Source organism: Cyanistes caeruleus, chromosome 1 (assembly GCF_971803275.1).
Source record: "Cyanistes caeruleus chromosome 1, bCyaCae1.hap1.1, whole genome shotgun sequence".
NCBI lineage: Eukaryota > Metazoa > Chordata > Aves > Passeriformes > Paridae > Cyanistes > Cyanistes caeruleus.
In genome coordinates this window covers 70,827,541-70,971,719 of record NC_141701.1, presented here as the reverse complement: position 1 = coordinate 70,971,719, position 144,179 = coordinate 70,827,541, and the positions used below count along the sequence as shown (strand labels likewise).

Genomic DNA, 144,179 nt, shown 5'->3' with positions numbered 1-144,179 from the left:
CAGATCACACAGCTTTTTCTTTTTTTGGCAGAAGTTTATAATTAAGTTTGTGGTGGTTTTTCCTTTCAGTAGCCCAAGAGAAATGGAGTGCCTCCTCCCAGAACAGCTGGAACATGTGGTTTTGCTAGTGCTATCTCTTTGGATCCAGCCACCCATGTCCTCTCAGAAACTGGGCAGATACTTCCAAAACAAGAGGGTGCAGGGACAAACAACACCGCTGACACACTCCTGCTAGCACATTGGTATGGCATCATCTCCAAGGAAGCATTACACTGTTGCACTGAATTAGGAACAGTGAAGTGATGACACAGACTCTCCAGCCTTAGTTGCAAGAAGGAGAGAGCACTTTTTATTCTTCCAGATCTTTTATAGACAGTTCTGAGAAGGTTCGAAAAGGTAAACCTCTCATTGGTTATCAAACCAACACATCACCATCAACATCACATCATCAACACATCACCCCTTGACTGTTTCTTACAAGTAAACAACAAGGCAACAAACAACACCAGAAAAGGTTATTTTCCTTCTCTAAGGACTGTTTGGATCCCTCCTTATGATTTCTCAGGCCACACTTTCTCAGGCCAGTGTGAGAAACTTATGTGATTTAGTTTCACAAAGACATTGTGCTCCCTGCCTGATTTCTCACATACAGCATCCATATTACACCAAAGGTTGTACCAAGTGTCAGTGTGATAGATTGGCATTTAAGGAAACAAAGAGAAACACCTAAAGAAGTTAAAACTGCTGGAGGCTGATGGGAGTTTTTCTCCTGGCCAACAAGTGGCCATTTCTGAGAACTGACAGTAGTTTTAACCATTGAAAAGTGAGATCAACCTGTGAACACCACCTTAAGACCTAAGCTCGGGAACTTCTTTGTCTCTTTGTTTTCCGGCTCTGAAAGGTAACCAAGCTCTAGCTGGCTCCTGTTCCCGGCCCAGGCCATGCGGCCCGGGCAGGGGCTGGGCTGGGCCTGCCGCAGCTCCCAGCCGGGAGATGGGGCCTGCAGGGCTTGCCCCGGGCTCTGGCCGGGCCAGGCCAGTCTCTGGCTCAGCTGTAGTTTCTGCCGCTTCTGAGTTTCACTAGAGACTGCCGAGTAAGGGAAGGGAAAGCCATTGACCTGTGGCGAGCTGAGACAGTGACTACACTTTCCAGACCAACCATGAAAAAAAATCTTCCATTGCAGACAGGTCCAGCTGCTGCTCCAGCAGAGATCACAGAACCATATACAATACCTGGGCAAGATTTTAACTCTTTCGCTACCCAGCTGAGACTTGCAGATTAATCCTTCTTTTCCAGAGAGAGAGAGAGAAAGAGTGATCAACATGTAAAGAAACAACATAAACTATCAAAGACAGTGAAGAAAGGAATTAAGCTTCAGATGGGGTAGAGAAATAAGGAGATGCTTTAATAAGCTGAAATATTCTTTTGTTAAATCTATAGAGGTGGAACAATGGTGTTCTGAAAAACTTTAATTCATGAAAGACTATTTTGGGGGGAATAGAGTATTTCAATGTGTGGATTTAAGCAAATGGTGAAGTAGTTGTGATCTTATGTGATGCTGGAACAGAAACAGAGAAGTGAGAGTTGTTGAAAATTTGTGGCCTTAAGAGGCAAAGACAAAACTTTTGTTTACAGAGATGTTCACAGAGACAGATGAAGAGAACTTTTGCCTTTGAATAACTCATCCTTAAAATGACACCCCTTGACCCATGACCCATAACACATCTCAGAGTGATGTAAAATGGGAGGAGAGAACTAATGACAGAGTTTTCCGGGCAGCTGGCATCAGAGAAATAGAAAGCCATAGGAAAATGGTTTTCTTGTGAAAAAATCCATAGATTAGCAGAAGACAACTGCTTTTTTTTCTCTACAAAGACTGATGAAGAGACTATAGCAAAGTTGGGACTGTTTTAACCACCAAGGTTTTTTGTCTCTATGTTGTCATGTGAACGAGAGAATGGTTGGGTAGTGGGGAAAAAGGAGTTCTGGAAGTTTTGTTCTAGTTTCTTATAATTATAGTTTTGTTAATAAGCTTTCTTTGTTCCTTTTAAGTTTTAAGCCTGTTTTGCTCTTGTTCTAATCCATATCTCACAGCAAGAAATAAGTAAATTTTCTAGTGATTTTTTAGCTAATGCTTTAAAACCACGACAGTCAGGTACAACACTTTCTTTTTCTCTTTCATCTCTGTGAGCAAAGAACCTGCTTCCAGTGCCTACTTGTACACAACAATGCAACATGTATTGGCTTTGATTTTTAAGCAGATATGGTAAATCAAGCAAGGGATGTATAAAACATCTTGTTTTAAGAAGTTTGAGAGCAAGCTTTGCTGATGCAATTCTTTCAGATGCAAACCTTGGTTAAGGCTTTGCCGTTTGTCCTGCAACAGAAATTTAATTGCTAGCTTACACATATTTTTGTGTGGTCACGTGAACATATAGATGGTGATAGATATGTTGCATCAGTGCAAAAAGTGGTGCAATTTTACCCTGAGATCTGCTTTCCTCACTAAATGGATGTGTGTATGAAAGGCTGCCCTGACAGCTGCAACTGTTATTGGTGAAACTGAGGAACATAGAACAGACTGGGACAGTCTCATACTAAATTTATTAATATATTTCAATCACAAACAGAATATAAAAACTGTGTTAGGTACTCAGGAATTTCTGCCTGCTGGAACAATTCAAATTTTTACAAGTCATTTGTACACTATCTTCCCCCCCCCCCCAAAAAATAGTATTGTGCTGAAGCTCAATTAAGTAGTTGAAACAGGAGGTGCTACACTTTTTTCAACTGAAAAGTGACCTAGCAGCAGGAGAGGAACCCAAAGGACCAGCCTTTGCTTCTGTTAGTCTTTGCTCTAATTGCAAGTGTAGAACATCTCAGCTACATGTTTTGTTTTACATAACTAAGAGTGTATCAGTAAACAAATTGACTGTTTGTCACTGTGACTGTTAATAACTGCTTTGAGTGCATCTCATCAAGTTCACACATGCATCTAAATCAGTCTAATCCAATCTTGTTTTTACACTCCCCAAGATGTCAGCTGGGATAATGAAATTGCTGGTACAAAAGCCTTGGCCATTTTCTACAAGTTAGAATGGGGAGTATTTGTGGAGACTGGTGAGTTGACCACAATGTAACCACTCTCCCCTGGAGAGAAATCCCTTGAGCTCCAGCTTGCTACACACCCCTGGGGGAGAAACTGCAGAAGTTCAGGACCTCTGACTAATGAACCCATGAATAATGAATAATGAATTTGATTTCACAGAAGCCATTTATTGTTCACATTACACACTTATTCATACATACTAAAACTACTGTTCATGTGAACATGCATATTTTCATTGGTGCCCCTGTCCTGTCCACATGCTCTGTACACACCCCTTGGGACACAGGATTGGTTACAGTCCAGGTATTCAACTTCCCTCTCTTATCTGGCTCTTGTAGTCTTGTTTTCTTGTTTTTCAGGCTCTTCTTTCTTATTTTTAGAACAGCTTATGTCTCAGCAACCTTGATAAATTTCAGAGGATCCAACAAGAAACTCTACAGTTTGGCTGGTGCACACTATGGCCCAAGCTGTTCAGATGCATTTCTCCAAGAAACATTAGCTAATAGCCTTTGCAGTTGTGACAAGCAGAAAGGAGTCACACCCCCCGCCAACATGTCTTGCACCCATGCAAATTTTGTGCACCCCATGCAGATTCTATGTATCCCATTGGTCCTTCCCCTTTGCTCCGCCCCTGAACCTTCAGTTGACTATATAAACCCCTACTCGCTCTGACTCCCAGGCTCTTTGTCCCTGGACCCCTCCAAGGAAGAAGCTGAATAAAGCCTCCTGAGGAACTCCATATGAAGGCTCCATGTCTTCAGTTGAAGAGCTGCAATCTTTTAACAGCCCTTTTTAGGGCTCAGAGGTGAGACCACTCTTGGCAGGTTGTACTGGTTTAGATTTGCCAATTTGAGCTTCCCGGCCAATGCACCAAATAATGTGGTGGGTTGTAGCGCTGGCTAAAATCACCAGGGTGTTGGAGTCTGGAATACAGAGTGTGTGCCCTTGTTTCTGATACTTAATTATAAGATCTAGAAAAACATTCAATTTCATATAATATGAAATTCATGAGCATGTTTTCATGGTGATACATGAAAACAAATGTTAAAGTTCGATGAAAAAAGCTAAAAATGTAAGTGTGTAGATTAGAAAGTGTTTTAAATCACTGGGTGAAAAAGTTAGTTTAGAGAACAGGAGAAAAGATGGAAGATTTAGAGTGTTGTCTCTTGTTCCTTCTTCTTTCTTCTTCATGTTCTTCTCCTAGAGGTTTTTGGGTAATAGTAAGTAATTGGATAAAGAATGCTGCAGTGCATTACAGAGGTGATGGGTCATTGGGTCATTAAGAAAAATAATATACGTGTCTATTGTTAATTGGGTAAAAATAGGTATAAAGATAAAAGAACTGCATAGTTCGGGGCCATTTTGTGCATCAGACACGAAGTGTGCCACAAGGCCATCAGAAGAAAGAAATGTGCCAAATTGCAAAGATTAACCTTGTAACCAGCCTAGAGAGATCTGTCAAGTTTTGTGATCACCTGTTAATAAACACGAGAAAAAAGATTCTAACGAGCTCGGGAGTTTTCTTCGAATAATAAGGACTGAGATAAGTGGGACTCCCCATGAGGGAGGATCCTAGAAGAGTTCAGCCCAAAGGAGGCTGAGAGACTAGGGAAAAGTTATATCCACAGAAAATTCAGCCCAAAGGAGGCAAGGAGAGAGAAATTACACAGGGCACTTACTATTTTCTTGCTGTGAGATATGGATTAGGAGAAGGGCAAAGCAGGCTTAAAACTTAAAAGGAATAAAGAACTTTATTAACAGGACTACAAGAATAAGAAGCATCAGAACAAAGACCACAAGACCTTTCTGCCCTCCACCCAACTTCTTCCTTTCCCAAGTGACAACATAGAGACAAAAACTGGGATGTTAAAATTGTACCAACTATACAATAGTCTTTCATCAGTTCTTGTAGGGAAAGGACTTTTCTCTTGTCATGCCATGGAGACTTCTCCACAAGAAACAGTTTTCTTGTGGCTTTTTATTTTCACAAATAGAAGCCACCCAGGCAAAAATTCTGCATTGTGACATTCCTCCCATTTTCACAGCCCTCCTAGAGGTGTGTTCATAGGCCATGAACTCAAGGGGTATTATTTTAGGGATGAGTTGTTTAAAAGCAACAATGTTCTCTTCATCTGTCCCTGTGATCATCTTTGCAAACAGAGGTTTTCTTCTTTCCCTGGAGGCAAAGGGTCTTTATCAGCTCTCATCTCTCTCTCTGTTTAAGCGTCTCATGGGATCACAGCTACTCCATCTACTTGGCTTCATCAATGGATGCCTCTGCTCAGATCTACAGTTTGAATACTTCATTCCCCCATACTCTGATGAATTAAATGAGATATTTCAGTATATCATTGTCCATCTCCATGGCCCTATCAAAAGAATATTTCAGCCCCATTAGAGCATCTCCTCATTCTTCTTCCATCTGAGGCTTGACTCCTTCTTTTACTGACTGTTGCCTCAGCTGAGGCATGGCGACCCGGTTCGAGGAAGACATGACGGCAAACGTACAGGCCTGTCAGGCTAATCACACACGTACACCAATGTGGTGGATGGCGAAAAGCGTTTATTTCCTGTTTGCGCGGCTTTATATAACCGCAGTATGCTTGCGTCACTACCACATTGCTATTGGTTAGCAAACTTGGAGAGGAAGGGGCCCTGCCTTCCCGTACATCGCGAGATCTTCTGTTCGGTTTCCCTCTATCTAACCATATCAACTGACCTTGATGTTTTATATTGTCTCTCTACGTGTTGATCGCTCTGACTTTTTCTCTTTAGAGAGGGGATTAAAGTCTGCAGGTCTCATCTGTGTAGTGAAAGGGTGAGGTCTTTCCCAGGCCCGTGGATGCTCATGTGATCTCTGCCAGGGGCAGCGGCTGGAGCTGTTTATGCCGGATGATTTTTTGGTGGCTGCACTGAGATCTCAGAAGCCAGGCCAGCCCGGTGGTGCCACTGGAAAAGGCTCAGCGGGCTCCTTGGGAAGGGCTTGGCCACCCTGGGAAGGGGCCCCAGCTACCCTGCCAGAACGGGACCTGGAGGGCTTCCTGGGAGAGCCCAGAGCTGCAGCAGAGCCTGGCCCGTCCCCACCAGGCCACATGGGCCGAGCAGGGGCCAGCCCCCAATTACCTGTTCAAGGCCAGAAACTAAGAGAGAGCCAGTTCCTGGGCTTGTGGTTTTTAAAATGTGGAATTCACAGAGGCAGATCTGTTTTCTAAATGGTGCAAAATGTTGTCAGTTCTCAGAACTAGCCAGCTATCGGCCTGTCCTAGGCACAGAGGAAGCTCCCAGCAGCTTCTCTTAAAGAAATCATTTCTGTGGGTGTTTCTTACTTCTTTCCCCAATTGTCAATCATTGTCAAACTACCACAGCAGGGCAGGGAGTGCCTGTGCAAGCAAGAGTGTCCTTCCAAGGATGCTTCTCTGGGAAGGTCGCAGCACCCAGACCACTGCCCAGGACACAAAAAGTGGCATCCAAACAGGGATGTCTGACAGCAGTTCCCTGGAGAGGCATTTCCTGCAGCATCAGCTGTGGGAATTAAGTCACTCTTGGATTTTGCCACTTCCCTGATGAGAACCCCTTATATTTTAGCAAGGGCTATCCAAGGGGCAACCATGACCTTCTGAGCACCATGTGGGGAGCAAGGAAGACTCCCTGAAGACTGGTCGACAGGTGACCACCCACACAGCATGTCTTTGTTGCCCAGCGGGCTTCCCATGCCCAAGGAAAAAGTTGTATTGAATAGGGGCTTTTCTTTCTTGTTTTGCCTTTTACTGCTGGGTGTGGGTGAAGAGGATTGGCAACAAGCTAAGTCATTCAAAGCTCAGCCTTCCTCAAAGGGACGTTTATTTCCAAGTTGTGGGTGCCCTTATAGCAGGAGAAGGGAGATTTTAAGTTTTCTAAGGGAGATCTTGAGCATTTTGTTCATTGGGTTTCGAAGTTTTTCCCAAATGCAACTTAGAATTCTGTTTGTTTGAATTCTTTTTGGGATACCATGGAGAAAAAGCTGTACTTGGTTTTAGCAGATGGGGATTTTTCAGTTTCTAAGTTTTTTCCAGTGTTTCACCTTATTGTTAAAGCAGTAGGTCATTTGGGAAGTATTTCAGGGAATGTTACAGGAAAAGTTGTGGGTCTCCAGTTGAAATCCCCTTCCCTTCCTTCCTCTCCTCATGTCCCTAAACCCTCCTCCCCACCCGAGGTGCAGTCAGAAGGCGGTCGTCAGCAAATGGTGCAACTCTGCCACTGACTCCCTGATGCCTCCTGATCCCTTCTCTACCCTTGCCAAGACAGCACTGGCCATGATGCTCTGGACCTTTCCCTCAGCCTCCTTTCTGTGCCCTCATACCCAGTTTCACCTTGGTTTTCCCCCACAAAATGGTGCTGGCAACATGGCCATCCCCATCATTTTGTCTCTTCCACCTCCAAGTTTTCCTGCCCTTGCACCTCGAAATGGCTGCACCCCTGCCCCTCCACCTTTTCCCATGCTCTCTGCTGTGCTCAGCTCCTCTCTTCCCCCTGCGTCATCAGGGGGTTTAACCATGATGGAACCCTCCCCTTCCATCAAGGACCCCACCCCTTCCTCTGTCTCCACCCTTTCCGGTGTGGGCTTCCACCCAGTGGTCCAATCCCCTTCTGGTTCCCACATCACCAGGACTGGAAGCAGAAGAGGAAATGACGGTGACCAGAAGGAGGCCATCTTGATCTCCCCCAACACCCACCACTCAGCAGCTCCAGTCTGCCCGAAAACACCCTGCATTGTCATTCAGCACCCTCCATCCTCCTCAGAGGATGAGAGCAGTGATTACTCTGACTCGAGTTCTGGGTCAGAGGATTGTGGGGCCAGGACCCAGAGGGAAGCTACCCAAGAACGGGATTGGTAACTAGCAAATAATATCTCTGCCTTCCCAATTGTTTTTAAGTGGGGAAGAAGGGCAGGGACTCACAACACCTGGGAGCCTCTTTGCTACAGGAAACTTAGAGTTGTGTAAGGCAGAGAAAGAGCATGGGCAGGCTCACATTTCTTTAAAAACCTCATAGAGACTACCTTCTCCATACATACGTTGGTGCCACATGATATTAAGAGCATCATGAACTGCCTCCTTTCCCCAGTGGAGTACATGCTGAGGGAAAAGAACTTGAAAAAGCACCTAAAAACTTTGGCGGATGGTTACACCAAAGATGCAAACTGGTCCAACCTTACTATAGAACAGTTAGCCGGAGAAGGTAACCTTTTGAGACCTAATGACCGGGCTAAAGACTTACCAGAACCGGCCTTGAACAGTACTGCTACTGCCATCAACACAGCATTAGCTCTCACCCTAGATGACTCAATCCCCACACAGTTTTACAAATATCAAACAAGGGTTTGATGAGAGCTTTATTAAATTTGTCGGCAGACTTAAAATAGCACTGGAAAAACAGATTGAGAGCCCAGAAGGGCAAAAGAAGGTACTTAATAAAATGGCTATAGCCAAAGCAAATGCCCAGTTCAAGACTATTTTGAGAGCTCTCCCCCTCGACCCTGAGCCCACCTTTGAACAAATGGTTGAAGCCTGCACTTGCCATACATCTAAAAATACTGTGGTGCAGGCAGTGACAAAGAGGATTTTTGATGGAATGACTGGGACATTTGCAGCAGTAGTGAGGGACAGTAACAAGTGCTTTAATTGTGGAGAGTCCAGACATTTTTTCAAGGACTGTCCCTGGAAAGACACCGCTGTAGACCTCCAAAGACATTCTCAGTGGCCCAAACAATGCCTGACTTACCAGCAGCACCCAAGAAATTCCCCACGGAACAGCCTCATGCTACAGCATTAAATCAGAAGCTGTTCCACCCTGCTCAGCCAATCATCACAGCACAGAGAAAGGACCTGACACCTGCTTTGAGAGCTCCACACTTTTCAGCATGTCTGGAGCAGATGCCACATACTGAGTAGTTCAGGTGAGAACCCAGCACCAGCTGGTAATTGTCAATTGTCAATTGACTTCACAGATGAGAGTTTCTATAGAATACTTACTGGGAAATACAGGCCAGGGGATGGTCCTTGGGACATTTTAATCACTGGACACCCAATCCACTCTCCAGAACAGATTTACGTACTGCCTGAGGTTCAAACCATTTTTCCGGCAGATGGAATTTTTGTCTCACTGACTTGTCCTACCCTACTACCTACACCAACAGACTCCTGTGGCACAGGCCTTTTTGCTGCCTCCAGACCCCCAAAACAGGTTCCCCTCAATCCAATGGCCATGTGGGTGCAGACTGTGGGCACCAACAAACCCATCACTGAGTGTGGCCTGTTCTGTAAGGGGGAAAAGATCTGCTACTCAGGCATTACCATCATCGCCCACTCTGAGTGGTCAGAAAATTGGGAACTTCAGCCCATGGCTGGAATGATCTCAGGGATTGGAGGCATGGCAGTCTCATGCTGGAGCCGAAATAATGCCACAGTGGAAGGTCCCAAGGGCAAAATGGCTACCATTCAACCTTATGTGGTGAGGGTGATAAGTAAAAGGCCTTAGAATCTTAGAAAATTCGGGGACTTAGAAAGAAAGTTAGGTTTGGAAAGCCCTGGCAAAAGCAGGCCCTGGAAACGTTAGGCCTTGTGCTTGCTAAAGACCAGGTCAAGCTACACCTGTGTAATCAGTATATGATAAATGATACAATTGTTAGATGTGATTAGATATAATTATTGTTTAGAGAACATGGGGAACCATGTTAGGGGGCTAAGGGGGGAATCACAAGAAATTCATGCTTGGGTAAAAACAATGCATACAATAGAACAATGTAAGTTTAATAATTAATATGTAAGTTATATAATGATAGAGTATAAAATATGTTCAACTCGAAACCCAAGTGGGGTCAGATTTGGGTATGTGTACCCCTGACACCCAGAGCTCTTTAAATAAAGCACCTTCATATAACCATTCATGGTTATGTGTGTTCCTGAACATTTTGGCGACCCAGGTGGGACCTTGTGAGTGCTGCTGAGCGAACTCGCGACCTGATCATGCTCCAGCCGGCACCGAGGGATTCTTGGGGAGCCCATCAGCCGCGACCGTCTCCGCTGCTCACAATGTCCCCGGGAGAGAAAGGTAAGGTGCTTTACTTTGGTTTTGGTGCCTGCCAGTTAGACGCAGCGAAAGCTGCGCGTGGTTGGGCTAAAGGAATTCCTCTTGGTAAAGCCTAGGCGCCGTCCGTAAGACGACTGCGAAAGCATGGCAGGTTCGGCATTTGTGGCATATTATAATTATAATATGGAGAAGGGTTTTGGGCTGCTATGCTCCCATACCAGGTACTTCTCCTTTGGGGTGCTTATTAGCACATTGGAAACAAGGTAACTTTGGGGAAGAATTACATAAGACTAAGATAATTTCGGCCAGATCTCCCACAGAAAAGACCCCAGCAACCCCGTCTCGTCTGTCGGTAGCTATAACCTCTTCTCTCTTTCTTTACTTTGCTTTCCTTATTTCTCTCTCTCTCTCTCCTCTATCGCATAACCCTTGTTGTTGGCACTAAAATAAAGGTACATTATTGTTGTTGTGATTTAAACTGAAATCCCTTTGTGTCCTTTTGCACTCTGAGATCAAACGAACCTCTCATGAGCCCCACTTGCATTAGCGAATCATGACATCTAAATTGGCATCATGGACAGGATTTCTGCCAGACAGAAGGGGCTGCAGGTTTGTTGTGCAGCCTGTATTAGGGGAAGGACGTTTTGCTCCAGCCGCACCTAGCCCGACACTCCTAAAAGAGTGAGCGGTGTCTAGAAAGCAAGGGGGGCAATTCGGATTTCCCGCAAACTGCACACGCCGAGGGAAAAAGCACCCCACACTCACTTGAGGGCTCTGTCTGCAGAATTTCACAAAAGATCTCTTAGTGCAAAAGGGCTGGATTGTTTTTGTTGTTGTGTGTATGAATTTTGACTGTTTGGTGTAGCAAAGAGACAAACAGAATTTTACACTGAAGGAGTGCCTTCCAAGCAGATTTGGTCTTTTTACCCATACAGGGAAGCAAAAGTTGTGTGTGTGTATAGTTTAAGTTTATACCTCCCTGTAGTGGCTTTTCTTTTTGTAAAAATGACTGAAAACAGCAGTGCAAAAGTTAAAACTGCATTTTATGCATGTTATGCTCTGTTAGCAAAACACAATGCCAGACCTTCTCCAGGAGGGAAAAGTTGGTGCTCAGTAATTGGTTTAATTTGGAAAATGTGATTGCTAGAGTATGTTCTTTACAACATGAAACAAAATTTAAACTGGGCAAAAATGAAACAAGAGAGGGAAACCCCTCTCATTAATCAAATTTACCCTCAAAAAGAGCTAACTTGGATAAAACTGTGGGGAACACTGCTGTCCTAGTTTGAAACCTCTAATAAAAAATATAATTTTAATTAGATAATATAATTTTATAATATAATTATATAATATATTATATATTATATTAGAATAGAATAGAATAGAATATTACTACTATATTATAATAGAATATAATTATATCAATTATAAGGATCTTGGTCTGCATATAACTACTAAAATAGAAATAAAAATAGAAAAAAAAAAGAAAAAGAAGAAAAAGAGAAAAAAAGAGAAAAGAAAAAGGGAGTATGGGTGTCTCCTTCACGAGTCAGAGACAGAATACGTATTTCGAGTGTCTCACTGGAGGTGATCAAACTCGGTTGAGAGAACAGGAATCCAATGGGCACTGGGGACATGAGGTCTTCTTAATAGCAAGAGACAGACATAGCTCATGGTCCCTAACTCAGCACACAGATTATTGGGCTGAGGGGCTTAACCCCTTGGAAAGGGGGGACTTGACTGCTATAGTTTGTACCCCCAACCAACTACTGAAAAATATTTAGAAAGCTGTCTGCTTACAAATGATACACAAAAGAAAATTAATTGTTAGTTATGAATCACCAATGCTGTTACCTGTGAAAACTGAAATTATGGACCTGTAAAAATCCCAGAAGGAAAAAATCAGAGAAAGCAAGAAAGCAAAGGGTGATAGATACATTGGTTCTCTTAATGAAAACCCAAAAAAAAAAAAAAAAAAAGAAGAGAGAAAACAAATCTCTGTTGCCAGTATTAGTGGTCACTAGAAATAAAGAAAGGGGTCTCCAAAACATAATGAGTGGCTTATCACTTAAAAGTTGAGTAAAGTAGTCGTTAATTGGCACTGTCCCATGTTCATTGTATCGAATGCCCCATTGTATGACCCAGCGCACCTCCACAGGCTCTGGGCTGTGAGCCAAAGCAGTCTCCTTCTCAGCTTCTGGGAGTGGAGCCCAAACAGCTTTAGAATCACGGAAACTGGTAATCTGCCTCTCATGGGTGAGCAGAGAGGTGGAAGTTAGTTTTATTTAAAATGCTCACTAGAAATAACAAAACTGGAGACATACTGATTTTAGCAATGGTGGGTTCTAAACATGCACCTATTACTTCTGTAGTTAACACTAGAGCCCAAATTTTGTATTGACCAATACAGCCTAGTACAGGATTTGAGAGCAATAATAGAATAACTGAAGATATTTACCCAGTGGTAGCTAATCCTTACACACTGTTAACATCCGTAAAAGAGAAATAGAAATGGTTTACTGTAATTGATTTAAAAGATGCCTTTTTCTGCATACCCCTTGACAAAGAAAGTAAGAAACTGTTTGCCTCTGAATGGGAAAATCCAGAAAATGGAAGGAAAACTCAGCTCACCTGAACATGACTCCCACAAAGATACAAGAACAGTCCAACCCTATTTGGAAGCCAGCTGGCGAAGGAGCTGGAGATTTGGACCAAGAATGGGCAAGTACCAGAAAACAATACTTGCTGTTACAGTATGTTGATGATACACTGACAACTACAGAAGAGAAAACAACCTGCATAAAGGTAACAATTGAAATTTTAAATTAGCTGGGAATGGGAGGATATAAGGTGTTTAAAGAAAAGGTACAAATTGCCCGACAAACTGTGATTTACCTAGGATGTGAAATCTCACAAGGGCAATGTAAGCTGGGCACTAATCATATTCAAGCTATTTGTGCCATTCCAGAACCCCAGAACCTACATGAGCTACAAGTTTTCCTTGAGATGACAGAGTGGTGCTGTGGATCATGGACTATGGACTAATTGCAAAACCCCTGTATGAAGCCCACAAGACGCAACCATTTACCTGGGGCAAACCACAGAAGGAGACCTTTGTAATAAATTAATCTATGAGTAAAAATTCGTAAAGGTATAATTAAAATATATATGTGATTGCGATATCATAAAAATATAACATATAATGGGAATAAGTCCTTCTCCGGATCTGGTCGTGATTCTCCTCCGAGAGGCAACAGATTGCAGCCAAGCACCCAGATAACAATCACAAGCAGACACATCAGCCCCGAAAGAATGGGCAGGACACGGGCCATCGAACAAACAAAAGAACAGGCCCGGACGAGATATCACCGAGCCTGAGCATCTCCGCCCTGACCACCTGTGCTGGAAAAATGGAGAAACTAGACAAAAGAAGAGGAGCCAGCCGAGATAGCCATCGGCTCCAGGATGGGTTCCACCACTCCACCCTAATGGCCCGGACCAAAATGATATCAAAAAGACATCCTGGACCTCTTTACATATGAGGAGCCTCTGCCCAACGTCTATTGACCCTATTCTCCGGTGCCAGGAAATCTATTCTTCGAACAATCAAGAACCTCTTAACAAAGGGTGCCTGCTTAGAATTTGGCCTCGGGACACAAACTTCCTATAAAAACCCAGGCCAAGGGACTCTCAGGTGTGGATTTGGGAGCATCTATACCTTGCGTATAGACCCTGTCCACCCAGCGCTGCGCTGCTTATTTTATTGTGGTTTTTTCTCGTTGTTCGAATTTATTATTGTTTGATAATAAATTTTCTCTTTTATATAACCCGAAATTGCCTTTGCATTTTGTTATAAATTCCATTTCTCCAACACAGGTGGGCAGGGCGGAGGTGCTCGGGCTCGGCGATATCTCGTCCGGGCCCGTTCCTTTGTTTGTTCGATGGCCCGTGTCCTGCCCATTCTTTCGGGGCTGATGTGCCTGCTTGCGATTTTTATCTGGGTGCTTGGCTGCAATCTGTTGCCTCTCGGAGGAGAAATCCTGCCTCGACCTGGAGGAGGATTTCTCATTCCATATTTTCATCATTTACAATTACATATACTTTATTTAAACTTTTTCTTTCGAATTTTTATTCATCCAATTCTTTATTACAGTCCCCCACCTAATAATTTGACCACATTAAGAATTCGTATTATTTTATTCAATCTTACAGAGGGATGAGTGTGAGATTAACCACATTCACTTTTCTCCCAGTCTGATATTTTGCTTTTAGGATTTAACTCGTCTTCATCTCTGGAGAAACAGAATACTTGGTCAAATTGTAAACATACCCGGTCAACTTCACTTTTTAACAAATCTAAAATTATTGGTTCATTATTGAAGGAAGCTTTTGTTTCATGTTTCAAATTTCTATCTTCTTAATACATTTTTCCACTTATAGTACACGTTTTCAAGTTCGCTTTATTGTAACATAAGATTGATTTTGTAATATGTTACAAAGGTGGATTGTCTTTTTCTTCTGATCTAGATGGTTTTATTACATTGACTATAAATTGAAATCGGAGGAATCCCTCCCACTTCTCTCTTGTACCTGAAGTGGGTAGTTTTGATCTTTTGTCTTTCAGGAGTTTGAAACTGCCCGTCTTTAAAACTTGCCCCTGAGCGGTAACACTAGACCTCCCCCTTTAATTTACAGATCTTATACTGAGTGCCGTTGGAAAAACACATCCCCTTTTGCAGTTCTGGAGGACAGTCAATCTTTCGTCCGGTTTCTGTGGCAGTCCGACGCTGCTCACACTTCCCCAGGGGACTCTCCCCCTGGAGGTACCTCGGGACTCATTCCCTCGGCCAAGCACACGGCTAGGTTCAGGACTATCAGGATTCCCCACCATTGCATCCCTCTGCCTTGCCCTTCGCCCGTATAGGATCATACGGCGGGGATTGCCATCTTCTCGGCAGCAGGGACTTTCTTCAGGGGCCCTTGTAGTCCTTAAGGCGTACCTTCTTTTGAAAGTAGCCCACCGAGACGATTTAGTTGGGTCTGTCCTACACAGTACTTTAAACTTTAATTGTTTTTCGGCACTCGATTTCTAAAGCCTTGGCTTTGGAATCTAACTGGCCTCTTAACCCCTTTTGGAACAATAGGAATCACTCAGGAGAGTTTAGTTCTAAGGACCCCGCCCGGGTGGCAAGTGTTAAGAAACGGCTAGTCTCCTCCTGTTCTTTCTCTAGACACTTTGTGCACAATCCTTTAGGTTTGTACCCTCTTAAACAGTGGGCTACCCAAATCTGTTTACAATAAGCACACTCGAAGTGGATAAATGGAAAACAATCACAATCAGGATTAATACAACTTATCTGGTCGTCACTTGTCATTTGTGATGACGCCGGAGTTTGATTTTCAGTTCTCCCGGAGGTGTGGTGACTTTCCACTCGGAGGAGTTGTAATCCATTACTTTTTTTCACTCGAGGTGAGTGTGTCCAGCTCCTTTCTGCAGTCCGGACAGCAGTATCTGTGGTCAGGAGGACGAGAAACGGTCCTTCCCAGTGAGGGTTGAGGGGGAGCTCTTTCTAAGCTTTGATCAGGATTTTATCCCCAGGCTGCATTTGGTGTATGGCAAATCCCAGTGTTGTGCTTTGGGGAATCAGTCCTCTTTTCCGCAGATCGGTTAACAAAGCCGCTCGTTTTGCTTCTTTGTCTGCCAGGTTGTTACCTCAGGTGTGGAACTGCCATCCCGTTTGGTGTCCTTTTACATGGACAACCGATATTTCTTTTGGTTCTCTGACAGCCTGTAGAATTTGTCGAATGATTTCCCTATGGATTAACTCTTTTCTTTTCGTATTTATCAGACTTCTTTTTCTCAAATTTTCTTAAAAGTATGTACTACTTTAAAAGCATACTGCGAATTTGTATAGATGATCCCCCTCTTTCCTTTCAACTCTTGGAGGGCTCTCAGGAGAGCATAAAGCTCGCAAGCTTGTGCAGACCAGCTTGCTTTCAGGGGGCCTGATTTCACAATGCTTCCTGATATGCCATTCACTATAGCATATCCTGACTTTCTTTTTCTCTCAACAACTTTCGAGGATCCATCTATAAACTACTTTTCTCCTCTTTCTAACTCCTGATTTTCTAAATCTGGTCTAACTTTAGTTTGCAATTCCACAGTTTCAGTGCAATTGTGTAATAGTTTCTCTGTTGGTTCCCCAAACAGGAACTGCACAGGATTCTGCGCAGTAGTGGTTCTTAATTCTAAACCAGGCGAGCTGATTAAGATGGCTTCATATTTCTGAAGCCTCAAATCAGTCAACCACTTTTCCGCTTTTTGTTGTAAGATATTTCTTACATCATGTAGACTATCAAGGGAGCTCCGAAAGTTACCCTTTTTTTTTTTTTTTTTTTTTCCTCTTACTAATAAAGCCACTGCCACAATTGCTTGCAAACAAGTAGGCCAACCCCGACTAACCGGGTCTAAAAATTTTGAGAGAAACCTTATGGGCTTCTTTTTTCTGCCCCCTCTTGGGTCAGAACTCCTTGTGCTGCTTGTCTATTCACATCTATGAATAATTGAAACTCTTATTGGTATCCGGTAAAGTTAGTACGGGGGCAGTTATGAGTGCATCCTTTAATTTCTGAAAATTAAATTCATTTTGCTCAGTCTATTTCAACTTATCAGTGTTTAACCTTTCATACAGAAATTTTACTTTTTCACTAAATCCTTCAATTCATTGTCTGCAATATCCCAGGAGCCCCAAAAATTGTCTTATCTGTCTTTTTTGGTTTTGGGGCAGGGAGTGCAAGAATCCCTGCTACTCTCTCAGGGTCTAATTTCTTTTTCCCTTGAGATATCCAATGACCAAGGTATTTTACTTCGGGCTCTGTGAATTGCAATTTGGATTTAGATACTTTTAACCCCTTCTGTCTCAAGAAATTCAGTAAAGAAATCGTGCTTTTCTTCACTTTTTCTTCTGTCGTTCCGGCAATTAACAAGTCATCTACATATTGTAACAATTTTGTCCCCTCTTCTGGAATGAATTGGGTGAGTAGTTGTTCCAGAGCCTGTTTGAACAGATTTGGGGATTCTACAAACCCCTGCGGGAGGACCGTCCACCTCAGCTGTTGCTTTCGGTTTGTGTCCGGGTCCTCCCACTGAAAGGCGAAGAAATTTCTACTCTTTTCATCTAGAGGGCAAGTCCAAAAGCATCTTTTAAATCGATTACACTATACCATACATATTTAGGTGAGAGCCTGTTCAGTAAAGTGTAAGGACTGGCCACCACCAGGAATCTGGTTCGGGTTCTAACATTTACAGCTCTGAGGTCCTGAACCAATCGTAAACTGCTATCTGTTTTTCTTACAGCCAGGATGGGGGTGTTATGCTGAGACATACAGGGTTTCAGGGTACCTCCTTTAAGGAGGTCGTCAATTACTTGTTTTAATCCCCTTCTCCCTTCCATCGGGATGGGGTATTGTTTGATCCTTATAGGGTCTTCAGGGTCCTCGATTTCTATTTTAATAGGCTTGATATCTAATTTCTCTATTTCTCCTTTTGAGTGCCACACTCTAGGGTTAATTTCTTCTTCGTCTTTGGGAGTCAGTTTGAATATTTTTACTACTAATTCAGAGTTTTTAACAACGATATTAATTCTTAATGCAACAATCATGTCTCTTCTTAATAAATTATAATCTGCTTCTTCTACAAGCAATAAATTTCTTAAACAAATTTTATTTTCCGATTCTTTTTCTACATTTCTATTACAGATACTTTGAAAGGATCCCCCTTGATTCTAATTACAAAAACTTTTTCCTTGCTTGTCACACACCCCTCTGGCAATTTCTGCAGAGTACCTCTCTCTGTTCCAGTGTCTACTAAAAAGCTTACTTCTTGCCATTGGGGACTCACTTTTAATTTTATCAAGGGCTCCTTGGATGTTCTTGTCCCCAAATTAAAGAGCCTGACAGCCCTAATCTTCTTGAAAAATCTTTTAATTTTTTTTTTTTTTTCTTTGCTTGCAATCCTGCTGAATGTGTCTTACTTTCTTACAGTAGTAACATTCGGGGAGCTCTCTCCGTGGGGTAGGGGCTGCCTTGTGAGTGCTTTTCTGTTTTCTAGTGTAATAAAGAATTGGGTAAATAAAAATTCGGAATAAGAAGTTTAAATAAAGTATGTGTAATTATAACTAAATGAAAGTATGGAATAAGGAATTCTCCTCCAGGTCGAGGTAGAATTCCTTTTCCAAAAATCACGAATTGCAAAAGAACCCCCCCAGATAACAAGCTTCAGCAGACTCATCAACTCGGAGGAAAGGACAGGACACAGGCCATCATAGAAACAAAAGAACCAGCCTGAAAGTCTACCTCCAGAGAAAGGCAACGCCCGGTCGATTTCGGCCGGAGACCATCAAGCAAGACAAAAGGGACGAGCCCCAGGAAGATGGTCGTTGCCAGAATCGAACACCACACCCACCAAACCCATACTACAGAAACTCAATCAAGAAAGACAAAGAAGAGACTACTCCTCCGAGATATCCATCGGCGCTAGCCCGGATCTCTCGATTCTGCTGTGATGAAATATGTTAAAATACATACAGACTCACTTTGCATTTGAGGAGACTCTGCCCGGATACTTACTGACTCAATGTTCTAGGCCAGGAAATCCATTCACCCGACAATCAGGGACATTTGGTGAATGGAAACTGGTTGGAATTCTAGCCTGGGGACATAAAATCCCTATAAAAACCCAGGCCAGAGAACCCTCAGACGTGGATTTGGGAACACCTATACCTTGCGTATAGACCCTGTCCACCCAGCGCTGCGCTGTCCATTTATTGTGGTTTTTCCTCGCTGTTCGTTGCTTTATTAATTTATAATAAATTTATCTTTGTTAATCTTTAATCTGCCGTTGCATTTATAACAGATTGGTGCCGTGACTCGGATCGGAAGAAACTGTGGGAGAATCTCGCTGTCCAGGGGGGTACCCCCGCTGATTTCAGCGGCCTGGGGAGCAGAGACCCTCCGCAGTTCGCTCCGATTGCCAAACCAAATTTAGGCTGAGGAAAAAAACCATAATAAAGAGGAAACGGATCCAGAGAGCTCGGGAAGGCGGGAGCCTTCGGGAAAGCCGCGGCTTGGTAGCTCATAAAAAGTCATACGTGCACGAAGACGCCCTCGCAGGAAATTGCTGTAAGTACTGTGAGGTTGAGCGGGTGATCGGGCGAGTTTGTGAGAGACGTGACCTGGTCACGAAGCGAGTGTGGACTTCAAGGCCGCGTTTCCATCCTCCCGCGAGGGAATTGGCCGGCCGCGAAGGAAGCGATTCTGTGTGAAAGGGTCTCTCTTTCCTTACTCGTAAAGCCTGAGGCTAAAGGGAGTCTCAGGGGACCGATCAAAGGGGTCTGAGAGAGGAAGGGACGTCCAGTCGAGCTCTGGAACTGGTAAACTCTCTCAGCCAAAAGATTTAGAAAGTCGGAACACCGAGAAAACCCCGGTACAGCTAACCGAGAGGTAAGTATTGGTGCGATCTAGGACTTTCGGACGCAGAAAAAGAAAGACGAACACAACGCAGAGCAGGTAAGAATCGTAAGAAAATGGGACAGAGAAAAAGTAGAACGCAGAAACTAGATAACGAGAAACGCCCATCAGAGGAATCAAAACAAATGCTAGACATCCCACCAGAGAGTCCTTTAGGATGGATGTTGAGAAATTGGGAAATTTGTCCCGAGAAACGAGGAAAATCCAAGGCAAAAATGATTTATTACTGTGCCGAGATCTGGGGAGGACAGGAATTGAGAAACTGCCTCACTTGGCCAGTATTGGGGACATTTGATAAATGGACGTGCAGGGAATTACTCGCACACGTAGAGAAAAAGGTCTCGTCAGACGCTGAGGAGAAAGAATATGCCAAACTCTGGTTAAATACCAAAGTACGGCTGTTTCCAGTGAAACAGAAAAACGAACATAAGACAGAGACCTGGGAACCCCTGGATCACTTACCCCCTCCGTACCGCGGGCCAGTAGAGCCTCCGGTGATGGACCAAGTAGTACCATCAGCACCCGAGGGTTCCATGGGGCAACTAGCAGAAGCACGCTCCCCTCAACCACCGGGAGTAGTGCCAGAAACCCTCACTACCCCCCCACCTGCAGAAAACCCAGTCACCGCACCCTCTTTGGAGTCGGTGTTGGCGCAAGGATGGGGCTTACCCCCTCCACAAATCCCGGTCCGGCCACCACAGCTGGGACCACCGAAAGTATCAGAAGGGAACCCTCTGAGTCACGTAGCTGTGGCAGACATTCCGCCAGCAATGAGGGGAAAACCTCCCGCAAACTCCAGTTCCCCTCCTGCAAGCAGGACTCGGTGGAAATCAAAAATAGGGAATGGAGAATGGGGAGAGACAGAAAATGGGCATCGAATGTTCCCTCTCAGGGAAGTGCCAACCGCCCCCGGAGTAATTGGATTTGTAAACGTGCCCCTTAACTCAGGGGATGTACGAGCATTCAAAAAAGAAATGGGGCGACTGCTAGATGACCCATTTGGAGTGGCCGAAAAATTAGACGATTTTCTAGGAAGTAGTATTTACACCTACGAAGATCTCATGGCCATCCTGAGATCCCTGTTTAGCCAGGAGGAGAGAGAAATGATTAAACAGGCGGGCATCAGGGATTGGGAAAGGCGGCACCCGCAGGGAACACCCGGTGACCAAAAGTGGCCGAGTGTGAGCCCGAGTTGGAGCGCCCAGACCGAAGAAGGGAGAAGAAGCATGATGGATTTGAGGAATATCATCGTGCAAGGAATAAGAGAGGCGGTCCCCAGAGGACAGAATATTAGCAAAGTATTTGGGGAATGTCAGGGAAAAGAGGAGTCCCCTACCGAATGGGTAGAAAGGTTGCGGAGAAGTCTGCAGATTTACTCCGGGACTGATCCCAGTTCTCCGGTGGGGGAGGTCCTGCTTAAAACGCAGTTTGTGGCTAAATCATGGGAGGACATTAGGAAGAAACTTGAGAAAATTGATGGATGGCAGGAGAAGAGTCTCCAAGAGCTTCTAAGGGAAGCTCAGAAGGTTTATATGAGGAGAGAAGATGAAAAACAGAAACTTCAAGCCAAAATATTAGTGGCTGCAGTAAAAGAAGTTCAAAAACACGAACAGAAACAGGGTAAACAGATACCTAAAAAACAAAAAGGATCTCAAAAGGAGGAAACTCCTCCTCGAAAGGATCTTCCTGAGTGTTTCTACTGTAAGAAAGTAGGACACATGAAAAAGGATTGCAGGAAACGAATAAAAGATGAACAAATATTTAAAGAAGATTAGGGAAGTCTTGGGCTCTTTCAAATGGGGACAGTAACAGCAAAAGAGCCCTTGATAAAATTGAAGGTAGGTCCCCACCGCCAGGAAATGAGTTTCCTGGTTGATACCGGGGCTGAGAGAAGCACCCTGCAGGAGTTGCCTATAGGGTGTGAAACGAGTAAAGAAAAAGTAATTGTAATTGGCGCAAAAGGAGATCCATTTAAAGTCTCGGTAATCAAGGAGGTGGAAATCGAGTCAGAAAATAAGATATGTTTAGGAAATTTGTTGCTTGTAGAAGAAGCAGACTACAATCTATTGAGAAGAGATATGATCATAGCTTTAGGAATAAATATCATTGTGAAAAATTCAGAATTAGTAGTGAAGGTGTTGCATTTAACTTCAAAAGATGAAAAGGAAATTGACCCCCGAGTATGGCACTCAGAGGGGGAAGTGGGAAAATTAGATATTGCTCCCATCAAAATTGAAATTGAAAATCCAGAGAATCCGATAAGGATCCGACAATACCCCATCCCAGCCAAAGGGAGGAAGGGTTTGAAATTAATAATTGACGAGCTGCTTAAAGGAGGCACGCTCGAGCCCTGCATGTCCCCACATAACACCCCCATCCTGGCAGTAAAGAAAGCCGATGGGAACTTCCGATTGGTTCAGGACTTGAGAGCTGTAAATGCTAGAACCCGAACCAGGTTTCCGGTGGTAGCAAATCCTTACACTTTACTAAACAGACTCTCACCAGAGGATGTATGGTATAGTGTAATTGATTTAAAGGATGCTTTCTGGACATGTCCTCTGGATGAAGGGAGTAGGAATTTTTTCGCTTTCCAGTGGGAGGACCCAAATACCAATCGAAATCAGCAATTGCGGTGGACGGTCCTTCCACAAGGATTCGTCGAATCTCCGAACTTGTTCGGACAAGCCTTAGAGCAGCTACTCACTCAATTCACTCCAGAGGAGGGGACAAAACTATTACAATATGTAGACGATTTGCTAATCGCCGGAATCACGGAAGAGCAGGTGAAGAAATGTACCATTTCCCTGCTGAATTTTCTGGGACAAAAGGGGTTGAAAGTATCTAAATCCAAGTTGCAATTCACAGAGCCCGAAGTAAAATATCTTGGACATTGGATATCACAAGGGAAAACGAAATTAGATCCCGAGAGGGTGGTGGGAATTCTTGAACTTCCTGCCCCACAAACCAAGAGACAAATTAGGCAATTTTTAGGGCTCATGGGATATTGCAGACAGTGGATTGAGGGATACAGTGAAAAGGTGAAATTTCTGTATGAAAGGCTAAATACAGATCGATTAAAATGGACAGGGCAAGACGAAATTAAATTTCAAGAACTAAAGAATGCCCTTGTCACTGCTCCAGTTCTAACATTACCAGACATCAGTAAAGAGTTTCAACTATTTGTCGACATAAGTGGACAAACAGCACAGGGAGTTTTAACCCAGGAATGGGCAGAAAAGAAGAAACCCATAGGGTTTTTGTCCAAAATCCTAGATCCAGTCAGTCGGGGCTGGCCTATGTGTCTGCAAGCAATTGTGGCAGTAGCACTGTTGGTTGGGGAAGCCAAAAAAGTAACGTTTGGAGCTCCCCTGATAGTTTATACTCCACATGATTTAAGAAATATCTTACAACAAAAAGCAGAGAAATGGTTGACCGATTCAAGGCTTCTGAAATATGAAGCCATGTTAATCAGTTCGCCAGGATTGGAATTAAGGACAACCTCTGCACAAAACCCTGCGCAATTTTTGTACGGGGAACCAACAGGAAAGCTACTACATAATTGTATTGAAGCAGTGGAATTACAGACTAAAGTAAGACCCGATCTGGAGGATCAGGAATTGGAAGGAGGAGAAAAATGGTTTATCGATGGTTCCTCAAGAATGATGGAGGGAAAACGTAAATCGGGTTATGCCATCATAAACGGTATAACAGGACAGACTGTAGAATCGGGTCCCCTAAAAGCAAATTGGTCAGCACAGGCATGTGAACTCTTTGCTCTCCTAAAAGCCCTCAAAGGCTTGAAGGGAAAAAGGGGAACCATCTATACCGATTCAAGATATGCATTTGGGATAGTGCATACCTTCGGGAAAATTTGGGAAGAAAGGGGTCTGATCAACACTAAAGGAAAAGGATTGGTACATGAGGAAATAATTAGACAAATTTTAGAAGCGGTCAGGGAGCCACTGGAGATATCTGTGGTTCATGTAAAAGGACACCAGACCGGACGACAATTCCATACAAGGGGAAACAATTTAGCGGATAAAGAGGCGAAAAGAGCGGCATTGTTGACCGTAAGTATTTCTGAGCTAGTCCCAAAGGAACCCCCAGAGGTTTCAGTGCTTCCTTCAGAAAAGGAGCAGGAAGACTTCAAAAAGGTAGGGGGACATTTCAAAGAGGGTAAATGGTGGTTACCCGACGGGAGGGAGTTGGTCCCGAAGGAGATAGCGAAAGGAATACTCAAAAGACTACATGCACAAACCCATTGGGGAACCAGGGCATTGGCTGAACAATTTTTAAAATTCTTCGGGTGTAAGGGAATCTTCGAGCTTGCAAAACAAGAGGTACAGGGATGTGTGATATGCCAAAAGGTAAACAGAGCGAATTTTCGGCAAACCAATTGGGGAGGTCGGCCAATCTCATACCGACCATTTGAAAGAATCCAAGTGGATTTCACAGAATTACCGAAAATTGGCAGAAATAAGTATTTGTTAGTCATAGTAGATAAATTGACACATTGGGTAGAGGCTTTTCCCAGAGCTAAGGTCACGGCTCAAACAGTGTCTAAAATTCTACTGGAGGAAATAATTCCTAGATATGGTATTGTAGACCATATTGATTCGGACCAGGGTACACATTTCACCTCAAAAATTATCAAACAGTTGTCCGATGTGTTAGGGATCAGATGGCAATATCATACTCCTTGGCACCCTCAGAGCTCGGGGCAAGTAGAAAGGATGAATCAGACATTAAAGTCACAAATATCCAAATTGACAATTGAAACAAAAATGTCCTGGGTCAAATGTCTCCCCTTGGCATTATTGAATATAAGAACCATGCCGAACTCAGAAACAGGGCTGTCCCCCTTTGAAATGTTGTATGGAATGCCGTACAAGCATGGTATGCCGGTTGAACATCCTCAAACAGAGGATGTACAACTCCAACCTTATCTCATTTCTATAAATAAAAACTTACAGGAGTTAAGGAGAAGAGGATTGATTCCTCAAAGCAGCACATTGGGATTTCCGATCCACCAAATTCAACCAGGAGACAAGGTACTGATCAAAGTGTGGAAAGAGCAACCCCTCAGTCCTCACTGGGAAGGACCATTCCTCGTCCTCCTGACTACAGACACCGCGGTTCGTACGGCTGAAAAGGGCTAGACACACTCTTCCTGAGTGAAGAAAGTTTCGGTTCGCGACTCCCCCGAGTGGAAAATTGTAACCCCTCCGGGAGGATTGAAAATCAGGCTTCAGCGGAACAACAAATGAGCAACGAAGACAGGATAAGTTGCACCAATTTTGAATGTTATTGTTTTCCTTTTGTACATTTTAAGTGTGCATATTGTAAACAAACGTGGGTGACTCATTGTTTGGGAGGGCAAAAACCAAGAGGGTTGTGTGCCGCGTGTTACAAAGAGGAATTAGAACAGACCAACCTTTTTCTAGCACTTGCTACCCGGGTGGGTATCTTGGAACTCGACTCTCCTGAGTGGTTCCGATTTTTTCAAAAAGGATTACGAGGCCATTTGGACTGTAAAGCGGAACCTCTAATAATAGAGTGCCGCCGAAACGTAAAGGTACCGTGCAGGAGCGGCACGATCAAGGCATCTCGGTGGGCAACCTTTAAAAGGAGGTTTGCCATCAGAACGTCAAGGGCCCCTGAAGACAGTCCTTGCTGCCAAGAAGATGGTTATCCCCACCGTATGTTCTTGTACGGGCGGAGGGAATGGCAGAGGGATGCGATTGTGGGGAATCCTGACGATCCTGAACCTAGCCATGTGCTGGACCGAGAGAATGGGCCCCGAGCCGCCTCCAGGGACGACCTCCCTGGGGAAGTGTGAGCAGTGCCAGACTGCCACGCGAACTGAGCCATGGATCACCTGCCCTCCGGAATTGCACGCAGGAGAATGTTGGGCAAACGGTACCCAAATGGACCTGTGTAAGCTGGAAGGAAAAATTTGGTGCTCCATCCCGGGGATAGGTACTGGAAAAAGGCAACCCCATATCACAGGGGAAAAAGAGGTCCAAGCGACCCATCTACGAAATAAGAGAGATATAGGAGGGGTTTCCCCAATCTCGGTCTGCGGGCAGTGTAATAAAACTGTCTGGATTGGAGGAAAAAAACAGTCGACGTTCATTGCGTATCACAGAGTCAACCCCTTGTGTTACAATAAAGCAAACTTAAAATATTGTGCCATGGGGGGGAAATTGTACTGGGAAGGGAGGAACCTGAAACACGAAACAAAAGTGTCATTCAGTAATGAACCGATAGTTTTGGATTTACTGAAAAATGACGATGATAGAGTGTGTCTGCAGTTTGATCAAGTGATCTGTTTCGCAAAAGACGAGGATGGTTCAGACTCTGAAAATAAAATAAAACAATTAACTCTTGAACTAAAAAGGCAGGAAATGGAAAATAAGAAAAAAAGACTCGAACAAGAGAGGTTAAACTCTCTCAGTGAGCAATACGAACAATTAGAAAAACAATACGATAATTGGAAGCTACCTAGCCCTAATCAGAATCTATTCATAGATCTGATGCAGGAAATAGCTACCGAATTAGGATTGACTAATTGTTGGATATGTGGTGGCCTGAAATCAGCCGAAAGATGGCCATGGAAGGGAGAAGGATTAACCCCAGAACAATTACTTAAGTGGACAGGATTAAAATTATCCAAAACAACCCGGCGACCAGAGGGGTGGGTGATTGATAAAAGAATCATTGGAACTTTTTGTGTCAGTCGGGAAGGAAGGGAATTCACCGAGCTAGTTGGTTACACCCCGTGTGTAAAAACTCTCTTGGTAAATTCAGATAAAAAGACAAAAATTTGGCAGCCGGAATCACCCGAGGGCTATTGGAGCCAATCTCGGGAAAATAATTGCGAATGGATAGATCTAATTGGTTTATGTTGGAACAAACAGGACGGGGCGAATCCCTTCCATGCCTTTCTCGGACTGAGGGAATATTGGGAGGACCCGGCAAAACTTAACAGAGATTGGAAGGCACCGGATGGGATTTACTGGATATGCGGAAAGAAAGCATACAGTGAATTGCCCAGAAATTGGAAAGGGTCATGCACACTCGGAATAATTCGGCCTTTCTTCTTTACATTACCTAAAGATGAAAGCAGGTCTTTAGGTGCTCCCCTCTTTGAAACTCTAGCCCGACAAAAGAGGGAATTGAAATGGGAACTACCAATAGCCGGAGGTAACCACCAGTGGAAGGGGGAGGAATGGCCCGCCGAAAGAATCATACAATATTATGGACCGGCAACATGGGCAAATGATGGCAGTTGGGGATACAGGACCCCAATCTACCTCCTCAATCGGCTCATTAGGTTACAGGCTGTGGTAGAAGTTGTTTCAAACCACACTTCAGAAGCCCTGGAACTCCTAGCAAAACAACATTCTCAGATGAGAGCCTTTGTCTACCAAAACAGACTCGCTCTCGACTATTTGCTAGCTGAGGAGGGAGGAGTGTGTGGCAGATATAACGAGTCAGAGTGTTGCATGGAGATAGATGATTTTGGAGAAACTATAAAGGGTCTAGCTGCTGAAATAAAGAAAGTAGCCCATGTACCCGTCCAGAAGTGGAATTCGATTTTACAAGCCTCTTGGTGGGATCAAATTTTTAGACAAGGGGCATGGTGGAAAAAGCTAGTATTCTTTATAGGATGTTCTATTGCCGGAGTCATCTTTCTACCCTGCCTGATTCCTTGTCTGATCAGACTAATACATTCTGTCGTTCAAGGAATGCAGATTGCCTCTCTCCCAATAGACCCAGAAAAGGCACAAGGAAACACTACCCTTCTTTCAAAAATCATGAAGTTAGAAGAAGAAAAAGAGAATAGAAATGCGGTTAAGGCATTGAGGGAATTTGAAAACAAACATATGTTGTCCCCAGAAAATATAGAAGAGTTAGACCAAGAGGAAAACGACATTATTTAACCTGATATTCCTCTGAAAAAGTATGAAAACACGAATTTTTAATGTGTTCAAATTATTAGGTGGGGGACTGTAATAAAGAATTGGGTAAATAAAAATTCGGAATAAGAAGTTTAAATAAAGTATGTGTAATTATAACTAAATGAAAGTATGGAATAAGGAATTCTCCTCCAGGTCGAGGTAGAATTCCTTTTCCAAAAATCACGAATTGCAAAAGAACCCCCCCAGATAACAGGCTTCAGCAGACTCATCAACTCGGAAGAAAGGACAGGACACAGGCCATCATAGAAACAAAAGAACCAGCCTGAAATCTACCTCCAGAGAAAGGCAACGCCCGGTCGATTTCGGCCGGAGACCATCAAGCAAGACAAAAGGGACGAGCCCCAGGAAGATGGTCGTTGCCAGAATCGAACACCACACCCACCAAACCCATACTACAGAAACTCAATCAAGAAAGACAAAGAAGAGACTACTCCTCCGAGATATCCATCGGCGCTAGCCCGGATCTCTCGATTCTGCTGTGATGAAATATGTTAAAATACATACAGACTCACTTTGCATCTGAGGAGACTCTGCCCGGATACTTACTGACTCAATGTTCTAGGCCAGGAAATCCATTCACCAGACAATCAGGGACATTTGGTGAATGGAAACTGGTTAGAATTCTAGCCTGGGGACATAAAATCCCTATAAAAACCCAGGCCAGAGAACCCTCAGACGTGGATTTGGGAACACCTATACCTTGCGTATAGACCCTGTCCACCCAGCGCTGCGCTGTCCATTTATTGTGGTTTTTCCTCGCTGTTCGTTGCTTTATTAATTTATAATAAATTTATCTTTGTTAATCTTTAATCTGCCGTTGCATTTATAACACTAGGTAGTGTTTTAAACTTACCTTGTGTTTGTTCTTGCTTTTGGACTTCTTTGACCGCAGGTACCAAAACCTTAGCTTACAGTCTGTTTTTCATCCTCCCTTCTCATATATACCTTTTGAGTTTCCCTCAGAAGCTCCTGCAGGCTTTTATCTTGCCACCCGTCAATCTTTTCTAATTTCCTCCTAATGTCTTCCCAGGATTTGGCAACAAATTGTGTTTTTAGTAAGACTTCCCCCACGGGAGAGTTCGGGTTAGTTCCAGAGTAGATCTGAAAACTTCGCCGCAACCTCTCTACCCATTCCGTGGGCGATTCCTCCCTCCCTTGGCATTCCCCGAACACTTTACTAATGTTTTGACCTCGAGGAACTGCCTCTCTTATTCCCTGAACAATCATGTTTCTTAAATCCACCATGCTCTGCCTGCCCTCCTCCCTGGGCATTCCAGCTCGGGCTCACGCTAGGCCATTTCTGGTCACCTGGTGTCCCCTGTGGATTGTGTCGGTCTCAGTCTCTGAAACCAGCTTGCTTAATCATTTCTCTTTCCTCTTGATTGAACAGGTGATCTCAGGATGGCCATAAGATCATCGTATGTGTGAATACTACTTCCTAAAAAGTTATCCAGCTTTTCAGCCACACCAAAGGATCATCTAACAATCGCCCCACCTCCTTTTTAAACGCTCGCACATCCCCGGAGTTAAGGGGAACATTCACAAATCTAATCACTCCCGGGGCTGTCGGTACTTCCCTGAGAGGGAACGACCGGTGCTCATTCTCACTACTCTCCCCCCCCTCCTCGCCCATCATTTTTGCTTTCAAACGAGTTCTACTTGCAGGAGGGGAACTGAGGTTTGTGGGGGTTTTCTCTTTTGTTGATTGTGGGAACTCCCCTGCCACCCGGTTACCGGTAGGGACCCCTTCAGTTAAGTGTGAGGGTCCCGGCTGTGGCGGCCGGACCGGCAAGGACGGATAGAGCTGTCCCCAGCCTTGTGCCGGAGAAACCTCTGAAGAGACTCCTGTGGCTACGGTGTTTGCAGGCGGGGAAAGGGGAAGGGCTGCCAGCATCGCTGCCAGCACCGAGTCTCCCGCTTAAGACACATGCATCTCAGTGGGTTGGTCTCGGGGGCCCGAAGGTGCTGAAGGCACCACTTGATCTGGGGACGACGGCCCAGCCAGTCCATGGTACGGGGGAGGTAAGTGGTCAAGGGGTTCCTAGGATTCAGTTTTCGACTCACGTTTTTGTTTTTGTTTCATTGGGAACAGCCCTACCCTGGCGTTTAACCAGAGCTTAGCATATTCCCTCTCCTCGGGGTCCGAGGGGTCCTTGTTCTCCACATAGGAGAACAACTTATTACAGGTTTATTTTTTCAGATGTGCCTAACACTGGCTAAGTAAGGTGACTTCTCAACTCCTGTCTTCCCCAAACTTCTATACAATAATGTATTAATTTTTCTTTCGATTTCCCTTTCCTCAGGGGACAATCTTCCCAGTGTTTTAACATTTACTTCAAGGGACTTTCTAGCGGGATGTCTGGTGATCTCTCTCCTCCGGATTGGAGGGATTTTTCCCTGTGCTCTTTCTTTGTAGCTTACTTTTTCTCTGCTCTATACTTCACAAATATACTCGTTACACGTCCACTTTTCAAATGTGCCCACCACAGGCTAAGTGAGGTGGTTTCTCAGTTCTTGCCCTCCCCAGACTTCGGCACAATACCAGATCATTTTTGCCTTAGATTTCTTTTTTCTCTCAGGGCAATTTTCCCAATATTTTAACATCCATCCCAAGAGACTTTCTGGTGGGATGTCTAGTGATCCCTTCTCTCTCTCGGAGGGACCCTTTTCATTACTCTTTTTCTGCATCTTACTTTTTCTTTGTCCCATATTGAAAAATATGTTCTTTCCGCCTTTACCAGATGAATCAAAGTCTTTGCTAATACTCACCACTCAGTTAGCTGTACTGGAGTCTCTTGTATTCAGCACTTTGATTCTCTCTTGGACCTTTGCCTAGGTCCGTTGACTGAAAGGGTTTACTAATTCTCAAGCTTGACAGGACGTCCTCTTCCCCTTTCAGCCTCCTGTGATCGGTTCCCCAGGACCTCCTTCGTCCCAGGTTTTTACAATCGTGTAAAGAGAGAACTTTTTCACCCCGAATCGCTTCCTTCTCGGCCGGCCAATTCCCTTGCGGGAGGATGGAACCGCGACCTTGAAGTCCGCACTCGCTTCGTGATCAGATCACGTCTCACACAATCGCCCAATCACCAGCTCAACCTATTTTCCTGCGAGGGTGTCTTCGTGCACAGATGACTTTTTACGAGCTACCAAGCCGCGGCTTTCTCGAAGGCTCCTCGCCTTCCCGAGCTCTCTGGATCCTTTCTCCCTTTTTATTGTGGTTTTTCCTTAGCCTAAATTTGGTTCGGATATAGGAATGTGCTGCGGAGGTTCTCGGCTCACCAGGCCGCTAAAATCAGCGGGGGTACCCGTCCTGGGTAGCGAGATTCTCCTGCAATTTCTCCTATCCGAGTCACGGCACCAATCTGTTATAAATGCAAAGGCAATTTCGGGTTATATAAAAGAGAAAATTTATTATCAAACAATAATAAATTCGAACAAAGAGAAAAAACCACAATAAAATAAGCAGCGCAGTGCTGGGTGGACAGGGTCTATACGCAAGGTATAGATGCTCCCAAATCCACACCTGAGAGTCTTTTGGCCTGGGTTTTTATAGGAAGTTTGTGTCCCGAGGCCAAATTCTAAGCAGGCACCCTTTGCTAAGAGGTTCTTAATTGTTCGAAGAATAGATTTCCTGGCACCGGAGAATAGGGTCAATAGACGTTGGGCAGAGGCTCCTCATATGTAAAGAGGTCCAGGATGTCTTTTTGATATCATTTTGGTCTGGGCCATTAGGGTGGAGTGGTGGCACCCATCCTGGAGCCGATGGCTATCTCGGCTGGCTCCTCTTCTTTTGTCTAGTTTCTCCATTTTTCCAGCACAGGTGGTCAGGGCGGAGATGCTCGGGCTCGGCGATATCTCGTCCGGGCCCGTTCTTTTGTTTGTTCGATGGCCCGTGTCCTGCCCATTCTTTCGGGGCTGATGTGTCTGCTTGCGATTGTTATCTGGGTGCTTGGCTGCAATCTGTTGCTTCGGAAGAGAAATCCTGCCTCGACCTGGAGGAGGATTTCTCATTCCATATTTTCATCATTTACAATTACATATACTTTATTTAAACTTTTTCTTTCGAATTTTTATTCATCCAATTCTTTATTACACATTTATAACACCTTCCCCAAACTAAAAGAGGCATTGACAACTTCTCCGGCGTTAAGACTGCCTGATTCATCCAAGGATTTTCACCTGTTTGTGCATGAAAGACTGCACCTAGCACAGGGAGTGCTGACCCAATGTTTGGGAAGCTGAAAAAGGCCGGTAGGCTACTTCTCCAAACAGCTTGCCCACATGAGTGCCGGATGACCTTTGTGCCTGCGGGCAGTTGCAGCCACTGTGATGCTGATACAAGAAGCTAAAAAAGAAAACTCATGATGAGTAGACACATTAATGTCTACATGCCACATATAGTAACCACTGTTTTAGAACAAAAGTGGGGGGGGGCATTGGCTATCTCCAAGCAAGATGATGAAATTCCAGATAATCCTGACTCGGCAGGATGAATTCACACTAAAGACAATTAACCTCTTGAATCCAGCTTTGTTCCTAGGTACCACAACTGAAGAAGGCCCATTAGAGCATGACTGTGTAGAAGTAATAGAGTACGCCTATTCGGCAAGGGAAGACCTGAAAGACATCCCACTAGAGCAACCAGAATTGAAGCTATTCACAGATGAAAGAAGCTTGGTGGAGAACAGGACCAGATATGCTGGATATGCGGTAACAACAGTCAGTACAATAGTGGAGGCAAAAGCATTATCACCAAATACATCTGCCCAGAGGGCAGAACTGGTTGCCTTAACCAGAACATTAGAACTGAGTAGAGGGAAATTGAAAAGCAGACTGGACAGCCCGACAGATTGCTCGAGAAGTGCAAACAACAATGGCATTGATACCTTTAAAGACTAATGTTTCTCAATTTAATTTGTCTCCAAAACCAAAATATTCAATAAAAGATGAGAAACTGGGACATTTGCTAAATGCACAAAAGGATTCAGAAGAATGGTATGTAACTGCACAAAGACAAATAGTGTTAACCCCCTTGATAATGAGAGAAGTTCTACAAATGAAACATAACAAATGTCATTGGGGTGCAGAAGCATTGGTAAAATTGCTAAAGCAAAAATTAATCTTGGTACGGATGCTAACAATGGAAAAATCAACTCAGTGGCAAGACACAGGCATAGGTAGGAAAGATTAGGATAGGAATAGAATCAAGATGACACTTAGCAAGAACCCTCTAGTAGAGTGAAATTTGGGTGGGCCCTAGAGCAAATAGCAAACTGTCAGAATAGAGAAACAGGTCAGGTAGATAGACTAGCAAGAGTCATCCGGGAAAGATTTAAAGAATTAAATGTCCAATTACAACTTATTACTTTTGAAAGAACATGGAGGGTGTGAGGTTTTTTTTAAGGGGACAGATTGATCATTGCATCCCAATGCAATGGGATTGCAATCCACATCCCAAATGTAACTGCAGATGTAGAACATGACATCAATCAGTTGCAACAAATAGAACATGAAGCACAAAGCACAGGAAGAGCAAAAGGATTTGACTACAAGTTGGTTAGGTAAAATCTTCAAAGGGTTAGGGTGGAATGTGAATTCATGGATTAAATCTATCATTGAGAATGTGATAATTTTACTAATTGTATTTTTAGCAATTTGGTTAGTTTACAGCATCTTAAAAAGAGAAATACAGAAGAAAACATCCTGGAACCAGAAGATAATAAAGGCACTGACGCAAGATCTACACCCTCCCATCCTCTGGTTCTCCATTTCGTGACAGCATCCAGGACAACGTTTACATCAATCGAGGATTTGAAGAACACCAAGTATAAACTTAGAAACAAAGGACTATATCAAGTGAAAACATTTGCACTTATGGTGAAGTGAAAATGCTTTCAAAGGGGGGAAATGATAGTAAAAGGCCTTAAAATCTTAGAAAATTCGGGGACTTAGAAAGAAAGTTAGGTTTGGAAAGCCCTGGCAAAAGCAGGCCCTGGAAACGTTAGGCCTTGTGCTTGCTAAAGACCAGGTCAAGCTATACCTGTGTAATCAGTATATGATAAATGATACAATTGTTAGATGTGATTAGATATAATTATTGTTTAGAGAACATGGGGAACCATGTTAGGGGGCTAAGGGGGGAATCATGAGAAATTCATGCTTGGGTAAAAACAATGCATACAATAGAACAATGTAAGTTTAATAATTAATATGTAAGTTATATAATGATAGAGTATAAAATATGTTCAACTCGAAACCCAAGTGGGGTCAGATTTGGGTATGTGTACCCCTGACACCCAGAGCTCTTTAAATAAAGCACCTTCATATTACCATTCATGGTTATGTGTGTTCCTGAACGTTAACAAGGGTACCCATCACGCTCTGGGGCAGGGACCTGTTATCTCAATGGGGGGCTTTGCTATCAATCCCTAGTTGGGATTTTTAGTCCGGGCCACTGCTGATCATGCAACAGCTACCATCCCTCAACTGAACCTGGAAACAAGTTCATCCAGTGTGTGTTGACCAGCGGCCCCTTTCCACCCAAAAGTTGGGCAGCCTGGAAGCCCTCGTGGAGGAGCAACTTTCCAAGGGCCACATTGTAGAGACCAACAGCCCTTGGAATTCCCTTGTCTTTGCTTTGAAAAAACCTGGAAAGGACAGGAGGAGGCTCCTCCAAAACCTCAGAAAGATCAATAAGGCCATTTAGGATATGGGTCCCCTGCAGCCTGGTTTGCCCTCACCCTCCCTGTTGTCCCAAGACTAGAAGCTAGCAGTAATTGACATTAAAGACTGCTTCTTTAACATTGCCCTCCATCCCCAAGACATGCCACGTTTCACATTTTTGGGTCCCTCCTGTGGTATTGCATTATGTTATATGGTTTCTCCCTGTTGTCCCCTCTCTGAGTTTGTGTGTTGGTTCCTTCCCCCTCACTCCTCCCCTCCAGTTTCTCCCCATTGGCTGTAACCTACATTTCCCCACCCCCCTTTCCCTCAGTTCAAAAGTTCCAGGTGAGCAGTGCTCGGCATCTTTCTGCCCTGGAACCATTTAGATTAAAACTGGGACACTGTCCCAGGAAGAGAGAGCCTCCTTTGTCTTTTATCTCTGTCCTTGCCAATTAGACTACAGGTAGCTGGAAGAATTCTCGTGGCTGGGAGCGAGGGAAATTTGGCACCCTCCCACAGCAGACAGGCCCCTCTAAAAGATTACAATTGGCTTGTCCCCCCACAAGGGATGAAGAACTCACCAACAATTTGCAAATGGTATGTTGCCTACATTCTGTAGACTACATTCAGAGACTGTCCCCAGAGGCAGTAATTTTACACTATATGAATGATATCCTGGTCTGTGCCCTGAATGACTCTTACCTGACTTTGACTCTGGACAAAACAATTAAGGCCGTTGAGGAAGTTGGGTTTGAAATCCATGGAGACAATATCGAGCACACTTGCCTCTGGACCTACTTGGGGCTCCGGATCCATAAGCGGACCATCGTGCGCTAGCAGCTGACCATCAGGGAAGACCGGAAGACCCTGTGTGACCTTCACCAGCTCTGTGAGTCCATCATTAGGGTACGTCCCCTGCTGAGAATCATGAGAGAGGTCCTTGCACCACTCTTCAACTTGCTCCGTGGCAGCGAGAACCTAGATTTGCCACATGCCCTCACACTGGAGGCCTGAGAATCCATCATCAAGGTCCAGGAAGCCCTGTCTTTTTGGCAATCCCACCGTTACAAGACCAGCCTGCCTTTCCAACTGGCCATTTTAGGTAAGGCCCCTTGATTTCATAGCCTCATTTTCCAATGGGACACTCACTTGAGAGACCCCCTTCTCATCCTTGAGTGGGTGTTCCCTCACCACCAACCAAACAAGGTAATTACCACCACACCAGAACTTATAGCCAAACTGGTCAGAAAGGCCTGAGCTTGCCTCCACTCTCTCTCAGGGTGGCATTTATTTACCATTAGTTACAACTGGAGATTTCGAGCATTTGCTCCAATTCAACAAGAGTCTTCAGTTTGCCCTGGATACCTACCCAGGTCAAATTTCTATCCATTTTCCCAAACATAAACTGTTCAATTTGGCATTTAATCTGATCCTCAAATTCATTCAAAGACGTTGCTCAAAGCTCTGAGCGTTTTTACTGATGGCTCAGGACCTTCTCACAAGTCAGTAATGACTTGAAGGGATCCTAGGATGCAGAAATGGGAGTCTGATGTCCAGGTGGTGGAAGGGTCACCACAACTTGCTGAACCAGCAGTCATTAGGGTGTTTGAAAAATTTTTAGAACCTATCAGTGTGGTCACAGATTTGGTGTACATCACTGGTGTAGGTATGAGGGCTGAACACTGTTTATAGAAAGAAGTCTTGAATCCAAATTTGTTCAAGATGCTTTCTAAATTAATTTACCTTATCTCCCACAGGAAGCATCCTTTCCGTATAATGCATGTGAGGTCACACACCAACCTCCCTGGTGCCATTGCAGAGGGAAACAGGAAGGTGGACACTGTTGCCATGATGGCTGGGACAGTGAACATGCTGGACATCTGTGCCTGGGCTCACGCTGTTTTCCACCAGAACGTCCCAGCCCTCATGTGCATGTTTAAGCTATTGAGAGATCAAGCAAGAGCAATTCTGGCCACCTGACAGAATTGTCAGTCATTTCAGTTGCCATCCCTAGGCTCTGGGGTCAACCCCAGAGGTCTCAACTGCTGTCAGGTATAGCAAACAGATGTAACCCACTTCCTGTCCTTCAGAAGACTCCAATATGTACAGTCCTGAAAAGGTGTCCAATATGTCAGTGGACACCTTTTCAGGAGCAGTGTTTGCCTCAGTCCATGTGGGAGAAGATGCAACACATACCATCAAGCATCTTCTGGCACTCACCACCCTGGGAGTCCCTGAAGAAATAAAGACTGATAATGGGCCTGCTTACACCTCTGGCAAGTTGAAGACCTTTTTCAATCGGGCGGGGGGAGTGGGGGTGAAGCATACCACAGGCATTCCTCACAATTCAACAAGTCAATCAGTTGTGGAAGGACCCATGCTACCACCAAGTGGGTCCTTAGTCAGCATCAGGAAGAGACAGAGACTATGTCTCCCATTGAGAGACACTGTAAAGCTCTCTATTTGATTAATTTCCTAAATTGCTCGTTTTCAGAGCCGACCCCCCTGTACTCTGGCACTTCTCAAATTCGGCCCGAGCTAAGCTTGATGAGAAGTCACCAGTGCTGATTAAGGATCCCAAAACTCAACACATAGCAGGGCCTTTCCCATTGATTACCTGGGGAGATATGCCTGTCTGTTGACTCCATCTGGCCCAAAATGGCTCCAGGCAAATACATTAAGCCCTACCTAGGACCAAAAAACTGCCCCTGACAAAAGTAACAATATCCCTTCCGAGTCTACTCTACAACATCGAGACCAGACCTCAACTGCCTGGAGATGGAAGCATTGAAAACCACAGCTTTGGCAAAGACTACACTGCTCCATTACTGGGGCCGAGGCAAAACAAGATCCCAGACATGCCAACAACACCAAAAGCTAGGAATACTCTAGCAATTCTTCAGCAAACCCCAGTTATCCCCTAATTCCCATTTCCCCTTATACTTATCTCCCCCATACTTACCTTCCCTCTTCAGTCCCTTTCCCTCTTCCCTAAAACTTCCCAACGCCCCCACCTCCAAGTTTTAGTGTTTTTATTAAAGAAATGGGAGAGCAAGAGTAGAGGGCAGCAATCAAAGGAGAAACAAGATATTCCCTCCTCTTCCCCTCAAAAAGTCTAACAACATGTGTTTATAGAACCCACAGAAGCTCCATTTCTGCCCAGGACGAAATCTCACTAAACACAATGTCACCACAATGATAGCCTGGATATTCCAGATGGTCCTGACAGCTCAGCATGCCCTCAGCTGGCTGTTCGGCCAGCCCAGCCATAATGTGTAGGTCTCCCTGGCCAAGACCCTCTGGCAAGATAACATCTGCCTGTCCATGGGCTCTGTCAATATGTGCTGCAATTCTGTCCGGTGGGGATCCCTCTCAGGCCTGACAAACATCCCTTCACAGGGAGGTGGCACAACCAGATGGAGAGCACTCAGGAGGGTTGGAATTGGTGGATGGAGAAACTACCCAAAGGACCAGAAGAACCTCAAGGATTTGATTTATTGAGGTCATCCAAGGCCAGCCATTGCTTTAACTCTTATTTTCTCAATCCCTCTGTTAGTTTTACTAAGGATGTTACCCCAACCAAAAAGATATACAATTTAAGCCAAATGGTGCAATTATATGTTAGAAATGTCATTTGACTCCTCCACTTCCTTCTCTTCTAGAGTGCTCCCACTGGGTGTGTTCCTCCTCTGTGGAGACTGGGCCTAGGGAGAAGTTCCCTCACGTCTCATGGAAGGCCTCTGTACTTCTGGCTTACTTAGCACACTCACCACAAATATCACCCTATTACAAGATTGGAGACAAAAAGATAAGATTGGCATGCCAAAAATGGGAACTTGATGGATTCAATGAAAATTGTGACTCCAAATTCACTGATTGGCCAAAAAGTAAAAGGGTCATGGTGTCCATCTTCCTCCCATGGGTGGCAGCTGCAAAAGGCCTAGGTGAGCTTTTTCACTCGGGGTGTTGGCTTACTAAGCAGGCTAACAGGACATCTAAAGCGCTCAGTGACCTCCTCTGAGATGAAGAGACCACCAGACAAAACCACGTGGCAATCAATTTCCTTCTGCTACTCTATGGACGTGGCTGCCAGAACTTTGAGTGGCTCTGCTGCTTCAACTTGTCAGATCACAGTCAATCAATATTGAGAGACCTCCACCTATTCACCACCCTTCACAGAAGTAAATGTGAACGCCGTTTATTTCTATTATTAACACACCTTTTATAGGGTTCTACAGGGTCTGCGGGCTAAGCAAATTACTATTGGCTAATACACACAGATTTACATTCTTTCTCTTATACACAAGGATATTGTTTTGCTTTACTCTCTCTTCTGCAGGAAGGTTTCAAGGACTTTAGCCTTTAATATCATGACTTATTTCAAAGACTGGTTTGTGCAGACAGGCCTTTACTAATATATAAAATATATCAACAATTCCCCCTTTCTCTTTTTGCACAAACCAGGCTTTGGATGTGACTCATTCTATACTCTTATGAAGACAAGATAACATACAACTTAGACTGTCATCCCGATTAACATTATAAGTAAAGTCTGTCCCCCTTCCAGCACAAGAGACCTCAACCATCCAGTGATGCCCCAGCTAGCGAACCAACTCCTAATGGGGTCACTATCTTCTTTCAGGGCATGTAACCCATCCTGTAGCTGTTGTTTATGGATGGAAGCTGAATGATTGGTAAGATCCAAGCAGCACATGCTTTCACAACTCTTCAGAACCATGTCCTTGTGCTAAGAGCAAAAAGTCAATTGTAGCTCGATTTTGTAATACTGCATGATGTACACTACTCACATCAGCTGAAAGTTCACTTAACATTGTTGATGTTAAGTTCAGTTCTTTCTTAGTCTAACAAGCGAGCCATTTTGGAGTTGCTAGGCCTTAGTTCTTTCAGGCTTTGCTTTGACTGATGTTTTTCATTTTATCAGCTACATTCAGCAATTGGTGTAAGCTTGGGTAGAAACAAAGTAAGCTTCCCAAGATAACAGGGTCTTCTATGTAGATTAGCAGGAATCCCATTCCATGCTCTATCTCCACAGATTAGGAATATGGAACTAGGTAATCACTTTGGTAGTTGTCCTGTGAGATTGCACCATGAACAAAAGCTTTACTTCCAGTGTGAGTAACGAGATCAGCTATAGGGTTGACTGCAGCCCAGTGCTGCATTACTTTGTTGGAATGACTTTTTGTTGGGGGCTTAAACATTATCCATCCACCTGAGGTACTGGTGGAACCTAACAAATCTAATTCTTCTGGGGGCCCTATAGTAACATTAAGAACTTCAATAATTTTTGCTTGCCAACAGGCTTCAAGTTGTCTTAATGTGAAGCCAACAGTGTGATTACACTCTTGCAACATTGCCAATTGATTCAGTCAAGTCTCATTACTAATTAAACCTTTAAATGCTGGAGGATCCCATTCAGGGACTCCTATGAGACAGGTGCGAAAAGGATCTCCAGGGGTGGCTAGGCTCAAACACATTGACCTTTGGCCAGTCAATGTGCCAGAGTGACCCATATGTTCTGTCGATTTTGGATGTTAGTTAGCAGACAGTTGGTCAGGACTATACACAGCACAATTACTATAAGCAGTTTGTTCCATGTAAAGGACACCATATTTGCAAACTCACAGCTAAAACTTTAACGTTAAATGAATTTTCAAAGATGCTTACACTAGCTCTCAAAGGGGGAATACTTATCCTTTATACTAACATAACAATTACTACACAGACTAAACTCTTTACCGTAAACTATTATGTAACTACTTTTAACACACGTGCTCTGGTATATAAGCGTGAAAGCAATTTGCTGAAAGGGTAAACACACAACTACAATTTGCTTTATATACAATTAGATGGAGTCTCTACACTTTTCTTAGATCTTCTACAGAATTTCCCTCACAAACAGACTATGATTTAACATGATTCAGTCTTGGAACGTTCACTGCTCCCGTGATGTCAGCTGGCAGCTGATCAGTGACTGAGGGCTTTGATGTTCAGGTTGTTCTTCACATTCTTCTAAATCTTAAAACAGAAGATAACTGAAAAAATTGGTAGAGACACAAGATCATAATAACAACATAAAATTTCTGTTGGTAAACTCTGTGTAGTGTTCAGACACAACTGTGTCCTGACATGTCCACTTCTGATCCACGTCTGAAGTACCAAGGCTGTGTGATGACTTCTCTGTTCACTGGATCTCGTGTGTTCAGAGTCACACAGTCTGGTCAGATGAACAGGTGACCTTTTTGAACCTGCCAACAAAATACAGACACTTCTCCCCTTGAAGTTAATGAATTACACTAATCAAATGCTTTTAGGGCATCAATTTCCCCCGTTATGGTTTGTTGTTTTTTTTTAAAAAATAAAAATGACATGTACTTCTGTTATAAATATCAGCATCAACACAAAACCATATACACAATGAATAAGAACCTATAACAGTTAAAAATCAATCAAATTATAAACATTATTAATAACATATGTAATATAAAACTACTATTATTAATTACTAAAACACTGCACCAGCATCCCATAGTTAGCAAACAAACAGGAACAAAAAAAAATATCAGTGAAGGATTGGATAACCACCTCCGGAAATGATTCTCCAAGCCCACTTCAAAATTGGTCCAGCTGTCATATTAATAGGGTCAAATTGATGAGTCAAAAAGTGACTCAAATACTGATTTGGTACAGAAAACATCTGGATCTGTTGGCAAACATTCCATCCAGGTAAAGTCAAGGCTTGGCCAGGGCCTAGTCTTTAAACTGGAAAGATGCCTTTTAACATATTTCTAAAACAAAGTTCTCAATATTAGCAGCTATGAGATGCTTACAGCACAGCAAACTGTTGAAATGCATTTGTACAAATCAAATGATCAGAAGCCTTAGGTACCAGACCAATTAAACCATGCAGCAGTTGGTTTAATCTGAAGCCTCTCCCATGGCAGCTGACCCTCAGCAATGGTACATTTTCTTAAAATTCTGGAAACACTGAAAAATAAGAAACCTATGAAAAACAAAACTGCAGAGATTGCAACAAACAATAGAACTCCCAATGAAGTTGAGGGTGTCACAGACTGCATTCACTTCTATCCACAAGCAGGTATTCATCAGCGTTCTGTCACAGATGTTTCAGTTGTGGCTGTCTTCCTCTCTCTAGGAAAATAACCATTCTTTGCAGTTTAGACAAGTGTCTCCAATAAAACATAAAACAATTTAAATTAAACAATATTTAAACCCAACAATAATTATTTATGACAAAAGGAAATAACAAAACTTAACCTTAAAAGAATATCTAAGTTAGAAAACTTAACTTAAAAACATTCAAGCCTAAACATAATAAAACTTGACTGTTCTTAATTCTATTAACACTTAATTTATACTAAATAAAAACATGACTTAATCTTATTCTGTTACTACAAAAAGCAGCTAAAAGTTTGATATATACCTTTTAAACACAATATAACAATGACATGGATTCACTATAAAGATTATAAAAATGTAACAAATACATCACAATTCTATGTCATCTAGCTTTGAGAATAACCCACAATAACCGCAAATGTTACTAAAAATACTTATTCATAATAGGAATTTGCCTAGTATATGCCTAAATTGGTTAGGATTTTAAAGTGCAGTTTTTCTAGAGAAAAATCGCAACAACACAGGATTTGGCAAGTTGCCATTTAGCTTTTGTAGCACTTTTCAGAAACATAAAGTCCAATTCCTAAACTAAAATCCAAAATCCAAATTGGTATATATCCAGTTATATGTGTTTTATATAACAAAAGGACTCACATTGAAATAACCTTATTCAAATTATGGAAAAAACAAGCAAATAGCTAATATATGCTATAACTTAACTTTGTCTTGTACAGTAAAGTTCTCTTAACTGATTATTTCTTAAACCACAAATCTCTTCTGTAGATAACATTAATTGGAAGGTTTTCCTAGTAGCTGTAAATCACACCATATTTTTTAACCTTAGGTTTTAAAACTAATTATTGAAAGGTAACTTCTGTTAATATTCACCTTAAACTTTTTTTTTTTTTAAACTTTCAAAGAATCATAATAATTTCTCTAGTAAAACTCTAAAAACTGCAACTGCATAAACTCATAATTACTTAAAATACAAAATTAACTCTAAAAGGGTATATAAAAACATTTTAAAAAACCAATGAATCATGACTTTTTAACAAACTGGGTACTATCCTGGTGTTTTTTCTTAGAGAGGGAGCAGGGGGGTGGACTGCTCGCCCTGCTGCTGCTGCAGCTCTGCTGTTATCTTTCTTCACATTCTCCACATACTCTCGCAGAGAGGAAAAACAGAGAGAAGGGAAAAAAAAAACCTCACAAAGTTAACTTTAACAAATGCAGTTGTTTCTCTCAATTTCCCTCTCATTGTTTGCAGATAGAGGAAAAAGGGCACGATTTTACAAAAGCAGGCGATGTTGCACGAAAAGTCTCTCATGGCCTGGTGCTAACAACAGTGACCATTGCAACTTACCAACTTTTAATTACAGTGATGAAGTTTGAACTAGATACTATATAGTTCGCGATTTTTTGGCTGTTTTGTCTCTCTTTGAAGCTGTCTGAGCCACCTGTTTCTGCTCAACTGCTTCTGTCATTGTTCAGCATAGCCTTAGAACTTTTCTTGCACTGCTTCTACCCTGAGGGTGCCCCCGCTCTCTGTGCACACCTCAGTGCTCCCCCATGTCCCGCTGGTTCGGGTGGAAACCAATCTAAATTTGGCTTCTTTTCTTCCAGGGTAGTAAAGCTGGAACTTAAGTAAGATTGTAGTGTTAAAAGTGGCTCCAAAAGTGAAGCAAGTAGTTCCGGATGTATCACATCCTGCCATAACTGAACAGATTCTGTTCATTGTTTCAGCGTTCGCTGAGGAACTTCTTCCTCGTTATTTTCTTCTCTCTGACTCTCCCTCCCTCTCTCCAAGGGCAGCATAGATAGGAATGCTTGCCCAGCAGTGGGAGGTAAAGGCATCTGCCGCTGTGATGCATGTAGAATTACGGGGCTCACAGCCTCAGCATATCTCGCTTTTCTGTTTTTTAAGGTATTAATTACAATCTACAAAGTTCGACTGAGAGACACAGTGTCCTTGCTCTTTTCCATAATTGCTGTTTCCCATATCAGAGCTGTTATTTCCGTCCGTTCCTTCACTCCAAAGAGCAGTGAGGGCACTGCCAAATGCCCATAACAATTAGCCCATATAATGAGCATATCCAGGTCTTTTTCCCGGGCTGCTTTGCCTCACTTAACGAGAATGCTAAGAAGCAGTTTCTTCGCCACCACAAATTCCACATCCATGCTAGCGGCAAACAATGGGGGGGAAGGTCGCAACCCCTCTACAACGCCCCCGCCCCTCGGACTCCCCCAGTGACTCGCCCCCCTTTATTTGCGGGCCACCTATCTGGTACTGATCCAAGGCAGCATCTATCTGCACTCAGATCCACTCCACCAACCTCAGTCCAAGGCTTCGTCCCACTGTGCGTGGACCCACCGAAGCCCCCCTGCCTGCAGGGCAGATATTGAGAGACAGCCACCTATTCGCCACCCTTCACAGAGGTAAATGTGAACGCCATTTATTTCTATTATTAACACACCTTTTATAGGGTTCTACAGGGTCTGCGGGCTAAGCAAATTACTATTGGCTAATACACACAGGTTTACATTCTTTCTCTTATACACAATGATATTGTTTTGCTTTACTCTCTCTTCTGCAGGAAGGTTTCAAGGACTTTAGTCTTTAATATCACAACTTATTTCAAAGACTGGTTTGTGCAGACAGGCCTTCACTAATATATAAAATATATCAACAAATCAATCTCAATGAGTGTCCAATTGCTAAAAGAGGACATCCAGGAGATTCAGACTGAGAAAGACCCTGAGTGGTTTACAAACCTTTTTGGACAATTCCAACTGGGAGCCTGGATTGCCCCTTTTCTCAATAATCTTTTATGGGTCTTTTTGGTTATTTTTATTGTGTTAATTATGTTTTTTACATGGTTTAAAAAAGGCTGTTGGGGAAGCTTATTTAATAAATAAAGAAGGAGGAGCTGTGGAGACCACTGAGTTGGCCAACAATGTAACCCCTCTCCTCTGGAGAGAAGGCCCTTATGCACCAGTTTGCCACACTCTCCCCAGGGCTAGAAACCCTAGGTAATAGCCTTCACTTGTGACAAGCAGAAAGGAGTCACCCCCCAGCATGCCTTGCAGCCCATGCAAATTTTGTGCAGCCCATGCAGATTCTATGTATCCCATTGGTCCTTCCCCTTTGCTCCGCCCCTGAACCTTCAGTTGCCTAGTCCTAATCCTCCTATATAAACCCCTACTCGCTCTGACTCCCAGGCTCTTTGTCCCTGGACCCCTCCAAGGAAGAAGCTGAATAAAGCCTCCTGAGGAACTCCATATGAAGGCTCCATCTCTTCTCTGCTGTGTCACTCAAAGAGCTACAATCACTCAACAGCCCTTTCTAGGGCTCAGAGCTGAGACCACTCTTGTCAGGGCAGGGATTGACCATGTGCCTGAGTGTGTCCTTCCACGGATGCTTCTCTGGGAAGGTCATGGCACCCAGACCACTACCCAGGCTGCAACAATTACTAACAGAAAAAAAGTTTAAAAAAAAGAAATATTCAAGCAAGACACCACAAATCATGTTTTATTAGTAAGGGATTTGGGGGAAAAATGTATCAATCTGACTAGAAGTATCTCTATTAAATATAGCTACAGATATTATACCAAATAGCAACTATGCATGTTTTCTCCCTCTTGAATGGGCAGAACAGAGTTCATTTTCACATTACATATTTTTGAGAAAAATGTTTCAGTATTAGATATTTTCCAACAGAAAAATCTGTCAGAGCTACTGAAAAGGAAAGGGGTCACAAGTGAAGTGTGACAAATATGTAGGATATTGTTTAAACAAAAGGCAATTCTAGCATTTGACCAAGTTGATCATACACTTTCACCAATGTACTTGGGTCTTAAAATGTAGGAATCATGGAGTCATTTAGGTTGGAAAAGACCTCAGAGTTCATTGAGTCCAACTGTTAACCCAGCACTAACCAAGTCTACCACTAAACCATCTCCCTCAGTGCCACCACTACATGTCTTTTAAATACCTTGAAGGATGGTAACTCCACCACTTCCCCAGGCAGCCTGTTCCAGGGCTTGACAATCCTTTCAGTGAAGAAATTTTTCATAATAGCCAATCTGAACCTCCTCTGGCACAACATGAGGCCATTTCATCTCATTCTATCACGTGTTACCTGAGAGATGAGATGAACTCCCACCTGACTACAACTTCTTTTCAGGCAGTTGTAGAGAGTAGTAATATTCTCCCTGGGCCTCCTTTTCTCCAGGCTAAACAGTCCCAGCTCTTGCAGCTGTTCCTCCTAAGACCTGCACTCTAAGAACTGCCTCAAATAAAATCTGTACTTTAGTTAGGGAAAGCTCTAGAAGTATAATGAGAGTATAAAATATAATCAGACAAAGAACAAAACGTTCTGGCTTGGGTTTGGGTTTTTTTTTTTATGAATCCAATTAGCTAAAATTTCTAAACATGCTGACATTCACAGCCCACAGACCTTAGCTCTTCTTTTTCTGTAACAAGAGAGAGAACAGGGATAAGCTGTCAGACCATCCCACTTCAGATCCTATCCCACTGTAGGCAAACTATAAATTAACATTATGTGGACAAACTAACTGAACTTTTAGGCAAGATAAATATTTATTATCATAGTAGCAGAGCAAAATCAAGGCATCTGTTCAAATTTTCTGAAAACTATGATAAAAGACTACTGACTAGAGAGCTACAGCTCTTGAACATAGAGATGTAATAAACACTGACCTTTCTTTCACTGTTTAGTGTTAAAAAATTATTTGCCTTTTCTAAAAAGGCACAGAAAAAAAAATAAAGAAGTGATAGATTATAGACTAAAGTGCTGCATAATATGTTTTTTTACTGGTAGGTTATCCCATTAGTGATTTTTAAACAAATATCCCTGAAGATATAAGATATTTTGGTGGGCTGACCCTGGCTGAATGCCAGGTGTACACCAAAGCCACTCTGTCACTCCTCTCCACAACTGGACAGGGGGAAGAAAAGGCCTAAGCTTCATGGGTTGAGATAAGGACCAGGAGAGATCACTCATAATATATCACCACAGAAAAAACAGACTCAAATTTGGGATATTAACTGAATTTATTACTGAATTATAGTAGTCCTATTAAACGAGAACTAAATCAGATCAGGATAATGAAAAGTAAAAGACATCTTAAAAACACCCTCCCTCCACCTCCAAACTCTACCTCCTCCCACAGGGCAGTTCAGGGAGACAGGGAATGGGGGCTATGTTCAGTTTATCACCTGTGGTTTCTCCTGCTACTCAAGCAGAGGAGGCCTTCCCCTGCTCCAATATGGGCTTCCTCCCATGGGTGACAGTTCTCTATGAACTTCTCCAATCTGAGTCCGTCCTGTGGGCAACAGTTTCTCATAACTTCTCCGACAAGGATTGCTCTTCCACAGGGTACAGCCATTCAGCCACAGCCTGCTCCAGTATGGGTCCCCCACAGGGTCACAATGAAACCTGCCCTAGCATGGGCTCCTCTCTCCAAAAACCCTTGTCACAACCCTGCTCCAGCACAGGCTTTCCATGGGTTCACAGCCTCATCTCAGGCAGCACCTGCTCCAGCACGAGGATCCTCCACAGGCTGCAGGTGGATCTCTGCATCCCTATGGTCTTTCATGGGCTGCAGGGGCACAGCTCCAGCATGGAAATCTCAGCTCCAGCACTGGAAGCACTTCCTCCCACTCCTCAACTTGTCTGCATAGATATTGCTCTGCCCACATCTTTTTTTTGTTCTTTAAATATGTTATTACAAAGACATCACTGTCCTTCCTGATGGGCTCAGCCTTGGTCAGGGGGAGGATGGCCCTGGGACAATCTGGCATTGGCCAGACATGGCAGAAGCTTCTAGCAGCTTCTTACAGAAGCCACCCCTGTAGACCCCACCACCAAAATCTGGCCACACAAACCCAAAAAAGATATTAATTCACCATAAACTATATAAGTGCTTAAACACCTTGGGTAGATAGTGGTTTTCGAATCATATATTTTTTTCTATTGAAAGAGATTTTGATAGGTACATTTAGAAAGGAAGATTTTAAAAAATGCTGCAGAAATGTCAGGATTTGGAAATATCCTGATATTTAAGACTAAGATTCTAAAATTATCTTCAGAATATGTTTTAAGTGATCCTATTGAGCTTTTATCCATTTTAGCATTGAGGAGTAAATCACACTCTTCACCATCCTCTCTCTCTAGCGAGCATCATGACTGTTCATCAAAACAAATCTTACTGCAAAAAAGTAAAAAGAAAGCTTACTTTCTTAGCATCTGGCAAAATTATGTTACTAATTTGTTTTGAAGAACACAACCCAACATAATAGTACAAAAACAGAGTAGATGACACTTGGCAAAAGTTTGAATTCCATTTGTTTTCATATTATATTAGCAGCAGAGATTTGGGGTTTTGTGGAAAGCTTTTTTAGTGTACATTTGTTTGTTTTTTTAATTCTTTTAATTATTGGAATTTGGTTGTTGACTTGGGGGCTTCATTGGATTTTTTTCTTTTAGTTTTTCCTTGAGTTGTTTCAGGTTTTTTTTTTGGTGTCAGTAATTCTAAAAGATTCTTTATTATTACAATCATGCAAAAAACACCGTTAACTTGAAAATATGTACGCTTGGGATCCCATCATGTTCTTGAAACCACTCCGGAGTCCTTTGTGAGTAAAAGATAGGGTATGAGAACTGACACAAGGCTCCAGAATATTAGAATATAAAATCATCTAGAATGTTAGCACAGATGAAGGAAGACACTTCATTTTTTTAAAACAGCATAGTTAAAAAAAAATTTTAAATCTCAAGGGTTTTTTATAAGGTAAGGTAGAAAACATTACACAATTGTTAACAATGCTAGATTGGCCTAAGTATCTTAAGTAGACTTCCAAAACCAGCTTAGAGTAAGAAGACACATACTGCATCTTGAGATTGCTATAAATTTTAAGAGGTAGATGACAATATTAATCTAGTAGCAGTACAACTTTTATGTAAATATCATTAAATATTGTCTATACAGTGTCCCTATATTTGTAAGAGTGCAAAGAGAAGGGAAAACACTGCCTCTCAGCTAAAAGCATCTGTATTCATCTAATTCCTTGGTCTAAATCACTAGCTCTTCTGGAGATGCAGGTGGGGGAAATGAAAGGATTAGTAAGGCAGGGAAAAAAAATAAAATTAACCCTATTTGTATATGTAGACAGAACACACCATCAAGGCTGCAGTCTGGATGCAGACTGCAGAGGGTGGCTGAGCTCACAGCACAGTCCTCAGTTCATCTTGGCTACATTGAGTGGAAACAGCAGAAGCCCTCAGAGGCAGAAAAAGAAGTATCACAAGTTGTGCACAATGCTTCCCACAATACAAATTCAGACTCATTGCCTAATGTATTTTTAAAGGTGTTTCATTGCTGGAAAAGCACTTCTGTTCCTATTCACCCTATTCATCAGATTTCCGGGTTACCATTAAGAGGAAAAAGCAGTAAGTAATAGTAGCAGTGATAGAAAGGCTTTGTCATAGTGATGATCTGAGTGTGTTACTAGCCTGTCAGTATTGGTAAAATGTTGGTTGTTACTAAAAGCCATCCCTCTCAAAGTGTTAAAAGCACAGCTCAGTACAAAAATGGGATGACAATTTTTCTGTCCTTTGGATAGTCTTCAAATTTCTCAAGATACCATCTGAAAAACAAAGAAAGAAATCTGATGAGTATAGACTCTTCAAAACATTCTTGAGAAAATTAAATAATTGTACAATGTGTTTAATTTAATCCATACACGTTTTTGTCTACAAACAAAAAAAAATACTTTTAGAACCTACTCTGGATAGAAAAATAGCATTTAGTGCACTCACCCTAATGACATCTAATCACCAAATATAACAAAACTAAGTTACAGCTGCCAGCAATGGGAAATCAAACCAACAGATGTGGTGACATATGTCAGGGAAGGAATAACCCATTCTTTCAAAATGTATATTGTTACATATCCTGAGTATTTACACATTTTAGAATTAGAGGGAGAAAAATTAAATCAAAAACATGTCATTGCATAATGACTTCACATGGAAGCAAGGGATACTTCACACACTGGACTGAGAGTCAAATTCTGCATAGAAACATCTTTGGCTGAAGTTAGAATTTGGGTAATCAAACTGAACATGACAAACACTGAACTTGCCTTATTGCTAACACCCCTTAAAGACCATCACTAGTTTCAAATTCAGACAATTAAAAAAAAATGCAGAGCACTATCAGATATTATTTGTTTTCACTTTCCTTAACTAGCATATTTACTCCCGTTTTTGAATATTTGTTCTTCTGCTTCTCTGAAATAAAAGAACCAAGTTCACCTGGGCTCCTCGAAGGTGCAGATATTCATAATATCAACAGCTAATTGCAAGATCAAAGCTGGAATAAACAGAACAAAACATGCAATGCACGATAACCTGCATCTAGGGAATACAGTTATTACCCTATTTACCTATTTCAGTCATTTATTCTAAGTTTTTCAAATAAACAAACTACACTAACATGCTCCTTCACTTACATGGATTTGCTATTTTTAATTGCTTGGAGTTTTTTTCCTGTACCCCTCTTCCATTTTCATGCATTTTCCCTTTAGTCTAAAAAGCTTCTGTTAACATTTAGTTTTTCTTTATATTCTGAAAGAATGCCACCAAGGCTTAAGATTGATGGAAACCAACCATGGAATTTGAGCCTGAAGAATGTAATATACAAGGAGAAGCAGGAGAATCTGTCCTTGCTTCATCTGGCAAGGAGGAGACACTTAGAACTCATTTGGATGAGCCCTGGTCAACTGGGCAGAGCCTTGTGGTTTGCCCTGGCTGGAGCAGCCACACCAGTTGACTGGACAACCTTCAAATGCTCCTCCCAACTTAAGATACTCTCCAACTCTGCTCACTAATAGGAGATGATAAAACAGGAAGAGATGGTTATAGGCAACAGGTTAGGATACTTGTTCAGTAGGAGGATAATACAGACCCGGAACATCCTATAAACAAGGGGCAGGAAAACCTCTCTATATGGAGGTTTTCATGATGCCACTAAACATAAACATGGCTGCCCTCACAGATGGTCAGTATTTTTTTTTTTAAAACATTTTCTCCTTAAATTCATGTTTATTTCTTCTTATGCCCCTAAGTTTCAACACGAGAACCAAAACAGGAAACTGAAAATAACCAAAATAAAATCAACATGTTCAAATTCTTTTAAGCAGGCTATTCCTTAATGAAGTCCTTTCAGGAAACAAGTCTCCTCAAACTGTCCTTCTTGTTAGCAGGAAAGCCACATTATAAATACAGTACATGAGCAGTCAGAATGTTTGGAGCAGAGATTTCATTAAATATAATCTCCAGAACTGCTTTCATAATGTCCATACAACTGATTACAGTCAATATGATACAGACATGACTATAAAGTGTGCCTGTTAAAGACAGCTTGGGTGATTTTCAAAATTATAATAATACAGAAACAAGTTTGAGAAGGGAAAGTGTAGTATTTGATTAATTAAGACAATATTGCTAAACTTGTCTATAATCTTTACAGATCCAGGATGAACTACCTTCATTTAAACAAAATTTTGAGCACCTTGTTGCACTGTGTTTATGCTCTGTATTATTCTGCTGAAATTCTGCAGTACTTAATCTTCTCAGAGTATTCTCTATCATATTCTGCTCTAGAGCAGCAGTCTCTTTCACAAGACTTGCTCTGCAGCATCCCTATAGGATGAGGCATAATTTGTGAAACAGAAATGCTGTGTGGAATAGAGACAACAGAAATTACAAGGCAGGAACGCTTACTTGTGGTGTTGTCTTGCTCTTGAACCCAGGATGAAGAGAGTACACAACGCAAATGCAAGGCTTTCAATGGTGTAGCAGGCAAGGGCAAACCCAAACCATTCCAGGATCTCTCCAAAAAAGTTGGCTCCACTGACATACTCAAACATTCCTCCTGAAAGCAGGACAAAGTTACTTCAAAATACCTTAATCAAGACATCCAATGTTATCTTTTCTGCACACCAAATAGAAGCTCTATCACCAATGTCTTTAATCTTTAAAGTCAGTGGAGACAGCGTTTTTCAGTTCAAGCTGTACTATGAAGGTTCACTTCAGACGTCATTCTAAGACAGACCTTTTATAGCTCCATTTTTCCTCTTTAAATAAAGAAAGAAAAGTAGATTTATTATCATCAGAAGCAAGTACATGCCTTTGTGAATAATAACTTAATGACATGTTCTTTGATCATACACTAAACCTTTTTTAAAATATGTAGAAATAGAAGACATACATCCCTTTAGTCCCAGAAAATACTCATAGGGTTAGTTAGCCTACAATTTTTATTTCTTTAAGTACTTTAGGAATTAAGTTAATTATGAACAATACTATTATTATGAAGTAAAGTTCCAAATTTATTCTCTGGCTTACAAAGCTGTTGCACTTTTGTTTGCATTCCTCATCAGATCTGCTGTTTCAACCCTTACACTCAGTGAAAATTTGGCAGTCTGTGTTAAATCTATTGTATAGACAATTGTGCATAAACAATTGGTACTCAGCTGCTGGGAATTTTGTAAATTAAGAATTTCACCCTAATTCCAAAGCCGGTGTACAAATTTGTAACATCTCAGTATGTGCTTTACCAGTGAGAAACTATATTTGGCAATGGTAAAAAAAAAGTATCTGGCAGAAAAACCCCCCAAGTATTTGGGAAATGTAATAAAAGACATGTTTTGACCTTGCCCTAATTATACTACTTTTGTGACAAAAGAAAAGTGAAATTCTAGCACTGGATAAGCAACATCAGAAAGACCAGCTCCTCCTGATCTTACAGCAAATAACACATTTCCTTCAGAACCTTTCTGCACACTGAACATAGTACAGTATATTTATATTCATTTTTCACATAAGCACTTCAATTTACATCTATTAAAATTATAATTATTTTCACCTTCTTGGTGAAAAATATCAGCCTATCATACATATCTTAGTTCTTACAGTTTTAGTAAAATAAATTAACAACGAAGAAAAAGGAACAACTCAGAGAAAAAAATAGAGTGAGAACACAGAATTCAGAGGTAATATTCTTTCTGCTCTCAGTGAGTCTAATATACCCAGAAGAGTGTCTGCTTCCAAAAGTGTCAATAAACCTTAACACCTCAATACAGCCTCCACAAGGAGGCTTTCATATTCTCCATTTTCCCACGAAGGCCAAAATTAATAAAGCCAAATGAATTTGGATTTCTTTCCTCTTTTCCCTCTCTCTCTCTTTTCAAAATTGTTGCTATTCTGCGATTATTTAATCGACATGAGATGGATCACATGCTGAGTACTTTCTTCATTCCCCTCCTGCCCCCACAATGAGTTGATAAATTAGGTCTTTCTTCTCCACCCACCTGCTGATTCTCTGAAAAGTTGGGCAATGCTGTTACATTTTTACTCTTTTTTAAAAATATAGCCAATGTTGGTAAAGAAACCCAAAGATTTCCACAAGCCAAATGATACCATGAAATAGATTCCTTACAATACTTGGCTTAAGAGGAAAAAATAAAATGCTTCCCAAACTATAAAATCACTTCCTGTGGTAGAAAGCAAAATGTCATTTTCAGTTGCCTCTACTATCATAAATTACTATTTCCTCTAAAATACACCAAACTTTAGAAGGTCATTTTCACAGAGAATCATTTTAGGTTGGAAGGCATCTCTTGAGATAATCTTGTCCAAACACCACTGTTGAAGCAGGATCAGCCAGAACAGGTTGCCCAGGACTATGCCTCATCTGGTCTTGAGCCTCCCTACAATCTCTGTGGGCAACCTGTTCCACATCTGTGTGCTTGACCACCCTCACAGAGAAGAAAAAAAAATAAACAGAAAAATTTAGATATAATTTTATGTGATTGAATTCTGTGTCCAGTGCCTCTGGTCCTGTCACTACGCACCACTAAGGAGAGCCTGGTTCTCTCTTCTTTGTTCTCTCCCATCATGTATATATAAACATTGGTAAGATCTCCCTGAGCCTTCTCTTCTCCAGTCTGAACAGTCCAAGTGCTCTCCACCTCTTATATGAGAGATACTTCTTTTTGTTGCATTAATTTCTATACCATTTTACCTACCTCTTGGTATCTTGTAGCCAGTTTCCCCTGGTTTTCTCAGATTTCTGAGAATATGATCAGAATGAATATTGATGGCCATGCCAATCAACCACCCTAAAAAACCTGAAGAGAAATATTGAAAGTACTATATTTAGTGTACCATGTTTGTTCAGAAAACAAACTAGAGTCAGATATCACATTAAGCATATTGTCTCAAAGCAGTAGTAATGTAAGCAGCATATAAACAGTTCTGGTGACATACTGTACAGTCCCAGCCCCACACGGTGCTCTTCAGTCAGTAGAGCTCACGGTACAAACAGCTCCCTAGGGAAACTAGGGAAATAGCACTGTAAAAATGAAGTTTATTCTTATGTTGCTAGACTTATATAAATGTATGTATGTGCATATATGCAGATGTAACATGTATGTTTTCCTAACTTCCACACAGAAAAACAAATATGCTAAAATTTTACACATTGAAAGAAATAGTCATTTTCAAACTTCCCAGAGGGACATATCTTAGCCCCACTATCCTTTTACTATTTTACTGATGGCATATCATAATTTCCCCAACAGATTTCTGTGCAATAAAAGGAATACTACTGTGAAGGAATTAACATACCATTTACTCGTGCCATTCAGCAAAATGATTTAGCCATTTATTACAGCCTTTCACAGAAATTGAGACTGTCACATTCTGCATCCTTATGTTGTTGTGATGATGGGATAAATCAAAAGGAATTTAGGTTTGAAATTCATTATTTTTATTCCTCAGCAACATGGTACCTATGTTACCTGCCCTTGAAGGCAGCATTCCCTGCTGATAAGGAATAGATAAGGTCTGTTTTGAGGTTAACCAGTGCCTCATCTCAGATTCTATGAGTAGTTTTTCCAACAAGACACAATCATCTGGAGCATCCAGATCTATTGATATTAGGAGAAAAACTGGTAACCCACATCCCTTGCGTACAAGATTAGATCCAGATATGGACAATGCATACGTGCTTTTCAGATCTGATGTATGAAGAGAGCAGAGGTGACATGTGCACTTAATAAAAACTTTATCGTGCCAGATAAAAAGCTTCGTGCAATAGTTGAGGTGCTGATGGTTCTGTAACCTGCACCTTGTGAGTTACAGGTGCTGTTCTGCTTGGCAGAGCTGCTACTAAAAAAGTGTTTTGATGCACCAAAGAGTTAGCCATCAACATGTGAAGGAAGTAGTTGAATAGGGGCTTACTTAAAGGAGTAAGAAAAGACATGGCATATTGCAAAGGGTTTGAAGAAGCTAAAGCAAGCAAAGGAAGAAAGGAGTTTCCAACTAAAAGTGCAGATAGATTAGGAAAAGACACAAGGGTGAGGCACAGAAGCGCTAGTGTCCTGTCTGTAAGCAGTCACCACTTGAGAGTATCACCAGCTCTCTTGGTAAATTCACAAGCTCTTTATTGGCATACAGGTGTAAGGTTCATGCTGAAAGATTATGATGTTGTTCTTGGTTTTGCAGCTCATGGTTCTGCATTTGAAGCAGAACATTAAAGTGGTTGATACGTATACCAGGAACCTCCACTTTCTTAGTTTTCACAAAAACTTTTTAAAGCACTATATTGATTAACAATAGTCACCGGAGCAACACTTCACTTATGTTTAATGCTACTAGAAATACATATAAGCATGTATTTCAAACTGGTATTATTTGGGAAAAAAGCAAACAAAACCACAAACTAATTCATACACAGAAGTATTCATAACTGAAGGCAGATGAACCTAACTATTGTCATTTATACATTTGCATCTTTCAGAAATCCTTGAAAATTAAAAAAAAAACCCAAAAACACCCCCAAAAGAACCCAAGGAAACTTAAGCAACAAGTCTTATTAACTTGATTTTTTTTTAAGATATTTGAGTAAGGAAGAACTGATTTATGGCTCCTTAATCATGATTTATTCACAGCACTGTATTAAGATATCTTTCGACTAAGATACTGAAAACAAAGCCTGCCTGGCTTCAGTCTTCAACAGTTTTGATCAACAAATCCTTTAATTTTTTTTTTTGCTGGATTCTGATTTCAGGCAAGTGGAAGTTTGAAATGACCAAGAAAATTTCAAATATATTCTAGTGCCCTCTGAAGTCATTCCTCTGTACCTCAATTTCTCTATTTTTAGCACACAAACAGAACTGCCTCCTAATCTTGGCAAGAGAATCTACTTAGACTGAAATTTCTTCAACCTCATATTCATGACAGTATTTAGCACAGTTGTCCTCTACTGTCATCCACCATAACACTGGAATAAAGACCAAAAAAATTTGTTGCTGTTGTAAAAAGTTTGAAAAAAAATAGGAGAAACACTAACTTGCTCTGGCTACAGAATGACAAAAAGAAGGGTACTGACTCAGATCAAGGACCTACACAGTCCAGTACTTTTCCTTTGACTGATGAAGCAAAATATTACAGTTTATCTTCAGATGCCAATGATCGTTCTGTAAAGATTTCATTAGAAAATGATACTATAATTTTGACAGTAGGCAAAAGTAGATGCCTAGGAAACACAAAAGTAAATAAAATACTTTGTCACTAAATACCTTAGCCTTTTAATCATACCCATGGCTTCGAGTGTAAATGTAACATCACTTCCCAATTGAGAGTGAATTATCAACCCTTCTACCCCTTCCTTGTGGGGCCAGTTTTGTCATTTGACAAAACCACCCACCAATTACATGGGCAGCTGGATTGGTGCCTGTGTGTGCATCCAGCATAGATATCCTGACACCAATGACTTGTAGCATTTGCCACGATAAATTAGTAGTTAGCAGCTATCCTTGCTAGATTTTTTTACTCAATGAATTAATTTACTTTAGTTTAATCTGCATATTACACAGCAAGTCCTTGCTTCTTCTAAATCTGTATGCTGCTGATTCCATGGAGAGCTTCAAGTTTCTACGTGAAAAAAAATATATGACCTGGATTTACTTGGCTGTTAAAGAGCAAAGATGACTATCAGATCATCCAGCACTGCAGAAAGAAGTGCCCGCTCAGTTCTAAAGTAAAAAAGGTTAAAAAGCCTCCAGCTACACCAATGAGAAAATTATGAGAAGGCTTATAAAATGGCATTGAAGATACTATAAAATCACAATAAAAATAATATATTTGAAGACAGATGAAAATTACATCTGATGTTCTCCTAAACATGATTTAACTCACCTGTAATGAAGCGTGAATCACCCAGCCAGCCAGCAGGGTAAATTGCATAGGTGGTTAAGCTTCGGCCCTGCAAGTATCCATTGAAAGCACAGAACAGAAGCGCTAAAACAAAAGTGAAAAATGGTGTTGGTTTTCCTTCACGGATCAGAAGAGGAAAGATGAGTGCCCTATAGCAAACAAAGAAAATAAAATTTATTGTATTAACCACAAAAAAAGAATTTTGAAGTCCAAACACTGTCCACACTACCCTACCTTTCAAATTCTCAGCACCAGCCCTTGATGCCTGTTAGAAAAGATAGCTGCATTTGCTTTAGCATCTAAAACATTATTTTTTTTACCTAATTGGAATTACAAGATCAGCCTTCTCTCCCCTGTGGCAGAAATTTTGAACTTTGTATCCAAAGCAATTACTGTAGTGACAAGACTAAAGACAACGGATATTAAGCACAGTCCATTTTTGTTCCTAAATCCTCAGCTGTATCATCAAGCTTTCTGAAATGAGCTAGGACTCAAGATCCCTCCACCAAATTCCCCCAGCACTTCCAGGGGGAAAGTCAATTGAAATTAACTTAATTCACCTCAGTTTCCTCCCTACCCTGTACCCAAAACATTAATTGCTTCACCTTGATAATTTTGGTCTACTCTATGACACCTCTAAAGATGTGACAAACCCACAATTGCCATCCCATTTGGGAAAGGAGTCTTGATTGCTTTTCCTGGGAGACTATGAAGTAAACAAACTAGCTCTAAACAAGAAAAGCAGGTGAATATTCCTGTGTTCTTTCTTGTGGAGCTAGCCAACTCCCAATTGTCTATTATTTAATTATGATCTATAACGATACAGAAGCAGGATCACTGAAGCCTGAGCATTCTTCACATGTTTTCCATCTACCCAAGGATGACTGTTTCAAAATAACCTTTCCAAACAAAGTCCAACCCTAACAGCTTACAAGAAAGAGTAAAAAATGTATTACAGGATTATTTAAAGCATGCAATGCTACAACAAACAGAACTGTATAACAGAGGTCTCTTCCAGTCTACGTCCACCTACAGAAAAGGCCCTTAGGTTTGGCAATAGCAACAAGCAACTAGAAAAAAAGAAAGTGCAGCACAGCTCAGTTTTTGTACAAACCATTGCCTCATATTCAAGCTATTCCCAGACAAAAAGGATGAATTAAGATCCTATGTGAAAGCTAATATCTTTATGCTTAAGAATAGAAAAAGGAGAAGCAAAGACACAATTCCAGGTTTTCAATGGCAGCCTCCAGGTCAACCACATAGCCTATACCTCCCCACCACAAGGGTATGGAATAAACTTGGTCAAAATCAAGAGCTTTTCTCAATAAGGACCAGAAAATAATGTATCAGCCACACAAGTGGCTTAAAATAAACCTGATAAATCTATCCATCCTGTCTTGCTAGCAAATTTACTTATGGAGTATGACCAGTAGCTACTGTCCATTATGTGAAGGGAACAGCAAGATCACACCTGGACTCCCTCCAGCTAAGCTGCCTTCTCCAAGTATTTTTACAAAATGTCTGAATACTGTTAACTACCTGGCAACACAGGGCACTCAGCCTCAGCTCTGCCAGTATTTTAATGAATCATTGAATATGCTAAGCTGGAGGAAACACACAAGGCTCATCCAGTCCAACTCCTGCTATAAACGCTATGTTGAAAGACAATGTTGAGCAATATAATTGAAAAATAGTTATTGCTTCGCAACATCAAGATTATATCGGTACAGTGTGCTGAACTTCCCTTGTTGTAATAGTGTGACCTTAAGACAGCCTGGTCAATCCACTTCTGAATTGGGAATCACCGAGAGACACAGCAGCAGCACAGGGATTGCCAAGCCCTCCGTATGCACGCCGGAGCATCGCAGTGCACAGCACAGTACGCACAAGACAGCCAGCACCTCATCGCCACGGCTATTTACCCAGCTACCATAACAACACAGAACATACCTTAATGTAGCGAAGCAGAAGAGGTATAGTCTTATATACTATACTTTATATATATTTTTTATATATTTTTTACTATAGAAGAGAATAGTTAGCGACTATTACATTAAGTAACAAACGCTAATTAATAGAACCTCAACCCCTTCAGACGGCAAGCAGCAACCAGGTATCTTTATAAATACCGATACCTTCTCGTGCCCCCAGCATGGCAGAGAACCCCCACCTGTGCCCGCAGGCAGCGCAGCCCGCCCGACCCCGCACCTGTGCGCGTAGTGCAGGAGGAAACAGCCCAGCAGGACGCGGTTGGGCCGGGCGGTCGCGACTGCCCCGCCACAGGCGGCGAGCCCGAGCGGGACGAGGAGGGAGGGCAGCTCCTGCAGCGCCCAGGCGGGGCGGGCGGGCACCAGGCAGCCGAAACGCCGCGAGGAGTACCGGCCGTAGGGCATGGGGATGAAGCAGAGCAGCAGGGCGGAGGCGGCACCCAGGGCCATCAGCCCGTAGGAGAAGAGCTCCAGCAGCCGCCGCTCCTCGGGGCCCTCAGCCCGGAGCCACAGCGCGCACACGCCGCCATCACCAGCAAACCCCATTCCCCTCTACAGCCTCGCTTCATCTGGCACCGCCAGTGGCCGTCGGGGGCGTGACCGCCTCCACCCGCTCGTTGTGGGTGGGGCCAGGCCGGGCCGGGCGCTCGGGAAGTTCCGCCGGGAAGCAGCGCCGGGGGAAGGCGGGCTCGCGCGTGCGCGTCGGGTGCACGCGGTAGGCGCGCGGTACCTCCGTCCGGTTGAGAGCGGAGGCGAAGCCGGAGCGGCCAATTTTTCTTACGGTGGGGCTGGTGGCGCGGCTCGGCCGCCTTCTAGCTGCCATGGGCCGCAGGGCGCGGGACCGCCGGCGGCAGCAGCAGCAGCAGCGGCAGGAGCGGGGCGGCGGAGCCGGCGGCGGGGACCAGGCGGTGAGAGCCTGGCTGGGGCAGGTAAAGCGGGGCGGGGAGCGCTGGGGCCGCCGGGCTGACGGCGGCGGCGCTTTTCTTCAGGGCTGGGCCGGCGGCTACCCCGAGATCGTGAAGGAGAACGAGCTGTTCGAGCGGTACTACCGGGAGCTGGGCATCGTGCCCGCCGGAGAGTGGGACGCGTTCATGGCGGCGCTGCGGGAGCCTCTTCCCGCCACGCTGCGCATCACCGGCTACCGCAGGTACACGGGCTGGGGCTCCCGTGGGGCCGCGCTCCGGACAGCGGCTGTCAGAGCCACCTGGCACAGGGGGAGGTGTCCCGCCCACGGCAGAGGGGTGGAATTACGCGATTTTTAAGGCTCCTTCCAACCCGAACCATTCTATGATTCTGTGATTCTCCGTCCGGTGTCCCACCGGGTATTTCTCGTATGTAGCCACGCCAAAGAGATTCTCCACTGCTTGAAGGAAAAGTACTTCCGAGAGCTGCAGGACCTGGAGGTGGATGGCCAAAAAGTCGAGATGCCGCAGTTGCTGAGCTGGTGAGTGATCTGGAGACAAGGCATTCTGCATGTTCCTGCACGAACCAGCCTAGCTCATCGGTCTCTTTCTTCTGTTTCTGTTCTTTTCTCATCTCTTTCCCATCAGGTATCCTGAAGAGTTAGCCTGGCACACTAACTTGAGTAGAAAAATCTTACGCAAGTCCCCACAACTGGAAAAGTTTCATCAGTTTCTGGTTAGCGAGACGGAATGTGTAAGTTTTGGATAGATCTTGATTTTTTTTCTGGCATATCCTGAGCAATGTTTTACTGAAATACATTATGAAAGATGAAACTTCTTTCAGAAGTTCAGTAGCTCAGAAGAGTCTGGATTTTGTGTTGCAGCTGGCAGTGATGCATCCAGTGATTCTGGTGCATAACTGCAGCTACAAATATTTGCCTAAACTTAATTGCATTTTTGTTGTTGCTTGGGGATGTTCAAATGAGTCCTTGTAAAATAATCAGTTGCTGTTAGAAACAAAATGTGGTAAAAAGTGCATGCATGTGCATGATAACACTTAAGTGATGGATGTTTGTCACTTGATTAGAGCCACTTTCTCCTCTCTCTTGAGCAGAAACTACAGAATTAATGCCACTGGATAAATAAACAACTATTAGGAAATTACAATTGGGTGAAATACTGTGATTTTTTTTTTAATGCTAACGGAATTTAATCCTAAATTTATAGAGTGTATTTCTGACTGCTTTGTTATTTTACTATGTAACAATTTAAAAGTTTTGTTGCAGAAGAAATGCATTCTTTCATGGAATAAAAACACATTTAATTTCTTTTTTCCTTTCAAGGGAAATATCAGTCGTCAGGAGGCTGTTAGTATGATTCCACCTCTACTGCTTAATGTTAGCCCTCATCATAAGGTAAGCCTAGAATATAATGTGTACTGAAGTTTGTTCCCGGAACTTACCTTAAGTGAACTACAAATCACAAGAGCAGTATCAAGGCTGATACATGGTTCTGTTTCGTGTTGGTACATTTTATGCTTTCTGCACATCAACAGCAGGACTCAACTAGTGTTCAGATCACAAACACACTGTCAGAGGAACATCTGCTTTTCAGTTGTAATACCTTGAAAAAACCCTTCAATTTTAGGCAGTTGTATAGTCTTATTTTCAATGTATAAATGTGTTTAGCTGCATCTGAGTTATGTTTTCTTGTTACAACTTGCTCTTAAAGTAAGGTAACTGTTTTTAACTTCCTCTCTCCATCACACTGTGAACAGATGTAGTTTTCAAGATGCAATTGATCATATTCCCTGCCTTGTAGATTTCACTCCTCTATGCCTTTTGAAGAAGCTGAAAAGTTCTACTCTATGAATAATCTGTTAGATTAAATATTTTGGGAGAGCTGAAACATGCTGTTGGTGGTGGCTTAACAGTATAGGGTGCTAACTTTAACAGAAGTGTGTAAGGAATGCCCTTGGTATTTTCTTATGGCACACTATATGAATGAGGATATCTGGTAGCAAACTTTCTGATCTCACTTTGTTTTTAGAGTTTTCATACTCTGTGCTTGTTTGCAGACCGAGGTTGTCAGGTTACTCTTAGTCTGTTAAATTAATGGGCTAGTTGCCTTGCTATCTCCAGCAGCCATATTGTGTTCTTCTTGATTAAATTTTCATGCTGAATCTTAAAATTTTTTATCTATCAAAATTCTAACATATGTTTTAAAGATTAGCTTATACACAATTTTTTTTATATTAACATTACTTAGTATACATAATTTTTCACCTTTTTTTGTCCTACTTTCACCCCAACCCAGTGTATGACAGCTATAACTGTTCTATGTGAGGCAAGGTCTTCTCACTTCTTTTAAGTGAATAGTAAATTGAAAGTCTCAGTCCTGATGTGTCACAGGTGTATTTTGATTTTTGTCTGGAATTGAACAGGCGTTGAACACATTCATCTTAATGTAAAATACAAATTGTAGGGATATTTTTGCACATACATTGTATATGCTAAGCTAGCAATATATAGGCTTTACATTGAATGTTTAATTTGGGTGAGTATTGCAGTATTTTCTAGAAATGTGTGCAAGATTCCATAAATCAGACTAAGACTAGGTTCTTTATCCTCTCTTGTGCCAAAACAGCAAATGTTTAATGGTGTAATGATGTCCTGACTTGTCATTTAGGACCATTTGTGATCCTTAGTCCCTTAGCTTAGCTGCTTGTCAGGACCAGAATTACAGGTTACTTTTGTTTAACCAGCATGTTCTGTATGTCATGTCTAAGATGCTGATTCCATCTTCCACAAGAATAAAATTAATGATTGTCAAACCTCCCCTTAGCTGTGTTCATTTTTAATCTGTTTTCTCCCGCCATCAGTTTGCTGGACAGTTTTAAGAGTGTGTTTAGCCTTGTTTATTCTTCATTATCTTTTGCATTATCTATGAAAGTAGAAAACAGTAGCATCACATCTCTTAATTTAAACAGCAGATCTGGTACTGTCTTGTAGGGTGTGTTTCATGATGCATTAGCACTGCTGCATGACAGCACTTACCACACATTCTCTGGAACTCTCTTTGTGTTTCTTTGGGGGCTCTCTTCTGATTTAGTCTTGTTTGTGCTGGGGGCCTGCATGGGGATCTGAGCAGATTGTTGCCATCCTTTATCCTGTTGCACAATTTCAGCTAATTTTTACTGAAGCCAAAGTGTATCAGGAGATAGACATATATTTCTGAAAATCTGTAACTAGGCAAGAGGAAAGACTCTAAGCTTCCTTGCTTAAGAGAATGGTGTGAGATGTCAGTTATTTTGCTCCTGAAAGTGACTCTACCAATGACTCCATCACAAGGTGAGTTAGTGATTAATTAGGAGGGAGAAATAGACTAGAATTTAGGTGTTTGTGTTCCTTCTGTTATGTTCAGCTGCGTCAGGGCAGTTCAAACACCTCCCAAGTGCTTCTTCCAAGATAAAGAAGCAGGAGACCTGTACTGCCCTGATTTTATGCATTGAAATGTAAATGTGTGGAGAGGGAGAACAATTAATTTTTATAAAATCTATATAAACTACTGTCTCTGATTGATTTACTAATAGTTTAAAGAAAAGTAGTACTTGCTCTTGAATGTAACTTTGTCTTTAATATATGTGCATATATGTGAAGTTGCAGATAACTTAAGTTGGAATTGTTTGTGAACTGATAAAAGGATCGTGTCCCCAAATCTGTATTCTAGTTCCTCTTTCCAATTTTATTTCAGTTGATGTTTTTGTTCCTTATAAACTAAAGTCATTTTTACATTTTCAACCTTCAAAGGTAAAGCACACAAAGAACAGGATTGTACTTTGTTTTTTTTTCAAATTGGTCTGCAGAACAATCATAATTCTCCAGATTCAAAAATACTTAATTTGAATAAGAACATAGTAAATTTCTCAAGTACTGAAAAGGTACAGGGCAGGACTTCTTTAAACTTTCATATGTTTGTAGATTCTAGATATGTGTGCTGCTCCTGGATCTAAGACTGCACAACTCATTGAAATGTTGCATGCAGACATGAACGTTCCTTTTCCCAGTAAGTCTGGAAAACTAAAAACTTATGACTTGGAATTTCTGCTTTTTCTTGTAGTAGATTGTTTTTAATGTCACAGATGAGTATCTGCATTTAACTACATATTGAATTCACCAAGGGGTTGTTATGAGATTAAAGGTACCCGTCTTCGATTTGAAACTTCATGGGCTTCCTTTGCTTGAAAAACAGACATGAATTATATGTATCTTTACAGTTCAGATTACAGTACATGTGATTAGAGCTAAATATATGTATTTAAATCAGGTTTACTTAGTAGATGGTGGCCCATGAGCCTCTGTGCTTTTGTAGTATCCTGCAAGCACTGGATTAAGCTGCTTTAGACTTGAAGCAATAAAAATATTTATCATTTTTGTAAGCTTCAGAATCTTTCTTTTTGGTTAGATGCTCACAGAAAATACTGTCCATTTACACTGTAACAGTTGTAGGGAGTGTGGATTCTTTTGGCCTTGTACTGAAAATTTGCTGATGTAATGATTGTCTTTGGTGACAGTGGGGTTTTTTTCTGTTTTAGAGGTTTTCCTTTGAAAAGTTGAAGGGCCCTTGGCTGTGTCTTACTGCCACAGGATGGGAGCTAAAACTCTTGAGACTATGACATACCAGTTAACCTTCAACATGCCTTAAGTTATTTTATGCTCAGTAAGGGCTCCCATATTCATGAGCAGTCTTTTGAGTAAAAATCTCTAGCGAAAGGTTTACAAAACTTTTGAAGATAAGGTAATAAACTATGTAGAATTTTTCATCTGTTGATTAGTAAAGCATTTTCCCACTATTTTACATTTCCAGATGGTTTTGTAATTGCCAATGATGTTGACAACAAGCGCTGCTATTTGCTGGTTCACCAGGCTAAGAGATTAAACAGTCCATGCATCATGGTGGTAAATCATGATGCCTCCAGCATTCCTAACCTGCAAATAGATGTTGATGGAAGAAAAGAGATCCTTTTCTATGACAGGATTTTATGTGATGTCCCCTGCAGGTACCTGGCGTGTAAACGAATACATGGATTTTACTACTTTAAGTGCGGTGCTTAATTTTTTTATGTTACTGAATTACACCTTTTGAGTAGGTTAGTGAGTTAGGATTTATAGTAAATTCTGAATGCCTTTTAAGTGTGGGGATACAGAATGATGGTGATTTTTTTCCATTCCAGGTGGTCCTTAAATTTGGTCACTTGAAGGGCTTAAATTTTGACCTTACATTCAGGACTCTGAAATACAAAGAGAGTGAGGAAACAAAACAGAACAGTGTAGGAGAAGTAGTTATAAGGAGGAGGGACATGTATTTTTGTGCTGCTATAAATGACTTGGATATGGAATGAGTTTTACACACAAATAATACAAATCTGTTTGACCTCTGTTGCAGTGGAGATGGAACCCTGAGGAAAAACATTGATGTGTGGAAGAAGTGGACAACACAAAACAGTTTGCAGCTCCATGGGTAAAAATGTTTATTGCACATCTGCGCTTCTTTCATTTTTCTCTCCTTTTTCTTTATCTTTACATCTGCATGCATTCACATGATAATGTATGACAAAGCGGAGACTAAGAAGAGGAATTTTTCTCTCAAATCAAGAGCTTAGTACTATTGAGAGGAAGTGTAGGGTTTCAGATGTGAGGAGGGAAGCATGTGAATCTAAATTGCTTGTATTGTTAAAAATATCTGACATGGAAATATTCATTTAATTGATTTAGACAGGCTAGCTAATAAAATGGAACAAGTCACTTGATTGGGACTAGCATTTAGCCAGTTAAAATACTGTTGGAAAATACAGTAAGTTGTAAAATTTAATAGTGATATTTTCAAGTCTTTAGGATTCTAGAGATCATACACAAATGGTTTCAGTTACCTGAGATGGATTTATATAAACTGATGGTGAATGAGTACTTAGCCTATTGCAGGCATGTGGTAAAGTGTAGTGATTGAAATAGATGAAAAAAAATCAACATTTTACTGTGTATTTTTTACAAGTTGGGGATGCCATTGGTTACTGTGACTCAGCTGACCTATGACTTCGTGGCAGCTCTTTCATTATTGCAGGTTTCATTTTAGTTGGAGATATGCAGGTGGGATCTAAACTCATGGTCCAGCTCAGTGATACCTTTCTCAGAAGCTACCTTTCTTCACTGCTAGTTAAGCTATGTTGTCCATAACATTTGTAATAGCCAGATTACTCCTCATTTTAACTGGATTTCTGAGAAGACTCATGTTTTCAGGTGTTATTTTTCTAGTGTTGAGTACTTCATAATAAAACTGAGGGAGCACTAGAAGGAACAAAATAGAGAATGTTATGTTCAAAGTTTTGCTGTGCTAATGTTTGACCTAATTGCTGCTTTAATTTGATAAGTGTCATTGTGAATGTGTCTGCAGTGTAGACTTCACTAAGCTGACTAAGTTTAACACTGACTATAATCTGTGTACTGCTGACAGTTGTAGAACTCCCCAAGTGCTGGCTTAGTCCATGGAAAGTTGTGTGTGTAGTAAAGCTTTTTTGGGGTTCCCTAATGATAGCTGGCTAGACCAAGAGTGTTCTCTTAGATTGCAGTTGAGAATTGCAACCCGTGGTGCTGAACAACTGGCAGAAGGTGGGAGAATGGTGTATTCCACGTGTTCCTTGAATCCCATTGAAAATGAAGCTGTGATTGCCTCTCTGCTGGAAAAGAGTCAAGGTGAGAATGTGAGCTTGAACAGAGTGGGGAACTATTTTTTTTTTTTTCCTCAGCCAAAAAAAGAATATGTGTATGATGGTATTAGTGATAAGCTTAGTGTGGGTAATATGCTGCTAGTTTGCAAAACTGGAAAATTTTTTGTACCAGTAGGATTTCATTAATGTTGCTATGAGCAGTCTTCTTAAATGGTGTGACTCAGCTGCAAATGTAAAACCTGATGAGTTGTTAATGATTCAGAAGACACTTTTACAGATCAGTGGAATTCAGTCTCTGTTATCTGGCTCCCACTGACTGCTTCCACTGGTTGGAATCCATGTCTAACATCTGTAATTCCTTTGGAAAACTCATTGTGGAACGTTGCTGCTGTGCATTATAGGAGTAAAAAGCCCAGAGTGTAGTTAAGCAGTAAGAGCAAAATAATTGTACATCAGTAGGTGGGACTCGCTGGTACCTTTAGCATCCTTTGCCCCACATCCTTTGATGTGCTTGGAATTTTAATGTGTTTAAACTTACGGGTTTTTTTTTTCATTTTTGACTTGCATGTAAAGGCTGAGGTTACATGAGGTGGAAAAAATTGAGATGAGCTGGGAGGCTGCACTGCATCACTTTGTGATAGTAAGGTTCAGTAGCCCATTTAGTAGCTTGTGTATACTGTTTTTTCTGAATCAGTAACCTGAATTTTGGAAACATCTAATTGGATTTGTCATGAAAAGTTTTTTCAGCCTTTTTAAAGTTGTGCCTTTTCCAGAGCAGAAGCAGCTCTGTTACTTGTGGAGCAGCACTTAACTCTGGACATTGGTAGCCTGTTTTGTGTAATGTTTACTTTCAGCTGTTCTGGCCCCAAATTGTGCATGAAATTTCAATGTCTTAGAAACAGTACTTTAGCTAAAGTGCTTGTATGTTGATTAGGAATTGACTGTGTAATTTCTACTCCCGCTCTGCTGTGCACTGGGGCAGCCTCATCTTGTGTCCTGTGTGATGTTTGATCACTGCAATATAAGAAAGCTATTAAACTATTACAGGGCATGCAGAGGAGGGCAGCAAAGATTATAAAGGGTCTGCAGGAAAGCCTGATGACAAGTGGCTGAGGTAGCTTGTTCTGCTCAGCCTGGAGGAGACTGAAGGGAGACCTCATTGCAGTATGAAACTTTCTTGTGATGGGAAGAGGAAGGGCAGGTGACCAATGATAAGACCCATGGGAATAGCCTGAAGTTGTGTCAGGGGAGATTTAGGTTGGATATTAGGAAACGTTTTTTCACCCAAAGGATGGTTGAGCAGACTCCCAAGGGAACTGGTCACAGCACCAAGCCTGACAGAGTTCAAGAAGCATTTGGGCAATGCTCTCAGGCACATGGTGGGACTTTTGGGGTGTCCTGCACTGGCCCAGAATTGGACCTGATGATCGTGGTGGGTCCCTTCCAACTCAGCTTATTCTGTGATTCTGTGAAAGGACGTTTTTATTTAGAAGTAGTTTCTCTGGTAATAGACACATTTCCAATAAATTACAGTCTGCTCGGCTTATTGAAGGCCATAGTAAGCCAGCATTAATTTTAACAGTGACAAGATTGGAAAGCATTAAGAACTAGGTGGGATAGGAGCACAAAAGCAGTAGGATGTAGAGGCCAGCAATTGCAGCACCTGGGGGAGATTCAATACTTTGAAGGAAAGACTAGCTATGACATCCAAATCTAATCTCTGCCCAGTGGAGGTGTTTTGAGGCGTACTTGGAGGCTGTGATGTGTCCCAGCAAGTGAATGTTATTCTTGGAACTTGAACAAAGGTGTAGCTTAAGAAGGTAGTGGTAAAGAAGTAGTGCAGTGGTCTGCAAGGGGCACTGTACCTCAAGAATTAGTTCAGGTCAGTCCAGAAGGTTTGTTGGTAGTTTCAAGCACAGTGTTACCTTGCTGCTTGTGAAGCCGATGAGAGATTGCTTTACCTTTAGGGATGAAGGAGTAGGGAGAACGCCATTTTTGTACCATGTAGCAACTACTGGAAATTGTAGCACTTCTGACAGACTCTTTAGTGCCTGATCAGTCTGATGTAGTCTTGAGATGCCAGCTGAGGTCATGCTGTAGGGAGGCAGGAGTATTGAAAGGATGTATGCAAAACATCAAGTGTGATCACATTTGAGATGTAATTTTATAATTTTCTATGAATTCATGTATCTCCTTTTCATTTATTTAAAAGACTTGCTTAAGCTGTCACTAAGAGTAAATGGTTATAGTCATGTAAAACAAGTTGATAAATTGTGTACAACATGAGGAAGAGCCTACCTGACTGTTAAATAACTAAAGTATTCAGAATCACAGAAAAGCACTGTTAGAACTTATTCTTTCCTAGGGAGATCCCCTATTTAAACAGTAAACTTTTATCATTCCTTCTAGACTTTGAGCAGCTTGAAGCTTTTATTCAATAGATTAAGCAATACCCTATTAATGTTTCTTGTAATAATTTGACATATTTTAGGCATATAGTCTTTTGTTATGTTAGCGTTAAACAGTTTGGAATTTTCCTTTGCATTTTAAAAATAACAAATTCTCTTTCCTCTCTCACTGGAATATATTGAGCTAGTAACTCCTTGAAATTAGAATATCATAGGCATTTCAGAAAGCTTTGTTACACCGAAAGTTATTCCCTGAAAATACTTAAACAGTGCAGTAAATCCAAATACTGAGTAAATGAGAATAAAAACTTCAGTGATTCTATTGCTTAGAACACTGATGTTTAATGATACAAGTTGTGGAGTGTTACTCTGCAGCTGCTACAAAAATATATAACCATTTGTTTTGGGTAATTTTTAGGTTGCATTTTATTATTAACAGTTCTTATTAACTGTTAATAATAGTTATTATTAACAGTTCTTCTCACCTTCTTTGTTAATGTAAGTAGTAGAAGGTGTGTATATAACATTTTATGTCTTGAAAGTTGTAAAAAGTACTATTCATAAAATAGTTTAAAACTTTTAGGAATACTATTTTTGTAAAAGTTAATTGACAACATAATTCTTAAAATCTGTTTTCAAAACGTTTATATTCTTGGGATTTCAGGTGCCTTAGAACTTGCTGATGTCTCTTCTGAGTTACCAGGTTTGAAGAGGATGCCAGGAATTACAAAATGGAAGGTACTTAAACTGATATTTTTGTGAAGTTCTTGGTCTGTGGTGTTAATGAGTGTTAAATTAAGGAGATTCTAACATAAATTGTAACATAACATTAGGTTTTGCTGCATTAATGGCAGTGATTTGATGCTTAGGGGAGACAGCTAAGCTGAAAGTCTTTGCTAGAGTAAGTTTTTTCTCCTCATCTGCTCTCCCCTTACCTCTAGGTTTCTTGCTTTTGTCTCATATACTTTCTTGCTACAATTCCCTATTTTGTTGTGCATATTTGGCCTGTAGATGGCAACATAATTTCAGCCACTTTTAATGTTAGCCATCCATCTCTGTCTTCAAGGTCTGTGAATGTTAGATTCCATAGTTCTTCATTTTAGATTCCAGTACTTCCAGTTCGTTTTACTTCATTTAGAAGTAAAAAATGTGAAACTGTTTCTACAAGTAAGCTATAAAGCTTCCAGTGATGTGACTAATCCTAGAATATTAATAGAATCCTGTATTTTATTCCAGACCTTAAATGATTTCAGTTTTAGAAACAAACTAATATGGAGGGGCAGAAAAAAACCCCAAAATTGCTTCAGCTTCTTGTCAAGAGTATAGTCAAGAAACGTAGAAGGCCATCCTGGTAGTGGGGAAAGAAACGGATTAAATTTTAGTTACGAGTGTGTGCCTTTGCAATGCCATTGTTTTTTCTGTCTTACCATCTCACTAGTCTCTTGCAATGGCAGACAGGTTTATGCCTGTGTACAGTCTAATGAACAAGATGCAGGGAATAAAGATTTGTCTATGTTCTGCCACTGGAAATCCAGCTTAGAAACTAGCTGATTTATTTCTTCTTACAGTTCCTAAAGTTTACACTGTATGCTTGTACCTGAAGAATAAATGTAAAATGCATAAATGTGGCTCTGTGATCGCAATTCTACCTAATTTCACTAAGGGTATATTCTATTCCCTGAGGCATCTATTTCTCTGTTTGCTGTTGAAATATAAATCTCCCTAAAAGGTACTGAAAACTAGTCTGATGTGTTGAAAGTTTGACAGACTTTTTTCAGACCTGATTTCCTGCTACTGTGTATTTTCATGCCTCACTGGCTAGCATCACTGCGGATTTATCTGCTTACTTTGGTGCTAGTCTTTTGTTCCTTGGTGCAGTATTTGTTTTCTGGGAGGTCTGTGACTAATTATATTGAATGTTACTGAACATCAGTAATTTACAGTTGACTGTAAATCTCTGGAAACAGAAAAAACAGAAATAAGTTTTTGTTCAAGGGACACTTAGGTCCTTGGAAACAGCATTCAGTATTCCCTCCTTAAGCCAGATGATGAGTGCACTCCAGCAAATTATTTTGGGCTTGAAGGAAGACACCTTTTTAACTCCAGATTACGTAATTTGTTCCTGCAACGCTTTTACTCTTCCTTCTGCTCTAACACGTGGTCAGTAAAATGTGCAGTATAGAAGGATTTAGCGTGTTCTTTGGGGCTTTGTCGTTCTACCAGTCACCAACTTACCAGTTAGGCTGGTAAACCAAAACTGAACAGCACAGGACTGCTAGACAGTTTTTCTGGTAAAACCAAAATAGTTCTAGATTTTTTTAGACTTCGGTTATTTATCACTCCTGTTGTTGGTTTTTCTCAAGCTTGAGTTGTGACTTCCAAAGAAGAGCAGTTCAGAAGTACAGTCTGTGTTGTATCCATCTAGCAGTACGAAATACTAACTCTGTACAGTAATTCCTATTTCAGGAAACGTGGAAATGCAACAAGGTGTGATCTGACCAGTGGTTGAAAAGTGCCAGACTTCATGATGCTGAAATCTGCATTCCAAAGTTATTAGTGAAATTGTAGTCTAGATAAATGTTACATTTCAATTTCCAGTAGAGCACTTGATTAAACTTTCAAGACAATCACAGTGAGATGCATGAAACCATTTCATAATACTTGCCAGTCCTGAATTTGCCATCACTGCAACTGCTTTACTTTGTTGCCTTAACAACAAAATAGGCCTTCATTTCAGTGATTAATTATATGCATTTGGCCTCTGCATCCCCATTTTGGACCCTTCTTACAGCTTTAGCACCCAGTGCAAAAACAGGCATCTAGAGCTCTGAAGTCAAATGTTCCCTGGCTTATTTTTTCACTTTGGTATCCTTGCTTGAAGAGCATTCAAAATGCCTTCCTGTAAGAGTTGTGGCTCTAATCTTCTATTTCTATCTTAAGAATTCATCAAAAGCTTTGACCCTTAGCCAGACTGAGGTGATGTTATGTCTGCACAATGTCTCAGAGCGGATCTGCAGATATTTTCTGAGTAAAGGTACAGATGCTAGAAAATTAATGGGGACATGGTTCTTCAGCAACTCTCCACAAAAGCATTTCTGTCAGTAACTTGTATATGCCTGTGCCATGCAGGTTTCTGCCTACCAAGCTGTTGTGTTGTACTCTTGCATGTTTCTTATGTAATGAAATTTGGATTCTTCAGTTCTGATCTTTACTAGACTGCAGTAGCTCTTTTCCTTTGTATACTTATTGGAAGCTGCCTACAACACAATGTTTCACTGCCAGTCTCATGGAAAAAAAGTAGTGTATCTTAAATCTGGTGGCTCACTGATTTTACATATTTCACCACTGTCCTTCCACTGCATTTCGGTCGTTCACATGTTTTAGCAGGTTAACAGAGATCTTTGTAGTTGATTCAGCACCAATCTGCATTTTGACTGGATGTTTTGTTTTTTTTGAAGCATATGAAGTGGAGCAAAAAGCTGTAGCTAGAAAGAATCTCCTACTCTGAAGTACACACATACAATGCACAGAGAAACAATGCAATTAAAGAACTTAATTTTCTATATCAGAAAATAACTTATCTATTTGGTGTTTGAACCTTGCTTTGCAAGTATTTTAATTAAAACTTGTAAAATGGTGCCCTATGTCCTTCACTGAATTTATATTTATCCCTTTGAAGGTGATGCTGAAAGATGGACAGTGGTTTGAGGAGTGGAAAGATGTGCCTTCAAATAGACAAACACAAATACGTCCTAGTATGTTTCCAGTGAAAGATGAAGAGAAGCTAAAGGCAATGAATCTGGAGCGCTGGTAAGTTTTCCCAGAGTAGATCTTGTGAGGATTTGATGTAACATGTATGGTTGTGGGAAAATTATAATTAGGTCACATTACAAATGTGTAGGTTTAAGTATGTGTTGATTGCTTCATATGTAATGGCAGTGTACAATATTTAAACTCCAGTGAATCAGGAGAAGTAACCGCAAGTTGCATAAGAAGAATAAGTACTCACATGAAAAGGTCAGATGCTTTGCATCCAATAAAGATAAACAGTCAAAATTACTGAAACAGTATGTAAAACTTTAACATGTTAACAGTGTGACTTACTTGCTTTTAAAGGCTTTCCGTAGCTATTCTAAAAATAATGTTTAGAAATGAGTCATTAAAACTCAGATATGAACTGTGAATGAACGTGTTGCATTGATGCATGTAATTTTGCTAGAATGCTCTATTTAGATCCTGTTTCTAGTTTAATAAATTAAATCTGCACAGTCTTAATAGGAATACATACCTTATCCTGAAAGTAAATATAAATGAGAGCATTCTGGTATTCTGTGATTCTGAATGAAGCTATGAATGTGCTGCAACATTGTTTTTTCTTTTCTCTCTAGTCTTAGGATATTGCCACATCACCAGAATACAGGTGGCTTCTTTGTGGCTGTCTTAATAAAAAAGTCTCCAATGCCATGGAATAAACGTCTGCCTAAGGTAACTTCTTTTAAATTATCTAAAATGTTAGTTACTAATAATGTTTCAGGATTTTTTTTTTTTTTTTAAAGTTTACACATAGTAGAACACATACTATAATTGTTCTGTATCTGCCCTTCAGTTATAGTTCAATGTGTCAATTAAAAACAAATTCCTAAATCCATTAAGTACTTAAGAAAAAATACATGACAACTTTTAAAATACAAAAAAAAAGGGGGATTTTGAAATGGTAGTAAAATAACAAGATGAATCTTTACCCTAAAACTAAGGTTTTGAAAGAATTACAGAAGCAAGATTATATTGGATAGCTAAAGCTGTCACTTCCTTCACCTGTGTGTAATCTGCTAAAAGGCTTTTTTCTGCTGTGTTTTAAGCTAATTCTGATGTCAGTTTATCTTACTCTGTGGCTGGCTTCTCAGGAGTGATTCACTAGCAGATTATCAGATCAGAAGCATGGGGAATGGGTGTTAAACTGTTTGGAGCAGCAGCTTCAGCCATCTGACTTTTAATCCATTTGTTGTCAATTGTCTGTAAAATCCTGTCAACAGGATTTTAAGTTGTGATTTATGTGATCTCTTAGATTGTCATGTCTCTGAGAAGAACTTTTTGTTCTTAAAACCTTTAGGTGTTTATTTGATTTGTTTCATTAGAACAATTCATGAGTAAAATGTATGTGGCAATAGGGAAGAAGCATTTATTCAGAAGCAAGCACCCTCCAAACAGTTTATGCTGTTCTAAGTTAAACGTCGTAACACTTACAGAAAGTGTGCAGCAACAGGATGCATGTGTCACTTTGAGTATGAGGAGGAAAACAGCAGATCCTGTTTTAAAATAGTCTTCTCTGAGTGCTTGAAAATGATTTTGTAGATGGTACAAAAACAGCTTTCTTGGACAGCTGGTATGAAACTGTCCAGATCAGTACTAGAGGAAAATGCAATTTCTAGTGGTATCTTGATCTAGTAATCGGATTAACTCCCTGAATGGATCTGTTTAAGCACTTGCATACAAATTGACAAGAATACACATACAAAGAGAAGAAGTATGTGCCATCTGTTACAAGTTGGATACTACTTTTGCTTTTTGGAAAATACTGTAATTTGAAATAGGTTCATCAGAAATTACCACAAAGAACAAGAGATACTGAAGTGACAGCAGCTAATTCAGATAATGGTTCTGACTGTATTATTGAAGAACCAACACTTTCTGAAAATGAAGAGTCTAAGAAAATGCAAGAATTGCAGAATTTGGACATTGAGCAGAGTAAAAAGGAAGGAGTGTGCGGGTAAGGATTTACGTCTAAGTATTTGTCCTGTGACAGCTCTGCAATTGCTGAGTATTCTGTAGTTCTTTTTTAATTTAGAAGTTGATCAAGAAAACTTAATGAATTCATTCAGTTGTCTTGGCATTTCCATGTTTCTTGTCTTCTGTCTTCTTTCTGTTTCATTCAGCAAGTTCGGAAAATAACCCTTTTTCTTATTAGCATTTGTTAAGTCTGTTAATACTTTCTTCTCTGTTAATACTTTCTTCTCTATTAAGGGAAAAAAAATACTTTCAGAAGTTGAAAGATCTGTATTGTCTTCACAATCATTCCATCACAAATCTCTGTTTACTTGTTTTTGTGAACTTGGTTTCAAAGCATTGCTTCACTTCCTTATTTTAACAAGTTAAATTGTGTGTAGTGTTAGTGAAGCAGAAGAAAATGCCAATATTCTGTTTGGCATCCTGTTGTTAAAATAAACCAAGTGTTGACTAAATGAACTGAATATACTGATTTTAAAGCAAGTACTTTTAGTGAAATTGACAGTGCAGTGTTATTTCCTTTTTAGACCACCACCATCTAAAAAAATGAAGTTGTTTGGTTTTAAAGAAGACCCTTTTGTGTTTCTTCCTGAAGATGATCCATTGTTCCTTCCTATCCAGTAAGAAAAAAGGCGTTTCTGTTTTGGGAGTAAGATTCCTATTAGTTCAGGGATGTTAGTAGTTCAAGGTCAGTTCATTAGAAAAGATGAGTCTCACTGGACTTGTGTATAACGGCTTTTGGCTGACTTTGCACCAGGGCTCCCTCTCCTCAATATTAAATACTTAAATACTCCTCAACTTAAATGCTTAAATGAAAATAGCCAACTAAAGTTTGCACTGGAAATTTTCCAGTGTGTCTCAGGTCTATAATAGCTTGTCTTTTCTGATGTCATGCAGCTTAGAAAGTCTAATCTTTGTTATACTGAAGCCAAAGTACTTAGTGGTTGCAGAGATAGCTGCAGGAAATGGGTTAAACCATGCATTTTGAATATGTGATATTACTGCTCAGTTAATCAAAACAAGTGTTATGGCCACAGGAGGTTTTATGCATTGGACCCATCATTTCCCAAGATGAATTTGCTGACTCGAACTCAAGAAGGAAAAAAGAGGCAGCTGTACATGGTTTCTAAGGAGTTAAGGAATGTGCTTCTGAACAATAGTGAGAAGATGAAGGTATGGTTCATAAGCATCAGTGTGTATCTCCTTGAACTTGCCAAGTGTACGATTTATATAGAGGATTAGCCCTCTGGCAGGGTTTTGTTTTTTTAAGTCTGGACTAATATTTTCTTTTCTGTCCCTTCTGTGTTAAAGATGAAAAGTTGACTCTGAGAGTCAACTCAGATAAGTAAAAGTCTCTGAGATGAAAATCAGTACATTTTTGGTGGATGAAGGAGAACTTAAAAGTAGAGAGAGGGAATATATAACTGCTGTGTCTGTGCCAGGATTTTTAAGTAGTCTTCAAGTAACTTCACAAGTTTACATTGACGATGTATTTATCACTCCCTTAATTATAGAGGTATTAAGAGCTTTGAAAGCCAACCAAAAAGATAAGTTCAGCTGAATTAGTTACTGGCTGTGTTACGTAGGGACATTGTTTCAAAATAATTTTAACAATTAAATATTTTGAATGTGCATTAAGCTGAGTGATAATGGAATGATAAGTACCTTTTCTGAATTAGAGGTATTTTTTTTTGATTCCCTGTAGAAAATGTCCTGTGAATGCTAAATATTTGTCTCAAAAGTCATTGTATTATTTAGGTTGGAATGAGATCATCTAATCTAGCTTCCTTCCTGTTCCAAACAGAAATTACTTCAGAGCTAGATCAGATACATTCTGGGCCTTGTCCAGTCAAATCTTGCAAATTCTTGAGCATATTCAGTACATGTTTGCAACAGAGCTTTGAGATGGATAAACAATTATTCTTTTATCTCTTACGCTGGAAATGGCTATGTAATTGACAAAATTTTAAGAAACCGGTGCATTATATTAGGTAGTGAGACTGAGTATCACAAAGGATAAATCAAGTGTCCAAATAGTAATCACTTGGACATTTTTGAAATCCTGTCCTTGATTGACTTTCCCAGAATCACACAGAAAATTCTTGCTCAAACTAAAATTAAAATTAGATATTAGTAGTTTGTTGCCCTCTTTTTAAAACTGCCTCTTCCTCACACTGTTCAGTTTTCAATATGGAAAGGAGTAAAAGGCATTTTATGTTGAGGGAGTGCCACATTTTTATAGCAGGAGTTCCTTTTTCCCTTGAATGAATTTTCACAATAATTCATTGTCCAGTGCAAATGAACTTTTAGTCAAAGAGTTGAGGAAAAAACAAGTTTTTTCAAACAATACTGGTAATTAAGAATTTATTCTCCCTACTTATGCTTATTGGCTTTGCTGTTTGCAGGTTATCAACACAGGGATAAAAGTCTGGTCTCGCAACAGTGATGGTGAACAGTTTGGATGTGCATTCAGATTAGCACAAGAGGTAATTGCATAGCATTGTGTTTTCAAAGGAGCTACTTTGGTTTCCTCGAGAGCCTATAAGAGAGCTGTCATTAACTTTGTCAGATTAATGGTGATCTACAATTTCAGTATGGTTTAAAAAGTGAAAATTGTTTTCTGGTATTGGGTGAAGTGCATACTGTTTTTAACATTTTTTCTTTAGAAATCAGTGGTTAAATTTTGAAATAATTGTCTTTCTTTATTAAACAGGGAATTTATACTCTGTACCCATTCATTCATGCAAGAATTATAGATGTCTGCATAGAAGATGTCAAAATTCTGCTAACCCAGGAAAATCCATTCTTAAGTAAATTTAGCAGTGAAACACAAAAGAAAGTCAAAGATATGGGTAAGCTTGCTAATTTTGTTGTCACAAAATTATTTTTGTACTTTGCACAGAAGGCTGTGAAAATCCTGTAACATAAACTGTGTTTGCTAAAAATTTTGACTACATTTTTTTAAATTATTCTTGTTAGGTAAGTAAGCATTACTGAAAGTGTGCTGCTAGAAATTGTAGTCCTTCCTGATTGCAGCCTCTAAGGTTTTTGAGCTTTAAAGAACAGAAGACTTGCCAAACTTATGACGCTTGCAAAGTGGTGCTGTGAGGCAGCATTTAAAATATCTGATGAACAAAGATTTTATATACACTTCTGGTTTTTCTACCTGCTAGTGCTCCAGCTGAAAATGTCATCTGCAATTGCTTGTCATGACCTTATGTAATCAGTTACTCAAATTTGATTTCCTTAAATGTGGGGAGATATTGTCTACTTGTATTAAACTGTAATTTCCTCTGCACTGGATGCGTCAAGATATGAAAACTCTTTTTCAGCCTTTTGTTACTGTTTTATTTACAATTCATTGCTGATCCTTGTACTTCCGTGTTTGATCAGAAAAAATAGGAATTAAAAAAGTGGTTTTAAGTCTGGTCTGGCATACCCTTACATTCATTTTAGTTAAGTAAAAGTTCCTTGCTAGATTCACTGAGTAAGTTAATCCACTGTGTGGATTTTGTATTTTAATTTGTTTGGGATTTTGGAGGAGGCAATATTGGCAATTGCTTCTGTAACTTTATAAATACTTTAGTTTGAAAAAAAAGGGCATAAAATCTGGTATTGTCTATAGTTCAGTGTACTGATGTAGATAACTGCTTACCATGTCATGCTCTGTGTTTGTCTAAAAACTTGTTTTCTTGAACATTTTCAGATTACAATCATTGTATTTGTACTTGTATGTGTACCAAGTAAGACATCAGTTTTGTTTTTCTTTCCTCTTTCCTGTAGCGATGGGAAGTATAGTTCTGAAGTACAACCCAGCCCCTGAGTAAGTAGATGTGTTGCTTTCCATTTATGTACTTCTAAGACCTGGACAAGAATTTGTTTTCACTCAGCAAAAGCAAAAGTAGAGGCATAGTGATGCAGGGAAATGCCATATAGGATACAGAAAGACAGGGAAAGATGCTGTCTTGTCTGTGAATTCTTAAAACAAGTGTAGAATTTAGCTTCATAAAAGAGAGCTGGTAGTTGTGCCAGAGATCAGCAGATCACTACATGTGATTTATTTGTTTGTTTCCCCTTAAAGTCCAGAATTTGGCATGGAAAAAGTTACTTTTTATTCTTCATTTTTGTGGACAAAACTCTTGGGAATTTTCTAAATGTAGTCTTTTATTTTACTGTTCCTTGTATTTGAAACCAGAGCCAGAAAATTATTTTGCTTGTTGCAGGAACTTAATAACATTGAGTTTTAGGTTGCTTGCTTGCTTGTAGACAAGCAAGTGCCTGTGTAGGTATTAAAGTTAAGAACCATGTACTTTCATCTTCTGTGAATCGTTACAAAATGCATTCAGGGTTTGAACTGAATTGGTGTATGTCTATAAAATGAAGTTGTTAGGATGAACTTTCACATAATTGACTGAACTTAACTGCTTGTTTATAGAAAACCTCATGATCTTCAGTGTCCAATAGTACTGTGTGGTTGGCAAGGGAAGACCTCACTACGTGCCTTTGTGCCCAAGAATGAGAGACTTCATTACCTGAGGATGATGGGAGTTGAAGTGTTTAAAGCAAAGAGGAAAGAGGAACTGGAAAACAAAACTGAGGAAGAAGTTCAACAGAGACTGGAGCAAACTGAGGAAGGAACGGATGTGGAAGATAAAGAACATAATTTAGTCACAAAAATGGAAGCAGAAATAGGTGAAGAGTCTTCTCAGAGTCCTGTGGAAAGCAGTGCTATGGAAATAGAAAATAAAATTGAGAATTTAGATCAATCTAGTAAAAATGCCAGCACTCATGTAAGCGAGGAAGGCAAAGACATGGTTGCAAGTAATGTGAAAGAGTAGGTTTATTTCTCTATTGCTAGGCAGCTTCAATGGGGCTCACATCCAGACTTTAGCTTTTAGCATGAAACTGTATTTTAAAATTTGGTTGGAATGGGATGTTCCTCATTTAAAGTTTCACCTATTTTATATTTTAAATGAAAGCTATAAAGGTATTTCTCTTTAAGTGTGTCTTTTTTTACGATTTTAAACTTTTTATTGGTGGGTTTGTGTGTCTGTTGCTGGCAACATACCAGGCAGCAGTAAAATCTAAAGCCCATATTTTTAATGGCACAATGGTATGCACAAATGCAATGCACTGTGTCTAACTGGTCAAAAATTCCTTCAGAAGAAAAGCCTGGGGTTCCATTCAAAGCACATAGATTCCAAAACCATTTTTTCTCCTATGATTGTTTACCACCTTCCACCCAATCTAGTTACTATTGATAACAGCATGTTCTTTAAAGGGTAAGAGAATCAGTGTGAGTATATATAAAACATACAGGATATCTGACTGACAACCTGGTGAATGTTTATTCAAAAGAAAACCATGTCCAGCATCCTGGGAAAAAAAAAATCCATAGACCGATGTCTGAGGTTATTCTTCAGAGTGATTAATTGCTTGACAGACCCAGCTAGTAAATATTGTTTAGATCTTCAGGTGTCCCAAGTGTGCCTCAGACGCCTGTCTTGAAAAGTGCCTGGGAAGAGTCTGACCATCACTGAAATCTGCACTCATCTGTTCCTCTTTCAGTTCTCCAAATGGGAATCATCTCTAATTTTTGTAAGATAACTTGTTTATAGCTGAAATAATAGTTTAAAAAAAAAAAAAAGCATGGTGGTATATATGTTGTTGTATAGTAGATGTTTAAAAGGTTATTTAGGTGTAGAAGGGTGATTTATTTAATCTGACTTTAAAAAAAGTTGCCTACCTCAGAAACTTGGAATATAAATTCTATCCTTTGTGGCTTAGTTTCAGCAGTACTCTGTACTTTTGTAAAGTTGGTCTGAAAGGAAGGTGACCAGCAGTGCAAGGTATTGTTCTTCTCTAGGACCCTAGTGATGCAAATATTTGTTATGCTTATCAAGCGGAATTTTACCATGTGTACATTTATTGAAGTCTTATGTGACTTGGATCCATTTGCTGTACCTTGCTACCACAGACTTTGATATCTGCCCTTGAGCTATTTCATCAAAGGGAGAATTCTTGAGGGACAGACATAAAAGTGAAATAATACCATGTCCTCTGATGAGATACTAGTCTCATACAGTGAGGAACCATGGATAAGACACATTTTCCTCTTGAGAGTCCATAAAATAGGTTAATAAGTTTGTTCTTTGAGTTGAGAACTGTGATCAGACAGCTTCTGTTCTGTCTGGCAGCTCCTTAGGCTGAAGAACAGCATAGCAGAATTTTCTTTTGAGCAGAGATGTGTACAAAGTATAATTTTTAGTTCTCAAAGTATATGAGGAAAAAGATTTTGCAACTTGAAATTTCAAGCATGTTTTCATATTTTTGCATTTATTCTGGCATATTGGGCATTTGAAATGGATGAAGGGTGGAAAGTCCAGTGTCACTTATAAGTCATTGTAGTCTGCAGTACTCAGCCCTGAGGATTATTTGAATCCATCTAATCTTTATGCTCTGATGATCTCCATAAATTATAAAAACATCAAGTGTTAAAACCTATGTGAGAAACTAAAATTTGTTTTGAATTATACCTGCTGTATCTACTGATGTTCCTGAGCAGCAGCTTCAGCTTCTTTTCAGTCAGTGACTCTGTTAAGCATACAAGTTTGACAGGTTAAGCTGAGAAGAATACTTGTTGATATAGACAATCCAGCAGAAAGCAAACTGTATAAAATGAACTTTCCTGAATAGGTTTTTTTGACTGAGTTTATGATTGGCAGATTAAATGAGAATAGGAAGTTTTTATCTGGGAGTTAAAGAAAAGTAGGTTCTTTGGATCATAAACTGACTGAAATTTGGTATAACTTAGACTTGTAATGGAATAAGATAATGTAATTTTTAATCTTCTCAGTGCCATTTTCCTGTATTTATGAAATTTTGCTTTGCTCTTGGCTTTTTGGAGGTGTATTTTTTTGCTGTCAAGTGCAAGTGGGAGATTTCAGCTAAGAAACTAGAGGTCTAATCTTGTGCTGTTCAGCAGTTTCTATATCTCCAAGCAAATCCAGAGATTGCAGATTTATTGTTGTGTTTTTTTTAATATTTCAAGTTTCCTTACACCAATTGCTCTGTTCCAGTTGATTCTGTCTTGACAACCAGAAAGGAAGATGCACAAAATTGTGTAGGTAGTGGCTGAAAGCACTGTCCCAGTTTCACAGGCTGGGAGCCCAATGAAATGGGTGTGTTCTGTTTGTCTGTGCTCAACTCTGCTACTGCAGCTCTGATCCTCAGGTGGCTGAATCTCTGCCTAGGTGGTTGTTGCAAATAACTCGAAAAGACAAAAGCAATAAGCAGTCACATTAAGCTTGAGCACAAATTATGAAGTCTGTCCTTGTAAGCAGTCCCTATTAAACTTGTGAGGTTTCTCTAGTTAGCATTGGTGGTTTTTAGAAACACAGGACTGTAGATGTTTGCACTTATGGCAGGGGATTTTATATATGATAGAAGGGCAAACAGAAAACAATTCATACATCTAAATGAATAGTCTGATGATGTGCTGCTCAGAGAAGTCCTCAGTAATAACCGCAGGATCCGTAAGATCTGTTGAATGGAAAGCTTAGAAAGCTAAGGAGAGAACAAAGGGAACTCACCACATGGGATGCTTTTCTTCAAGATTTATCTGATGTTAGTAACTTGTTACTTTTGGAAATTTTTTAGAATTTTCTTACTTTAGTTTGCTGAGAAATGAATGTACCATAGCCCAGTGCCACTGAGGTGATTTTTCTTAAAGGTCTGAATCCTATCAAAAGTCAACAAGGCTTCGCAAAGTATACGGACCCCTTAAAAAATCCTGCCCATGAATTTCAAATTTAGATTAAACAGTAGAAGAAAGCAATTCAGCTCATGTAACAGCCCCTTTTTGAAGCTGTGGTGAAGCAAAATCAGAGCATTTCTTTCTTCCAGGGGGAAGACTCCATTCTGGAAAACAATCGGTGGCATGATCATGCTGCACTGCTGCTGGAGCTGAACTTGGCACACTCTCTATGCCCAGGACAAGCCTTGTAAACAAACCCCAGCAAAGTGGCACGGATACAACAGCAGTTCTGTTATTCCCAACAAATGTCCTGATAAAGTTAGCCAGCGTGCCCACATGTCTTTTCTGCTGGGCTTTACAGCTGGAGCATAGCAAGGTTGCTCTGCAAATTTGGTGCCCACAGCCAGCACAGGCCGTGTCAAAGGGACCACAGAGCCTGCAGCATCAAACACTTACTGGGCTATGTACCCTGCCCATACCTTTCTCCCTACGGTAGGATTTGCCACACCTGTGGCACCTTGTACAAATACATGGTTGTATTTATTTGTCATTTCATTTGTTGCTCCATATTTCTTAAACAAACCTGAATGTTGTTTTTTGACTAAAATCTGGTTTTCTTCCGAGGGTGTGGCTGCTTCTGTTACAAATTTAAGTTTCTTCAACACTCAGTATTTCTATTCAGTTAATATTTAAGCAAGCTGTTGGCCATATAGGTGCTTGCCCATGTAGCCAAATTTTTTCTTTAAATGATTTATCCATGTGCGGTTTTGGCAGGATGGGTAACTCCAAACCATCACTTGGGAACATGCCTGTATACTCCTGCCTCACCTGAATACCTCCATGTATTTCCTGGTATTTTGCCTCTCTCACTATTTTGTCGTCCCTTGAAATTACTGACTTCTCCCTAGTTTCTCTTTACCATTTCACTCAAATGCTTTCAGGTGTGTTAGTAACAGACTTGCCTGTTCTCAAAGGGAAAATCATATGACTGGTGACCAAAACAATTCTTAGCATTTATGAGAGAATGAGGTAAATATACAATGATCCTTACCCAGAATATTCCAGACTCCAGAAGTTTCTTGGACCAGAGATAATGTCTTTGGGTTTAATGGTCCTTTATTTATTTGTCCTCCATAAATATGCTACCTGAGACCATGTGGTTTTTCAGCTCTCATGACATCCTATAGCTGGGACCGCCAAAATCCTACCTCCTGTTGTGTGAAGTATTATTTTAGCACCTAATGGTTTTGTTCAGTGATCCCCACTTTTTGCATTGAAAATCACAACAAGCAATTGATTGCTGAGTAGTTTCTTCAGGACATTTGTGATTTTATTGTCTTGTGTCTTATTCTTTATCAGTGATCTTTTTTTCCAATCTGAAGGGTCCTATCTAACTTGTTTATTCCCTGTATGGAGACTACTCCAGATCTTTTGTAATCTTTATCAAATGTTCTGAACTTTACTTAGTTTTTATGTCCTTTTCCAGAGGGAGTATCTCCACATGGTGCTTGGGATGTGGCATTTGTGTAAGTGTGCTCACTGTTCTGTCCTCCAGTACATTGCTTGGTGATTCTTCATGCTACTAAATATCAAGCTGAGTTTTCACTGGAATTGCTTGTCATAACCTCATTACTATATTCTGAGTGGCAATTTAGAACCTGGGTTTTTTGCATGTACCGACATCATTATTTTTCTCCACATAAATCGCTTTTGTCTGCATTGAGATTTGTTTGCTGTTTCATCACTTAGTTGCCTTGGTCTGTAAGGTTGTTCTTTGAAGGTGGACCTAAACCAGTAGTTGCCAGCTGAATTGTATACTGCCCAAAATAGTTTTCTGGGAATCTGCAGGTCCTTAGTAGCTCTGAAGGGATCCTAAAGTGGTTGTTTATTGTGACTAGGTCACAGGAGAGGAATTTCATATCAAAATGCTTATGAGTAGGATGACTAAACCTGAAGAGACTATATATTTAAGTAATTAAATTTACATCCACAAAATACTCTTATAGAATGCCTGTTGCCTGGAAAGTAAAGCTTATTGGAGGGAAAAAAGTGTCCTTAGGACACTCTTCAGTGTCTTTAAGACTCAGCAAAACTTCTGACAGTTTCCTCTGAATCTTTTCCATGGCTCATCAACCTAGAAAACTACCAAGAAGGGTCTTGAAAACCACCCCCTAAACTCCTCTATGGCTTCTCAGGCTTCAAATTCACCAACTAACTTGTTGTGCAACAAGGTGATATCATTTACATTATGTTACCAGGATTTCTTGCCCTTGTAGATCTGGATGTCTCCGTGCCTGGGTGTTAGTCTGGTACACTGTCCAACTGTGTGTCCAGATTTTCAGCTGATAATTCAGGGCAGTGAAGGAGTTTGAAACAGCCTGAAATAATGAAGTTATCTGTGTCATCTGTTCCAACTGACTTTTAAAGCCACTTTACCCCATAGAAAACCTTATTTTCTCTATCTTATAATTTCCTAGCTTTGAATCTGAGTATAGAGAAACAAGTGCACTCAGCTGATCTGAAATGATCTTTCATATATAAAAAATATTTTTGTTTTACATCTTAGTAACATATTTTATGGTGGGATTTAAATTCATTGCTGCAAAATCAGCATGGGTTATCTGGATTTGTATTTTTTATTGGTGAAAATGTGGTAGAGCTTGTGATAGGTGGCAGATTGACAGCCTTGAAGTTAAGCTGATCATTCCATCATTTCCCAGCATCTCTCAGCCTTTTAAAGACATCTGCTCTTTTCTAATCTCATATACTCAGTTTTTCAGATGACTGCTAAGTCTTCTGAGTCAGTGATAGCTACTTCTCTAGGCATCCTTTGATGATGCTTACCAGGTTTGTCTATTTGGTGAAGTTGTCTAATTTAGTTTGGTGTAACTTATTTCATTACTCTCTATCTTGTTCTTCCTCTGATCTCTAAGAGGAAGAACATTCAGTGATATTGTTTGCATGAACAGCCTCATTTTGTTTAAGCACTAGGTCATAATTTTAGATACATTAATTACTGCATAGAGAATGCAGGTTCAAAAGAGATAATAGGCAGCTCAGCTTGAAATAACCTACTGATCCTTTTTTCTTGAATATATTTATCAGCATTTTCTTTGGGCCATTCAACAAGGTAAGAACAAACTGCAGAGAATGGTATCTTGTTATCCTGAAATTCTCTTGCTAAGTTGAATCTCGTTTTGCAAAGGTACTTCTCACAGCAAAGGCATGTGACTCGCAGCAAAGGATACAAAGGTGTGTCAAGGGAGGCTTCAGTGGGATGTGAGGAAAAAATTATTTCCCTTACTCAGGAGCTCAGCACTGGGGCAAGTGGCCCAGAGGGAGATCTCCATCCTTGGAGATCTTCAGAACTTGTCTGAGTTTGGCCCTGAACAAGCTGACCTAGCTAGGAAGCCAGCTCTGCTTTGAGAAGAGGGTTGGACCAGCTCTCCTCCAGAGCTATTTCAAACTTTGATTTTTTTCTGATTCCAGGATCACTTCCTAGGTGACTGCCTTCAGCCAAGCACAGGCAGCCACTCTAAGACTTTTTGCTGAGTACACCTTTACTCACCCTCTGGCTCTTCAGTCACAGAAATATTGCATTTAGTGTCTAGAGAAGCATCTGTGCCTGTCTAACTTGAGTTAAACTAGCCTGCAATGGTCTAATAATACAGTTACTGAATCCCCCTACTTGGCTGTGTACAGTAGGTTGGTATTGTCAGTGCTTTATTTTCTGTAAATCAAGTTGATTCAGTGGAATCAGACAGTGGAATCTGTCAAAATGCAGGAGGGATAATTTCATGTTCTTTCAACTACATCATAAATCAGAGGATAAAAGAGTTGAAACTGCTGATGAAATTGTTAGATTGCTGTGGTAGAAATGAGCCTCAAGTGTGGTATTTTGTACCACCACCATTACTTCAGGATCACTGCAGAGGTAACAAGGCTGAGGAACTGTGTCCTGTGTTCCAAAATGCTGCATTGCTGGCTGAGGAGAGCTGCAGCACATGAATAACATGAGGCATCTACAGATCTGAATTGTTCCCATTTTTATAAAGTCATATGTTCAGCTGTAAATGTTACATTGTCTCTAGAGGCAGAGGATGAGTTGTATGTAATGACTGTGAATTTCAAATAGAAAGGGCAAATTTGAGAAGTTTCAGAACATTTTTATTTCCTTAAAAAAAAAAAAAAAAAGGGCATGGTTTATCTGGTTACTTAACGGCACAGGAAAATCTATGCCCCATTCAGTTTTGGTCAAGAGATGACCACCCACCCCAGGAAGCACCAGCCCAGGCCTGAGCTTTCACCGGGGGAATGCAAGACTGCTCTTTGGTGTCTTGTAAAATCAGATGGTGCATGAGATTCAGTTTGTTCATTATCTCAAAAAGGAAATGATTGTGCAAAAGGAAAGACAGTTGTGAGGCACTAGTCCTGGTGGGACTACAGGATGTTCAAAGGAAGTTGGTAAGTGCCTCTCTAGGGAAGAAATACCAGTGGAAGGTGTTGATAGCAAGCAAGTGGTTTGACTATCTTAAAAAGAAATCTTCTGTGGAGAGAAGTAACACGTGTGCTTATGGTCTCCTGTAGGTCATACAGGATGTCAGCCAGTCCTGTGGAAATATTTCTGGTGATCTGGAACATCATAAAGACAGTCAGAGACAACATTAAGGCAACTGAGCAACTGAGCCTTATTTCCCTGTGTGTGGGACTTCAGTGTTTAAGTGAATTGTTTCTGATATTAGCCAATTTGGGTTTTCTTTATGATAAAAGAAAGTTGTTTGGTGGGGTGGTTTTTGGTTATTTTTTAGTGTTTTGTTCTGTATTGTATTGTTTTTTAATCAAAGCGTTCTCAAGCAACATTGGCAAAAAAGGGGAGAGAAAGAGAAACCTAGAAACTGTGTGTCAAATAATAAAAGCAGTCATCACAACTTATGAACAATTTATTTGTTTCCTATAGAGAATCCAGTTATTCTGCTTTTCACGTCCAAACAGGATTTGAACTTGCATCCAATTTTCAGAAAACTCACATAATACTTTACTCAAAAGTCTCAAAAATAACTAATTCTTTAATGTTTTCCTTCCTGTGACAAATTGCAACACATCATGGATGTGAGACACTTTGTTATGGACGGATGTCATACAAAAGGGTTTAATTAATATGAAATTGCTGATCATGCTATTACAGAGACTGTGCTGTTCCCTTGGAGAAGAAATAAGAGGGATAATGAAATACAAATGATGTGTCTGAACAGAGGGAGTAACACTGATATTTTGTACTCCAGGCTGCCTTGATAAGGGACTGTGATAACAGGGGTGATGCTGTTGACCTCCATGAACTATATGGAAAGTCAAACTCAGCCTGATTCTTCCTGAAGTTTATAGACAAGCAGATTCAATCTGAAAAAGTAAACATCATGAAACAGGGTAACCCTGCTATATTCTTTGCAGCATGCCAGCCATCTGCAAGAAACTGATGTCATTTTCTGTATCTAGATTAACTTCTGGGCTCCGTTCTTGAAGCAAACAAGACTATTTTTCAAATCAACTCTGTCCATTAAACCAAGTGTGTAGGATGGTACAAACTGTAGAACAGGCTGGGTTGGAAGAGACTTGGGGAGATGGTGCAGTAAGTCTCCTGCACCACTAAGGCCCAACTTCCCTGGTTGTTCAGCATCTAAGTGAGTCTTGGGAATGTCCCAGGGTGGATTGCCTTGCTAGGCAGGTGCTTCAATGCTTACCTGCTCCTGTACGGAGGCCATTCAGCAAAATACAGCAAAAACCCCTAGGCAGCTGACCCTTCATAGAAGCATGGAATAATTCAGGTTGGAAAAGACCTCTAATATTGTGAGTCAACCCAGTTACCACCATGTTCACCACTAAGCCATGTCCCCAAGTACCACATCCACACAACTTTTGAACCCTTCTAAGGACAGTGACCCCACCACTTCTCTGGGCAGTCCATTCCAGTGCTTGACAACTCCTTCAGTGAAGACATTTTTTCTAATACCCAATCTAGACCTTCCCTAGAACAGCTTAAGGCCATTTCTTCTTGTGCTATCACTTGCTACTCTGGGAGAGGGGGCTGACCCTCACCTCACTACTGTTGTAGTTGATAGCTTAAAATGTATCTTTTCCCCTTTTTTAGTTGTGATACCCCCCCAGCTTCTCTTTCTCCTAATTGTTTACCTGGCGTCAGGTTACCATGCTTACTGAAGTTTCTCTCCTCATCTCCACGGCGAGAGGCCGGATATAGTAAAGAGAAGACCCTGCTGGCATTTCCAGCTGCTTGAAGTTTCTTTAGCCCAGGAAAGCACTGGGTTGGGAGAAGAGAACACTTCTTTCCAACACGGAAGTTTGTAACTTTGTTTTTCCTGTCCTAGAATGCCTCTAAACTATGGAGGATATGCTGAGAGGGTATGCTTCCCTTCCCTTCCTTTCCCCCCTGGGTTGCCAGGAAACCAAACCTCCCCCCCCTCCCTCCTGCCCCTCTGTGGAGAATACTCCTACACCTTTGTGGGCATTTGAAGAAGTTGGTGTCTGTTATTTCTTATCTTGGTGTGTGTAACCTTGATTTGTAGAAAGTTTGTAAGATGTACTAACTGGGAAAAATAATTGTTCCCTCCCTCCAAGAAACCCTGTTAAAAGAGACCCCCCAGACCCCAAATCCTTGGTCTCTCATCCTTTGGATTCCCCTTCACAGAAATAAACTGTGGAATGCAAACCAGAGAGAGAGTCCCCCCCTGATTTCTTTACTCGCTCTATAGACTTGAATTCTTGAAGAAAATCAGTGAATCTCACAAACATATGCTGGCTCGAAACTCAAGTGAAGAGAGACTTCATCACTGAGCTAGCCGGGCCACACTCGAGAAGATCGAGTCACACTACAACCTCCTTTCAGGTAGTTGTAAAGAGTGATTAGGTCCCACCAAGCCTCCTTTTCTCTAGGCTAAACAACCCCAGTTCCCTCAGGTACTCTTCATAGGACTTGTGCTCCAGACCCTTCACCAGCTTCCTTGCCTTTTTCTGGACATGCTCCAGCATTTTCTTGTAGTGAGAGGCCCAGAACTGGATGCAACACTCGAGGTGTGGCCTCAGCAGCACTGAACACAGGGGAACAATCACTGCCCTTGTCCTGCTGTCCACAGTGTTTCTGATACAAGCTGCGTGGTCATGGGCTGACTCATGTTCAGTTCACTGTGAACCAGCACCCTCAGATTTTTTCTCAATGAGCAGATTTCCAGACACAGTGCCCCAGTCCTGGGGAGTTGCATGGAGTAATACTTTATACAGCTGTACTGAAATACTGTGTTTCCCTGAAATACTGTAGATGTGTTTTAACACACACAAAAAAACAAAAAACAAACAAACAAAAAAACCCCAAAAAACAAGACAAAACACAAATAAACAAAAAAAACCCAACCAAAAAACCAAAAACACAGTACATAGAATGTTGGTGAGATCTCATTAGGAGACCAACAAATTACTATTTATTTAGAGAGGGAATATACAGATGTTAACTTCTGTCAAGCTCACTGCTGAAACTGCCAGTAGAGGAGCCCTACTGTAAAAGAATGAACAGTAAGATGCTAGTCATAAGATAAATATAAAAAGTCTGAAACAGCTGGTAAGAACAATGCTTGCGTTTATGGCTGGCTGCACCAAGCACAGATGCCAGCTACTGTTTCTAAGCAAAATCTGAGAACAAGAGTCTAACAAATGCACTGTGATTACTGGAAATTGTCATATTTGTCTCTGGACCCTCAACTGCAACTGAAGGTCTCTGGTAGAAAGACTGACTCTGGCTCTAGAGCTGCTTACCCCCTTCTGCCTGGAAGATACGTGCTACCAAGCACCAAACTGCTCTCATGGCACTGGTAAGGGATGCCCAGAAACAACCTCCCAAAAGAAGCCAAAGTAAAGGCAGCCTCTGAGAGCAGCTTGAAAAACTCTCGTTGTGTCAGCGTTCTTCAGAGGTGCATGACCTTGTTCAAGAAACTGTTGAAAACCTCTGCTTCCCTGCACCCTGGAGGATGTAGAATGTGTCTGGAGGAGCCCAGGGTGCTGAAGAAGTAGTAGAAGTAGTAGAGCAGTGTGTCCAAGCAATGCTTCCTCAAAGCTGAACCACTGCAAATGCCAAAGTTAAGGCTTCTTGTTTCCATAAGCGCTGCACCCCCACAGCGTTTTCCTGGCACAGTGGAAAAGCTTGTATGGCCTGGCTGTGGATATGCTCTTAAATGCTGCGTGCCTGCTTCTTCCCAGAAGGATGCATCCATTCACAAAGGGCTTCCTAGCAAAGAGGTGACATAGGCAACCAGCCCCCAGGGAGGCTGTGAGGCAGGGGAAGCTTCAGGGAGGAGGGATGAACAGGATATGAAGTGGGAGGGCAGAGGATTAGCAGTAGGAGAAACTTGGGAATCTGGGAAAGATTGCTGGGAGCCAGAGGAATCCTGCAACATTAGGAATAACAAGCAATTTAAAGTATTGCAGCTGGCTGTGCATGAGAGGAATGTAGAAGGATTTTGAAGGTCAAACATCTGATGTTAAAAGGAAAAGATACCTCTGGGAAATTCTGTGTATGCACAGCACTGGACTAGCTGCTTTCTAGGACTGAGCAACGTGATGAAGCACTGATGCACTTACTAGCTCCAGCTCCTGAGGGAAATGTGTCCATGCAAGCGCTGATCTCTCTGGTGCTTGAAGGGATCAATTAAGGCCATTGCTAGGCCTCAACAACATGACTTCCTAACACCAACCACCTCTGCAAATAATATTGAAGAGATGCCAGTTCTGGGCTCAGGAATGATGGTAAAGTCTTCTGAGGATGAGAAGTACCAGAACAACTGGTGAACAAAATAGGAGGCACCAAACCAATATGGCACATAAGAGTAGCCTCTTCCAATAGGCCCAGCTGACTTGTGTTTGAGAGTTCGGAAGGGGCATAAACTGGATACCTGAAGGGGTGCAAATGAAATTATGTCATAGTATATAATGCATGGTAAACCTCAATGCATATGTTATTGTCCTGGTTTATGGCAATTTTGGGAGAGAACCTCCAAATGTGGTCCCTCCAGAAAACAAATTCAAGCAGCCTCTCCCCCAACTGGTTTGGGAAAATATTTCCTTGGAGAAAAGTGGAAAAAAAAATTATTTAACAGAAATTGAATAACATTAAACAATAAAACCTCTTGCTGTTTGATGAGATGGCAAATGGAGAAAAAGTCCTTTTCATGTGGTGTAGCTCAGCACACTTTAGTCTCAGTCCCTCTGGCACTGGAAAGTGTCAAGGCCCAGGCCCCAGTGGATGACAGGGGTGAACTCCTGGGGTTTGTCTGGGTTTTCAGTCCAGAGCAGGTTTGAACAGGTCCAAGAAAAAGGGAAAAAAACAGTCTGGGGAACTTCTCTGCCTCAGATAGCTAAAAACTAACTAAAAGCAAAGGGGAGCTCTGTCCTGCTGTCTGTCTGTGCTGCAGACAACACAGTCCAGGAGCAGGATGCGGGGGAGTGAGGGCTCTTTTTGAACACAAACTGCACATTTCTTTCCCCGCTTTGCTCTCAGAACCAGTCTTAAAGGTGCAGAACTTAATATGTAACATAAACAAGGTGTCCTGGGTTGATTATGATGTTAAATTGTATCCCCATTCGTCCACCTAACCCAGACACAGGTTCTGTATTCTTAAAATTCCATCTGAGAGTAAAAGTGAGTGGAAAAGAAGCACCAAGTCTGTTATCAGACTGCACTTGCTCCCCCCGCATCGAGAGTTTTGACTACAGCACAGACAGACAACAAGACACAAATCGCCTTGGCTTTCCAACTAGCCGGAGCAGAGAGGTCTTTCTGGACTGTTTTCTTTCCCTTTTTCTGAAACGAATCGAACCTGCTCTGGACTGGGGACTCGGGGGAGCACCGGGAGCTTGCACCCGTGGACTACCGGGAGCCCAGCCTGGGCAGCGGCATTTTCCAGCGCCAGAGGGACTGATAACAGAGTGAACACCCCCAGGAAAGAGACCCTCTGAAGTTTGTCATCTCTTCTGAAGGGCGAGAGGTTTTGTAATTTGATATCATTCATTTTTGTGTTGGGTAGTGCTGTGCCTGTGAAATAAACAGGAAGACCTCTCTGCTCTGGCTAGTTGGAAAGCCAAGGCGATCTGTCTCTTGTTGTCTGTCTGTGCTGTAGTCAAAACTCCCGATGCGGGGGGGAGCAAGTACAGTCTGATAACAGACTTGGTGCTTCTTTTCCACTCACTTTTACTCTCAGATGGAATTTTAAGAATACAGAACCTGTGTCTGGGTTAGGTGGATGAATGGGGATACAATTTAACATCATAATCAACCCAGGACACAAGGCTACCTGGGGATACAAGCATCATAAAGTCACCCCAGGACAGCTATATTCAATGTTTATTAAATATATATATATTCAGATTACCTTAATTTATTTGCTTTGTGTTAAATGTTTATATTTATTTATACTTTAAATCTATTATTTTAAAATTTTACTGATTATTTATTAACTATTTGTATTTTACATTATAAACTGTATTACATACCCTGTATACTCTATATGTATGTTGTTATAGGTTTATATAATAGAAAGTGTATAATATATGCACATGTTAGTATAATTATATAATATAGTTTGTGCTATCTGAAACTTTTTCACTGCTTTATGCTGCACTTCTCGAAACAGATTTCTCAGTCTCTTCTGAGGTGAGCTCCTTCAGGATACTCCTTCACAGGGAGCTCCGTTTATCACAATTCTCTGGTAAGGAAGAAAACTCCAAAGCTCGTTAGGATCTTGTTTCTCGTGTTTATTAGAATGTTATCAAAATACTAGGCAGGCCTTCCTAGACTTTCTGCACAAGTTCGTATCACCATAACCTGGCCCACTTTAGCTCTGAAGGCACAAAATGGCCCTGAACCACACGGCTGTTTCATCTTTATATCCATTTTTACCCAGTTAACAATAGACACATGTATTGTTTTTATATATTAACAAATAAGTTTTCTTATCTACTTATGTAACTAAAACTGCGACTAACTTTTAACCAATCACTCTTTGTGCTCTTATAAACTGCAAAATCATGGAGAAGAAGGAAGGAGAGCTAAGAACCACACTCTTTTTCTTCCATCTTTATGTATTAAACACTCTAAAATATATATTTTTTTCACTTCAATGACATACTAAACATTATACTACTTTCTACTTAGTTTTTTATAAATCCTGGTTTACCCAAGGATATTTGGAAGCCTTTCTGACAAGACAACAACAGACAAGATAAATACCTTTTTGGAGAATAGGACAAACAGAGAAATGTTTCTCCATTTCTGGATTCCTACACTATCGGATTACATAATAATGTGTCATATATTATTTCACAGAATTATGGAGTGACCTGGGTTGGAAAGGTCCCCAAAGACTATCTCATTCCAAACCCCCTACCATGTGCTGGGACACCTTCCAGTAGACCAGATTCCTCAGAGGTCCATCCCTGACTTTGAACGCTTCCAGGGATAGGATATCCACATCTTCTCTGGGTAATCTGTTCCAGCGCCTCATCACCCTCACTGTAAAGAGTTTCTTCTTAATATCTAATCTAAACCTACTCTCTTTCAGTCTGAAGCCATGTTGCCCTGTCCTCTTATACATAGTTCTTTTCCATCTTCCATAAAGGCTTCTTCACTGAAGCCTTTATGATTTATTATATAACACAATGTATGCAGTTATATTTACATTACAGTATGTATAAAATATATATATATATACACACATGTATTTGTATATATATATATATATATATACAAATATATATGTGTGTGTATATACATATATATATATACATAATATGTATAGTATTGCATTATACAATCTATACAAATAATGTTACATAATATATAAAATGGTATCTATTACATATTAGATATTAATTTCTCACTGAATCCTGACTTTGTGCTGGAAAGTTAAGGAGACACAAAATGCTGAGTGTCTGTCTTGGTTCTGTTGGGGTTTTTTTAATTTTCCAGATTAAAAAAAAAAGATTTCTGGGTGATCCTTGGAATCAAGAGCCAGTAAAACTCATGGCTGCAGCTGGCAAATAAGTTTAACTGATCATAACAGTAACAATAATGGATATGAAGGACAACATAATGCAATCAATCATTCAAAAGCCTTTCAGGAAGTCCTTTCTTAGCAGCTATAAAAATGCAGAATTTTCTTATGGCTACAAATCTGGCCATGATACAACAAGCAGAGTAGAACTGACAAATCAATTTTCAGAGCAGCAAAAGATTAGAAACGTGTAAATGTTTAAAAACATTAAGCTTCAACAGGTGGTCTATGTACCATATTAAATATGTGGACATTTGGAAAGGGGATGTGAACAGTGAGCAAAACTTGTGGAGACTACAAGGCTATTTGCTTTAGTTAAAGCCTGAGACTATTACCAGGCTAGCTGAATGAAGAAGAACCTAATGAGAGGCAAGTAAATGGAGGATTCCATGACAAATGGCCCTCCATAGTCAACACAAAACAAAGAGAAGTGGAAGGAGAAGATAAAACTCTTCAAACACTTGAATTTTAGATGGAGAATACCAACATGGTGGTGAGACTTAGGCACTGCTGTAGGCAGCTCATAGGAGACTTCTGCTTGGTGAGAGATTCTATGAGGATAAAACACTGAAATGTCACCTTGAGACACCAAGTGGGAGAATTTCTTTTTGAAATGTTTCTATTAACTTCTCAGCAATGCAGACCTCTCTCATAGGTTATCATAAAGAATACAAGAGCAGCCTGCTACTAATTTGACATAAGGAAAAGGTGAAACTCCCAGACAGTAACTAAGCACTGGAACTGGCTGCCCAGAGGGGTGGGGAAGTGTCTACCTTTTGAGATATTTGGAATTCAGGAGGACAATGCCCTGAGGAATCTGATCTAATGATCCAGATGATCCTTTTTAGAGCAAAGGGTTGAATGAGATCATCTCTATTCCAATCTGAACTATTCTGATCCCCAGGACAAGATTCTGACTCTCCCCTCTGAGCCATCAGGACACAGAATTAGATTACTTTCTCATCCAGCTGGACAATTAATTTGTACTAATCTCAACACTTCCATATTACATCAAAAATACAAACTAGATGCCTCTTTCAAGTCCTGCCTAGCACTACATAAAGCAGTTGTTTTTACTGCACATCACAAACACAGGCTTGGAATTTGCAAGTCATATTGAAAGATATTAAGATACAATATATGAATATCATTAGGCATTCTTTAGGAAAAGACTATGTTTGTAGAGCATGTTCTGAGCCTTCAAATAACCTGGTAATAAAGTTACCAGATAGCCAAAGCTGCCCTGCATGTAACAATGTGAAAACTAAGATTCCTTTTTTGATCAGCTTTGAGCAGAGGGATCAGGTGCAGTAATAGACAAAGTCAAAGCTCTACCTGCAAACTGAGAAGCTTTGATGAATGTAAAGATGGGCATGATCCAGCAATGTGCATTCCCGGTCCAGAAAAGTGTGTCCTGGGCAGCATCCAAAGCAATGTGGCCAGCAGGGCAAGTGAGGGGATTCTGTCCCTCTGACTTGCTCTGGTGAGACCCCGCCTACAGTGCTGCAGTTCTCAGGTCCTCAGAGCTTCCTGTACACAGGAAGAACAGGGAACTGTTGGGGTGAGTCCAGAGGAGGGACGCAAAGATGATCAAAGGAATGGAGAACCTTTCTGTGAGGAAAGGCTGAGAGGTTTGTGGTTCAGCCTGGAGAAGACTCCAGGGAGACCTTATAGAAGCCTTCCAGTACCTGAAGCGTGTGGATGCTAACAGAGAGCTTGTGAAATTACAGGCCACATAGCTCTCTCAGTCCTGCCTGAGAAGCTGGCCTGGGAAATTCATGGGAGGATTCAAAACAAGCCTCAAAGACAGAAAACAGCCTTGCAGGTGTTGTTGTCTGTCTCTTGTTTTTCTTTGCAGGAGAAAGTCAGGGGGTAGTATGCCCCACTGACCAATGATGGTGATGTAGTAGTTTGCTAACCAATAAGAGTTTCCTTTCTGTACTTTCCACGTATCAGTCTATAAAACAGAGCTGAAATAATAAACTGAGAGACATTCTCCTGATCAACTCCGTGAGAGTCTGTGTTGCTCTTCCCAGCCGTTCCTAATAGAGCGACAGAAGTGGGCCAACAAGAAAGCTGAAGAGGGGTTTTTCACCAGAGAATGAAGTGATAGGACATGGGGGAATTACTTCCAACTGAAAGTCAATTCAGACACAAGGAAGAATTTTTTTTATGATGAGGGTAGTGAAACACTGGCACATGTTACCGATAGAAACTGTGGATGCCTCATCCTTGGAAACTTTCAAGGTCAGGCTGGACTTCGACCAACCTGATCAAGCTGAAAATGATCCTGATCATTACCGGGGCTTGGACTAGCTGACCTTTAAAGGTCCCTTACAAAGCACCCCATTCTGTGATTCTGTGATTCTCATCCTTTTCAGTTGCTCTGTAAGGGTACGCACAGCTCTGAAGCTATGTTGGTGCCTTCTGGCATCCTTCAATGCCAGTGCTGAGTCATTTGGAGCAATCTGGAGAAGCCATCATGTCTTCAGAATGACACGCAGATCATGCTGAAGTTGACACTAACTCTTACTGATCTCCATAAGGTCAGTTTCCATTTTCTGAAATAGTTGGGTCCCTTTACACTAAGTTAAAAGTTATTTTTATTTGAATTAAAAGGAAGCTTGTGATTAGTATGGATAAAATGGAGCTTTGTTGCCTTTTTGGGGGTGGGGATGTTAACTACTTTTGTCTCTGAAAAGGTGAAGCTTCTTTTCAAGTGATTTCTTAAGTTCAATGCAAATTGTTTTGTTGCACAGGAAGGAAGGAATGGATGTATGAAGGAAGGGCAAGGTATTTCCTGGCAACTGAGATTGAATTGTGTGAGTCCCTCTTATGGATGTTTGCTTTACTGATAGTGACAAAAAGAGAGAGTGCAGAAGTGACATGAGAGTGGTTGCCTTTCTCAATTCATTTACTTGTAGCTGATTCTCTGAATTTGTTCCCTTTGGCTAGATCAGTAACATCTTTGCAGGTTGGTCTGTGTTAGCTTTGCTTTCCTTTCTTCTCCCTTGCCCCACTCTACTCTTCTCCCTCCATTTCTATCTCAACACAAGGGATCTGATAGGTTTATCCTTAGGCAACAGCAGATGATTCATTTAGAGAAGTTAAAAATGAGAAGGGAAAAAATCTGTATTTTCCATAGGTAGCCTGTAGACAAAGAGATGTCTCTGCTCAAGAAGCTTTGAAATAAGCAGCAGTCTCTTATTGCTTTTTTCCTTCTTAGATGGAGAAGCTAAGACTTCACGTTTTCTTACAAGAGGGTAGGTTCCATCAAAGATACCTAAATGCTTCTCTTCCAGACTGAAAAATTTAATTTAGTTGAAATAATTTACTACAAGGTATTACATTTTGACTATTTGAGTCACAGAGGATAATCTCTTTACATTACTGATGTTGGCCAAACTTTGCCACTGTTGTCGTCTACTGAGCAATGGTATTCAGTCTTGTTTGGCAGTCTATCAGGGAACCAGGGGCAGGACATATCTGTGGAACTGGAAGAAATGCACAGTGGCAGTGGGGTCTGTTTAAAAGGGATTTTTGGCCCTTAGTGTAAAACTAGCCTCTGTAAAAGTTAAGGACTTTCCTAAGGATTCTTTGAAGACATTTTTTATTGGAAACAGGGAGATCCTATCCTTTTACTAGTTTCTGCTTATGTAGAGAAAAATCTGGCCAAATGTTTAAAAAACCCTCTGTGCTTTTCCCATGTCAGTTTAAGCTGGATATGCCAGTTGTTTACTTTCATGAATTAATGAGTATTCTTAAGCTTTCCTCATTTGTTTAAGATGCATCAGCATTAGAGGACAAATGGATGTCGGTACTGGGAAATCAAAATACTGCTATTTGTTATTTTGTTGGTACTGGGAAATTAAAATTTCTCTATTATATTAGAGCTCTTGTTACACATCATGTGGCAAAATCTCAGATAATTTGACAAAGTGTCCTGAAGAGAGAATCTATTTCTTGAAATTAATTTCAGTGACAGAGATGAGATGACCTTGTTATAAATCAGAGCTCTCTTCTCTCAGATTCATACATTTAGCTCTAAGAGGAGATGGCTGCCAGAGTTGCTGTGATCCTGCAAATCATAACTTGAAGCCACACAAAGGCTGCAACATGCTTCTTTGTGGTCATTGAGCTAAACACACACTTCAACTTACTTTTTAAGGGACAAATTTCCTTTCTCATTCCAGCTGGTATATTGCACAAAATTACCCTAAAACCATATCAAATCAAGTATAGCTCTGCAGTTACTTGATACAAGTTACAAGTGCCTACTAGCTGAGAATGCAGGGAATACACTAACATTTGTGAGTTCTCTCCCTCCTACCAGCAATTTTACATTTAAAAGCAGCCTGTACTGGCCTTTGATGGTGTCACTGACAGGACCCCTTGACCACAATCCACATGTACTTCAGATCACTCGGGAAAACATTGGGAAGGTGGAAAGGCATATTTAACAGAATAGCTGCTCAAGGCATGTGGAGTAATATAGGACAAGAAGCTGTAAAGAAGGATTTTCTGGTCACCTTTCAAATATTTAGGCAATCCCTGGCTTCTCATCCATCCCTCTTTGGCTTTGTTTACTGTGAGGAATTAATGTTCTTCTCTGTTAAAAGAAGATTTCAAGAGAAACCAACAGCATAAACTGAAGCTTCTCCCACAGGAGGCTGCAATGACTTCTGTTCATTTCCTTCCAAAGAACCTGTAAGCTCTTCCAGGAAAACTGTCAGTAGGTGTACTGGTGAAGAATGTTTCTGCCTCCTCCTTTGCCACCTTCACATGATGGAGCCTCACCACTCATACCCTGGTTAGTCTAGTTACATTTATGCTTCTTCCATAAAGAATTTACCATGGGTATTATGGGCAGCATCCAGCTGTGACTTTTGGAGGGCTGGTGCATGAATTGTAGATAGCTTCAGCTAGCAATGGATGGATCACATCACCTGTCCATAAAATTCATGTTACAAAATACTTGGACTCTTCAGGTCACTTCCAGTGGGCAGGAACCTTTAAATTTATTACTGCCAACACAGAAAGAAGAGCAGAAATGGCCCTAGATAAAGTTGTTATTTCTACCCCAAGTCCTGCAGAAGATGTCTATGTAGTTATGCCCCAGGTCTGAAAACCTCATAACGTCATGGGTGTTATGGTCCAAAGAATACCAGAACAGAGTCTGTTTCATTTTTGGTCTTGATTTGGGTCCAGGGTTCACCTATATATGTGTGTATATATACATATACATACATACATACATACATATACACACACACATATATATATGTATAAAAGTAAATACCAAATAAAAATACACATCAAAATTAAAAGTACATCAGGAATAACTGACTGCCCATAGAGTAACTGTTCAGTAGGACAGGGTGAGGGTCAGATTTTTTTCTGCTTGGTGATGGAGGAGGGGGGAGAAGCAACTCAACACAGATGCAAGAGCCCTGTAAAGTCTGGGTACCACTTGTGCTCACAAAGAGAGCAGCAAAACTGCTCTTGCAGTGCTTAACATTCTGACTGACGGCACTTACAGTATGACTCCATTTTGCAGGATGCAGAGGATAAGGGAGCTGAATCACAGCACTATTCACTGTGGCAACCAGAGAATACTTGAATTAACAGCTGTGCTCTAGGGCAACTCACTTGGAACACATGAGCCCTTTGTTCTGTCCCTTTGTTTTTCCAAGTGCTATGGGGTACTTGACAACAGAACTTTATCTTAGAAATGGGGTCAAAATAAGTGAAATCAGAGAAGGCTTTTGTATTCAAGTGCAGTGATGTAAAGCATAAAAGGGAGCAGGGAAGGAAAGGTAAATCCAGGTCCTCATATTGCCTGTAGGGCCTCTGACCCTATGAGATGGACAGAGGAAGTACATGTATTGACCAAATTGGGATCTGTTGTGCAGCAGAATGTGGACGGCAAATGCAAAGCAGAACTGTATGTGACATGACTTGGATGGAGGACTTGAAGAAATACTAAGTTTGCAAATGACACTAAACTGGGAGGAACTTCCTCAAGGGCAGAGAGGCACTGCAGAGACACCTTGAAAAATTACAGAAACGGGCAATCACCAACTGTATGAATTTTAACAAGGTCAAATGTTGGATTCTGCACCTGGGATGGGGCTATTCTGGATGTAGGTACAGACTGGGAAATGACATGCTGGAAAGCAGTGCTACAGAAAGGTGCCTGGGGGTCCTGGTTGATGAAATGGTTGAACATGAGTCAGCAGTGCCCCTGGCAGCCAGGAGCACCAACCACACCCTGGGGGGCATCAGGTGCAGCATCACCAGCAGGGCAAGGGAGGAGATTGTTCTGCTGTGCTCTGGTCTGGGGTGGCCTCACCTCAAGTGCTGTGTGCAGTTTTGGGTACCACAATGTAAGAAAGACATTAAACTATTAGGAGCATCCAAGGAGAGCAACAAAAATGGTGAAGGGCCTCAAGGGGAAGCCCTATAAAGAGCAGCTGAGGTCACTTGGTCTGTCCAGCCTGAAGAAGAAGAGACCAACGGGTGACCTCACTTCAGTTACAACTTCCTTGTGAGAGGAAGATGAGGGTCAGGCACTGATCTCTGTGGTGACCAGTGACAGAATTGGACACAATGGCTCAAAGTTGTGTCAGGGGAGTTTTAGGTTGGATGTTAGGAAATGTTGGATGTTAGGTTGGATGTTTACCCAGAGGGTGGTCAGGCCCTGGAACAGTCTCCCAAGGGAAGCAGTAACAACATGAAGCTTGACAGAGTTCAAGCAGTCTTTGGACAACACTCCCAGGCACATGGTGTGACTCTTTGCCTGTCCCATGGGCCAAAAGTTGGACTTGATGATCCTGGTGTGTCCCTTCTAACTCAGCACATTCTATGATTCTATGATATGACATATTACAGGACAAAGTCCCTATCAGAAATGTCACCAAAATCCTTTTCTCCTCAAATGTTAATTTGCAAAATGTTTAGAGGAGGTAAAACTATAGTATTATTGAGAACAGAAGCTTTGGCCCTAAGAGCTCAAGGATGATAGCTCACCTTAGCAATCATGAAACACTTGCACTGTGACACAACTTTAACTGAAGTAGCTTGCTTTCTGTAATTTAAATATTTTTCTTGCAGAAGATCCCCTCTGTAAGCTCCAGGTTTGCTTTCCATGACTTCTATTGAGGGAAGTATTTTTCAATCTTGCATTGCAGGAAAACAACATGACAAACGTGTTAAGCTTGAAGTTCTTCAGGGAAAGCAGAATTAAAAGTTCTCTCAAAACACCCATTTACATGGAAAATATTTGTAACAGTGGAGTCATAGCTGGTGTAGGTATGCAAGAATTTTAGTGTGAATTACTGACACCTTCAGCAGCTGTTTGTACAACTTCATACTTCAACATCCATGCAGTGAAGTTAGAGCACAGGGTGCTTGGAAAGGATACTTTACACTTTCTGGAGATTAGTAGCTTTATGAATCAGACATATTTTTAGCTACAAAATTTTGTTTTTCCAATATCTCTGAAGAGCAGAATTTTATAATACACATAATATAACAGAATCATGGAAACATTAAGTTTGGAAAAGACCTATGGAGATCTCTGGTCAAAATGTCTGCTTCAAGCATGGATCAGGTTACTCAGGGCACTATGCAGCCAAGTCCCAAAAATCTCCCACAGTGGAGATTCCACTATTTCTGGGCAACCTACTCTAGTGTTTGCCTGCTTGCATGGTTGGAAAACATTCTTTCCTTCATCAAGATGGGACCTTGCTTCCTGCAATTTGCATCTACTACCTCTTTCTCTTTGTTCACCTCAGAGAAGTGACTTCGTGCATATTCTCCGTAATCCCTTTCCAGGTAGTGCAAAACTGCTGTCAGCCCCCTCTCTCAGCCTTCACTTTGCAGTCTAAGAAGAAGCTGCTCTCTCAGCCTCCTCCTGCACATCACAGGCTCCAGACCCTGAATCCTCTTGGTGCCCCTTCAATTTGTCAAAATGTGCCATGTTCTGGGGGTCCAAAACTGGACATAGTACTTCAGATGTCAACTCACAACTGAGGAAAAAGAATCACGCTCCTTGACCAGCTGGCAATGCCTTTGCCAGTGCAGCCCAGTGTATGGCTGGTCTTCCTTGAGACCTTGAGATAGGGGTGCAGTGCTGATCCCTTGTAAATTGTGTCTTCCCGGGACTCCAAATTCTTTCCTGCAGTGTTGCCAGACAGCCCCAGCCTGTCCTAATCAGTTGATTGGCTCAATTTGAATACAGAGTCTGATGCCTGTCACTGTCAAACTTAATAAAGTTCCTGTTGGCCTATTCCTTCAGCTTCTCCAGGTCTTTCTGAATGTGAGCTCCACCTTCCAGGATATCAGTCACTCCTCTCAGTTTGGATTATCATAAATTCTATTAATACATTGCAAAAGTATATTTATATAACAATCAAATATATAAAACCTCATCCAGTATAAGGTATTACCTGTGTTGTATTGTTACCATGCATTTTCAGAACTAAATGATGGCATAAATGGTTTAAATTTCTTGTAAAGATGGTCTGCTTTCATTCCTGAGACATGTGCTAATCCATACCAGAATGGATTTTCTGCTGAAATAGAAGTCTTGGTTTTGTTGAGGAATATTTAGTAAAAGTCTGCAGATCTTGCTAATGCAAAGTGAAGTATGCTTCTAAATCACCCAGGCAACAAGAATTGTTTCAGTTACATTTCACTGATTTTGCCAAGAGGACCTGTAATATACTTCACATATTTCTGTTAAAGAACCACAAATAATTTAAAACACAGGAGGTCACTAAATGAGAAAATACAAGAATATTTAACAGCAAAAGATAACGAATGCTATGTGTGGTGGCAAACACTGAGTATAAAATGCAAAGTTTTCAGAGGAGGAGTTATCTTTGAATTTCTGTTTGGTGAAGCACAACTGCAATGAATATTTATTGCCACCTTATTTAGCAGCATGAACAAAAGGAACTGTTATAAATAAACAAATGCTATGACAGTTCCACTGCTGTTAGCTTCACGTTCTTGTCTGCAGTCAGTCAAACCAAAAGACAAAGCAATCAGTGAAAAGACAGCCAAATATCCAAATTCCAGAGGTTCTATTCTTGTGTTAACTACCGTCATCACTGATTTGTTCATGACTTGTGTGAGGAAGCTGCTGGTGAAATTTGACAGACATCGGCATGGCATTTGCATGCTTCCAGATTGAAATGAAGGCTTTTAATGCAAATTTACATGAGTTGCTTAATATTTCTTTAGCATATGAGTAAAACTTTGAAGGGGCTAAAATTCACAAAGCAGAACAATGTACACATAAGGAGATGCAATTAAGCAGTCAGTAGCGTGGGACACACACATGACATAGGAAGGCTGTCTTTTTACTTCTTGCAATGTCCTACTGGTGACTCTATCTCAATACCTCACCTCCACCCTTTAAGGATGAAACCACCTCTACATTGCAACTGTTCTGATAACAGCAGGTGACTCACTTCCAACCTATTTGTGCTCAGACCTAGTTTGACAGCCACTTTATTCTTCAGAGCCAGTAAAGCAAAACTAACTGTGTTGCTAACTTCCTGAAAACCCACAGTGTATATTTAGTAACCCATATGCTCTGCAAGCAGGAACTTGGGTCAGAGGCATACTAAACCCTTTGATTCAATCCAAGTAATATGCATGTTTGTGAAGTATTTGCAAGGTCAGTATTTGACATCAAGAGGGGGTGCACATTGTATAGGTAAGCTCAGAGGCTTGGTGTCCCCCTCATCTCACAGCTGGCACTTTGTATGGCAGTGCATGGTCTCAGTGCATGTACACAGCCCCCTCTGTCTCTCTTGTTCACTTAGATCAGGGCTACATCTTCCCCTCAGGAATGCACTGGGAAGGCTGGAGGAGATGATATCCAGGAGTTTTACTCCAGTATTGCTACTAATTGTTGTCTTCTGAAATGTGTTGTCTGTAGCAGACTATTTGAGTTGGTGTTGGTCAAGGAGGGAAAACATAACTGGTACATTATACTGTGCCAGCAGGTTGGCCTACTTAATTCCATTGTATAGATCATAGCACAGTTTCAGAGAAACTTTGCCAGAAGTTGTATGTCCTGCATCGAAGAGACAAACTTTTCACACTGACTCTATGCAAATGTTTCCCCACAATTTCAGCTAAGCTTTGGGATGCCTACGCATGCATCACATCTGCCTACGTAACACTGACAAGTAAATCCTCAGTGCATCTGCCAAGCTCCACACCCAGGCATTCAGCTGGAAGTCAGTTATCCTCTAAAAACTTCTCCAACAAAAAGTGTGTTCATAATCAGTGACCTCACCGGAGTCATGTAAATGACCATGCTGATCATACTGCCAATGTGGCTCCATGTGGGTGCCTGAAAATCTTGGGGAAAATAAAAAAAGTGGAGAAGAAAACCCATTTAATTTAATTATTTAAATCCCAAAGCTAGTTAATTATACATTATTTTTCTCTGTACAGTAAGCCTATCAAGAAGATATTTTTCTCTCTACTGCAATTTCCTGTGGAATGGAAAGTGCATGCACATCAGAGTACTGGCCATCACACCAATGCTTGGCAGTTGTGACTCTTAGTGTCCAAGTTTTTTAGAAGTATAAATATATATGTTACATTGTCATATCACATGTATTTGTCATACTAGAAAGGCTTTGTTCCAACCCTGCTGTTCACTAAACAAGCTTCATTTTAGGATTTTATGCACTGTTTTCAACAACAATATTGAAACAAGTCTCTTTTTTAACATAATACAGTATCACAGCACCAAACAGACCATACCCATAACGTTTCTCTGGGCTCAGGACTGAAGTTCAGGCTAGAATGAATGAGACATTGTGTTTGTGACAGAAAAAAACCATAAATTTAAGAGGTCTTTGACTGCCAAGGTTTTGATTGTTGAATTCTTAGGACCAATTTCTAATGACACAAATACATTCCCATATAAATCTTCGATTCTGTTCTTTATGGAAATCTTTCAGCACTTAGGTATTCAGAGACAGTTTTCTTCCTTTATCATAAGCTTGCTTTTCTCAATGCCTGCATTCATTCTGTATTCATTCAAATAGCTTTTTCAGACTCAAAGAAGATCCTCCGAAGGGATATATTCTAAAGAAGCCAGAAAGTAACTTCCCAATACAGCTTCACACTTCTCCAGATGATAGTTTCAAATTAATCATCTGTTCTGGGGACAGCAGATGGAAAATAATGTTCCTGATAAAATGGGCCTAATGTGAGCTGAAGGACCTGTGCTGACTGCTAATTTTACAATAAATCCTAAGGAGATTTTTGATTGGATAAATGGGGAATATTGAAGTTTGCTGTCTGCAAAATAAATCCTCCCACTTCTTTGATTTTGAGGAACTTTGACCAAGCAGATGACTGTCCAATCTGCTTTCATTTTGGTCTCCTGGAATTTACAATCTGGGAATGACACTTGGGTTTATGTAACAATCTGATTTGAGTTCCACAACACAGCTCCAAATCCTAACATTCTTCCTCCTCAGCTGCCAGAAGGATAGAATATGGAAGAAGCTCTCACTTTCTGGGATACAAACAAAAAGGATATTATTGTACCTTAGGTACCTGAAAGCAGCCCTGCAGTAAGTTCCTGCAGTATGTCCTACCTAAACTACTTCTTCTGATGCTGTCTCCCTTTAGTATCCTTCGATTATCAGTTTTTATTTTTTGTCTTGTGTTTTACTTGCCCAGTTATATTTTGTCCAGAGTATACTTTTTCTGTTTCTTTCTCTTTCTCTTCTCAGGTCTTCCTCTTTTCCTTCCCCTCATACATCTTTCCTTTCCCAATTTCTCTGTTGCTTTTCTTTTAGGCTTGTCTGTTGCAAGTAGAACCTGTCTAGCATACAGCTAGACAAAAAAACATTAAATAATTTTCCCTAAAAATACAAACTCTCTTTATAGATCTCTTAATTAACCACTCTTATAACCATCTCCCTTCCTCCCTGCTCAGAAGCACAAAGCTTCTGCACTCCCTGCTGTCCCCTTTTTCCTGCATGCCCCCAGCACAGGCTGCTCCTGCCATAAGCCATCGTCTCTTTAATAGCAGCAGTATTATTTTTGGTGCAGCAGGAACTTCATCCTGCCCTAGTTCATGCAGTGTACTTTGCCTTCTTTCCTCCTTGCATGAGTTGTTGCTGCAGCTTATAATCACACGCACTCTGCTCCCCTTCTGTTACAGCTTCAAAGCACTCTAGATTTTTTCATTTGCCTCTCCTACAGCTCCAAGACACTGAGTGATGCAGAGAACCTCCTACAGCCAGAAAGTAACTGTGATTTTTAGCAATGATGTTTGCTCTAACTATATAAAGCACACTTAAGAAGACACATAATAAGTAGGTTGGAGGGAAGTGGTAGCAACCCACCCACTATGTTCCTTTTAGCTAACCCTTTAATTAAATATTAAAGATATGGTTCTCAGAAAGATTTAAAATAACCCTCTGACAGAAAAAAAGAGGTTAAAAACCAGCAGAAAATGCAATAACCCCCCCCCAAAGACTTACCACACCTTCATGCTGTCTTTAATATAATTTTACTGTGCTGATGACAGAAGAGCTTTTCTGAAGGGAAATAACAAACCTTATGCCTTCCAGTGCTATGTCACTCTCTATGTTCTCAGGGAGTTCTGCTAGGGATTATAAATTATTTGATGCTTAACTAAACATACCAGTTTCCTCTTCCATAAGGGAGAGCAAAGAAAGTTTATAAAAACTGAGAAAGTGAATTACTTGAAATGTTACTTCTCACTCAAAAGACAGATTCTGCTGCTAGATGCACAGAACTGATACACAGTTTGAGAGGAAAAGTAAATATATACACTGCTTATAGCCCTGTGTCCAAGTATAAAGCAGAGTGAGATAAATGACAGCAAGATCTGGACAGATTTGTGGTACGAAGCATTTCTCTTTGTAACTGAGTTAAGGCACATCACAATCGATCAGAGGAGAAAAAGAAGTGACTGCTGATGGAGATCAGAAGTGCAAGAAACCAGGTATGCCCACAAACCAGGTGGTCTAACCTGCATATTCCTTTTAGTGAAGGCTTTGATTATTTTTCTCTGTATCTAGCTGACAAAGCACAACAGCCTGACTAAGCAGTGTTTTTGCACCAGTACTGCAAGAATATCAGCTCTGCTGCTTCTTCTCTTGTGTTTGAATTTCATTGTACTGCTTTTGTTCTTCTATGCTGCGTGTAGTTTTAAATCAAACTTCAGTCCCCTCTGTATAGTCTCCAATGTTGCTGTAATACAAACAGAAACTGGTCAACCATTTTGATTTGTTCTCATGTTAGCCATATAATGGAAAGTGCTTCCAAACACACACTGCCTTCCCCCTCCAAATCAGTCCTACAATCAATATTGTCCTACTTTCAATTAAAAAGCACCACCACAACAGATACATCTATATGGTGCTTAGAATCTCACAACAGAAAACCCATTACTTTAAATACAAAAGCTGGCCAAAATGATTGAATTCCTGAGGCAACAGAAATAATATTGGTGATTTTATTCAGCACATGTCCAATATGATTTTCCATTTGGAATCCACATTTTTTAATGCTTTTCTATACCATTCTTAACATTACCTTCCGTTTTTATGGAGTCCCTTAGAAAGTTGTTTTTTTCAATTTTTTTACCAGAAAACTTAAATTTTAATGATTAAATAATAGGACATTTATATACATCAGTGGGTTTTCTCAGATACTGGGCTCTAAGTACATACAATGTCTATTGAGTGAAAATAAAAAAGAAAAATTTCAGTCATGCAAATCATCTTACAAACCATGTTCCATTTGACTTGAAAATTTTTACTCTGTTACTGGCATATAATTTCAAAATTAAACAGATAAAATTTTAAGGTTACTTTGTCCATTTCCACTCATTTATTTTGCTGTTTTGAAGATCTGACAGGCCACATACTACTGCAGAAGGTACCAGCAAGGTAATCATTGTTCTGCTACCACCGACTAACCCCTCTGAGCCCTGGTGCGGATGTGTTTTAAAAAACCACCTAACCTTCAGCTAACCGCACTAGTTTACTTCTGAACAGCACATCACAATATCAGCAAAGAGAGCACACTGTAACTGGCTGGGTGATTCCCCTTAATAATTTTTCAACACTAGGACCTTTCAGCATTTTAATTCTGGTTTCATTTATGAATTAAAGGTCATATATAGAGCACAAATGAAGTCTAAATTTAGTCACAGCAGACCACAGTTCCACATAAAGACAAATCTTCAAGTTATGTTGACCTGCTAGGAGACAAAGATAAACAGCACAGCAAACATGTACCTGCAATGCACTGCTTCCCTATTAAATATTAACTGTTTCACTTACATTTAAATGAACTGAGCAGTAATGGATAGACTTTCCAGTACTGCTGTTTGGTGCTGCTGTCATGGAAAGAAGCTGAAAACAATGTGGGCTGTATGGGGGCAAATGACACAACTCAGCATCCACTCAAGTGACTTCAATGATGACCATTCTCCAGTCTTGAAATACAATCCCACACAGCATTTTTTTCCTCTCCCTCTGAAAATACATCTGTTCATAAATAACTTAGATGTCTCCTTGACATTCATGTTATGTAACTGAAGCTGAAGTAGAAAAGGATGGGCGGTGTACAGCACTGAGGAGATGTCACAGTACTTTTGTTCAGCATTTTTGTCAAGTGCAGGTTGCTAGCATCAGCCATCAGAGACAGGTGGAGTGACCCACCCATATTTTTCATGGGTCTTCACCAAACTCTTAAAAGTTGCTTCAGCTTCCTTTCGACTGAATGACTTTTTTGATTTGCCAGCTTTTCTGGAGATACGGCCCTGCACCAAACACAGAAAGAAAACCTTCATTAAAGACACGAACACACATCTGGAAACCACAGCTTAACTTTTCAACTCATCAGGTTGAGAGGCATTCACTTATGGGTTCCAGCAAGCATAGTTCCCAAACTTGAGCAGACAAAATGCATTATTAGAGAGGATTTAAAATTATATTCTGTGAACGGGTAAAAAGGAGGGAAAGGAAAAAAAAATTAAAAAAAAAAAGGTGGCATCTGCTGCTGTTTTTTCCCCGGCGAATCCCAGTGCTGGCATGCTGCCCCGCTTACAGCAACCCACGGCGGCCATGCCTCAGGGTTCGCCTCCCTCTCCGCTGCTTCTGGACAACTCTGGCATTCCGTGTTTGGCGTGAGGCCCCTCATGCTCACCCCTCCTGCCTCTCCTGCCCAGCTGGGGGAAGCCCTGGCAGACAGCAACTGCCCGGGCACGGGCGCTCTCAGGGCTGCCAATGCCTCACTCCCCACTGCCACCGCGCAACGACACCAGAAATTACATCCATCCCACAGAACATACTACATTCCTCTTCCTGCAACCTACCCCTGAGAAATTAACACCTCTGCCCTTTCTAATAGGAGTGCCTTAAACCAATTTGCTTCCACCTTAAATTGAAAGTTCTAATTTGTTTATTACCCCTTCATGCCAAGTTTGATAATGAATGAAAATATACTTATTTGCATATACTGCATTTTTATTACACTGCTAATAGATATTACTTCTAACAACACAGTTGTATGAATATTCAAATTCTTGTTTGGCAGTAGAAACTTTTACTGAGTTGTCAATAGCTTACCTTATTTTTCACACTGGTCTGTGTCAATTACCAACCAACAGAGACACAAAAAAGAATGATCACTGCAGATTAATACCACTCTACAACAATTAATACCTTTAAAAAAAATAATTAAAATAAGTACATTTAAATTATTTATGCCTACTGGATTTATTACAAAAAAGAAGCTTATTAAAGTCACTAGTCTAGTAAATTCAGTAATTGTTTGATAGATTGCACTGAAAGCCTTTCAAATACAATCAGTACAAATCAATACAAATAAATTGTATTTGATGAGTGGACACCATATTACAGTTTCACAATTATTAAGAACCAAGTTAGTATGTTCTCATTTTTTCTTTTTCTTCCCTGATTTCCCTGTCAATTTGGAATTTAACCCAAAAATTGGCATTTGCAATAGCATGCAATAAATACAGAGAAAATAGTCAGGTGTATAGAGGGAAGAAAAGGGGGAAAATGAGAAAAAAAGAAAACAAAATCTGTCCTCAGAGTATCAAATTTACGTTTACAGACTAAAATGAGTAAGATTAGCCTGCAGTGTGGACAAACAATTTCCTTCTAGAAAGCTGTCACAATATTGCAGAGGCTCTTTTGTGTGCAGCACTGCTCCTGTTACAGCAAAACTATTGACACATGAAAGAAAAAAGCTGTTTCCTACTCCTGGTTTAACAAATTATTTTTTGGTGCAGTTTGAGTTGTCTCTCAGAGCATACCTTAATGAAAGATTACAAACAGCCTCCAGTTCCCACCTGGATTTATTCACAGTCAATTTATACCCATTTGTTTCTCCCCAAAACAGCAGTTTTACCAGTTGATGCTTTCCCTTTCTTTTCTCTCTAGCTGCCATTTACAGACTAGAAATCCATTTCCTCTTTAAACCCCCTTGATAGACCAAACAGCAAGACACTTTCTATGTCTCCACACAAATTTGACAATTAGTATGTCCCAAATAAGGATGATCAATGGTTTTCAATTGAGTCCTGCTCATAAATTTTCTTAGAAAATGTTCATTTTTATTTGTGACAGATGGAATAATTAAATAAAGCTGGGTAACATATTTTTAAAATCTTATTGAATAATTATCATACATAATTTTACCCATATATGATTATCAATCATAATTATTCTGTGGAAGTATTTTTGTTGTTACAAAACATTTTGTATTTTCTTCCTAATCTGGGGTTTTGTTAGAAGATAGAAAAATATAAAATAAAGTAAAACAGAAGATTAAATCAGCACAGAAAATTCTGTTCTCAAAATCTCACTAAGTACTTTTGAAAGTAAATATAAACTTGCTCTGCTGCTTAATTTCTAGATTAGATCCATTTGCCATCTCCTGTGTTTTGCACATTATCTTTTATCCTTTAAGGCTTTGATACCCTTCTGAATTATATGCATAGCATCTAGGACAGCATGATTCACATCTTCCCCAGCTTTTACGAAGTATTAATACAAAGTTGTATCTAGAAATAGAATCTTTCCATTGTGAACAGCTCATGCTTAGTGTTGACTATGTACAACTTTCAAAGCAGGACTGTAAGAATTCTCTGGTGTTGTAATGATGTAGTAAACATCACGACATCATGTAAAATGTTACTGGAGCCATATCAGGAAGGATATATGAAAGGAGCATCATTTTATGAGTTTATTCTGAAACCTTTCTGTTATTAATGCAACAGATCATTAAATCTACTTCCACTCTGGTACCATATACAGATTGTATGTGAACTGCGCCATCAAAACCAGCTGATTCTACCAGGCTACAACCCAGTACAGTGTTTCTGTGCTTATACAGAAACTATGAGTGGCATGGTCAGCACTATCTCTTATCAACCAATATCCTGCCAGATGTTTATAATCTGGATAAAATTTAACCTCCTAGACTGGAAGTTTCCCTATTTGCTGTCTCAAATAAAGCTGAGGTAAAAAAGAAAGAAGGCTGGAAATTCAGCTGACTACCTTCAGACACTTTCAAGCCTGGGTGCTATCTACTGTCTTACTGATTTTTAGCTTTCTGCCATTCCCAAAAATTTCTTCCCAAGTTTAAGTAAAAACTGTCATTTTACATTGCAATTATAGAAGAAAGTGTCAAATGTTTCACCAGGCACTGCTACCAGCCCTGACTACGGTTTATTTTCACCCTGCTACTCGAACATGCAGTCAATTTAAATCTGGACAGGAACCTGTAAGCTGCTGAATTCTGTAAACATGGTAGTGATGGTAAATACAGCATATAAATCTGTGTTAGCCACAGCTCTGTTGGGCATAACTGCATTTTGACCAATCACCAAACCACATGTCACTACTTCTGGGGTAAGGAATGTAGATCATTTGCATGGCAGATGTTTTTTGTTTTGTCCGACACCACATCAAGGAAAGACATCAAACTGGTATCTGAACAAGATCAAAACATTCCATAAGAGGTTAAAAACAACAGCAAAAACCCAAAGCCTTTCATAAAGATATCACTGTCTACTTCAGCTCTGAGAAGTCGCACCAGGAGAGTATTTAAATACTTGCAATACTTTCAGACAGTTACAGAGTGCCTGAAAGCGCCCCCTTCATAAAGGGATATCTGAAAACCTAATTAAGGAATTGGAGAGAACATTTCAGATTTTGCCATCTGCTGTGACTTCATGTACTTATCAAGATATAATTTTAACAAGCTAGAAACATATGAAAGGTGAAAGCAATGCCACAGCACCCAACTGGTTTTTGTGCAGCCATGCTGAAGCACAGGGGGGATGTGTGCTGCACTCAGCCTCCTCCCTCACTCGTGCTCCTGCTGCAGCCAGCCTGCGTGGCACACTGAGCAATCACATGCCACTCATCCAGGCTTTGCTCAAACTAATGAGCATGCACAAACAACTGATAAGCATCCAGTCTATAACCCTGCTAATGGTGGGCAGAAAGACCTCCTGGAACACAATCTGCTGCAGGCAGCCTTCTCAGAACCCTGGCCGAACTAAAGGACAACCAACCACTCCCTCCTGCCATTGGGTCCAGCAAAAGACCCGAGGTGAATCTCACCTGGGTGTGCTCTTGATTTGTCCTCCTGTCCTGGTTTCAGTTGCAATAGAGTTAATTTTCTTTCTAGTAGAAGTGGTGGTTTGGATTTTGCATGGGAATAATGTTGATAACACCCTGTTTTATCTGATGCTGAGCAACACTTACACTAAGCCAAGAATTTTTCTCAGTGCCTTGTGCTCTACCAGTGAGCAGGTGCACAAGAAGCCAAGGGGGAATGTGGCCAGGACAGTGAGCTGAACTGGTGAAAGGGATGTTCCACATCACGTCCACTGTATTAACTGGGGAGAGTTGGCTGGGAGGAGCCAATCACTGCTTGGGGATGGGGCTGGGCATGTATGGCAGTGGGTGGTGAGTAATGGTATTTCTTGTGGTTTTTTGTCTGTCTTTAATTACAATTGGGATATTTTGTTATTATTATAACTATTAGTATTACATTTTACTTAGTTTCAATTATCAAATTCCTTATCTCAACCCACATTTTTTTCTTATTCTCCTCCCCAGACAGCCAGGGGATGAGGTGAGGAAGTGACTGTCATATTTACTTGGCAGCTGAGGTTAAAACATGACACGTTCACAATTATGGATCTCTTATGGATGGGCAAATCTGGGTGCTTTTCCACTTCCAAGTGATGTCACACTAGTCTCTGTGAACACATCCCCCCTTCATAATACTGTGTGTCACTGAAGCACATCCTCAAAAATTTTCAGCTCAATAACTATTAGCTCTTTAAAATCTGCCAGTACCACTATCAGCAATGTGCCATGTCAATTATTCCCCAGCATCACCAGACCGCAAAGCAGTCCAAAGACAGAGTTAAGTCCTGTACAGAAACCAAATATGAAGCCTGAAACTCTTGAGCTCACTATGACCATACATTTATCCATACCTGGCCTATGTTGTCATGAAAAGAAGTGTTGATATTTCTTCTGGTCCTTCCAGTCAGGACAGCCTCAAGAGGATTTCTCTGGACAAAGGGAGTTCCCTCTCTTGTCAAATAAATGATAGAAGCTCCCAGATCCAAACCAAATAATTTCAAAACAGTACCAGGTGTGCTTCCATATGTGTCCTGTTGGAACTCACTCCTGTTGGAAGGACAGGACTATGTAACAGAGACCAGTCTTCCACAGGATCATTCAATCATCAAAAGTACTGTCTGGAAGGGACCTGTGCCATTCTCCAAGTCCAGCTGAGACAATTGGAGCTGAACTGAACACAGGTCAGCTGTGGCACTGCACAGCCAGGTCCTGAACCCTTCAAGGCTGTGTTCAGTCCATTCTTGATGCCACTCCCTGCTTTATTAGGTCCCAAATTTTCAGCAATTTAGTGTACACAGCCCTTTAATGTACACATGAGCCCTTATAAAGCTGATGTTATTGTGGAAACAATGTAACCCCTGTGCTGTGTATCTCTGAGGTGTAACAACAAACCTTCAGTCACATACAGACACTTTACCTGGACCAGCAAATAAAAAGCTGTGTACATTTCCAGTAGTGACCAGCTAAGAGACTCAGAAGCAGGCAAACCTTCATGCTGTTAGCATGGCTCTTAACACAATCTCCTCAGCTCTGTGTACTTTCATTAGTACTTTCAATGCAAATAACTCCAGGTTGGTCTCCCAAGGGCAAATCACTCATGCCTTCTGCACATGGGGCTAAACTTGGCCCATCATGTAGGCCACCGTAAGGACACACAGATGTCTGCAGTTTCCTTTTCTGCCTCCAACTCTTAACAGATCTCTATAGCAGGTTCTGCTAACACAACCGTAGGTAAAAATGTCAAGAGATGAAAAACAAGCAGACAGTGAGAAGCACACAAAAGACTGCAGGAAGTCACTGTGCCAGACACAGCACCTGTGGTGATGCCTCCATTGACAGGAAGATGTTCCACAAGGATATGCCCATTCTCCAAGTCTGTTGTGCCAGGCTTCTTCATGGATGACACAAAATCTATGGATTTCCTAAACACTGAGGCATGCTATGAGTTTCAGTAAGTAACATGTTCCATAATGTGCCAGTGACTAATGGCCTTGGGCCCCAACTATTCTATACAAACATACTCATTTTCTGGTAAGGAACAGAGGTACTCAGTGCTTAAGCCTGAACCAGCCTTATCCTAGAATATTTAAACAAGCTTTCAGAAGAAAATATTTCCACTGGCTTTAGAGACACATTCAAAAGCAGAATGATGCTGAAGTGAGAACTGTCATGCTCTCAGTGCAGTGATTGCAATGTGTCACAACATCACTGTTAGAGAGCAATATACAGTCTCTCCCCCCAGTTACATGGTTTATCATTTTTTTCCTTCATGTACTGATGAGGCACAGTTAATCATGTCTCAAAAATAGCACACAATTTATATTGCACTGTATACGATTATGAGCTATAGCTAAAATAAAGTGGTATAGAAAGTGATACAGACAAATACTCATAAGATTGCAGCATAAATGAATGAAAACAAGGAGGTTTTCCTGTAATGTGCAATTTCCAAACCAGTACTTCCATGCCTTTTTTGGTCTTTTTTTTCAGAATAATCTATAAAAGAAGTGAAAACGTAGCAAGTTCTGGGTTTAAAGCATCCTATGAATTGTGCCTTCTGGGAGCATAACTGTTCTTTGTCCAGGAAAAAGAAATCTGAATTACAGCTGAATAATTATTTATGCTCATTTGTCTGTGCCAGCAGCTCTTAATCGATACGAATGCTTACAGCTTCAGTCTCTGTCTGGCAGCTCCAGAGCACTGTGCTGCTCTTCCTCGCTTTTCCCTAAGTCAGCACCCAGCTGGCAGTGTGATTTCAGCACAGATGAGGGTTAAGAAATTCCTTCCCTGTATTTTATGGGTGGGACAAACTCTGTGCTGGCAAAAGAATAAGAAATTTTGGGTAGCTGGCTACATTACTGGTGACTCAAGCATCTCCAAGGCTGAAGGTATGACAACATGGTGGGTTTCTGTCAAAAGAGACAGTCCCTGTTCCCTGCTACCAGAAAGGCTAGTCTAGGTGACAGAGGCATGTTTTCTCTGCTATGTATTCTCAGTCTTTTGCAGAGCTCCCTGGAATCTCTGTGGAATCAGGCACTGGCTGAGTTCCTGAGAGCCAGTCCAGGTGAGAAGGCTGGGAACATGACAGCAACTCTGCATAAGCCCACAGGTCCTCCATATCAGGAACCTGAAGCTACCCAAGTCAAACAAAGTCATGGGTGTGAACCAAACCAAAGCAAAGTCAACCCAACCATCCTTTGTGACAGGTTGTAAAGACAAAGGCACCACAACAATGCTTATCTTCACATTCCCCGAAGTTTTAGAATAGTAAACAAAAAACCAGAACAAAACAGTAGTAAAAAGGAGGCTGCCTCTGGGAACATCTAATCAAGTTAAAACCAAATTTGGTAAGATCAAAGTCACAAATGGATGTGCTTTTCTCCTGCTATTTATATGAATGTGCCAATCTCCTGACTGCAGTACTGATGCACATGGACATCTACCCAGACAGCCTTCATGTCTGAGGGAGGCACACTTCTTTAAGCACATATCCTCAAATGACCTTTGGGTCCATTATAAATTTGTCTGTACTTCACATGTGGGAAAGAGGAATACAGTGAAGTTATATGACTTGCCCATGACTGCACCTGAAGTCACTGGCAAAACCTGTAAGCTAAACTTGCACCACCTTTTCTCAGGCTAAGTGCTCAAATTGTGAACAACCTCCTCCCACAAATAATTACAGAACACTTCAATGTCAGGTATATTTTAGTGGAAATAATATTATCAAATTTACATAAAACCTGATATTTATAGAAATTCATAGATAATTTGAAAAACTAATAACATCAATTTCTTCTGTTTTGCTATGCTTTGGTTTTTTCATGGACATGTATTATGGAAATGAGCCCTTCTTACTGCAGCTGGGGGCTTGCTACCATTTGTAGCACGAGCCTAGAAGTAGAAATACCAAGTAGGAGAAATACCAAGTCATTCCACAGCTCATAAAACCTGACTGTGACAAGCATCTGAGCTCCAAGCCATTTCATAATGCAGGCTTATGTCTTCCTTCCTCGGGTTTATTTTAACACGTCTTTGAATGCAGGTTTGGGATTATAACTGACTTGTAACTCTATCAAGGAATCACTGCAGAAGTTCCATAGGTTTTGGAGAGCCTGTGCAGCAAAGGATTAAATCAATGAGGATCATCAATTTTAACACACAAGACTGTGAAGTAGATAAAAAGACATTTTCCAAGGACAGACTGCACATGTACGAGGCAGGCATGCATCTGCCATGTGTGGCTGAGGACAGAGATGCCTGATGTATCCTTCCTCAGTGTAACTTTTAATGGGAATGGGGCAAATCAGAGTGGCACCTTGATCCTGTTTCAGAAGAGGAATAACCTTAACATCTTAACTGTGGTGCCCACTCACCTTTTCTGTGCACACTGGTAGGAAAAAAAAAATCCAAATCCACTTTCATCAAAGCATACCTACACTTCTTCCTGGCTCAGACACTTTCAATTCCCAGTGTAGTCCTCATTTCACTGTGAGCCAGTTTAGGTAACAGTATCACATCCTTCATGTAAAGCTTGTCCTCAGACCTCCAGGATATACTCAGTTACTGCTGTTTCCAGATAGTGTTGAAGGCAAACACCATGTAACGCTCAACAGCCTCCAGAAATGACCTGTGGAGTACAACTCAGACCAGACCTAGCACTTTAAAAAAATACGATCCAAGAGAAACCTGCTATTCCATTTACAAGTGAAACAACTGGATCCTGTGCATCTTACAATTAAGACACGTTTTGAGCCAGTCAGCCAGCGTAACTACCACAGCATCTGAGGTTCTCCCTGTTTAACAGCAGAGGAATTGCACCCAGCAATCCTCCTATCGCCCATCTCCATTTGCACTGAATGTCAGCATTACCTTTTTTGGCATTTACAGGAGAAAAACTGTATGTGAAGGACTGAATACGTCACAGAAAAGAAGAGCCCTTCACTGACTCTCACCAGCCCAAAGGAGCTTACACAAGAAAAAGAAATGCAGTAAATATTTTGTTACTTAACCACTGTACCACTTTGTGAGAGCAGATGCTCACGGGGGACATGCCACAGACCATGCCTGGCAATCAGACTCCCAAGATATGAGGAGCTGAATTAATGTGGAGTTACAAATCTTCAATCTGGAATTATCTGGTCATGCATGGAAATCCCTGGGCATTGTGTGTACGCTAGAAAAGCTCCATAGTTTCCAGGATAGCCTGAAAAACGAAGAGCAAATCGTCCTCAGAACAGAAAGTGGGTTATTTAGGTTACTCCTTCAGGACATCACCCTTCATACTTGGCTTTTTTCATTTGAAAAAATAAAATTTTCAATTAAATATCTGACAAAGCACCCCAATGCTTCATGGTTCTCTCTGTCTGAATACTCACACTGAAGAAAATGAGCACATATAAAATTCAGGGAAGAAAAATCTTGCTCTTGTCAGCAAATTCAATTTTCTCACAAAATCCAAAGCCACAATTCTTTCAAATTCTTATTTAGCAGATCAGCTAAGTGTTGCCAAGAAGAATAAAAGCATGCTTTAAAATTGGTAATTTGGCTCAATTTAGGAATTTCATTTATTTTATGGCTATTTTAACAGTAATAAGTATAGTTGAAAGTATTTTTAAATTTTCATTTCTATGCTTTGAAGGAGAAAAATGTTCCCTTTGCTTTTTAAAATAATTAAACCAACCTCCTATTTCAACGAATTGGAATCCCTTTGTCTTCATTCCTCTCAGTAGAATATATTTGCATAATAATAGTGGATGGTCAGAACACCAATATATCAGAGTACACACGAACAATTATTTTTTCCAGCCTGTTTATCAGGCCCAGCATCAAAATACACATGCTCCCACTCGAAGTTCAACTTCCAATCCTATGTTTCTCAAATGAAATGAGACATCTCAGAAGGCCAATAGATCTGATCTCCCTCTGTAGATAAAGAGAGATTCTGTTATCTCTTTAGCCCAGCATTTAGACTTTTTTATGGGAAACAAGTTCCCTAACACAGTCTTGGTCTCCTCTGTCATCCTTGTATATGAGTCAATGTTTTTCACCCTAAAGTGAAAAACATTTTTTTCACTAAAGCAACATTTCCTCCCTTGAGGATAACCATCATCACTTGCTTAGGCAACTAATTAAAAGCAAAAAGTGAAAGAACTCCATTTTAAGGACCTAATAGGATACAGTGGCTCCACATAATTCAGAGACCACTGTGCTCTCTTGTTCATTTCTGCAGCCTTTGAGATTAACTGATTTATTCATGGCTACACTCCTCAAATCCAACATCTGGAGTATGAAAACCCATGGATCTGTAATTAATTTCTGCTACACATATTTGAAAGACCTGGAGTGTGCTGACATCCTGGATACTGTGCAAGCCCCATCTGTTATCTGCTTGCTCACACTTGCTTGAAAGGATGAAGAGGGAGTTATCTAGACTATGATTAACAGCTACCTTCTGTAGCTGTTTGTCATAAAACAAGCCCATTTCTGCTGTTTCAATCTGGTAAAACTCAACTGGGATATTCAAATCTTTAAACTGGAAAGATAAATCCATTCAATAGTTATACAAGGCACACAGCATTTGAAGCAAATAAACAGTGTTCACTGAGATATTTCTAATGTTACAATGTGAGGGATCAAAGTACTAGACACAAACAATTTTATTTGAATTAAGGACATTTTCTGATACTAAATTAAAGCTTAACTAAAAACCATGTTCTGATTTTTATTTAAATCATAATATAGAAGCCAACAACAGCAAGAATATTCAGAATTAGGGATATCCTGTTCCTATTGTTGATATATTTTATATATTAGTAATGGCCTCTATACACAAACCAGCCTTTGAAGTAAGTTGTGATATTAAAGGCTAAAGTCCTTGAAACTTTCCTGCAGAAGAGAGAGTAAAGCAAAACAATATCCTTGTGTGTAGGAGAAAAAATGTAAACCTGTGTGTGTTAGCCAATAGTAGCTTGCTCTGCCTGCAGACCCTGTAAAACCCTATAAAAGGTGTGCTAAAGATAGAAATAAACAGTGTTCACGTTTACTTCTGTGAAGAGTGGTGAATAGCTGGCGGTCTCTCAATATATTGTAATATGTCCTGGCAAAATGTCTATATTTCTTCTATTCTCTGCAAGAATCCTGAAAAAAAAATTATGTTCCTCCTATTCACTGGAAGAACTGGAAGAATAACTTCCCTCAAAACAAAGACCTTTTTTCATAACAATCTGCAGAGCTGACAGTTACCTGACAGCTGACTTTGTCTGGCAGTCCAGTCTCCAGCCTCCATGGAGAAAACAAGGCACTTGTAAAAAAGAGGACAAAGCATCTAGTGGTCAGCACTACTGCAAGCTTACATCTAAAGTCCCCAAGGCATCAGGTGCTGCTCTGTTTGTTGCTCTCAAAAAAAGAAAAAACCCAAACCCCTGCTGCATTACTTGGACACTGACATATATAGCTCTGTCCTCTTCTAAATGTCCACCAAACCATTCTGTCCAGTGAGAAACAATGCATCTATCAGAAGACACAAAACCCTCTCTTTTAGACAAAGCTTGCTCCTTTTCCATTGGGACCAAATCATTTACCATATTTTCAAAGGAGAGAGATGACTCCTCCCTGAAACATGGGCATTAGTTTCATCTGTGCACATTGTCACTCAAGGAGAGCCATGATGAACCTCCTGCTGTGACACCCCTCTCTTAAAACCTCCCTCCCTCCCTTGATATTATTGTGACAATGACATTATCTGGAAGTGGAGAGCAACTAATCTTTAAACCTCTCTCTGAAATGATCAATAAATCGTTTTAAAGTGCTAAGAAGAAGTAACACTCCATGGGCCACTTCCATGGCCTGGATAGACACAGAGAGACAGACATGTTGAATAGTTGCCTCCAGGACAATAAACAACTGCTATTTAAATTATTTCATTAGCATCACCCCACCTCCCTGGCTGGCACCCCAGCTCCACAGCGGAACACGGTGACTGTTTCGCCGGTTCAGCAGGACCAAGCTCTTGCCTGTCATGACAGGAGCCAACGAGCAGCTGACTGTGCGGGAAGCAAGTACAAAGTCATCCCTTTAAAAGCAAGGCTACAGATGAGTTAAGGACAACACCAAGTTTTTTAAAATAAGATTCTGGATCCGAGACAGATAAACAGTCTTCGGCCTTTGATGTACTGAGAATTCCCCTCAAGATACTGACTAGAGCTGTGTGAATAATTGATTTTCTCAGCTGAATAGCTGAAGCAACCAACCAAACAAACCCCAACTTGTTAATTAACATTTTTTTCCTTGAAAACTGAGGGGAAAAAAAAGTTAAATTTGACTGTTGAATTGTTATATTCAAAAAAAAGTAATTTCTCTTCCATTTTAAGAATTTTTATTTACAGACAAAAAAAAAGTCTAAAAATACAATGCTAGATTCATGATAGGAAGCTAGGGTGTACATCCCGTAAGGTAGGGCATCTCTTATGCAAGGTCAGCCGAGGCATATGGTTCCCGCTTGGTGAAATCTAGAAACAGCCACCCTGCTTTAAAATCCAAGCCCCAGGAGATATGCTCAGGTCTGGGAACTTGGACGCAGCTTTTCACTACTTACAAGTGCAATGCTGAAAAGTAACAGAAAAGTGCTAACTCTTGACTTCTCTGTTGCACGTTTAAGTTTCTGTACAGACACAACTCCTGAGTGACATCCCATAAGATGTCAGAATGACTTACCTCAATTTCTCTTCTATTCTACTAAAAGGTCTGTGAAATCCATGAAAAAACATCTGAGTTTGTCATGAATCTTAACTGTCTGAAAATGTATTTTTAATGTTAATTTTATCTGCTTTCGGATCACTCTGTCAAAAAGCAGAAGGTCATACATACTCACAGTTACTACTAGCTCTACCCGCAGACCAAGGAGTGCTGTTCCTCTTTGAAGAACCAGCAGTGAATGACAGTGCCACAGCTGGCTCAGCAAAATTGGACTGATGAAAAATGTCTCATGAAAAGAGCCACCTTGGTTCTATCCCCTGAATTGCCCCAAGGAGGAAGGTGTGCCAGCGGAACGCTCAGCCCTGCCCACTCACACTGGCGCCCGTGCCAGCCAGGTGCACTCTTGGATGCGTCACAGGCTGGCGTATTCACAGTGATCTCATGCTAAATCATGGCGCTGGGAACCAGTGACATTTTTCTGGAAGGTCCCTTTGACTCACTGGTGGCGGCAGTGCCTTATGTCTCCCTCAGCCAGATAGCTGCTGCCATTTGCTCAGGCAGGTTCATTCTGAGGCAATGTAGGATGGTTCTCACCTTTCCAGCCTTGCTGATGAACAGGATCTTGAGTATTTCATACCATTGCAAGGTTGCAGGCTGCTTACAGAAATTACACAATTAATCTGGTAAAAGCCAGGCTATTTGTTCAAGACATCTCCTTGCAGGCAGGCACCAAGACTGCCCACAGCACGGCAGGAGTCACCCAAACATGGCCATACAGCTCTGGGGAATTCATCACCTCAGCCCTCAATGCTCCATCAGCTACATTTCTCTTTTTAAAAACTAACTGGTCAAAAGTAGATCACCTGTAAAATGAAACAGGGATAGGGGAGTGCCAGTTGTATTTTAAGCCCTATTATGCAATGGAGTGGGGATTACATAATGAGGGGAGTGCAATTACAGAAACGTGGCTCCCACAGAGCCCAGCTACAGTGAATGACCGGCAAATCCATCAGAGGCAACATGTCTCTAACCCAGAAAATAAATGTATTGACCATATTGCTTAACAACCTTTCCACTTGGATTGAACAATCTGAGAGGTTGACACGTGCCATGTTATATCAATTTAACTACTAAGTTACTGTCAGCAGTTTATTTCTGCCTTTTTTTAAATCCCAGTTCTCTTTTTGTCATAATTGACTTTGCAAACTTCTGGAAAAATGTTATTGACACTCTTGCTCTTTAAATGTATTTATTAATGATGCACACATAAATACCCTCTGGTAATCAAAAATCACTACTACTTTCCGGAAATCTCTTAAGTGGCTTAGAGAAGAAAATTGTCAGATTATATAGCTACTATAAAATATATATATTATATTTACTACTCATTACTATTATTACTATTAATTTACTACTACTATATATATTATATTTACTATTAATAAAACAATTATATATAATATATATTACTACTAATAAAACAATTAATTCAGTGCTTCTCTTCACTGAGCCATTTTATAATCCCAGTAAATATTCATATAACCCTTTAACATTCAACACCACAGAAAGAGGCTGAATTGTTACAAAATGGGAGAATTTACCATTGTCCTCCTAAATTCTTGTAACAAGTAACAAGAACTATGACCTCTCTAAAAAAGACAGGTTAACAAACAGTAAGATGCACTAACAGCAGCTTCAAAACTTCCATGTACCTCAGGCTCCATGTTAATTAAATTTTTATCTTTTTTTTCCCTTTGGTAGATGTTTTTTTTATATCCCAAGGTGACCTAGGAAGCTTGACCTCTTGAAATAAAGTGCAGAGAAAAACACTATCTGATTTAAAAAAGGAGCAGTAGGCCCAAATCAAATAGGCTAAAAGGAGTACAAGCCACTTACAAAAGAGCCTGTTGAAAAATCAAAATTAATTTCAGTCTTAAGAAGAAAGAAACCTTTACTTCTGCTCAGGCAAGCAGTTACACAGGAGCAACAGGACTAACCTCATTTTTCAGCAAATAAAAAGTATGTTATTATTTTCTCTTTTCCCACCTCCGTGCGAAGACAAATCGAAGAAGTTACTTAGTATAATTTACTGACAGACATGGAGCTGCGCATGTCCCCCAACTTCAAGGGCATTCACAAACAGGAAAACTACTCTGTCATAGCCATGTGTGCATTGCCTGCCATAATATAAAGCGTAATGTAAGGCATAAAGCCAGCAATACTTGCGCATTTGTTAAGAATGGGTTATGAAGTATTTCTCTCCTGCGGATATTCTGCAGGAGAAAAAGGGGAAAAAACCCCAAAACAAACCAGCATAAAACTCAGGCCAGACGAGATCCTCTGCCGGGAGAAGCGATCATCTCCTTTTAAGAGGAGAACTGGTAGGAACCTTCTGGCTGCTGCAGCTGCAGTACCTAGCCCAAACAATTTGTTCCTTTCGGACCGGACGATTTGAAACCTGTACAAGTTTGCCAGCAGCTCGGGCAACGACTCCCGGTGTGACTCCGCGACATACCTCAGCGCAGTCTGCCAAGCCCCAAAGCCGGGATCGCCCCTTCTCCCCGGAGGGATGCTATGCCGGACAGCACAAAGACCTGGGGGCAGCAGCTCCAGCGTCGCGCCCTCCGCCAGCTGCAGCACTGCACGCAAGGGACCAGCGAGTATGGCCGACTGCTTGGTGAAGAGCGGGAGGCAGGAGGCTCCAATCCCAAACCCCACTGGAGCCCGGAGAGCCCTCTTTTGTTGTGGGGTGAAGGAGGTGCCTATCAGGGGTAACAAGCACGGTATCTTGGTGTGCCATAAGCGGCAGAGCTTATGAGGGACAGGGACAAAAGCCAGGCGGGAGGACACGATGGATGCATGTGCTTCTCGTCCCTCCAAGCTGCCCTGCACCTCTGCCCCACCGGCCCGAGAACGGATCCCGGAGCCAAACACGTGTGTCCCTGCCTTCGCTCCACTTTTGACACCAGGTCCTCGGGGAGACCGGGCCTGGTCGCCTTTGGGGTTCCCACCCGAACAGCACTCAGACCCGCACCCCGAGCGATGGATGCGTGTGCTTCTCCCCGAGCAGGGAGCCCTACCTGCCCCTTGACGAGGCTGGCGGCGAACTGCCTCATAACGGCCTCCACGGTGTAGGCGCTGGACCAGCCGCGGGGTGTGAGCAGCTCCATACAGATGGCCCCGCCGTCCAGGACGTAGCCGTTCTCCAGGCGGGGGCTAAGCACCCTCATGAAGGGCGGCGAGAAGGGGAAGTTGTCGGGGAAGGTGAGGTTGAGCAGGATGTACTCCGTGTTGGTCTCCTTCATGTCCTGCCACAGCACCGAGTCCTTGTCCACCTGGTGCAGCTTCACGTTCCAGTCGAAGAGGCTCTCGTCCACCAGCTCCACCGAGATGAAGCGGTCGCTGAGCCGCGCGATGTCCTGTAGCTCCTTCATTAGCCGCCGGGTCCGCACCTGCGTGCAGTGCTGCTGCCGGCCGGCGGGCACCAGTGCCGCCGACCCCGACCCGCACCCGGGGCCGGAGCCGGGGCCGGGCCGCTGCGCCGCCTCCTTGCCGGCGCCGGGCTCCCTGCCCACCTCCCGCGGCTTCTCACGGCCGACTCCCGAGCGCGCCTGCTGTGGGGGCTGCTTGGCTGGCTCCGGTGCCTTCTTGTTCTTGTGGCCCCCGGGGCTGCCCTCGCTGCTGCTGCTGCTGCTGCAGCCGACCCCGGGGGGGCCCTGCGGCTGCGGCTTGTTGCTGCTATTCTTCTGGTTGCCCCTACCACGGAGTGAGGAGCCCTGCTGGCTGCTTCTGCGGTGGTGGTGGTGGTGCTTAGGGTCCTCCGTGTCCCGGCTGTGCAGCCGGATCAACCCGATTTTCCGCAGCAGAGTGGCCATGTTGTCCGCGGCTCTGCGATCCCTCCCGCCTCTGAGCACAGGAGGGGCTCTAGTGTGGTTATTATCAATTTAAAGCCTGGCTCGAGGGTTTTGCTGTTGGCGGGCGGGCGGCGAAGCGCCTCTCCGCCGGTCCGGCTCGCAGAGAGGCGGCGGCAGTGCCGCCGCGGTGCCAGAGGATGTGCGGCCGTCGCTCAAACGCCTCCCCTGCCTAGTGCTGCGGCGGGCAGCATTGCCGCAGCGGGGCTACTCCCGCGGACATCACGGCCCCGCCGCCGTGGCCATGATCCCATGAAAAGGGATTGGGGGGGAGGTAAGAAGGAAAAAAAAAAATCCCCCCAGCCGCCCGCACGGGAGAGCCCCCTCCCCCCGCACAGCGGCGGCGAAACCGCCTGCGCTGCAGATGGCTTCCCCGGCACCTTCAGATCTCGCTCGGCCGAGCCAATCCCCGGCGGCTCCCGGCGGGCCGGGCTCCGCGCTGCTCTGGGCGCCTCCCCCCCGGACGGCCTGGGGGGGCTCAGCTCCGGCCCACGGCGCGCTCGGCCCTTTGTTCGGGGAGAGTGATCGCCCGCCCGGCCAGCGCCGCCGCAGCCCTACTGCGCCCCCCGCGCCGCCTGAGCGCCTGGCGGCACCGCCGCTGCCGGGATCGGCGGGGCGGCGGCCGACGGGCAGCGCGGGCCCCGTCCCGTTCCGCTCCGCCCCGCGCTGCGGCAGCGGCCCCGCTGGCCGCGCGAGCCGGGGGCGGTGACGGCGGGGAGGGGCCCCGGGACAGAGACCCGCGGGTGCGTGGGCAGGTGTTGCACACGTACATGAGTGTGTGCGCGCGTGTAGGCGGCCACACGGCTGGGAAACGACACCGCGGCAGCTCCGTGCAACGTGTTTGCACGCGGACAGAGCCTGCACCTAGCCCAGAGACGGAACAGCTCTGTGGTCGTGTGTAAGGACACGATGGCATTTAAGTGCATGTGCGTATATGTATTTACACCTACCTGCCTAACACATACACACACATATATATATACATATATAATGCCTATACAAATATATATATAAATATTGTTAAAAAATAGTTGTAAGTGCATAACGTGTGTATATATGTGTGTGTGTATATGCATTTTGCTATTTGTTGTATTTGGAATGATGGGACAATCTTGCTTTCTTCAGTACATCAGATATACATATCCCATCCCTCTCACACCTGCTCCCCTCCAGACTAAGTAGGTCGGTCCTCCTGGGATTCTGTGTAGCTCAGGAAGAGGCAGCTGATTCTCAAAATCTCTGTCTCCACCATCTTCTTTACCTTCAGAGACTGAAAAAGAAAAAAAATAAAATACAAGAAATGCTTTGAATTGGGGAATAGTGATAGCAGGGCTCAAAGTGTGATTACATCTGTTGTGTGGAGGATGTAAAGCAGTAAGCAATGTGTGCACATAGCAGCATTATATTCCACAACACATTTTGCAGTGGAGAATCTGGAGGTAGATCTCCTTTGTTCCCTGAAGACTCCATAGAGCTATTTCAGGAGATATTGGCAGAGTTGACCTGTGTGTCACTGCTTCTCCATCAACCTGCTTTGAACAGGGAGAAGCACTGTGAGCAAACTGTCATTGATGGCCCAGGAGGCTCAGGTGCCATAACGCTGTCCTTGTTTGCTCCTGCACTCTATCATGTTGACTTTGCCAATCCAGCAGTGTGATAACCTTTGGAGTTGTTCTGATCCTTTCCTGTGTGCAGATACCCAGCTGGGTCTGTTGCAGTAGAGGTGTTTGCTAAATCCCCTACCCCTGCAGTGATCTGTATAGTGAAGTAATGTTGACAGTGTTTCCCTGGAGGTCGGATCTCCAGGCAAATGTGAAGTGGGTGGAGGCTTAAGTGTCAAAGATTGTTCTGTTCATCCCAGATTCATCTCCTACCTCCTACATTTGCCTGAGCAGTTGAAGAACCTCCACTTTAAAGGTTATTTGAAACTGTGTCCAAGCCTTCCCCTTGGCCCATTCACGGAGCTGGGAAGTTTCTGAAATGCAGACAAACTGCACACAGAAATCTCATGGTTTGTGACACTTCCAGGAAACAAGTAATCTGTGCTTCATCAGGAAAATGACTCCAGCAGGAATTCCAGGGGGAGAAGCTAAGATAGACATTGAAAATTCTCATCAGCATATGGAGCAGGGCACTGAGAAACCTGATGGGACAGGTTGGAAGACTGGTGCTCTGGTACAAAAGCTGGCAGTCACAGAATCTTCACCTGCAGCTTCAATCCCCATGAGCAGTCAGGTGGAACAAGGTGCTCAGTGGTCACCCCTGGATGAATATTTAGGGTAAGACAGGGTGGTGTGGCACAGAAGCAGAGCTGAACCACATTGCCAACCAGCAACGTGAGACGTTGTGTTGGCTACATTCATGTTTTAAACTGAAGGGTGTCTTCATGGTATTCCTGTAGCAGGTGGCAGCAGGAGCTGTGATGGTTAATTTAATAATATGGATGTTATTTACCTGTCTCACATAAGTGAGGTGTCTACCCAGTGAAGCCGAAAGGAAAGAGCATGGTTTCTGCAAAAGGAGGCCAGAGCCAAGCATCCCCTCTGTGGCCTTCTACCACTGCTCTTTGAAATGGTACAAGATTAATGAAGGAATTGATAAGAAAGTTGTTTCAGCGATGAGGAAGGTGTAATAGGCGTGCCTGGCCAAACAGGGTTCTGCTGCCACAGGGTGCTGCTCTGGTGGTGCTGAAATCTGCCACAGTCTGTACCCATACTGTCTGCAGGGTGAAAAAGCTGAAGTGATAGAGCGAATTCTTCTTTTTCATACACAGGCTTCCTCAGCAAGCAAGTTATTTTGTTCATCCAGTATGGACTCTGGATGGCTTGAAGCCAAGTCCTGAAGGAAAACAAGCAGTAAAAACATCTTGCAGGAGAGACTTCCCCTGTATCTATACTATCATTATCTACATATTCCTTGACTGACAAAAAAAAATAACAAATTTGGTCCATGATGTCTCTTTACACATTCCTAATAAATTTCTGTTCCTTAGTATTTTAAATAGTAGAAACATACCTATTAACTTTGTTAATTATTATACCTTCTCACCAGTTTGCCAAGTGCAGGAGTCAAACTGAACTCACCTGCCATCTCCCAGACAAGGCTCTCCTGTCCTTGTCAAAGACAGCAGGTCTGTTTGATCCAGTTACAGTACATAAAGACATCCTAGACTGATGCCATGACTTTCAAATCAGAGAGGCATCTGGGTATGAAAAACAGACTGACCTCTGGCAGATACTTCTACATATTCAGCTGGAGAGCTGCTTTCAGGCTCAGCCATTTATTACTGACACAGGACAGCATTCAAAGCTCAGGTCTGACAGCAGCCCTCAGCTCCACATGGAGCAGGGCGCAGCTGATGAAGGGCATCGTGGATTCTTCTTGTTGTAGAAAAGCATCTGCTGCTAGCTGGAGATTGAACTCCCATTGCAGTACCAATTTCATATTGGGGCTGGCAGGAAGTTGTTTTTTGGTAGGTTTTTTTTTCTCTTTTTTTTCCTTAGGATAATATTGGTTAGTGGTTTTCTTGTTTTTACTGAGTTTGCAAAAAAGGAGTTACCTGTGGTTCAGCAAAAAGTTCATATGTGTATTGTTTACTTCCATTTAAATGCAGCAGAATTTTAATACCAAGTGATAGAAAATGTTACTTACATTGAACAAGTGCACAGAAGCATTTCTAGAATGATTAGGGGAACAAAAGTCATATATTTATAGGAAAATTAAAATATCTTTTTCTTGTTTAGTACAACTCAGCAAAGACTGATTAGGGACATGATAACACTTTATAAATATATTTGAGAAGTAAATGTCAGACAGGGATATTGACTTCATCACATCATCAAATGGAAGTACAGTGAGTAATCCTGAATACATCTGCACTGGAAACCTAAAGGCTTCCAGGTATACGATGAAGGAAGCATTTTAATACTCTCCTGAGCACTGGAAGGAATAGCTTGCAGTCAGGTAGCAAGGAGCCTGAGAAGTTTATGGGCATAATTGTACAACAATAATACAGGAAAATGCCTGAGGAGAGAAAATTAAGGTTATATTATGAGTCCCTGGACATGTGGTGCGTCAGTATCCCCAAGTGTGTGAGAAAATAGGTTAGATCACTGAAAATTTGCATTATAATTCCATGCCTCAGGGCTTCCACTGGAGTTGGGAAGATTTTGTTTTATTCTTCCTGATGCATGATTTGTCCTCTACTGCTCCTTTTTTGCCTTCCTCTGCAGGTCTGAAGATAAGTTGTTATTAGTGGCATTCAAATCTTAGGGTTCATGTATCCTGCTGATATACTCAGGATCTAGGCCTGGAATTCTTTTGAAGGAGGTATTTACCTAGGTTGACTTGGCAGGCTCCATTGATTTAATTTACAGCATGGGACACAGCCTCCTTCCTAGAATCAAATTGAGTTATATTTAGCTAATTCTTTGCAAACTTGCAAACACACACTTTTTCAGCAGGCAAACTATTTATTTATCTCTCCCTCTTTTGCCTGAGTTGTCCTGATGCTTACTAGTATCTCACTGGGCACCTTTGACTGTTCATTTTCTGTTTGCCTCCTTTCGTCCTCAAAAGTGACAACATTATTTATGTTTAGAAGGATATTCAGAAGAAAGGCGTTTTCAGCAACAAACAGCAAGAATGAAGAAAGACACAAAATAGTTCACTCCTGGAATATTAAAACTTATAGAGGTATATGTGTAATTCCTACATTCCTTTTGACACATCCTTTGAAATTACTTTCTTCTTGGTGTTGAAGTCCATCTGGCAATGCTAATATCTTTTACTGACTTAGATAAACAACATTCTTGAAGTGACCTCCGTCCAACAGACATGATAAAGTCAGGTAAATGCAAAGGCTATCTGAATAAATGAATAGCCATTGTATTACAGTGATAGCTTTTGAGATTGAGTGAGGTAAACAATATCCATGGAGAATATGGTTGGTTGTCTGATTTTTAAGTCTGCACAACACTGGAAGTCCTCAGGAGAAGCTTTTTATGTTCAGGATATTCACATCCATGTATTGCTACTTACTGACTAAAAGAGATTTGCATCTGGCAATTCTGAATCACAGAACTCTGTGTCAGAGGTGACCTTCAAACATACACACACAAGTATTTTTAAATTTTTGCACTCATACACAAATTCAAGATGTGGCCAGTACCATAAAGAGCAGAAGTCACTCACATTTTTTTCCCCAAATAAAGGTATAATGCATGCCTTACCTTGTTCCACCTTCAGATGTCAGCCTTGACATCTGGCCACATTTTTGTCCTACAGTATCATCTTTAAACTAATTCTGTAGCTGCCACAGGAAGTTGTATGCCATGGAGTGGTTGGAGGAACGCAACTATTTGATGGTCCCTCCACTTTGGATACAAAAATTTTTGTTTGTGTGACTCTGTCAGTTATGGCTAGAATTTTTAGAGGTCTGAGATCACTAATTTCTCTAAGCTCCTACATATAACCAGAGAGCCATGGCCATTGGTGAGACCTTGAAACAATCCTGCTTTTAACTGGGGGCTAACAATAAGAATCTGAGCCCCAGTGTCGTGGTTTTAAAGCAGTAACTAAAAAAAATTACTTATTTTTTTGCTGTGAGATATGGATTAGAACAAGAGCAAAACAGGCTTAAAACTTAAAAGGAATAAAGAAAGTTTATTAACAAAACTACAAGAATACGAACACCAGAATAAACTTCCAGAATACTCTTTTATCCCCCACTACCTTACTATTCCTTTGTACACGTGACAACATAGAGACAGAAAAACTTTAGAACTTTGGTGGTTAAAACAGTCCCAATTCTTGCTAGAGTCTTTTCATCAGCCTTTGTAGAGAAACAGAAGTCTTCTGCTAATTTATGGAGTTTTTCATGAGAAAACTATTTCTGTTATAGCTTTCTATTTCTCTGATGCCAGCTGCCCGGAAATCTGCCATCAGTTCACTCCTCCCATTTCACATCACTCTGAAGTGTGTATGGGCCATGAGTCTAGGGATATCATTTTTTAAGGATAAGTTATTCAAAGGCAGAAGTCCTCTTCATCTGTCTCTATGAGCTTTTCTGGAAACAATTTTCTCATTGCCCTCAAGGCCTCAAATTTTCACTCTACTCTGTTCCGGCACCTCACTGTATCACAACTACTCTACTTTTTGCTCAAAATCCACACTTTGAACACTCCATTCTTCCCAATATACTCTATCATGAATTAAAGGAGATTTTTTCAGACCATTATTGTCCATCTCCATAGCTTTAACAGAAAAATATTTCAGCTTATAAAGCATCTCCTTATTCTCTCTTCCCCATCTAAAACTTAACTCTTTTCTTCACTGTCTTCTTCATGTTGATTGTCTCTCTCTCTGTCTCTTGGGGAAAAAAGGAGTAATCTGTATGTTTTATCTAGGTAGTAAAAGAATGAAAGTCTTAGAAAAGCTGCAAGTGTTCATGGTGTCAGGTTTCAGTCCAGCAGCAGAAACTGAAAACTAAGCCAGGCTGGCTGTCTCTGCTTAGCTCCCAAAACCATCTTTAAAGTAAAGCCACCTCATGTCACCCAGGTAGCTCATTTTTCGCAGAGTATCCTGTTCATGGATGGCTCTTTACCCCAAGCATAGTCTGAGGGATCTCCTGCCTTAGCTGCAGTCCTTTCCACATGAAGATGAAGGCTGCTGACGGATCCATCTCACTTGTCAGTGCTCAGCAGCTGAGACTGAAAGCAGCATACCAGGTGTCCCAGTACTCTGGTTCACTGCACCAAAAGGACACATGAATGTATCTTATTACCTGCTCAGAGCACCAGATTAACCTTTGTCTTGGGAAAAGCACTTGGCAAAAGGACTCTAGCAAGAACTGGGACTGTTTTAACCACCAAAAGGTCATCTAAGCAACAGATGGATGTAGGTGTAAACCACACAAAATTAACACAGAGACACCAATTTTAGTTTAAAGGCAGAATGCTGAAATTTCAGCAACTTAGCCTCAAAGACCTTATGGTCCATGAAATAATTTTTGGATCCTGAAGATTTTAAAAGGCATCACAGACCTTTTGCTCTCCTGAAGTGACAGGAACACAGTAAAGTTCCATAGTACAGCGTACAAATTGCTGAGGGGACAATGATAATGAGTCTTTAAAAGGACACGGATCCAGAGAAGCAGACAAAGAAGAGATAAAAAAGAATAATGTATTGCTAGAAGGGATTAAAAACATATGCTGCCAGAGTGATGTAGCTTTAAAATAACATGATGATGTGACTGAAAATAGCACTCAATGAAGTATTTTGAGTAAAGATGGGGAAGTATTAGAACATTTGTATAAGATGATATAAGATCACATTTGAATCGCAGAACATTCACTCCTCTGATGCCAGCTCAACACTTTTTCTTTGACCCCAGCCAATCCTTTGCCTTCATATTCCCTTAAATCTCACCATATTATCTCATTTTCCTCTTTACAGTACACAGCCGTAAGAAAGGTCACTTGCAATATATTTTTGGGCAATGAACTCTTTCTCCTTTATCCTAAGATCTTAACATTAGCATGGTCATCATAACAGTGAGAGACGTGTTTTAGCTTCTTGTTTCTCAGTGCCAATTACAAACCCAAAACTACTATGCAAAGAAATTCCAAAGGTGCCAAAGGACTAGAGAAGCTAAGTTATTTTTAAAATAGTTAGATTAGTTGCAAGGTTACTGATAATGGATGAGTTTCTTTAAACTGATGAGTGTGCATTTGCTTACTTTCATACAGTGTCACCAGTTCAAGTCCTCACATCCTGATCAGAAGAAACTGCTGCTGCCACCAGTAGGTAGTTCCCTGGTCCTTAGCTGGAGATGAATAATCATGTAGCTTACACAAACAATTCCCAGGGAGACAGGTGGACCCTGAAGGAGGTCACATCTACAAAATGTTATAGAAACATTGATCCAGGCCAAAGTACATTTTGGAATATGACAAAAGACCTGTATTATGTGTAGATGTGGCACTTCTGGACAGTTATGTGGTGGACTTGGCAGTGCTGGATTAATGTTTGAACTCAATCATAGGGATTTTTTCCCACCTAACTAATTCTATGGTTCGATGTTAGCAGGGCCAACTGATGATAACATTCCCAGTCAGCAGTTATCCACAGGCATGGCTGCAACAGCAAGCCTACTGAATTCACAGCATCAGGCATGCAACACTGTTTTTTTTCTATGATTAGATGACATCATGTGCTTCACTACTTAGGTTCAAGAAATAATTTTTTTGGGTGGCAGCTCCATTTGAAGTAGAAATTACAATTTCTTGCATGATTCACTGCTGCTTCTACAAAACCAATAAAAGAAGGAATATAGTGGTCACTTTTTTTTTATAGTGGGAGTTATATACCATGTGAAGAGCAAATGGTTTGTCACCCTGTGCCTGCAGTCACAGGTATAAAAGAACGGATTTTGCCACACGTGTGAGACCAGTGCAGGTAAGTGGTCCTTTGAACACATGAAGAGGCACATAGAGATGATGGATTATTAGAATCTGCACACAGCTGTAGATCACCTGCTGGGTTTATTATTAGCAAGCCAAAAATACAGAGTCTTTTCTCTGTTAGATTTAGGAACAACAGGCACTTTCTCCTGCAATATCATCTACAAGAGAATGGTAGGAGCAAACCTTGAGTCCTGGAAGCACTGGAAGGTAACCCAGCTGCTGGCTTGCTGTGCATTTTAGAGGGGGTTTGTCAGGGCAGGGATGGTTTTACTGTAGAGCAAACCTTAGCTGGCTGCTTCATATCTGATTCTTCCTATGAAAACTAATTTGTTGCAACTAACTAAATTAGAAGAAATCAGTAACTTCTTTTGTTTCTAAAGAGTACTTCTATACCTGAATTTATGAAACAGAAGATGACCCTGGAAATCCTTGTTTCTAGACTGAAATATGGGAAATAGAAACAAAAAATCTTCTTGGGTTTAAGACATGCACTCATAGTTGGTTAAATTAGGTCTGTTGTAGACCTAGACCACAACTACCACAGTGGTGATGGGTAGTGCCAAACACAACCTCTCAACCATAGCTGGCTATTGCAGCAGAATCCCATGCACCAAGATTCATACATATTCTTGAATGGTGGCATTTGTATATGAAATGCAAACACAAAAAAATATATGAAAACTGGAAAAGGAGGATCTATAGGTAGGGTGTGTTTATTTTCAGAAGTGTCTCATGGGGCTTGCCCAAGGACTCATCCTTCCACCTGTAGTACTCATCCAAGGAGGCTGTAACCAGGTCTGACATTGTTCTGGTGGCAAAGGGAAGACAGAGTAGAAGGGCTGCTGTCAACCCAGTAGCACCAGGGCCTTGAGCAGGCAGGGGACCAAACACTTCCTGAATCAGTTTAACTTATTTGATTTCCTCCTGCTCTGAGAACAGATGGTCCCTTCCTCTTCCATCAGCCTTTCTCTGGTATCAGGGCAGGTTGTTCCCTGCCTATGCATGATCAGTCTTCTCTACCATGGTTCCTAGGACATACAGTGTCTTCTCTTTCGTTAGTAGATGCCTGCTAAGGTAAAAATCAGGGAAGATACATGAGGCCCCAGACATGGGGCATGGTGAACTGTGCTCATATGGATTTTTTTACCTTCATCTCATATTTTGTCCCATTATAGAAGAACTGCCAGGGCAGGACAGCCAACTGACATTCCCTGGAGAGGTGCTCTGAAGTTGTGTCTGAAGACCGTGCTGGGGAGAAAAAAGGAGGCAGTAGGCCCAGAAAAGAGCCAAACTATGGGGTCTGTGAGGTGATCATTGCAGGAATGGGCTTTTCCTGGTCTAGCTTTTCATCCTTCACAGTACAGAAAGCAGTCTGACAGTCTGTGCTACTAACTGTTTTGGAAAGTCAGGGTTACTGAAAGACCATGAAAATAGTGTTTTTATTATGTGATGATAAGGCTATACATGGTACAGCCTGAGCCAGGGCTTGTGGAGACATGCGGGGACATGATGCCTGTTGGAATAGCATTGGGCTAGTGGCCTGAGCAAGGCAAGTCTGAGAAAACTTATCCACACAGTTTGTAAAAAGGGGAACCTGAGGCAGTCCCTTATGCCAGACTTAACCTGGAATTTGCCTCACCTCAGGCTGGTCTAGTCATTCCAAATTCAGTTTTGGGAGGTGATCTGTTTACAAGCAGGACTTAATCTGGAAATATTGCCAGCAGAATTCCCAGGGGACTGTTACTCCTATAGTTTAATAGTTGTATTGATGGTCTAGAGGTAAATAAAACTTGCAAATAAAAGAAGAGCATACAGAAAGGCCAGCAAAGCAATAAAGAGTGTGGAGGCAAACTGAATTGAATATGTTTGTGAAATAAATGTGTTTTAATAAAAAACATTTGTGAAATCATCTTACTAGGAGAAAATCATGCAAGTTTATGTAACTGCAAACCATATTCCCTGTAAAAGGAAACATCAAAGGAAATTAGGGATCACTATGTACCAGATCATCACAATCTGTTGGCAAGAGGAATCTTGTTGAATAGAGGAATTCTGCAGCCCTGCAGTGCATTAATGGGAAGGGATACAGAAGAAGCACAAGGTATGGGGAAACAAGGACCAGCACCACTGCAATGTGCAGGTCACCTTCCCTTTTCTGCTGATATTGAAAAAATTAGAAACATTGACAAAGCTGAAATTCATTAAAGAAAAAGGTATAAAGAATTCAGTGTGCTTAATTTATACATAGAAGTCTAAGAGATGATTCAATTATTTGATTAAAGCACAGAATAGATATGTATTCTATCTATAAACTAACTGGGCAAAAAAGAATTTCTTAATTAGTTATACAGAGGTGTGGAGAGAATCAATAGCTATAAATTAGAGTCTTCCTCAGGCAACTTCTGTAAATAAAATCTATTTGAAGACTGATGCTGGATATGAACAGTAAAGTATCTTTCACAGTGATGCAGGCAGATTGTGGAGACAGTGGGATATCAACATGCAAGAGTGTGAAGAACAAGTTTAAAATTGAAGAGCCACTTGAAGGTCCCTCCCAAATAATAGTAGAAAGAGCATCTTCGGTGCACTGCCTGCCTGCCTCCTAGTGCCTTCCAGGAAGGAATTCCTACTGACATGATAAAGTATACCAACAGGCTAGGACTATGCCATAAGAGTCCACAGGACAGGATGGACTGGAGCAGCCATATATTCAAGCCTTTTGCCTCACCACATTCTGAAGTCCCCCAGAGCCTACTGTCACCCACACATTCATACATCATTATTGGTTTAAACCTGTGCACTTCAGAAATAGCTTGGTAGTCCCAGTTTGAACTGGAGGCAACTTGTGGGGATTTCTGTGAACATGAGACACTTTGTATTGATCAGGCTGAACCTTGTAGTGTTCACTGATTCCAGCCTCTACTACAGGACATCCCCATAAGGCCCAGGATTATAAAAAAGAGGGAGAGCAACATTTTTACACAGGCAGATAATGACTGGACAAGGGGAAAGGGTTTTAAACTAAAGAGGAAAGATTTAGATTAGATGTTAGGAAGAAATTCTTCACTGTGAGGGTGGTGAGGAACAGATTGCTCAGAGAAATTGTGGGTACCCCATCCCTGGAAGTGTTCAAAGCCAAGCTAGATGGGGCTTTGAGAAACCTGGTCTAGTAAAAGGTGTCATGCCTATGGAATTAGATGATCTTTAAGGTCTCTTCCAAACCATTCTATCCTTTTATATTCTATCCATCTATGACACTCAAGCCCCAAGTTGGTGCTGCCAGTAACTCAATACCAGCTGTGACCATGGCTGTGCTCAACTTGCTTATCTAAACCTGTTTCAGGGGCATAAACCTGAATGCTAAGTAATTTCTCTAATTTGCTGATTTGTCCCCTGGTTTGAACGCATGTGGCCATTACTTTCTTTTTACTTGTACACTGTGACTAACAGAACTACCTTAAAAAATGACAAATGATAGGGAAGGACACAAACAGAGGAGCACAGGCACCCACACTATAGAACAGTGACAAAGGTACTCAGGCAGCTTTTTCATCTGGACCACCCAGATGAACATATTCTTCCAGAACTGCTTTCAGGCACATTTCAAGATTTGGAATACAATAAGGGCTCCTCCATGCCAGCTGGACTCAGTGCTGGAAAATGGTCCTAGGTCTTTTTCATTTGCTAGCACACATGTTGTCGGGGTGTCTTAGAAATTCTCCCTGTCACAGATATTTCCATACCTTCTTTCCTGTATCATTAGTAATGAAAAAAGTATCAGTTTTAAATACTTATTCTACTGCTACTTATTCTGAGTTACAGGGGGAAAAAGAAAAAACAGCAATAAGCAAATCAACTTTACTTGTTAGTATTGCATAATCAGAGGAGCATTTTTCTAGTATGATTTTATATAAAATATATAAAAATAATAAAAATAATAAAAATAATAAATATAACAAATATAATACATAATATAATATAATATAATATCATATCATATCATATCATATAATAATAAATATAATAAATAATATATACATATATATTTGTATACACATCTTTCTCACATATGTGGTAAAAAAAAGCTACTTGATACCATTGAAAGCAACTCTGCATTTCAGAAGAGTAGACCTTAATTTTGCTTTAAATGACATATGGTAGCAATATGAATGTAACATAAACTGAGTCTGATGAATAAGTTTAATATTCCACAGAGAAAAAAACCTGGAATATCAGATAATTCCACTGATTTCTCAGTATATTTTTGAAAAACAAAATTAAGAATTAATTCTTTATGGGATATTAAAGGTAATATGAAATAAAAGGTTTCAGTATTGCAGATCTAGATGAGTCATCAATACACTATGAAAATAATATTCCTGTCCTGAAACATATAAGTCCTTTGCTGCATCTTGTTGAGCTCCTCAGAGGCAGTGTTGTGAGAACAGACTGTCATCCAATGTCCTTTACCATCAATAGAAAGAACTTCATGGGTCTCAGTTATCTTTGAATCAGGTCCCAGAACATTCCCAGATCTGCAGGACTTGGAAGACCACAAAATTATCTTATGAACAAAATCCTGATCCTGCTGCTTCTTAGATAAATAAATTTAGATTATCTCATAAGACTGAGATCCAGCTATGATGCATAAATGTATCATCCTGATAATTTGTAGTAAAACATATATTATTTTAAGTCATTATTGAACACATTACTAAACACAATATCTGTATGGAAATTATAATTACAGCTTTTATTCAGCTGCATAATTGATTTTTAAAATTATTTTATTTTATTTTATCACATATTTTTATGCAGTAAAATGTGACAGTACCACATGCTTCTGAGTCAGCTGACAAACATCCTAAACAAATTTGCCATCAGCTTACATATTAAGAGCTGATGAATGGTATCCTCTGTGCTGTTCACATCTATTTCCCCTGCTTCTCTTCTGCCCATTACCTGTTGTAATTAAAATAATGAAGGGTAGATGGCTCACAGAATGGAATTCTTACCAGGTGGTGCTCCCAGTTAATGACCTAAAATTTCAACCTCCATTTCCTTGTCTGCAGAATGAAGAAGAAGTGATTTAATCATGCAGAAGATAAGAAAGACAAGAAAGAAAGCATGATGTATTTTACTTTCTTTATTAATTTTCCTCCACTTTACTGGCCAGTAGCAGAAAACATGAGCTGGGAGGAGAGTCATAGCTCTAGAGATGGGACAAACAGATGAATTATTGCTTTTTGTATTCATGAGAAGTTGACTGTCTCAGGACTTTTAGTAATGAATCTTAAATACCACGTTGTGTCATATTATATTGGACAAGTAATTTATCTGGAGTATATGTAAAACTAAATAAGAGAACTGTGAGCTGAGCTTTTTTCCAGACCCAAAGGCTGTATAAGCAGTTTCAAATAAATCTTTTTATGTTCTGCTTGGTAAGAAACCATTGTGCAATCTGTCTGCATCCTTCACAGCAGAGGTCATCATTTGACATTCCAAGCAGGGAGGACCTCATAGCAGTGTTATAAATAAATCAATCAAATTTTATCAATAACAATTTTTACTGAAAAATTTGCAAAATCAAATTTCGGGACAGCCACAATTAAAGGCAATGCCGGGCCTGGGGTCGATGTCGGGTGAACTCTGAACCAGCCTCTATTGCACTGATTCCCCCAAGTTCACAAACTGTCTTTTAGAGAGCTGAGTTTTATACAGTTTTTTCAGCTTGAGGCTATGCAGCTTCAGTTTCTTTCTTTTTCTTGTGTTGTTACATATTCATATTTCTGCTGCTGGACTGCTGAATGAGTTTTCTGAGGAGATGCAGTTTGAATCATTTTTTCAGGAAGCAGGCTTTGAGATGTAGAATCGTGGTGAGTTTTTCTCAGAAGAAGATGAAATTTGAGTAGTTTTTTTTGGGAAACCAACATCGAGATGCATGGTCCTGGAGAATCAGATCAGGTCGGCATCAGGCGTTAATCACTGGGTTGTTAGAGCACTTATCTTGCTTGGGTGGACCTACCTCTTTTTGGTGTTATCTTAATTTTTGGATCCTTCTCTTGCAAATTCCTGGTTTTCCAGCAGCTGCTTTTGCAATCTCAAGTTGCTTGTGTTTTTTACACAAAACACTCTTTTATGCTTGATTTTATATGTACAATAATATGCGAATTATACCAACATTTATTACAGCAGTAACCCCCCAGATTCAGACGAAGGCTCCATCTGGGTCAGTATCCTGTGCTCAGCACTAACCAGAAGTAAATGCTGAAGAGCAAAGACAAGAAAAGCATCTATGAGACTTCTCCTGACTACCTTCCTGGCCTTGGGCTACCTTCAGTTCATGTGATTTCCTGAGCCAGAAGCACTTTACCTACACCACCCTGACTGTCTACCAAGCATTTGTTCCATTTTCCCTTCAACACAGCTAAGCACTTTCTGTCCATAACATCCATTGGCAGATAGTCCCATAGGGCTTTTGAACTTTTTATCACAAAAATCACTGCTTTTTGTGTGTTCTGAAGTTGAAAGTATTGTCACTTCTTGGCTTTACTTTGATGGCCCCTAGTTTTTGTGCTGAAAGACAGTCCCTGTGTTAGCATTTGGGAACACATAATCACGGGATGATTATATGTAGGTGCTTTTATTAAAGAGCTCTGGGCGTCAAGGGTACACATACAGAATCTGACCCAACTTGCTTTCGAGCTGAACATGTTTTATACTCTATCGTTACATAACTTACATATTAATTATTAAACATTGTTCTCTTATATACATTGATTTCATCCAAACATGGATTTCTCGTGATCCCCCTCAAACCTCTAACATAGTTTCTCACAATTCTTTAAATAATCATATCTAATCACATTTAACAATTATATCATTTATCATATACTGACTACACAGGTGCAGTTTCACATGATCTAGTAAGCACAAGGCCTAACAGTTCCCAGGGCCTGCCTTTTGATTTACCAAAATATGGATATGATCTAGTATCAGTATCCAACTATAACGGCCAAAGACTCTTTAACCGATTAGGATTACAGAGTGTATGCTTATTGGCAGTGCTAGGCCAATGTGCAGGGTCACCCCTTAATACACACGGCCCCGAATACAGGTGATTACAAACTTTTTATTTACTGAGATATTGAATATAAATGCAAATTCATAACCCAGTTACCACCCACTCCCCGCTTCCTATGCTAATTAAGAATAAGCAATTAAGCATGCGCAGTTTGTTCCCTGAAATGAGTCAGTGGTCTCGTTATGGGGAGGGCTCATATAAGGGAGGAAGGGATATGGCTCTTCCTCATTCTGACCTTTCTACCTTTTCAATACAAAGTGACAGATGAACCCCTAGCCAGGCTCCTAGTTTCATGTTTCCAATTGTTTCTGGTTTGAAATTGTCTTATGTTCTTGAATTTCTTTGTTTCTCATTACAAGCCCAGCTGAACAAACATAAGGTTGACAGACAATTAGTTATTGGCTAATGATTAGCTCCTAATTCTAGTAGTGCCTCTCTATTTTAATTAAATTTAGCAAGGATTAGGTTTTTATTTGATTTAGAAAAAATTAATTTTAATTAAGGCCTTAGCTTTTCTAATATCTGAAATTCTTTAAAGTTTATGCTTCACTTTAACACCTGTCTGTCCATGTTTTCCTATTACATATCTACCAGTTATCTTGCCAGCCCTGTTCTGACTCCTTTCCAGGTCCACTCCAAGGAATGAGAACTGCACACAGTATTCAAGGTTGGAGCAAATGATGGGTTTGTGCAGTAGCACAATGATATTCTCTGCTTTGTTCTCCTTTCTTTCCTGACAATTCCTAACTCTCCACATGACTTCTGATCACTGCTGAGCGCTGAACTGATGTTTTCAAAGAACTTTCTATTTTGATCCTCAAGTCTTGTTCCTGTATAGTAAAGGTCAAGAGGTCATGAATCTTCATGTGAAACTAGGGGTTTTTTGCTTGCTATGTGCATTGCTTTACATGATCCATCTTAAAGTCTTTTCAGGTCCTTCTACAGTTTCCTACATGCCGCATTCATTTTTAGTCTGCCAAATAATGTTCTCATAAGACAATTTTCTCATTGTACCATTGATCTCTGTGATCATCTGTGAACATACTAAATGGCACAATTTTCAGCTTAGTTCCCTGTGGAACTCTTCTGGGATCAATTCTCCCCTTGCAAGGATTAAATGCTTGCCCCTGTCCTGCATTTCTTATCTGGGATTCAGTTCTTTAGTCTAGGATTTCTCCCCTTATTCCATTCCTTTACTTCCTTAAAAGATTTTGTTTAAGGATTTCTTTGAGAGCTGATGGGAAATCAAGTAGATTGTATCATTTAGATCTCTTATCTACATGATTGCTGACCCCTTGAAAAACTCATTAGAGGTTTGCAAAACAGGATTTTCTTCCATGTAATCTGTGCTGCTCTTCCCAAATGACCAAATTGATCCATACGGCTTCTCATTTCATCCTTTATTACAAACCCTACTTAACTGCCAGTACAGATGCCCAGCTTACAAGCCTGTAATTGCCCACTTCCTGTACGAAAATCAGGGTATGAGTACAATATGGTTACTTACATCATGAGCCATGACATTTTCTTTCTAAAACTTTCTGTCTCTATGTACCTATCGATAAATTCAGTTATTTGCCAGACTTACTTTCTTTCTGTTTCTCTTTCTCTCTCTCACTGCAACACAAGTTTCTCACTTTTACATTTTACCCCTTAACATAAAACGATGACAAGCTGGTGATCATGAGAAAAATTTAACAACCAGTAATATATTTACAGCAAATTTTAAACTTAAAAGCACTGTCTCTGTTTATCTAACATAATTAATTAATCTAACCTAACCAGACTAGTAAATACAGCTTTACAATGAACTGGACGTCTCTATATTTGATGTTAAACTTCTATTATTTTATTCTGTTGAATATGTTCTCTGAGTTAGATGTGATCATGAACATCTATAGGACTTATTCCAAGCAAGCTGGAAGTCCTATTTGCTCAGTTCCAAGAACCAAAGGCTTTTACCCAAACAGGAAGGAGAGGAAGCTTCAACAGCACCTCAAAGCCCTTGTTTGTTACTGAATTTAAAGCAAGTGGTTCTGCTCCAGACTTCTACTGGATGTGTTTGCCCATATGCAAAGATAGACATAAAGCAACTCTTCTGTTTGAATCCCAGTCTCTTGTGCCTGCAGACCCAAGTCTGACATAATTTTTATTTACACCGTTCTTTCAAAACTTGACACCCCCGTTCCTCATGTTCAGATCTAACTTGGTAAATGCACCCTATTCTACATTCTTCCTTCCAAATATTAGAAAAAGTTATTGTTTTTCTCAGACCAAGATCTCTCATGTGTGAAGTAATTGTCTTAAAACCTCATAATTCTGGGACTTCTGCTGTCCAGACAACATTCTGCCAACAATAGATATAGGAGGGCCAGCAACTGCTGATCAACAGACGGTGGGATTATTTTATCATAGGATGACAATACTTGTCAAAGCCTAGAACTCATGAATTGTTTTCTGCATCCTAGTATTATTTTTTAATTTCACATCTGCACAGTCATGTATCTTCCTTAATATTCAGTGTTCTTTACAGTTGCTTGCTTTTTAAATTTAGTTTAGCATACTTAATCCTATGAACTCTCAAACAGTGCTTTATATTTTGCAAAAACCCAAATTCCTGCTGCTGGTATAAGCATGGTAACCCAGAATAGAAACCAAACATTTGATAGTGTTATTGTCATGAATAGAAAATGGAAAAGTAAGACACAGCCAAGAAAATAAGAATTGCAGATTTTGATGGTTCTCATTGTGGAGCAGAAATTGCTGCAAGTTATAGCTACAAAATGCATAAAATACATTAAATCCAAGTTTGGTT

At 41.0% G+C, this 144,179-nt stretch overlaps 3 protein-coding genes across 6 annotated transcripts; 1 reads left to right on the top strand and 2 right to left on the bottom strand.

The window, feature by feature from the left end:
- Window positions 1-46,566: 46,566 nt before the first annotated feature.
- On the bottom strand, window positions 46,567-59,535 carry SRD5A1 (steroid 5 alpha-reductase 1). Of its 4 annotated transcripts, none has more exons than XM_086900096.1 (6): window positions 59,028-59,524; window positions 56,802-56,968; window positions 53,627-53,728; window positions 51,321-51,471; window positions 49,851-49,908; window positions 46,567-49,180 (listed from the first exon to the last, which is right to left on the bottom strand). In XM_086900096.1, exons 1-5 carry the CDS (start codon window positions 59,351-59,353, stop codon window positions 49,884-49,886), a joined length of 771 nt encoding a protein of 256 aa, XP_086756222.1. In that variant the 5' UTR covers window positions 59,354-59,524; the 3' UTR covers window positions 46,567-49,180; window positions 49,851-49,883. The 4 variants fall into 4 exon arrangements, with proteins under 4 accessions (XP_086756222.1, XP_086756299.1, XP_023777579.2 ...); XM_086900173.1 differs by having other exon boundaries at window positions 56,802-56,903; window positions 58,990-59,448; XM_023921811.2 differs by lacking the exon at window positions 49,851-49,908 and having other exon boundaries at window positions 59,028-59,535.
- Window positions 59,528-79,626, top strand: NSUN2 (NOP2/Sun RNA methyltransferase 2). The gene is made up of 19 exons (XM_023921810.2): window positions 59,528-59,715; window positions 59,797-59,954; window positions 60,147-60,251; window positions 60,358-60,463; window positions 61,053-61,124; window positions 63,690-63,774; window positions 64,576-64,768; window positions 65,155-65,229; window positions 66,328-66,458; window positions 69,506-69,579; window positions 72,521-72,651; window positions 73,230-73,326; window positions 74,433-74,608; window positions 75,153-75,245; window positions 75,663-75,798; window positions 77,031-77,111; window positions 77,339-77,477; window positions 78,409-78,448; window positions 79,061-79,626. Exons 1-19 carry the CDS (start codon window positions 59,629-59,631, stop codon window positions 79,461-79,463), a joined length of 2,382 nt encoding a protein of 793 aa, XP_023777578.2. The 5' UTR covers window positions 59,528-59,628; the 3' UTR covers window positions 79,464-79,626.
- Window positions 79,627-108,005: 28,379 nt separating this feature from the next.
- UBE2QL1 (ubiquitin conjugating enzyme E2 QL1) lies at window positions 108,006-125,906 on the bottom strand. The gene is made up of 2 exons (XM_023921854.2): window positions 124,985-125,906; window positions 108,006-109,333 (listed from the first exon to the last, which is right to left on the bottom strand). Exons 1-2 carry the CDS (start codon window positions 125,777-125,779, stop codon window positions 109,202-109,204), a joined length of 927 nt encoding a protein of 308 aa, XP_023777622.2. The 5' UTR covers window positions 125,780-125,906; the 3' UTR covers window positions 108,006-109,201.
- Window positions 125,907-144,179: the final 18,273 nt, after the last annotated feature.

Bases quoted from the DNA above. Each gene is read 5' to 3' on its own strand.
- NSUN2 (XM_023921810.2), top strand. From the start codon at position 59,629: ATGGGCCGCAGGGCGCGGGACCGCCGGCGGCAGCAGCAGCAGCAGCGG. The intron at 59,955-60,146 runs GTACACGGGCTG...TCTCGTATGTAG, and splicing joins CGCATCACCGGCTACCGCAG to CCACGCCAAAGAGATTCTCC. The intron at 74,609-75,152 runs GTAAGGATTTAC...TTTCCTTTTTAG, and splicing joins AAAAAGGAAGGAGTGTGCGG to ACCACCACCATCTAAAAAAA.
- UBE2QL1 (XM_023921854.2), bottom strand. From the start codon at position 125,779: ATGGCCACTCTGCTGCGGAAAATCGGGTTGATCCGGCTGCACAGCCGG. The intron at 109,334-124,984 runs GTAGGGCTCCCT...TGTTTGGTGCAG, and splicing joins CCAGCCTCGTCAAGGGGCAG to GGCCGTATCTCCAGAAAAGC.
- SRD5A1 (XM_023921811.2), bottom strand. From the start codon at position 59,353: ATGGGGTTTGCTGGTGATGGCGGCGTGTGCGCGCTGTGGCTCCGGGCT. The intron at 56,969-59,027 runs GTGCGGGGTCGG...TGTTTGCTATAG, and splicing joins CTCCTGCACTACGCGCACAG to GGCACTCATCTTTCCTCTTC. The intron at 51,472-53,626 runs GTAGGTAAAATG...TCCTGCTTTCAG, and splicing joins TGGCTACAAGATACCAAGAG to GAGGAATGTTTGAGTATGTC.